Source organism: Urocitellus parryii, chromosome 5 (genome assembly GCF_045843805.1).
Source record: "Urocitellus parryii isolate mUroPar1 chromosome 5, mUroPar1.hap1, whole genome shotgun sequence".
Classification (NCBI taxonomy): Eukaryota; Metazoa; Chordata; class Mammalia; order Rodentia; family Sciuridae; genus Urocitellus; species Urocitellus parryii.
Window position 1 is genome coordinate 68,992,307 of NC_135535.1, and position 144,179 is coordinate 69,136,485.

Sequence of the window (144,179 nt, forward strand, 5' to 3'; positions counted from 1 at the left end):
GTGAAATAAGCCAGACTCAGAAAATCAAGGGTTGAATGTTTTCTCTTATATCTGGAAGATAGAGCAAAATTAGGAAAAGAAGGCAGTGAGGGAAGGGATCAAATATCATAAAGATACAAGAAAGATCAGTGGAGTAGAAGTAGGAGAATGAGAGAGGGAAGGAGGAAGGGAAAGAGAAATAAAATGAATCTAACAGAATCATGTCATATACACATAACAATGTACCAATGGGAATTTCTCCTTTACAAATGTAAAAAGTACCAATCAAAAATAAATAATAAAGGAGTGAAAGGGAGATAAGTCGAGTAGAAGAGCGGGAGGGAGGAAGGGAGGAAAAGAAAGGAATGGAGATTGAAATCAAATCCTTGTATTATAATTTTGTCAGAAGGAACCCAAATAGTATATGTAATTATAATACTCTAATAAAAAAATCTAAAAATCTAAAAAAAGGGAGGGGTATGATCTAAGACTGATAAGCCGAAAAGGGAAACTAGCAAGACCCATCTGTTCATAGTCTTCTTGGTGTCTTGAGTCACATGTTTCTTTCTCCCAGGGACAGTGAGGACCTCTTCAGGAATAAGGGTTCCATGACCTACTACCACACAAGGTGGGTCAGAATTTTCTAACGGTGTCATTGCTGGTATAATTTTTCCAAGGGCTTCTTGCATGGAGCCATCAATTGGCTTGGTATTGTGGCATTTTTGTATCCTCCCTTTCTGCTTGTAGCATATTATTTATGGTATTTGTGTAAAAACCACTATGGTCATTATTTAAATTAAACAAAAGGGGGAAATGTTAGAGTCTGTAAACAAGTCTGGATGGCGCCTGGCAAAATGCCAGAGGGAGTGGTTTGTGAAGTAACGCCAGCGAGCCATTAAGTGTGGAGATTCCTTATTGGTTGACTGATGTATCTAGTTTATGCTAATTAAGATAAGCTGTGTGGAATGTATAAATACCACTCCTGTCCTACAATAAAAGGCTTCCACTCCTGCTGTATCAATCTACACAAGTTGTTCGTCACCCCCCCACCCACCCCCCGGTTATTTTGCTGCAGCTGGACTGCGGCAGCCAACTCTTACAAGAAAGGCAGCAACAGTGGGGAGGAGATTAGAGTAAGATCTTTAGACTTCATGGCTGGAGTCGGGGAAAAGGTTTCTATGGCCTTGGGTAAAAAAAAAAAAAAGGAAAGCAGAAGACAGAGAGCAGGAGAAGTCCAGACAAAGAATGCTTCTCGGGGGCATCATTTTCTATGCACTGATACTAAGAAAGAAAAAAAAAAAAGTGATGCTAATAGCCTTGTCTTGTTTAGCTTTAGGGGAAGACTGCAGGGAGGGTACTCAGGGAGGTACAGGCTGCTGAGAAGGGATGCCTCCTACCCCATCGCACCCTGAACATCATCACTGAAGATCCAATGAAGATCCTGATTCAGTGAGCAGAATTCATAATTTGTCAGGGATACAGAAACTGTACTGGATGAGAGTCAATGCTACATTTCCTCCTTTTTTTTTTTTTCCTGGTTCTTATTTGTTTATACATAAGTTGGCCATTAATTGACCCTCCAAATCTGGAAAGGTTTGAGAATGAATGGGGTTATTAACTGGATGAATGAAGAGGTAATGCATAAACCAAGAGTGTCTTAGACAATGGGATGATCGGTTATCTTCTCTGTAAGGCAGTCATCTGCCACTCTCACTGACCACACTGGACGGAGTCCTGTCAGCTCTGAGAGAATGGATGAATCCTTGCTTGGCCATAAATCATTATAGTTTTTCCCCATTACTGAAGAATTTACTTTACAATAAATGCTCTTGGAGGTAACAGATGGTTTGCAGACAGCAGAGTCTGTTGATTCAGGACACAAGCTCTGCCAATGGTAGTCTCTATAGATGTGCCTCCTCCTTCACCATCCTGTTTTCTTCTGAAGTGGTTAGACCTAACAAAGGTGTCAAGCTTGAGGTCTACTGCAACCCTTGTTAAAAAATGATCACTTCCTCCTCCCACTCAAAAGCTGAAAGGCAGAGTTGTAAAATGTACCTTTGGAGGATATGCAGAGATAAAACTGCTGTCTCAGAGCCCGGGAGGTCTGCACAGTGCCCATTCCCTTGGGCCAGTCATAGCAGAGGAGAATCTGAGGAAGCATGTAGTCCAAAGGACCTCAAAACAGATTAATCAACCCAACCATTTTTGAAGAACAAGAAAAAGAAAGCTGCTCTGAGCTCTGAAGACCCAGGTAGGGTCTCCAGTGTAAAGCTCTCCAGTGCTGACTCCCCAGGGCACGGGCCCCAGATCTGGCTCCACTTCATCCTCTCTGACTCCCAGGTATTATTCTCTGCCAGTGTGACTCTTCTCTCTTGCTGTCTTCGAGCTCTTTTTACAAACTTACATCTAGGTTGTGCTTAAAATTGTTCAAAATATAAATGTATATGTGATAAATAGTTGTATAGTTCTCTTTCAATCATTCCTGGATTTTTCTGGAAAAGCAATAGCTAATCTTGTTAAGCAGAACGAGAGGTAAGTGTGAAAGTAGGTGTAAGATGCAAAAGGAAGCCTCTAAAACAGCAGGGCTAGACTATACCACCCAACATCAAGTAGCTACACTTTTTTCTCAGCAGCACATGGAACCTTCTCAAAAATAGACCATATACTATGTCACAGGGCAACTCTTAGACAATACAAAGGGGTAGAGATAATACCATGCATCTTATCTGATCATAATGGAATGAAACTGAAAATCAATGATAAAAGAAGAAAGGAAAAATCAAGCATCACCTGGAGAATGAACAATAGGTTGCTGAGTGATCAATGGGTTTTAGAAGACATCAAGGAGGAAATTAAAAAATTCCTAGAGTTAAATGAAAACACAGACACAACATATCGGAATCTATGGGACACATTGAAAGCAGTTCTAAGAGGAAAATTCATTGCCTGGAGTTCATTCCTCAAAAAAAGAAAAAAACCAACAAATAAATGATCTCATACTTCATCTCAAAATCCTAGAAAAAGAAGAGCAAAACAACAGCAAAAGAAGTAGAAGGCAAGAAATAATTAAAATCAGAGCTGAAATTAATGAAATTGAAACTAAAGAAACAATTGAAAAAATTGACAAAACTAAAAGCTGGTTCTTTGAAAAAAATAAATAAAATTGACAGACCCTTAGCCATGCTAACGAAGAGAAGAAGAGAGAGAACCCAAATTACTAGCATACGGGATGAAAAAGGCAATATCACAACAGACACTTCAGAAATACAGAAGATAATCAGAAATTACTTTGAATCCTTATACTCCAATAAAATAGAAGATAGTGAAGGCATAGATAAATTCCTTGAGTCCTATGATCTGCCCAGATTGAGCCAGGAGGATATAGACAACCTAAACAGACCAATAACAATAGAGGAAATAGAAGAAACCATCAAAAGACTACCAACTAAGAAAAGCCCAGGACCGGATGGGTATACAGCAGAGTTTTACAAAACCTTTAAAGAGGAACTAACACCAATACTTTTCAAGCTATTTCAGGAAATAGAAAAAGAGGGAGAACTTCCAAATTCATTCTACGAGGCCAACATCACCCTGATTCCGAAACCAGACAAAGACACATCAAAGAAGGAAAACTACAGACCAATATCTCTAATGAACCTTGACGCAAAAATCCTCAATAAAATTCTGGCGAATCGGATTCAAATACATATCAAAAAATTATACATCATGATCAAGTAGGATTCATCCCTGGGATGCAAGGCTGGTTTAATATACGGAAATCAATAAATGTTATTCACCACATCAATAGACTTAAAAATAAGAACCATATGATCATCTCAATAGATGCAGAAAAAGCATTCGACAAAATACAGCATCCATTTATGTTCAAAACGCTAGAAAAATTAGGGATAACAGGATCATACCTCAACATTGTAAAAGCAATCTATGATAAGCCACAGGCCAGCATCATTCTGAATGGAGAAAAATTGAAGGCATTCCCTCTAAGATCTGGTACAAGACAGGGATGCCCTCTCTCACCACTTCTGTTCAACATAGTCCTCGAAACACTGGCCAGAGCAATTAGACTGTCAAAAGAAATTAAAGGCATAAAAATAGGAAAAGAAGAACTTAAATTATCACTATTTGCAGATGATATGATTCTATACCTAGCAGACCCAAAAGGGTCTACAAAGAAGCTATTAGAGCTAATAAATGAATTCAGCAAAGTGGCAGGATATAAGATCAACACGCATAAATCAAAGGCATTCCTGTATATCAGCGACAAATCCTCTGAAACGGAAATGAGGACAACTACTCCATTCACAATATCCCCAAAAAAAATAAAATACTTGGGAATCAACCTAACAAAAGAGGTGAAAGATTTATACAATGAAAATTACAGAACCCTAAAGAAAGACATAGAAGAAGACCTTAGAAGATGGAAAAACATACCCTGCTCATGGATAGGCAGAACTAACATCATCAAAATGGCGATATTACCAAAAGTTCTCTATAGGTTTAATGCAATGCCAATCAAAATCCCAACAGCATATCTTGTAGAAATAGATAAAAGAATCATGAAATTCATATGGAATAATAAAAGACCCAGAATAGCAAAAACAATACTAAGCAGGAAGTGTGAATCAGGCGGTATAGCGATACCAGACTTCAAACTATACTACAGAGCAATAGTAACAAAAACAGCATGGTACTGGTACCAAAACAGGCGGGTGGACCAATGGTACAGAATAGAGGACACAGTAACCAATCCACAAAACTACAACTATCTTATATTTGATAAAGGGGCTAAAAGCATGCAATGGAGGAAGGATAGCATCTTCAACAAATGGTGCTGGGAAAACTGGAAATCCATTTGCACCAAAATGAATCTGAATCCCTATCTCTCGCCGTGCACAAAAGTTAACTCAAAATGGATCAAGGAGCTTGATATTAAATCAGAGACACGGCATCTGATAGAAGAAAAAGTTGGTTATGATCTACACGCTGTGGGATCGGGCTCCAAATTCCTCAATAGGACACCCATAGCGCTAGAGTTAACAAATAGAATCAACAAATGGGACTTACTCAAACTAAAAAGTTTTTTCTCAGCAAAAGAAACAATAAGAGAGATAAACAGGGAGCCTACATCCTGGGAACAAATCTTTACTCCACACACTTCAGATAGAGCCCTAATAACCAGAATATACAAAGAACTCAAAAAATTAGACAATAAGATAACAAATAACCCAATCAATAAATGGGCCAAGGACCTGAACAGACACTTCTCAGAGGAGGACATACAATCAATCAACAAGTACATGAAAAAATGCTCACCATCGCTAGCAGTCAGAGAAATGCAAATCAAAACTACCCTAAGATACCATCTCACTCCAGTAAGACTGGCAGCCATTAGGAAGTCAGACAACAATAAGTGCTGGCGAGGATGTGGGGAAAAGGGCACTCTTGTTCATTGCTGGTGGGACTGCAAATTGGTGCAGCCAATTTGGAAAGCAGTATGGAGATTTCTCGGAAAGCTGGGAATGGAACCACCATTTGACCCAGCTATTCCCCTTCTCGGTCTATTCCCTAAAGCCCTAACAAGAGCATGCTACAGGGACACTGCTACATCGATGTTCATAGCAGCTCAATTCACGATAGCAAGACTGTGGAACCAGCCTAGATGCCCTTCAATAGATGAATGGATAAAAAAAATGTGGCATTTATACACTATGGAGTATTACTCTGCATTAAAAAATGACAAAATCATAGAATTTGGAGGGAAATGGATGGCATTAGAGCAGATTATGCTAAGTGAAGCTAGTCAATCTTTAAAAAACAAATACCAAATGACTCCTTTGATATAAGGGGTGTAAACAAGGACAGGGTAGGGACGAAGAGCTTGAGAAGAATATTTACAGTAAACAGGGATGAGAGGTGGGAGGGAAAGGGAGTGAGAAGGGAAATTGCATGAAATGGAAGGCGATCCTCAGGGTTATACAAAATGTCATATAAGAGGAAAGGAGGGGTAAGACAAGAGAATACAAATGGAAGAAATGATTTACAGTAGAAGGGGTAGAGAGAGAAAAGGGGAGGGGAGGGGAGGGGAGGGGGGATAGTAGACAATAGGACAGACAGCAGAATACATCAGACACTAGAAAGGCAATATGTCAATCAATGGAAGGGTAACTGATGTGATACAGCAATTTGTATACGGGGTAAAAGCGGGAGTTCATAATCCACTTGAATCAAACCGTGTAATATGATGTATTAAGAACTATGTAATGTTATGAACGACCAATAAAAAAAAAAACAAAAAACAAAAAAAAAACAGCAGGGCTATTTTTATTTGTAATGTTTAGGTTTGATTACAAGTGATTAGACCAAATGCTCAGCACCAATTGCTCTTCCCTGTAATATATTAGCTACAGCAATAATGAGATTTAGGATCTTCATCCTAATACTAAAATCAACTCCAGTGTTTTTCACTGAAGAACAAGATTTAGTATAAAATAGGTCCTTCTTGGATTCCATCCAAAGTGGGGAAGTATGTCCATTTAAAAAATACTAAATAAAGGTGAATATGCAAACTGTGTTTATTGTGTGCTTGGAACTATTTTAAGTGCTTTAAAAATATTAATTCATTATAGTGAAGTCAAAAGGGCTTTACTATAGAAAGATAATACCACAAAATATCTCTAATAATGTACAAATTTTACTCTTAAGGCAGGAAAAACAGACTCAATCAAAAACAATAACAGGCCGGGTGCAGGGGCGCATGCCTGTAATCACATCGGCATAGAAGGCTGAGGCAGGAGGATCGAGAGTTCAAAGCCAACCTCAGCAGTAACAAGGCACTAAACAATTCAGTGAGACCGTGAGGCCCTGCCTCTAAATAAAATGTAAAATAGGGCTGGGGATATGGTTCAGTGGTTGAATGTTCCTGAGTTCAATCCCCGGTACCAAAAGGAAAAAAAAAAAAAAAATTCACTTGAGTTGAACTTACCTGAGTATATTACCACTTACCACGTTGAACTTTCCCACCCTATCTTACCCACACTGTGCTGAGTATATTGTGTGTATTTTAACCCCCTGTGTAAAAGGTTTTGCAAATCTCTATTTCCTTACAGATTATGCTGATGCTACTGGTTCCCAAATATACCTGTGTTTCAGAAATAGAGGACAAACTGAAAGGCTACATTTCCCTGATTCTTTATAATTCAGCTAGTCACAAAGCTTAGCTGAACAGACATATCTGCATGAGATCTGGGAAAGTTCAAGGGTACTGAGTGAGGCCAAAGTTCCACTTCTTTCACTTCTGGTATACCATGCCATGGAGGTGTTTGTATACCAGCTTAGGACCGTGTCTGGCTCTATGGGTGTTGAGAGGCAGGGAGCCACCATCTTCCTGGTCCACATCATGGCAGAAGTTGGCGGTGGGAGGGTTCTAAAACCAGCAGTTGTGATGGCACTACTATTTCCAACGGTTCCTGGATGTGGAAGAGGCACAGCTCACTTAGTGGGCCGGTTCTGCAGTACCATTTTGGTAGTCCTTCTTGGAAGCTCAACCTAGAGCCTGCTTCTTCAGCCTTCACAATTTTATAAGCACCTAATTATCTCTACCATTTAATCTCTTCCTGCTTTAGTTTAAATGACTCTTGTTATTTGCTGTTGAACTCCGGTCATGGCAACTTGACTCACCCAAGATGGTTATCTGAACAGGTTGGGTTAGGGGCTAGTGAAGATCCAGTTGCATTAAAGAATGGAAAGTTTCTAATTCATATCTTGCAGTGTCAAAATAGTTCCTTAAACTAATGCCTATATGCATATGGAGAAAGTGCCTGTTGAAGAAGTTATTTTAGTTATTTATTTAGTTATTTATCACACTACAGTATGAGAAGCACAAGAAGTATGAAAGTTGGGGCTGGGGCTGGGGCTCTGTGGTAACGCACTTTCCTGGCATGTTTGAGGCACTGGGTTCGATTCTCGGCACCACATATAAATAAATAAAATAAAGGTCTATCAACAACTAAAAAAAATATTTAAAAAAAAAGAAATATGAAAGCTATGCTAGACAGGCGTCTATCTGCACTTCAGAACTTAAAAGAAAAAAAATTCAAGGCTCAGTGTTGTGAACTTTTGGAGCAACACATGCCAGAGAACCAATGAGTATCTTGGCTTACTCTGCAAGAATCTTTTCTCTCAAGACTGATATGGCTAAGCCTGATTCCAAGATGGTGGCTCCCTGCCAAGTTGAATGCAGCAGCCTCCAGTAAAAGTGATGGCAGGGATGGGGGTTTTGGATCCTGGCTGGGTGGACCATTGGAGGCGCTGGGAGTAGACCAAGCCGTTTAGGGTCCCTACATCTTTGAGGTCCTTCGGGAGGAGGAGGAAGAAGAGATGTTGGACGCTCGGCAGGGTATCCTGTCTGCTTTTCTGGAAGAAGATTTCCTCCTCAATATCTGCAAGGAAGTTGTGGAAAGATGGTCTGAAACTCAGTGAGTTGTCACCAAAGTGAAAAAAAGAAGATGAGGTATGGGGCACTGTCACCCTCATTGAGAAGCAGGCACGGATTGTGGTGAAGCCCAGGATGGTGTCACAAGAGGAAAAGGTCACAGGTGAAGAGGATGAAGCAGAGGAGAGGATGATTCAGGTGCCACCATGATGAACACCGGTTCTCAGAAATCTCTGTTTCGAAACACCAATGTAGAAGATATCCTCCATGCTCGGAAATTGGAGAGAGCTTCACTTCGAGATGAGTCCCAAAGGAAGAAGGAACAGGACAAGCTGCAGCGGGAAAGAGACAAACTAGCCAAGCAGGAGAGCAAAGAAAAGGACACAGAGAGGGGAGGGAAATCGATGACCTGGGCTGTGGGGTTCTTCCCCTGCTTCAAGAACTTGACAAATCGGAAAACTGGTTGTGCATATGTGTATTTAGGAGAAATGAGAGAACAATGCATAGTGACTTCCCAAGGCATTTCCCCTTTTGTTTACATAGTCAAAAGGAAAATCACAACTGCTTCTCATTACAAAGTGTGTCATGTTTTGGTGATGTGGGTGATCAGATGATTATAGTTGATGTCTGTGCCAAAGAGCTGCAATTGGGGCAATCTTTATATTTTAATACTGAAGTCCTGTGCTCCTTTTGGCACCTTTTATATAAAATACCTTCTCTCACCTTGGATAAAGTTTTCCTTGGATGAAGAGCAGGATTCAGAAAGCTAACAGTTACACTTTTCATTTGGGAGAAGAAACATGACCATTCCTCTGAGATTGAAAAGTGCAAGTACAATTGCTTCAGAGGAAATATTTATTCTTAAATGTAGTATAGTTTATGGCTGATGTATAAATCGAATAAGGAAGCCAGGTGGGGTGGTGCACACCTTTAATCCCAGCCCTCTAAGGAGACTGAGGCAGAAGGATCACAAATTTGAGGCTAGCTTGGGCAACATATCAAGACCAGTCCCCCCCAAAAAAACCTACCTGGATGCAGATTTTGTGTTACATGACAGCAAACGAGGAAAGTGTGAAGAAATTATTTGGAGTGGTTCCAAGATCTGAGATCTTTTTTAAAGAAAGTTTCAACTGATAAGAGAAAATAGTATCTTTTTAGTTAAAGATAGTTACATATTTTCCTCAATTTAGGCTGTGACATTAAGAAGAATGGGTCAATACTGAGTGCAAAATATCATTGTTAAACTACATTCATTTTTTTTTATCATCATGAATTTTCTTGAGTGCCAGTAGAAATTTTAATCCCAATTTTCCCTAAAACATGAGTATTAAGACCTGGTATTTCTGATGTAGAAAAACTGGAGGAATTGCCCTTTTAAAGAAAAGACACACAGTGAAATCTGGATAACACAAAAAAATAGTTAAAGAGTCTACACAACAGGTGTTAACACGTTTATTGAATGAATGAGTGGGAAAACTGCCTGAGAGAGTCAAAGTGAGCAGGAACTCTCTATTTCTACCTTTTTCACAAGTCACATTCAATTATAAATAAGGCTCTTCTTTACTTGACTTCAGGCCATAGAAGACTGTCAAGAAGCCTAATGAGAGCATTTTCTCTTATAAAACAAAGTAGATATTTTATACCATGAGTCAGCAATTTACCAACAGCGGGGAAAATTTGGCTATCTTTTTTTGTATGGTACAAACTAAAAATGTTTTTTACATTTTTAAGAGGTTATAAGATAAAGAACACATGAAAAAAACCATATTGTGGCCTGTAGAGCCTGAAATATTTACTATCTAGTCCTTTGGAGAAAGTTTGCTGACCTTTTTTTTTTTATATCATTAACTATGAGATTAACAAAGATTTTTATCTTTGTGCAGAAGGTTGAAAATAAAAAAGCATGGTTAAGGAAAAGGAAATTATGTCACCTATTCATAAAGTCCATGACATTGCAAAAATAACCACATTTTTAAAAATTAGGAAGGAAGGAAGGAAGGAAGGAAGGAAGGAAGGAAGGAAGGAAGGAAGGGAGGGGCAGGCTAAGAATCAGATGCTGAGTGCCCTCACACGGGTTCAGGAATTCAATCTTAACAATGTTCTTATGGGGATGCAATGACTGAGACAAAGAGCAGAATCATGAGAATTAGAATAGTGACATTTGAGAGCAAAAAGATGAGTCTGAGCTGGGCATGGTGGCGCACGCTTGCAATCCCAGCAGCTTGGGAGGCTGAAGCAGGAGGATCATGAGTTCAAAGCCAGCCTCAGCAATGGCAAGGCCCTAAGCAATTCAGTGAGACCCTGTCTCTAAATAAAATATAAAATAGTACTCAGTGGTTGAGTGCCCCTGATCTCAATCCCCATTACCCACCCACCCAAAAAAAAAGATGATCCCAAGTTTTCCAGACTCTACTGATCATTCTTCAGTTGCAACCTTATCATTCCTTGACTGAAGTGTTCTTTCTTTACCAGAAGGAAGAACCATTTTCTTCATGTTCCACCTATACTACCTATCATTGTTTCAGACTTTTAATAGAGCAATGCATCCCAGCATTCACCAGGACACCAATCAGAAAGTCAAATCCAGGAGGAAATACATGAATGCATGTGTGTGTGTGTGTGTGTGTGTGTGTGTGTGTTGTGTACTTTGCTAATCATTTATTGCCATAAAACATACCACCCCTCACCCCAAGACTTAGTGACTTAAAGCAACAATTTTATCTATCTTATGAGTCTGTGTTTATCAGTCTGGGCTGAGAACAGCTGGGTAATACTTCTGGTCTGTGCCTGATCAGCTCTTCATGGCTGGGTTCACACACATCTCTTGGGTGACAGTGAACTCTTTGTATGATCTTTCATTCTTCAACATGCTAGCTTGGGTTTGCTCATGTGGAGTGGAATGGTTCCTAGTATGAGAGTGGAAACTACAACATTCCATGAAGCCTAGATTAAGAATTTGTATAACATCATTTTCTCTACACACTGTCCATCGAAGCTGGTCAGAAATCTGCTCATTCTCAATCAAGTGGGGAAATAGAATTTACTTCCTGATGAGAAAGGGCAAATAATTTGTAGCCATTCTTTCAATCTACCATATATAATGACAAACAACAATAATAATATCTAGCCTGGTGAAAACATGAGGAAATGGATTAGTGGTACAGTGTAGACAGAGGCAGGAGGAATATAACTTATGTCAGTGGAATCTAATGATATAGTTGCACTCAGAGATTTGAGATTTAATATGCTAGCTAAGGTGCTAGAAGTGATTCTATTTTTTGCTGGTTGATTGCATTAAAGTCTAAGTAACTTTATTTTACGATGCAAAAATTAATTTGTGTAGCATAGATGAAGAGGAAAAGGATTGATAACCAAATCAATAGCCCCATAATGGGGGCCAGGAATAGCCATTGCAATTAGAGCTACCACCTGATTAAGTTTATGATACTCCACTGTCACTCTCAAAGATCTGTGTCACTCACACAAATGAGTTAAGTGGGATGCAGTATTGCTTTATATTTACCATTTGGAGATTCCACTCGGCTCATCTTATCACCAGACTAAGAGAATATTTATGGAATGTACTTCAGGGACCTTTCTGAAGGAGCTGTGGGTCAGTGAGCTGACTCATGCCTGAAAATTACCAGAGAGTCTGTGACTCTGCTGAAGTGATTCAAATCAGACCTCTGTTTTAAAGCTTAGTCTTCTTTTTGCTACACCATGCTGTCTTTCCAACTGAGGACAGTTTTGAGAGGGAAGGGAGGCACTAAAACTAGTGAAAAGTTAGACTTCTTTTTGCAATAATAAGTTGGTTCGTTGGTAAAAAATATGTACATGTTATTCAACAACTGTCTTTAAGAAGAAAGTTCTTTCTAAAAAATAAACATATATTTGTATATTAAAACAACAGTCAAATGAAATTCATTTATCTTGATTACCCAAATATTAAAAAATAATGTAAGTAGATTGTTGGTGAACAACCATCTAACAAAGAAAAACAAGCAAGTCAGGATTAAATTTTTAAAAATCTTTTTTTTTTTTTTTTTTTGGAAACACTGCAGAACTTTCTAGGAGCCCAAATCTTGAAGATCCAGATACCCGTGAGAAGATAAGGGCACTGAGGAGAGCCCCAGAACCCCTTGGAAGCACTTGTTTTGCATAAGCAGTGTGAGCAGCAGCAATAGATAACAGATAAACAGAGTGTTCAGAAGCCTCACAGCTGGAGAGACAAAAGGGACAGTTAAGGACCCACAATGAAGGAGGAGCCTGTTAGAAAACCCTGAGGGGCTAAATCCAGCAGGAAGAGTGATTCAAAAAATAAACAAGTTCCCTCAAATGTTGAAACCCACTTTTGAATCAGATCTATGTTAGATGGTATTGAGATAATCAAGTCTACTGCCTGCCAGGAAGACATTCAATTCTCTGCTAGAGGATAACATTATCCCAAATCTCTATGATTTTTCATATATGTTGTTCAACATTTGAGTTAAAAATCATTAATATAACAACAACAAAAAAAAAACAAGAAAAAAAAAGTGATAATAATACAAACATACCTGTAGGTGATCCAGATATTAGTTATCAGATTGGGCTTTAGCAAAAGGAAGATTTTTACCAGATAATTGAAAATGCATGTAAAGAAAATTATAGAATTATAAATAAAATAACTTAAACTTTAAAACCACATAGTTAATTCGAGTACGTCATAACAATGGATCAGATCAGTGAACTGTAAGTAACATCGATTAGTAGAAAAAACCATAAACCAAAGTATGGTAATGCAGGTCAGCTGCCTTAGCAAGGGACTGAGATTAGCATGCAGAAAATTTTGTGGGGAGCCCTACTGGGATTATCACTAGGAGGGAATTAAAGAAAGTAAAATAGGCAGAGGAAAAATTAGGAAAAAGCATTACAGGACACTCTCAAACTGGGATAGCCCTTCAGAATTTTACCAAGGGCAATGGGGCCTGTCTTTTATGCTTCTGGATCAATCATTTGATGCAGGTTGTTTCCAGGCAAAGGGCATGATCTTGAGGGAAGTGGGCTCTATTCATTTGAGTTCAATTCCTGGAAGACTGGCCTATGAGAGCTGTCAGTCCCAACATGACCAGCAGCTGGAAAAAAATCAGCCTTCAGGCCCTGACTGGGAGATATGGATGGTGAAGCACAGCAACCACAACCCAAAGAGAAGGAGAGAAAAGGTGTAAACAAGACAGTAAATGAGAGGAAGGGAAGCTGTGGGCGGGAGGGGGAGAGAAATGGGATACAATGTCAGGGTCTAACACATGAATAATCAGAATTCAGAAAAGGAATGGGGCAGAAGCAATATTTGAAAATTTTCTGAAACTGACCAAAGAAATCAAAACGTTTATTTTAAAGTCCTATGAATTCTGGTATCCGAGTAGAAATTGGGAAACATTTCTAACTAAATGTTAATGAAAAATATGGAAATACAGGGAATGCTGCTATAGCTGTTTACATAAACATTTATATTGTTGAGTGCATGTATCAAATAGGTAAAAGGCTTAAAATCAATGATCTAAGTATCCATATCAAAGAGTTAGAAAAGGGACAGCAAATTACACAGAAAGGAAATTAGGGAGGGGAAGGATAAGCAGAAAAATTTACTGAAATAAAACTCTGAATTGCAGAGATAGTCTACAAATGCAAAAGGTAGCTCTTTGAAAAGAGTAATGAAAAGAGAAAATCCCTAAGGAGACTGTTCAAGAGAAAAGAACAAAAATTACATCAAGAATGGAAAATGGAACATGGTTACAGATCCTACACATATTAAAGAAATAATAAGAAGCAATTATATATATCCTTACATCAATGCTCTTTAGGACTTAGATGAACTAGAACAATTCCTTGAAAAGTACAACTACCAAAAGTGACACCAAAAACCTAAGTAATTTTATATGTATTGAAGAAGTTGAATCTGTAATTTGTAAACAACCCACAAAGAAAATTCCAGACTCAGATGGCTTCATTGTGGAATTCTTCCAAACTTTTTTAAAAAACCACAACAGCAATCTTACATAAAAATTTTTCTGAGACTAGAAAAAGGAAAGAGTACTTACTTAATTATTTTATGAGGCCTCATAACCTGAACATTAAACCTAGACATGAACATAAAAAGAAAGGATAATTATGGATCAGTCTTCTCAAGAACACAGATGCAAAAATCCTAAACAGAATCTTAGGAAATGAAATTCTAAAATTAAAAAGAAAAAAAAAAAAAGAAAAGACCAAGTTGACTCTATTCTAAGAACCTGAAGTTCATTTTTCACTCAAAACACAATCACTGTATCACACTACATTAATAGGATAGAGGGAAAAAAAAAGTGTATGATTGAACTGAAAGATGCAGAAATGTCCTTCATAAAATACAACACACTTTCATGATAAACTTTAAGTGTATTAGAACTGAAAAGCAAACTTATTTTCTGATCAAGATTAATAAAAATGTACAATACATACCATATTTGATCATAGGAATTTTCAAATGAGATATTTGTGGTACATATATCTAACAAATGACTCATTCAGAATATATAAAGAACTCCTAGAAAAAACTGAAAGAATAATTCAATTTTTCAAAGGAACAAAAGACTCCAACAGGGACTTCATTTAAAAGGAACATCCAAATCGCCAATAAAAGTGGGAAAAAAAGTTCATATTCATGATTCCTTGAGGAAATGCAAATTAAATTTACAATATGTTGTCAATACTCACCCACCAGAAAGAAGGGTTAAAGCAGGTGGAGAAGAAGGAAGAAGAGGAGGGGGGAGAAGAGAAAGGAAAAGAAGGAGAAGAGAGGAGGATGGTGGGAGAAGAAGAGGAGAAGGAGGAAGAGAAAGGCAAATGTCATTGAGGAGGTACTTGTCAGCAGAGCTGGAACTCTGTTGATACTGTAGGTGGGCATAGGAATTGGCACTACTGCTTTGGCAAATTGGTAGCATCGCCTTAAAATGAATATAAGTATACCATAGAATCCAGCAATGCCATTCATACAAACATAACCAGCAGAAAAGTGCACATATGTTCATCAAAAGCTTTGTATAAGAACATAATCATTTCTAGCGCTATTCATAAAAGCCAAAAACTAAAACATAGCAAATCTCCATCAACAGTAGAATTGATAAAAATCTGTGGTGGAGGAACATAAACTATGAAAATAAACAAACTGCCCAAAAACCATAGATGAATCTTGCAAACATAATGTTGAACATGAGAATCCAAGAATTCGTCAATAGAATTCGAGAACAAGCAAGACCCACTTACAATGCAGAAACCAGGGCAGGGGTTACTCTCAGTGGGTACAGTAGGAACAGGAGGGAGACATTCTGACTGTGTGTTTGTGTGTGTGGTGGTGGTGGGGGGACCTAATTCTTTTTCGGATTGCTGGTTTCAGTTTATAAAAAATTCAATAAAATGTTAATTAAGGTTTGTGCTCTTTTCTCTATTTATGCTATTTGTAAATCAAAAGTAAATGTTTCCTTGTAAAAATACAGTAAGAATTATTATTTTTTACATATATTCAAGTACTTGCATTTTCTATCTTAAATATCATGCCTAGCTATCTTCTGGAGAGTTTATCTTTTTAAAATAATAATTTAAAATGCTCAATGCCTATGATTTTCTTCAGATTTGCATATTACGGACTACAACTTGAATTTTTTGCTACTTTGAAATGATCCTGCTCTGTAGATTTTGTTTATTTGAAAAAGTATCTCTCTTGGGCTGGGGTTGTGGCTCAGTGGTAGAGCACTTGCCTCTCATGTGTGGGGCACCAGGTTCAATCCTCAGCACCACATAAATAAATAAAATAAAGGTATTGTGCCCAGCTACAACTAAAAATTAAAAAGAATTAAAAAAAAAGAAAAAATATCTCTCTGTAGTCATCAAAGTATCTGGTAATCTCAGAGCAAATGCCACTAAATTGAGAATATTTTTAATTCAATAATGTTATGTTGAAGTTTGTGAATACTAGAACCCAAATATTGTGTTAGATTACATCTTTTTGCATACATTCAGGATCTACTTATTTAAAAAATATTTTTATAGAACTGAACTTATCAATTAAGTATGTGATTCTTTCAAGTGTTTTATCAAAAAGTATGATCAGTCGACTCTAGATAAATAGAGACCTCCTAGGTTCAGTCATGGAGGAGAGTCCCTCGCTCCTCCTCCCTGATGTGGTGTCTCTGTTTGGGACTTAGGTGCTACGGTGGCCTGAGGAGACATTCGTCCACACTGGCATTCACTGCAATGGCCATGTTCCATCCAGTTGTTGGCTTCTATCCTTCAAGTTATCAGTGTCTTCTAAGAGGTCACATCCTCGGTGATTTTTAGTCAAACTATGAGAGGTCTTCCTTTGATGTCATTCCTCACATCCCTTAGGACTGTCCGTGTGTTCTTAGCGATGCTGTGTGTTTTTCTTAGGAGTATGGAAAAATCCTACCCTCCTTCTAACTCCCTTCTATGGTAAGAGGGGTTGTGGGAAACCTGATGGCTGCCTCAGACCCCTCCAGCTACTCTCTGAGCAGCTCTCTCTCGTTCTATTGCTCACTTTAAGTGAGCACATCTAATTTTAATATATTGGAAGTATGTTTGCCTGATTTGAGGTCAATGGCCAGACAGTCCCTTGTTCTCTGTTACAATCAAGTTGAATTATTTTTCCAGTTATGGAGGTGCAACTTCTCTTGTGAATGATAGTTTCCAATTAAAGGATTTTCCCTTAGCATGCAATTTCAGTGTCTTAAGTTAGTTAATAAATGAGATTGATTTGACAGCATGAAACAACCTCTTGCCACCAAGTTATATAATGGAGTATTCTAATGATTACAGGCTAATGTGAAAAGAACAGTTGAGTATTTAGCATATAAATCAGGTATTATGCAAAACGAGGGCCAAATGGTATCACTGTATACCTTATGAACAAAACGTTTCTCATATTTGAGTAAAGAAAAGGGATGGGAAATTTGAGTTTGTCCCTCAGCACAAAAGTGCTCAGGTACAATACAAACAAAAGACCCAACCACACCACAATCACATTTCAACTTGCAGCTTAGTGAGGAAAACCAGTTATCCATTATGTTGAAATAATATAGCTAACTTTGAATATTTTTGGTTTTTCCATTTTTAATAACATAAAATGACTTTGTTACATTTGTACTGAAAATATGGTCCATATGGACTTTATAACTAGTTTTTCTTTCCCCTTTTCAAAAAAGTAAGAAACATTAAAATAAAAACAATCTGAGTTCTTATCAATACTCTCCAGCGCACGCACACACACACACACACACACACACACACACACACACTCACTCACTCTGTATGAGTTCAGGTCTAATGTTCTCATCTGTGAACTTCCAGACACTAAAGAAAAAAAATATCACTTGTACACAAACTCTCCCAGAGACGAGAATAAGAATAATAAAGCTTACCAATTCATTTTCTGAGGCTAATATAACCATGCCACAAAGACTTCAAGAATATTACAATAAAGGAAAACTGCAAATCAAATTCTCATGAACAAAGATGCAAAAATCCCAAAGAAAATATTAGCAAATTGAGTGTATGGAGTCTTCATTGTTTGAGTTTGTGAATAATTTAGATACAGAAGAACTAGACATTTATATTAAAATAGCACTGTGCTGCATTCATAAATTGTTAACATTAGTACATATAATGATGAGAAACTTGTTTTAAAAGTAAACAGCAGGAGCTGGGGCTGTAGCTCAGTGGCAGAGCGCTTGCCTAGCATGTTTGAGGCCCTGGGTTTGATCCTCAGCACCACATAAAAATAAATAAATAAAGGTCCATTGAAAACTTAAAAAAAAAAAAAAAATCAGCAGCCCCAGTGGTATCATCCGTTAGTACATAGTGCTTATAAAAGTAAATAGCAGCATTTTCCTAGGAAAAATGACTTTTTTTTTCTCTTTTATTTGACAAAATATCTTGAAAGGACATAATTCTGAAAAGTGAAGAAATGAAATAAAGAAAAAGCTAATAGCTGTGAAAAATAAGAAAAGAAAATAGAATTCCTTTAGCAGCCCAAAGAGAGGATACAAAGAGTTCAGGGTATAAATGAAGGGAGATTTAAAAAAAAAAAAAAAAAGGTTGATGCTGGAGAGAGCGACCAGGTATATATCCATGGGGATGGCCGATGGATCTTCAAAAACAGGTGTCTGATGTTCCATATGAAGTTCCAGCACTGTAGTATAAGCTGGTTGTGTATCACTGCATGTGAGCTCAGGGTACAATTCTCCTAAATACCTTGTGAAAATCTAGGTCAGGAGCCTGAACTCAACACTGACCAATACAAGATGGAAAGGGGAATAGTCACCAGTGGTGAGAAGTGAAGATCTTCCTGAGCGGAGAAAATGTGTGCGAGAGCCTGCTGCAACGTACAGATCTTGGGAAGAACACTGGGCCGTTCAGCCACTCAGTTTTAATATCAGAAACAAGATGGCTCTGACGTGAGGATGATATTTGGGTTAAATGTACATGGGAATAAAATCAATGTTAATTGAGTTCTTAATATGTACCAGACAATTTTTTCAAGTGTTTTACATGTATTAATCTATTTAATTCTTACAACAAACATATATCTAAAAAAACCCACATTATTTCCATTTTATAGATCATGCACAGCCAGGTCAGGTAACTTGTCCAAGACAGCACGACTCTTATGTGGCAGAGTTGGGATTTGAACCTAGGGAGTTGATTGACTAAAGCCCATGTTCTTTCCTATCAGGCCAAACTCTCAAAAATGTTATGTCTTCATTTTTTTTCTTTTGGAGAATTAGGTTTTTATTAGCACACAAACAACACAACAATAAAGCCTTTCTTTCTGTTGGCTTCAAAAATCCTAATTTACATCTCAACAAACATCACCTTAGGTCAGAGCCTTATGTCTTGCACAGACTGTCTCCTGCTTAGACTCTCTGCCTTCAGTCCTAGCTCTCAAATCTTTCTCACACTGATTGTTTTAAATATGTACTAGTTATAGTTGCTATTACATAACTAGTTTAAAACTCAAATTGTGTGGGTCAGTTTCTGGCCTGACTCTCAGAAAAGACTTTGGTAGTCAGCATACGTCAGACCAAGTAAGCATCAGTGCCCCCCTCCACTGGTACTCTGGCTCACAGCTGGGGGACTGTCTTTGCCTCACAAATGCCCTCCCATCTATCAACACTTTCCCCGTGCCTCCCCCAGGACTTCTCAAATTTCTTCTTGCTTTATTATCCCTGGTAACACTGATGCAGGGTAGTTAGAAAACTTTTGCAGTAGATATTCTCTTGGTCTCCCCATATCCAGTTTTGCCCCCTGAAAATTGACCCCTCAGGCATACAGCCTTCTTAATCCAAATCCAGTTTCTTCCAAGCCATGCCGGCCTAGTTGTCTTATACCCATCTTTATGTAGAAAATAAAATGTAATCTTTTCTTTCTCCAGTATTTTATTGGTGAGTGAACCATAAGTTTATGTATTTTAAAGCTACTCCTGTTTTGAGCCTAACAGTATCAGGGTAAGATAAAGAGGGAAATTTTTTGAAGTCTGAGTGACTGGATTATTTGTGTGGCTCTCAGAGCTTGACTTCAGGAGAGAGGAAATAACAGTAGGAATTGAACAGGAAAATGTTCTATTTGATTCCTTTTCCAGGACTCAGGATCCAGCAATGGTCAAATAGACCTAGTATCTTAGACTCCTAACCTTGTTGCTTACACAGCAAACCCAGGCACATTAACTGACACATTTAAGGAAAGCATGGAATATGATAAAAGAAAGTTACCAAACAAGTCATTTCCTTTGCATAAGCCATGTAATATCCAAGTTAATTTGCATTGTGGTATTTTAATGCATTCTGGCACCTTTGGGTGAGGATGTCTTTTTGCTCCTGAGCTGGTTCTCACATGCCTGTGCAGTCAAAGCTGAGCTACATGCTCACTATTGGAGTTAACAACACATATTTGGGGGACATGTCATGTCTGTAAGCAGGAGCTTCCTCTTTTGGTGGATGGAGGCACGTATCTGCTTGTTTCAGTTCATTCTTCCTTCCCCAAAGAATTAGCAAGTCAAGGAAACTGACAGCTCATTTTTTAGGAACTTGGAAGAAATGTCAGAGTTGGCAAGCACGAGCCTGTCTCCTCCACAAAAGCTGCCTCCTTGATCCTTGATTCAATTTCACTTAATTACACAAATACTTATTAATTGACAAAGGAAAGGGCAGGGCACCCCAGAGAAGAGAGGAACATGACACAATTTCTGCTATCAGAAGCCTTATGATATAGCTATTACAAAAAAAACTATCATATTATAAAGTGCTGTAAAGTGTCCTGAGAGATGCACAGAGTGCTACGTGGGAGGGCCCAGGAAGAGAGAGGTCACACCTAGTGCCCAAGGCACCTCTGAGAAACAAGTGCTGTAGTCAGCACAGCTCCACCTTCCCCTGGAGGAACGGGCAACTCCTCTTATCTGGAAGATGGGGAAATCTATCTGCTGTCATACGTCAGTTAGATTGAGGAATACATAAAGTATTTATGTGACTTTTCTTAGCACAGTACCCAAAAGGCAGTAGCAACTCAGCAAATGTTAGGGTTTTTTTTGCTTTGATGGTATCTTTGAGATGGACTCTCCCCAGTACAGATAGGAAGTTTGCAAATAGAGACGGGACATAGAGATGGGCATTTTAAGATTATGAAAGGACAGAGGGGTGGGGAAAATGGATTTTGTTCAGGAAAGAGTTAATACTCCAGTTTTACTACAGGGAAGTAAGGAGATGAGCAGGAAAGATGAACTGGCTCCATCATGAAGGGGCTGGAGTATTTGGAAAGTAGACAAGCCTGAGCTTTGCAGTCAGATGGCTTAAGTCCAAACCCTGGTTCTGCCATACCTCGCCACTGTGTAACCCAGAACCAGCTGCTAATTCTCTGTGCCTCGGTTCCTTCATTTATTGAACAGGGTGATAAAAGTGACTTTGCCAAGTTCCTGTTCTGCAGATTCACAGGGTTAAAGTTTGTAAAGCAGGTAGAACTGTGGCTGACACATAGCAAATACTTAACAAATACTAACCAGTTCTTATGAACAGGGTGAAATATTTATCATGAAGTGTCATGGCCTGAAGCTATGCTCCAAATGAGTACATTCAGAGGAAATTGAGTCAGTCTTCACAGGTGGAGCAAAATCTGAAATTCAAAATGCTGAAAAAATCCAAAAATTTTTGAGGACTGATGTGATACCCTAAGTGGAAAATTCCACACCGTGAAACTCTGTTTCCTGCACAAAATTATTCAAAGATATTTTATAAAATTACCCTCAGCTAATATTTATAAAGTGTCTATAAAACCCACATGAGCTTCCTATTTAGACTTGGGTCCCATTCCCCAAGATATCTCATTATGTATAGACAAATATTCTGAAATTCAATTATATCCCAAATCTGAAATACTTCTGGTTTCAAGCATTTCAGATAATTCCAAGACTTATAGCTACTTTACCTGTACTAATGAAAAATGGGCCTTTCTGAAAACTGGCCACGCCTCTCTCTTTACCTGGTTGACCTATATGGTGGTTTCTTAGCAAAAGATGAAGAACGTGTGTGAACTGTTCCCTTAGACCTCCTATTGTTTGGATGATAGTTGTAGGTCCCCTCAACTCCGTAGGGTCTTTAGGTGCATCACAGTTAAGTTCTGCTGTCCATGGCTGCCTTGCAACACCAACAGCAGCCCTTACTTCCTTGTCCTTGCTGGTGACTAGAGGAGCAGTTGTATCATGGTGGACAGAAAGATGACCAAGTGGCAGAGACGAGCTTGAGTCACAATGGTTCAGGTTTTCTGGAACTACAAGTCTCACCTTCATAAAGCAACAGTTGGTGCCTCTGGGCTCAGGGATCGGAGATCTGTATAAACAAGCCCTAGCCCCAGCCCTGCTTGGCTGCAGTCCAGAGCCCGGCTAGTGAAAGAGTGACAGAATCCTCCCAAAGAGGGAGCTTTCCCTGAAGGCCTGGGAGGATCCCAAGTCTTCTCTCTCCAGACCTTATCTTGAGCAGGCAGGTATATTTACAGAGTAACACTGTGTCCTTCGGGTTAAGAACATGTGGCACATCTTGAGTAAGAGACAGATGGTTGGAATTAAATTAAATTAATTTGCTTTCTGGAAACCTATTAAGAGAAAAATTCAATCCGAATGGTTTAGAGATGTGAAAATATACCTAATGCTCAAACCAGGGCCTAAGCCTTCAGCCAAGGGAAGAGATTATGGGAAGAATAGTGTGTGTGTGTGCGTGTGTGGGGGGGTATACATATGTCTGTATAATAGCTCTGTAGTGAGATCAATAAGGGTGAGTTTTACAACTTCAGAGGAGACATAAAGTAAAAGATTTACCAGAGAAACATGTAATCCAAGCATCAGAAAAAGGAGATTTGGAGACCATCCTGCTCAAAACCCCTGAGGCTCAAGCAATGTGCACTAGGCCCAAGGAATGTTGCTTGAGACACAGAGACATATTGGAGGGGAGGGACCTTGATCTCCTGCTCTTCAACCTTCTCATGATATTGAAAGTGGGCTTATCCGTGGGGGCAGAATACATTCTCACACTCAGATGCTGAGCAGCCTGAATTTAATGGCTTACTGATGAGGGGAGTGCTGAGAAATGATAGCTGCCCAGGACCTGAAAACGTCAATGGCCCGTGGAAATTCACATCCCCTCCTGCGATGGGAAAAAAGCCACTACTCCAGAGGTCACCATTTCTTTGGCAAATTGGGCTCAGGTGCAGTCCCTGCCAGAGGGAACAAGGGGTTTGGGTCCCAGGCAGTTTGTTAATCCACAGAGGACTCCTAGATCATTCCTTAAACCTTATTCTTGAAGCCTGAACACTGGAGGATCCCAAGTTCTGATCTTGAAAGTGTCTGGGGTGTGCTCTCCTTCCAACAACCACGGGAAGGGTAGATTGCAAAGAAGTCGATGGCTGCCACAGGAACATTTGGAGATTCACACCGATTGTGACCCTTTCACCGTGGAGGTTCAAGATGGTGAAGAGTACAAAAATCATATCCTCTGAAAATAGTTAATACTGTAGAATGTTTAGCTTGGATAGACCAGGCTCAAGTTTAATGATCATCCCAAAGAAAAATGGACTCACTCTGTAATGCCAGAGAGCAGATCTGATAATAATGAGCAAATTTTACCTTAGTATTAACAGCAAATGAAGACACAGTTAAAGTTACCCATGAAAGGATGAAGTGCCATCTTTCAAACAAGGAATCTACCTATCCCTGGGAGTACTGAAGTAGAGACTCAAGGCCATCTGCCAATTACCATTCAGGCAAAATTTGTGTATAGGGAGATGAAGTAAATAGAAGATTTATCCTTAGTTCATCAAGGTTGTTTTTTAGTTCTTTCAATGGCCCAAACTCTTAAATTGCTTTCATTTTTCTTTATAGAAACCAGAGAGTTAAAAGAATTTTGGTTTTGTTCTTAGGTCCCACAAAGGCCCTTGAGGACCACACAGCCTAACCTCACCTTGTTTTGTACATAGAGACTGGTGTACCAGTTTTTAGGTGCTTCTAAGGTCACATGGTTAGCAAATGTAAAACAGCAACATAAGCCCATGACATAGAGAGCCATGACAGTCTCCTTCCATTTATTATTTATTCAACACATACCCTAGATTGATATCCCTAAAGCACAGTTCTGATTAAGTCATCGCTGCATTTAAACAACTGCAAAAGCTCCCTGTGCTCTTTAAAACTACACTTGGAATTCTTTATTACAACATTTAAGACTCAGTCTCTTTGATTTTATATCCAACTGCAACCTCTCAATACCCTAAGTTCTTTATACACTAAGATGTTTTTTGATTAAGCTAAATGTGTACTCAATTAAATTGGCTTGAAGAATAATTTTATTTCTTAAACTATTGCTTGCCACATTTCTCTTTCATAGGTTTTGCTGATCATCTGGTTATTGGCCAGCATGTGAGAAACCTCAGAATTTTAAAAAATGTGCAGTTTTTCTGGAAAATTAGGACAAGATGCCGTGGAATGAACAAGTTTTAACCAAATCTGCACTAAGACGCTTCCTATGATGCACTGTAAATACGAAGGGGAACTAAACCTAGTTGTTATGGTTTGTATTTGGAATGTTCTCCAAAGGCTTTTGTGTTGAAGCCTGGTCCCCAAAAAAACCAATGTCCAGAGGTGGGGCTTTTGGTACATGATTGGATCATGAGGACTGTAACCTTATCAGTGAATTAATCCATTATTGAACTCAGCTGAATGGACAATTGTGAGGTGGTGGAAGTTATAGGAAGTGACACCTAGTTGAAGGGAGTAGGTCCTTGTGTGTGTCATTGGGGACTAACTCTTGTCTTGGGCCTTTTCTCTCTCCTCTCTTTCTCTCTCCCCCCTCTTCCTGGCTGCCATGAGATGAACAGCTGTGCTCAACTACATGCTCTCCCCATGATGTTCTGTCTCACGACAGGCCTACAAACAACAGAGCCCAGTCACTGTAGACTGAAACCATGACCCAAAAGAAATCTTTTCTCATTTAAGTTGTTCTTCTCAGGTGTTTTGTTACAGTGACGGAAAGCTGACTAACACATTACTAATAGCACATTTCCAAGAATTTCATAATATTTTTCCCTTCACCATAGAAATAAATCAAAGCTTTTAGCATGTGCCTCCCAGACACCAGCTTCTCAGAAATCATTCTGCAGTTATGTGAGAGTATTTACCTTCCAAAATCAACACCAGCATCTTTAGCATTTTAAGAAGAAAGGTCAAGTGCCCTGAATGCATTTAACAGATTCCTCCAGAAACACTGAAGACATCTATAATTTTGTACTTTAAAAGAAGTGACAAAATAAAATGTGCTGAATCACAAATTAATCTGAATTCCTGACAATAACTTTGACTCTTAACCACTGTTACAAGCCAACATTTCTGTTATGATTGACAATCTATACTTTCCAATTTCCATGTGAAATAAGCCAGGATTCTCCTCTGTTGAGCACACACAAAAACCAGAATGACCTAAAATGGATCTGTTTGCTTGCCAGTTAGTTTTTACTGCCTAACAACTTACTACCCAGAACTTAGTGGTTTAAGACAACATCTATGGAATTGTTAGAGTGTGGACAGTCACCCAACACCTGAAACAAACATCCCCCAAAGATGAATTTATTACTGGCATGGCAGGGAAATAGTCATGCTTACCAAGCCCAGTATCTACAAGCAGAGCAGAGTGCTGATATTATAGAAGGTGTGGGGAAATCACACAATTCAAAAATTGGTGGGTTCTTAGGGTCACAGAGGTATGCTTACTCAGGTGAATTTGTTCCTCATTGATTGACTTACAGAAATGAAGATCTACTATTGCTTGATTAGCCTTCAAAACGCATGTTCAATGAGACAAGTTGTTGCTTATTAAATGGGTTTAAAAATGGTATGATGGCTAAATGGTAATATGGCTACAGAGAATGAGTCTTTTTCTAAAAGCACAGGAATAGGCAGCCTTAAAGATGGTTCCCTCTGATCCCTGCATCCTGCTGCCATATCCTTGTGTAATTCCCTCCCCTTGAATGTGGGCTGGATTTAGTGTCTCCCTTCTAACAAATACCTTTCATAGAAGTGAGGAGCTGTAACTTCCAAGATTAGTTTATTTAAACAAACAAACAAAAAATGTGGCTCTTGGCTTAGGAAATTCTTTCACTTGGTCCTGTGTGGCTCTCTCACACTGGGGGAAGCAAACTGCATGTTGTAAGCAGCTGGGTGGACAGGCCCATGTGGCAAGTAAGTGTTATCACCACTCAACAGCCAATGAGGACCAGAGGTTTGCCAACAGCTATGTGAGTGAGATTTGAAGTGGATCCTTCCTTGGTAGAGTGTTGAGATGACTAAAGCTTCAGCCAACACCTTGACCTTGGCCTTGTGAGAGACTTTGAGCCAGAGACATACAGATGAGCTATATATAACTATTTGGATAAGAAACAGTAAAAGTGAGCCCTTATAAAAGGGAAGCTATGACTATAAAGAGAGTGTTTGAAAATATAAGCACATAAACACACAATCATGGAATCATGATGCTGAATTCAGCCTGAACATCAAGTAACCCCATCTTTCAACAGGATTTTTCCTGGTTAGTAATAAACAACTCTTCCATTAATAAATTTTGGGAATTGTCATTGTAGTAGCCCTCACTTCAGGAATGTATGCCAAGTTTTCTGCATTTAAGTTTAAATATCATGTCTCACCTTCGCATTTAGGATCTAAGACCACAGAAAAGATTCTAGTTAGTCACCCTTTAAGATATCCATTCATCTAAACCTGATGTCTTTACGTTCTCTTCCTAATTGACCAGGTGACTTCAGTGATCCTATGATCGGACAAGGAACTCACATGGATCTAGATGTATAGGCATCATTGTAAATTATAATATTTGTCATATCTGTTTTCTCAAGTTATCAAATTTAAAGTCAAATTTTTTATCTGTTTTGTTTTCTGAATTCTTGTCCAATCAACCACTCATACTAGTTTTTAATAAGACCTTCCCATTGGACCATTCTGGCTTCCATTCTAACACTGTGGTTTTTCTATAAATTTTGTGCTCATATTTGCAGAGTCAATGGTTTCCATGTGTTTTATTTCAAAAATTATTAATGATCTTGAAATTCACCATAAGGAAAAAGCAAAATATGTAGTATTAGATACAATTCTCCAATCTTGTAAAGGCAGATACTTGCCCTCATGTTTTTATGTTAAAAGTTGTTTTAAATTAAGAGTCTTACATAATTTACCACAAAACTGGATGATTAAACATAGTTATGTATTAAGTGATTGTTATAATGGCTCCTTCAAACACTTTCTAAAGAAATATCCATCAATTATTAAATAACATAAAAGAATGTTACTCATAGGTAAAAATGGAGGTTATAATTTCTTCTATGAAAAGCTGAGCAACAAGTTCTTTTTCAAAGTTGAATTCAATTTTGTGTCTATGAGGACAAATATCAGACTAAACTGCTTCTGAGAACATCTTTTCCAAAAATATAGCTGATTGTAAGTGTGAATGAAGGTCCTTTATACATTGTCAGTTAGTATTTGTTTTGTCTATGGATGTAAAGTCTTAAGGTAGGAAGGAAGAGACACACTATTACTTCAGAAATTCAGATGAAGAATGTTTCTTCTGTATCTATATTATAGAGGAACTATTAAAGAATGTCCATATTATAAAATCAATAATATAAACACATAGATTTAAAGTTCACCATAAACAAACGATATTGAATTCCACGTGATAGTTATCTTTTGTATGTGGTGTATTATTTATCTTACATGTTTATAGTGCATTATGTTTTCATGTGCTTTATAATGCTATTAAAAAGCGGGGAGCCAGATTCTGGTAGAGTCCTATAAGAACAGAATTTTCTGGTTGTTTCTTGTTCATGAGTGTAAAATATACTTCAAATATATTACTAAAACTGTAAGCTAATATTTCTATGGAAATTTAGAATTTTTGTAATTCTAATTTCTTGATTTTTTTTCATATAATAGTCACACAATGTTTTGGCAAAAAAACCCATTTTATAGAGAGGAATGTGATTCTCATAAGGTTATGTCTTGCCCAGTGTCACTCAGCCAGTAATTGGTATAATCAGAACCACACTTAGGTCTTATGGTTCCAATTCATGTCTTTCCATTTCATCACATACCATTACATTATCTTTACCCACAACCTCCCATAACCATTCTATTCCCTGTGTACAAAAGGCACCACATCAATCCTATGAGAACAACACAGGAGAAACATAATCTCTTAAAAGTGCTCGCTGTCCCTCAGCAATTAAAGAATCCAGTGGGCCTTCAGAGTCTAATAACTTGTTCATTAGTTATATCACCAGGCATTTTGAAGGTATGCAAAGTCACAAACACTTACAAAATACATGATAACAAGCCCAGAAAATAATCAGGAAATTTCTTTGGTGTGGGAGAAATTCTACATACTTCTCTCTCGGTATAAACACACATATACATTTGTTGTTTATATTCTCTTGAATATTCTTAACAAATCTTCATGTTGTTGAAGGCTTATAATGAATTCTGTAGAGAGAGACATTTATGTAGTGTATTATGGTTTATAGAGCATTTTTAAATTCATGTTTTATTTGATCATCCCACCAAAGCTGTGAGGTAAGCAGGATTATAGACATAAAACTGAAGCTCAGAGAAATCAGGAGATTCTCTCAAGTGTAGACAATCCTCAGGTGCAGGAGGTAGCTCAACTCAGAACATTAAAGCTGGAAGGGGTTTCCTGAGATAACAAGTAGGGCAACATCTCCTAGCATGTTCTGTGCCATGCTGGTCTTGTGAGATGCTCTATAAAAATTGTCCAGTGCTTAAATAAATTTAAGAAACACTGCATATTGTTAAACAATAAACTCTATTGGAAAATGCTGACAAAGAGTAGTCTTGTGTAAACAAGGTATCTTATTTTCAAAAATATAAAACACATACTTAAGATCATAAGATTACGTATATCAGAATCATAAATGGAACCCAAATCTCCAAATCTCAGTGCAATGCTCTTTCTAATGCCTCATACAGCTCTCCATATTCAAACGCTTACTTATTCTAGATAAAATAATTTTGTCAGACTTTATATTCAAACCAGAGGCATGATTTGAATAAAAATCTTATAAAAAAAGAAAAAAGACTATCCTTAGTTCTTAATTTACCTTTGTGCTACCAAAGTCATCTTGATAATGATAATAGCTACCATTCCTGAAGACCAAAATTATAAATAATTTTTAAAGCTCTTAACAGACTTGCAAGTTAAATGCTTTTACAGAAGAAAACATTGAGGCTTGGAAAAATAATTTAAGGAAGATCACTCATTTATTAAAAAGGAGAACTATGATTTAAATTTTAATCTATCTGCTGGCCAAGTCTTAAAAAAAAAATCCTGAGGGTACAGTTTCTTTTGAAAGAGATCCTTGAGTTTTGACCATCTTTCATCTTGAATCATGACTACTGCAGTGAATTTTAAAGAGCAAGAAAGTCATATCAACAGAAACAAAACAATAAAACCTAAACAAAGACTTAGTAAACTGGCCATAAACAGAGTGTTCAAGGAAAGAAAAAGCAGGTTAGATATAATTGCAATGGAGACCATATGCATTCTCTTTTTAAAACCTCTAATTCTGTAATAAGTATTTTTAAAATAGGACCAAAATCCAGAAGCACTCTTTAACTTTTTTTACTACTAAAAACCAAACGAGCAACCATTGGCACATTAGTGAGTCTTGTCAGATCAGAATTTCAGGTCAAATGGAGACTTAGAAAACTAGGGCACTTACTAGGACTTAATCCATCTTCAACATCCCGACAATTGGTCCAGCCTCTGCCTGAACACCATGGAGGGCATCTTAATAGCCCTGAAGGGAAACCATCTTCTTATTGTACAACACCAAATGTAGGAAGTTACCTGACCAGACTGCATGCCTCTCAAAAGCAGGAGCGGTTTCTGTCTTGTTGAAAGTACATCTCTAATGATTAGCAAAACGGAGTCCATTTCTGAGTATTTTTTTTTGAATGATTGAATGAAACAGACATGAAATTTCCTTCTTAAAATGTTTATCTTATTATTCTAAAATCTGTTCTCTGGGCAAAAGTTAAATGATTTTTCCAGAGGGCACCCAATGAGCAGGCCTCTCAGGAAACAAAATAAAACGTAGAATCATTTTTTAAAAATTGAAATGTCACTTAAATACCATTAATTTTACCCATTTAAAATGTACAATTTAGTGTCTTTTAGTATATATACAAAGTTGTGCAATCGTCCCACTTTCTAATTCTAGAACTTTTTTTTTTTATCAGTCCCCAAAGAAATACTGTATTCCTATTCCTACTTTTACCCCAGCGATCACTGGTAACTATTTTCTGCTCTGGATGTTCCCTATTCTGTACATTCTATATGAATGGAATCATGTGATATGTGGTCTTTTTTCCCTGGGTTCTTCACTTAGCATAAAGTTGTCAAGATTTTTGCATGTTGTTACACATATCAATGCCTCCTTCCATTGATGGCTCAATGATTTATGGTGTGGACATACCGCAATTGCTTATCCATTTATTGGTTAGTGGGCATTTGGATTGTCTTCACTCTTTGGTATTATGCATGGTACTGCTATGAACTTTCTTGTACAATAATTGTGTGAATATGTTTTTAATGTTCTTCAGAATATACCTAGGATTAGCATTGCAAAGCTATATGGTAACTATGTTTGACATTCTGAGGAGCTGTCCAACTATTTAGCAAAGTAATGGCATCATTTTACAATACCACCAGCAATGCATGAGGAGGGTTCCAATTTCTTCTCATCAATATTTGTTGCTTTCCTATGGGGGGGATTACAGACATCTTAATGGATGTGAAATGGTATCTAACAGGATTTTTAATGTGCATTTTCCTGATGATTAATGGTATTCAGCATCTTTTCATTTATTTGTTGGCCATTTGTATACCTTCCTGGAGAAAATGTCTATTTAGATCCTTTATCTATTTTTTCAAAATTGGGTTGTCTTTTTATTATTGAGTTATTAAAACTCTTTATGTTTTGTGGATACTTGTCCCTTGTCAGATATATAATTTTTAAATATTCTATTCTATGACTTTTTACTTTCTTGATGGTCTCATTTGAAACATGAATATTTTTATTTTGATGAAATTTAATTTATCAATTTTTTTTCTCAAAAACTCTGTAAGAAGCTTGCCTAATCAAAGGCATAAAAATTCGCTCATATTTTCTTTGAAAAGTTTTATAGTTTTGTGTCTTACATTTTTCTATGATTCATTTTGAGTTTGTGCATATGGCAGGAATAGGGTTCAACTTCACTCTTTTACATGTGGCTATCTATATGTTCCATCAATAATTGTTGAAAATCCTGTCCTTCCCCCCATTGAATTGTCTTTATCCTTACATTTTTGTAAAAAAAAAATCAATGGACTGAATATTAGAATTTATTTCTGAGCTCTTAATTCTACTATATTATTCTGAATATGGAATACTGTAGCCTTTTTAAAGTGCCACACTGTTTTGAGTACTGTAGCTCTTTAATTAGTCTTAAAATTGGAAATTTACAATACTTTTGTTCTTTTTCAACATGGTTTAGAATAGTCTTGGTCCTTTTAATTTCCACATGAATTTTTAAAGTTTGTCTATTATATATATATATATATATATATATATATATATATACATATATATAAAAGACATCTAGGGTATTATGTCAAATAACAAAGCTTCCACACAGCAAAAGAAACAATTGACAGAGTAAGAGATAACCTTTGACAACTATTCATCTGAAGAGAATTAGTATCAAAAATATATTTTTAAAAATTACCAACAAAATAACAAGTAATCCAATTGTAAAATGGGCAAATAATCTTAATATACACTTCTCAAAAGAAGAAATACAAATGATCAATATGGTGAAATGTAGTGCCATCAGAATTAAGTATTTAGTTTAATGCTATATATTATTTGCATTGATTGTTGTTACTATTTGTCTTCCCCCAAACTGTAAGGTACCAGAAATCTTCATAGACACTAAAAGTTCATAGGATAGAAACTCTGCCACCTCAGATTCATACTGATAAATGGGAAGACGTACAAATGGAAATTTGCAAAACTTTGTTCTTTTTCAAGATGGTTTTGAATAGCCTTGATCCTTTTAATTTCCACATAAATTTTTAAATGTTTGTCAATTTTTATTAAAAAAGACATCTAGCATATTATATCAAATAACAAATCTTCCACATAACAAAGAAAACAATTGACAGATTAAGAGATAACCTTTGACAGCTATTGAGTTGTCTTTTTATTATTGAATTATTAGAACTCTTTATGTTTTATGGATACTTGTCCCTTGTCAGATATATAATGATATTTGACAAAATAATATGAAAAAGCAAGGGAACAAGCTATTTCAAAGAAATCAAAATACCTCAGTAACAGACCAATGACAGCATAGTGGAGGAAATATCAAAGAAAAAAATTTAGAAAGTTCATAGTTAAACTAATCTGAAAGGCAAAAGACAATGTAAAGAGTGAAATTAGAGAAACTACAGAAAATGAAAGATCATATTAATAAAGAGATAGAAACAAATGAAAATCCTCAAAATAAAATAAATAATAAACCAAATTAAAAATTCAATGGAAAGCATCACCAGCAGACTAGAGACCATTTGGAAGACAGAGATTCAGACATGAAGACAAAATATAGAATCTGGAAGATAAAGTTGACCATGGAGAAAAGATAATAAGAGACCATGAAAAGAACTTCCAAGAAATACAGGATAACATGAAAAGACCAAACTGAAGATCTATCGGGATAGATGCAGGCTCAGTGATAATGCACAATCTTTTCAATGAAATAGCATCTGAAAATTTCCCAGGCCTTAAGAATGAAATGGAAAATTAAATATAAGAGGCATACACAACCCCAAATATACAAAATTACAACAGATCCACAACAAGGCACATTATTATGAAAATGCGTAACATACAGAATAAAGGCTGCCAGAGGGAAAAGACAGGTCATATTTAGAGGGAAACTAATTCAGATCTCAGCTGATTCTCAACCCAGACACTCAAAGTAGGAGGTCTTGGAATAATATATACCAATCTTTGAAAGTAAATGAATGCCAACCAAGGATACTATACCCAGAAAAATTAAGCTTTAGGTTTGATGACTAAATAAAAAAAATTTCATGATAAACCAAAGTTGAAAAAATTCATAATGAGAAAGCCTGCAGTACAAAAAATATTCATTAAACTATTTCATGAAGAAGAAATAAAAAATGAAATTAAAAACCAGCAGAAGGAAGAATTACACTAGAAGAATAGTCAATCAACGGAGAAAATCCTACAAATTAGAAACCAAAGATTATCAAAATGACAGGGAACAAAAATTATCCCTAAATAATTATATTGAGTATAAGCAGCCTAAATTCATCAATCAAAAGACATAGACTGGCAAAATGGATTAAGAAACAAGACCCAATAAGATGCTGTCTCCAAGAGAATCACCACATAGGCAAAGACATCACAGACTGAACGTGAAAGAATAGGAAAAAATATATCATTAACATAAATCTCATAAACACACAGGGGTTTTTATCCTCATATCAGATATAGTGAACTTGAGCCAAAGTCAATCAGAAGAGACAAAAAAGGCCATTTCATACTGCTTAAGGGAATTATACTTTAAAAAGCATAACAATTATAAATATTTATGCCCCAAACAATGGAGCATCTACATATGTCAAACAAACCCTTCTCAATTTCAAGGACAAATAGACCACAACACAATAATCCTGGGTGGTGTTAATGCCTCTCCCTTCATTGGGTCGATCTTGCAAACAAAACTAAATAAACAAGCTATACAACTAAAAAATAAAATTAACAACCCAAACTTAACAGACATATATAGAGTATTTCATCCATCACTTTCTTCTCAGCTGTACATGGATCATTTTTTAAAAATAGACCATTTCTTGGGCCACAAAGAAAGTCTTAGCAAATACAAAAAAATGATATATATATATATATATATATAGAGAGAGAGAGAGAGAGATAATACTTGCACTCTCTCAGATCATAATGAAATAAAATTAGAAATCAATGATAATATAAAAAAATAGAAGCTTACTCTTAACTCCTGGAGCCTGAGTAATACACTATTGAATGATGTATAGCAGAAGGAATGAGGGGTGAAATTAAAAAAAAAAAAAAAAAAAACAGAGATAAGTGAGAATAGTGATACAACATATAAAAATCTCTGGAATACTAAGAAGGTGGTTCTAAGAGGTAAATTCATAGCATTGAGCTCTATCATTAAAAGAACAACACTAATTGAATAATCTAACATTACATCTCAAGGCCCTTGATAAAGAAGTACAAATCAACACCAAAAGCAGTAGAATACAGGAAATAATTAAAATCAGAGCCCAAATCAGTAAACTTTAAATAAAAAGCAATTCAAAAAAATCAACAAAAGTTTGGTCCCTTGGGGAAAAAAAAAACAAAACAAAATTCATAAACCCCTCTCCTGACACCTTGGATACATTGATTAAAGAAGGAAGATTTAGACCATAGACCAGCATTAAGAGACCCGTAGTGGAATTCAGGGAGGGAGTGTGCTGGGAGCTTGGAGGAGGTAGACAGGATGAAGACAAGCAGCTCTCCCTGCAGGGAGCAACGCTGGCCCTCTGACACCCCACTCTGCTCCTTTTGTTCTCTATTCTGGCATTTTGCTCACTCTTCCTCCTCTCTGACACTTTCCTGCTAATCTCTGCCTACAGAAAGCCACTCTCTCTTCCTGGGCTGCACCCTCTTGCTTCTACAAATGCTTGACCTTCTCCCTGTAATTTCCTTCACTCCTTCCCATAGGGACATTCCATTCATTGTTTAAGACCTCACATAAACGTCTCCTTCTTACCCACCCTCTCTATATGAAAGAAGTCACTCCCTTCTTTGTTTTTTCATAATATTTTTTCTAATCCTCATTTAACCAAGAAGTCCTGAAGCAGTGTTTCTCAATCTTTGATGTACAAAAGATTCTCCAGAACACTGAATAATCACATTCCCAAGCCCCATATACAAAAATACTGATCCAAAGAGTCTGTGGTGAAATTCACAGGCCAAAACAAAATCAAAACAAAAGGTGATTGATTATAATGCAGGTGGTACATGAATCACATTTAAGGAAAGAGAATTCTCTAACTCATTTCCTATTAGACTTCCTAGCAGAGATTGTGTTTAATAAATGTTTATTGAATTAAATTAGTAGTTTTTCTCCAGATACCAGATTTAACTTATGTACATATGGCAACCAAAAAAATATTTTGATATGAAAATCTACTCTATCCACTCATGTTATCCAAACTTTACTGATGATCAGAATCACCAGGTGAGAATTTTTAAATCAGCAACAATACTATAGCTAGGCAATACTAATAGGGTCTACTCGATGTGGCTCCAACCAGACCTGTTGAATGGAAACCCCATCCCTACACAAGTCATCCACAAATCCAGCAACTGGCCTTTTCCAACAAGAGTACTACACTTTCCTTCTCCTAAATAATCTCCTTAAAGGGTCTGAAATTATTTTTAATTTGCACTAAGTGGTCTCTAAATGCATAAAACCCAAAGGATGTGATTCAAATGTGTCACTGACACAGTTTGGAGGCATAATATTCCAGGCAAAAACAGCAGCATAACATTTCAAGAAACATTTTTGTAGACCCTTAAGAAAGTTTTAAACACATTCATAAACTTGTTTCTTCACAACTGATGTCAACGTGTCACCAATGTCTTTACTATGATGATAGAAAGAAAACAATGAGAACACAATGAATGAAACTGAATTCCGTTTGGGACATATTGATTGAATGAAATCAAATACAACTGAAATTCTCTAGGCAAATCAAATATTCTTCCTATGGTGTCTACACATCTTTGAAATGAGTTGAAGTTTCCAACATTCTGAAGTTCCAACGTTAAATCCTAGGCTGTGTCTTAAACAATGTGTTGTCAGACCATAGCTCCTGCTCTTCTATTTAGAAAACACAGCCACCACTTCATTCAGATAACCTACTTTCCACTGTGAGAGAAAACAGTGATTCTGCTTTTATTTTTTTTTAAACCCATATTATGGAAAAAGTTTGAGAATATGTCAGGAAAAGAAGTCAGATTATAAAAGAAACCTATCTAGAAACACTAGACCCAATTTCATTTCCTTTCTAGCTCTAAGATTCGTATAATTTAAAAGGTTAGAATATAGAAGGAAAAACAAAAAGATGGCAGAGGCCTTATCAACACTGTGAGGAAAGTGTTCTCAGACTTTGACCTCAACCAGATTCATAGGCCTAGACACTGATGAGATGGCCTGAGAAGTGTGCAAATTCCCCTCCATCACCCACAGACGTCACAACTGAAGCTGCTGTATTTATGATTTTAGTGTCCAGCTGAGAACTGCTGCAGAAGAAAGGAAGGAAAGGCCTTGATTCTAAGCCCACTGCATATCCAACTTTCTATGTGCCACTCAAAGTAGATTCAAGTTCCTTTAATTCACAAATTTCCATAGACCATAAAAGAGCTCAGTAGCTATTTTATGCCATACCGAGTCTAGGATAATATGACACTTTTACCCATAATTTGAAGCACAGGTAAACTCAGTACAAGTTTCATTGAACAGCCAGGTTCTGAGCTTCACAGAGGGACTTCTCTCCTCTCCTATGCTTTTGTTGCATTTTTTAAATTTTGAAATTATTGAAAACGTTCAGAAAAGTTCACAGAAACATCATAAAGAACTCTTAGGTACCCATCACTCAATTTTGTCATTTGTCAAAATTATCAGTTGTTTTTATTGTCCTCCTTCTACTTGTACTGAAAGGGTAAAAGAAACTGAAGTTAAAATGTAAAGGACCAGGTATCGTAAAGTTTCTAAGCTGCAAAGCCAGAGTTAAAATGTAAAGGACCAGGTATTGTTAAGTTTGTAAGCTACACTCAAAACCCGAAATTCCTGTAGCTGTTAAGACAATTCCCGGGACTGCCCATAAGATATGTGTAGGGATCCCCCTTGACTACCTAGTTGCTTAATAACCTGGACCCCCCCCCCCCAGCAGCTCAGCACGTAGGCACCTCAAGGCCTAAACCAATCAGTTTGAAGGTATACCCCGCTTTAGGACTGACCTATCACCCCCGACGGACCTGTTCCCGCCAATGAATCTGCTAATCATGTTTGAGAGTTGTTGTTCGATTTTCCCGCGCCTCATGATGATTTGCTCTGATGTATGCAAAGCCCCCACCCTCCCCAAAAAGTGTACTTAAGCACTGCTTAACCCCTGCTCAGGGCTCTGGGCCACTCTCCCTTCTTGAGTGTGCATGGAGCCCCAGCGCGCTGGATCTGCAATAAACCCCCTTTTGCTGTTGCATGAGTCGGTCTCTTGGTGGTCTCTTCCTCCGTTGTTTGCCGGTCCCTTACAGTACCCCAAACACTTCAGGGCATATTTTCTAAAACATTAGGAAATTGAACCATTGTAGTGTGCTATTTTCTAACCTTTAGTTTTTGTTTGAATTTCTCCAATTTTCTCAATAATGTCCTTTATAGATTCGTTTGTGGTTCAAAATCAATTTCAGGACACTCTCTGTATTTAGTTTTCACATCTCCTTAGCCTCCTTTAATGTGGAACAAATCTTTAGCTTCCGTCTTTAAAGAGACTCACATTGTTATCCTCTTTTTTAAAGAGATAAGAAAGATGGAAATGTATAGTTACACTCAATAAATTTGGTCGATTCAACTTATTGTTGAGTGTTTTATGTCCCTAAGATCTCGTATCTACAGTATAAAACAATATCAAACAAAACAAATGTTACATTTATCAATATTCAATATCAATAAGCTGGTTACATTTATCAATATCTTTTAAAGTCCAGAGATTTTAAAGATTAGGTTTTCAAAAGGCTCTCCCTGAGGTTAAATTGACTGGTTGTTTTCTTTGTTGCCTGGAGACTGAATTTATTGATCTAATTTTCATTGTTTTATAATTTATGCAGAGGAAAGATGAAACAAAAGAGAGTAGGAATAAAAATATCACATATACTCAAAGTAGCTAGATTTCAAGGGCATTTGATATCTGGATTAGAAAGAAAATGTATAAGATTAAGAAGAACAAGGAAAAATGCTTCTTAAAATATTTAAAGGAGCAAAAAGAAAGTCCAAATATTAAGCTAGCTTCTTGATTCTTAAAATCAAGGTTCTTAAAATCAATGTCTAATAGATGAATGAAAGAGCTATGAGAACTACTCAGAGACTGAGGCAAGGGTATATGCTTGAAACAAGGTTTTAGTTTTAAAACCTCGTACATGTAGAAATAAGATACACTGAAACCTTGTACACGTAGAAATAAGATACACTGAAACCTTGTACACGTAGAAATAAGATACACTGAAACCTTGTACATGTAGCAGACACTATCAGTGTCCCACCATGCACCCTTGTCCTAGAGGTCACATAGCTTTGAAGGATAATTTCCATGTATACGAGTGACTTTCTCTTCAGGCCCCTGAATTCTCATTGCCTAAGGATCATCTGCACCTACATTCAGGACTGGCAAGAAATATGAGGAAGTGATCAGCCCCAGGAGCAAGCCCCCTGCCAGCAAGGGGTGGGCATTGTGGATATATATGCTGTTGGAGCATCCCACTCGTGTGGTATGTGAGCCTCATGCAGTGACTGGCACAAGTTAATGGCCCAGTTGCAAAAATGTGACTGATTGGGACTTGGGGGAAAAGCCTTTCCCAGTGCAATGATTCAGACTTGAATCACTTGAAAAATATGTAGAAAATAATATATACAAGGTCAATAAAATTGGCTGTTTGTACTAGGTGTGCTGGTGCTCTATAGAATTATGATTAATTTAGGGAGATTAACCAACAGAATATGTATTCATCTTCATGGACATACATACATGCCAGAAAGCCTCTTTGGTCATTTACAAAGAGGCCCTTATCTCCTGCAGACAGCATAAAATTTAGGATATGATAGGATTACAAAGTTTCAAAGACATCAGAAGGATCAACGAATGCAAGCATGTTAAAGTAAAAATAGGAGCCCATATGGGAAGACCCGGAATCCTAAACCATATGACAGGGACATCTGTGGATATTTCTCAAGGATATGGCCCTTTAAAATCCCCTTATTCCTCAGAGTCTGCAGAGATTGCCTATTTTCCCTCATTAGACACTAGCATTCCCCTCTCCAAGAAGATACTACAGATTTCTCTCCTGTATAAAGAAACAGATACCCGCATCAAAAGCTGTCCCTACCTCCTTTTCTCATTGCCAAGCCAATCTCTAGATAAAATCCCAACACATTTCAGCTTGGGATCTGAGTTTGATAATGGAAGAAGTATATATCATATAAAACTACAAGAATTTTATCTCACATGTACCTGCAGAAGCCAGAGGATTATCCACTGAATTGCATGTCAATGGCTTTGATCTAGAGGTCAGAATATAAACTGACTCGATTTGAGGATACCATCCTGTGATATGAAATATAACTCCCTGTCAGGGATTCTAGAAGAGAGGGAAACTCAGTATGAGTGTGGCTCTTCCAATCTAGGAGAAAGCAATGGCCCAGGCTGAATGAAATTGAAATGACCGAGTTGCCAAGGCAGGTAACAGAGAAGGGAGTAAAAGACTCAGAGAAGGGGATGTGCTGGAATTGATCTCTCTGTGAACCTAGAAGAGCCTCCGAGGAATATGTTCTGCAAAAGGGCCCAGAGGGTGACATTTCCTGAGACCATCGGAAATGTCATTGGTGAGAGGGTCACTAGCATCACTAGGAAACTCAGTGGTGGCCAGGAATGATGACAGGAGAAACAGTCCTAGAGTCCACATCATTAGTACCATGAAATGTTGAGGCCCCAAAGAAACAGGAGAGCTGGTGGCACTTAACCACCAGAAGCCAGGGACTAGATGAGAGAAGTCTGACACAGCTTGACTTGGTGTGCAGATATGAATGGGACACAGCATCTCAATGAAGCTGCTGCTTAGTATATACAATCAAAATAAATGAACAGATGAGAAGGGGGTAGCCATAGAGGTTCAACATACACATCTCCTACAAGAGAAAACCTGCCATAAGAAGCACAGTTGCTTTCAAGATCTGCTTCAGCCCTTGAGCCCTGGGAAGCCCCCAGCCAGTGAGTGAACGTGGTACAGACACTTTCCCATACACATCTCCTACAAGAGAAAACCTGCCATAAGAAGCACAGTTGCTTTCAAGATCTGCTTCAGCCCTTGAGCCCTGGGAAGCCCCCAGCCAGTGAGTGAACGTGGTACAGACACTTTCCCTTCCTGGTGAGTGTTTCTCATGCACCCTTTGTCCTACATCTCCCTCCCTTGACAGGGTGGATCACACTTAGTCTGAGGCACCTGCTCTCCAGCCCTCTTCCTCTCCCCTCTCTGTTCACATGGCACACCATTTTGAGGTTTGGAAGTTGTCCTTGCCTACTTCTGCTCTCTCTCTCTCTCTCTCTCTCTCTCTCTCTCTCTCTCTCTTATCTCTCACTGGCATTACTTTCCCCCAAAAAAATCTCTTCTGCTTCTGACTCTGCTTTGTTCTCTAATTTCTCGAGGATCCATCAGATACATGTAGGCTGATGCAAAAACTCTAGCATTTCAAACACATGGAAGCAATGATATCTATAAAGATTGTTTGTTGACTTATTTGGCTGATGTCAGACAACTGTTAATGATAGGCTAATGTCAGATATTATGGTTTGGATCTAGGAAAAGTTCATGTGTTAGGCCATGCAGCAATGCTCAGAGGTGAAAAGATTGGATTATGAGAGCTATCACCTCATCAGTGGATTAATCCATTTGATGGGCTAATAATTTGAGTGGACTACTTACTGGGTGATGGGTTACTGGGGTTTTGCCTTGGATTATATGTTTCTGGCCCCTTCCTCCCACCCCTTCTCTCCCTCTCTTTCCCCACTGCCATGAGCTGAGCAGCTTTCCTAGGCCATGATGTCTGCCTCACTTCGGGCCCAGAACAATGGAGTCAGCCAACTATGAACAGAGACCTCCGAAATCATGAGCCAAAATAGACTTTTCCTTCTTTAAGTTGTTCTCATCAGGTATTTTGGTCACAGAATTAGCCAACTGTCAACCCAGGGCATGATGGTAAAGACCCTAACATCCTATAGCCAGAAGGCAGACTTGCTGGAAATCGTGCTCAAGATTTGATCATGAATTTGGCAGAGATACCAAAGGACTGATAATCCCAGTAAGGTTTCTTTAAAAAGGGAGGACCCTGATTAAAAAAAAAAAAAGGAGTAGAACCCTGAGACCTGGGGATTTCAATGTCTACGTATAAGGGGATATTTGGGTGGCAGAGCAGAGGAAAGCTGCTCATCTCATGACAGTGGGGAAGGAGAGGGATGGAAGGGGTGGGAGGAAGGGGTCAGGGATAGATATAATCCATGGCAACACTCCCAGTAATCCATCACCCAGTAGTCCATTCCATACCTGACAAAAACAACTTGAAGAAGGAAAAGTTTACTTTCGCTCATGATTTCAAGATTCCTCTGAATCTCAGCAGAATTAGCACTCTTCCATTTTCCAAAGAGAAACAGCCTCCCACTTACTGGAGAGCATGCAAGGACCTCCTCTAGGGCAGATCCCCTGCAGGATAATTATCATCCTCTTCAAGATCTGCTCCATACATTTTCTTCATGTTTCTGGACCAATCATTTAAGTCAAGTCTCATCATGAAACTCATCACCATATTGAGGTTTGAAAGTTTTGACTGAATGGAAATGTATAGTTGCTGTTGTATGGGAGAAATGAGTGGCTAACATGAATTAAAAGAAAGCAGGATATATATGGGAATACATCTTGAGACTATTAGACTAAGAGGTTGGAATATAAGATGAGGAGGTATAGGAGAATTAACTGATGGAGGAGAGTTCTCCCGACACACAGGATTTAACATTTTCACAAGCACACCTGGTGCCAGTTCTAATGTCATTAGATTTGGATGTTTTGGTGGCTTACTTGGAACATAGGGTAGAAATGCCAGAAATTTCTTGTCAGAGTCCAAGAAAGCTGTTAGAATAATTAGAGAGGTAGGAGAGTTAGAACGAACTTGTGGTGGAAGACCAGACAACTCTAAGTCTTGGGAAGACCCAAAGGACACTTGCTTCATTAGAATAAGGTAAACTATCCTAGGGAGGGTATGTCACCATCGCTGAGAGGCTCAGGACTTCAGGGTTAATGGTGACTAGTTCTGTTGCTATGGTAGAGGGCTCCCTGGTGGCAATGGGATGAAAGGATTCTGTAATATCAGAGTCCTTCTAGGAGAGCATAATCATCAGAGGAAAGAGGGACACACACAATATCCATAATGGAAAGCCAGGATCAATTTTTTTTAAAGTTAAAAGTGGGTGAGCAGAAAGTTAATACAACCTGAAGTAATGGGGACTCTCACTCAGTTCACAGACCTGAGTCATTTCTCAGATCCAGAGCCCATTGGTGAAAGGAGAAGATAGGTCCCTTTGAATGACAACTCTGAAATGCCACTATTTAAATATGTAACATCTAATACAGCCCCCAAAGAGAATTATGGAAGGGAATGCCCAGATCTTTCAAGGACTACTGTATATAAAAATTAAGCTGACACTGTAAATAGAGAACAAAACATCACTGTGGTCTCCATGTTAGAGGAAGGCATATGGAGAGCAGGAGATAAATGGCACCCTGGCCCAAGCCCTCTGGACAGTGAATCTAGTCAACATGCACATTCACCTTGGGATCCTTTCTGTGGTCCTGAACATAAGCAATGTGACCATCACGCCTGTCCTTTATATTCTTATGTTAAGAAATCTGGTGAGCAGGAAATGGCAAATATTCTTATGTCCATGACAGAGAGTGAGGAATAACCTCCAAAAATTGGAGGACAGTGAAATTTTGATGGTTCCCATAATCTAGGGGGCATGTTTGAAAAATCTCTTCTAAGGTAAAAGATCAGTCAGGGCACATTATACCTTTTGCCCCTGAGAATGAGGCACAGTACTTAGTATGCCTTTGTGGATTTTGGAGATAGCATAAACCACTACAGAAAATGTAGTTCCAATCCTTTATCAGGTAATTAGAGAGGTTGCCAGTTTTGAGTTGTTCCCAAAGCAACAAAGAACTCTTCAAAATGTTCTGTCTATACTACAAGCTGCCAGGCCAGATGGCCCAGCGGATCCCATGGGCGGAGGTAGGACAAAGATGTTTTGTAGAGTCTCTGTCACACCCGAATAGGAGAGTCTCAGCAGACTCACTCAGAGTGCTAGAGGAAGTTCATTCTATCTGGAATAGATTCAAAAATCAGCTTTGGATGTGCCACCAAGAAGACTAAGTCTCTGATGACAAGACTTGGTTATCTTTTAAGTGACTAGGAAACCAGAGCTTTCTAATCATGACTTGGGCACTTTCAGACTTACAAAGTCACAAGTTTGAACAGGGCATAGAACAAATCAATTCTTTGATGAGAGAGGCATTTTTGGTATCAGGCCCAAGCAGGTACAGGAGGCATAAGTCTGAAACCTAAACAGATGGTCCCAACCTGCATATCACCTACCACAATTCTTTCAGTGTTTCTCTCCCAGTTCACACTTAGGATCTTACAAAAGGTCTCTTAACAATTGGATAATAAGAAGAGGAAAATGCTCCTATCAGGTTCACAGATAGATCAATTCAACATGGTCGATGGTGTTAGTTAAAAATAGCTGCTGCATTTAAGTCCCATACAGAGACAACCTTAAAATACAAGAGTAAGGGGAAATCTCCCAGCACACAGAGCCTTTAATGGTACAGTAGATCATCCTCATGTGTTGAGGGGAACATGGCCTGTGTGTTAGTCAGCTTTCCATCTCTATAACAAAATACCTGAAACAGTTAAATTATAAATAGAAAAGGCTTATTTTGACTCACAGTTTTATGAGTTCTAGTACCTTATTGGTTGGATCAGTGTCTTTGGGCCTGTGGTGAGGGAATGCATCATGTGGATGTGCATGGAAGAGAAAAAGCTCTCACCCTAACAAGTTAGGAAGAAAAAGAGAGAGAGAGGAAGAGGCTGGAATCTCACAGTCCCCTTCAAGGGCACACTCCCAATGCCCCTAGGACTTCCCACTAGAGCACACCTTTTAAAGCTTGCACCACCTCCCAATTGCAATCTCCAGCGGACCAATCTTTTAACACATGGGTGTTTGGGAGACATTGAAGATACACATGGGTGTTTGGAAGACATCGAAGATCCAAAGTTTAGCAGCCTAAGATAATGATGTAAATGACTTAGCTAACTGGTCAGGAATCTGAAAAGAGAAAAACCAGAAACGTGGGAGACAAAGAGGTCTAGGGAAAATACATGTAGATCGATTATTAGGAACAGTCACAATCTGTGTAGATTTTTTTTTTATATCAATGTCCAGCATGTGCCCATCTTCCTCAAAGAAATTACAGAATAATCTGTTGAACAAGATGGCTTACACAGTGGACATCAGCCAGTTCCTGTCCTTGGCCACCCAGGTACTTGAACAATGGGTCTATGAATAGAGATGCTATGGTGACAGTATCTCAACAATAAATATATTGAACACAGAGATTTCCTCTCACAAAAATTCACATAGCCCCTACCGTTGCTTAACTGACAACCTGTCAATGGCAGAGACCAAACAAGGCCCCCCATCAAGGAGACCAACAAGCCACATGGTGACAAGTTGTTTTTACTAGACCCTTCCCACCTGAAAGAGAAATACTTTCTTCCTTTGGTGGGAGGGGGGAGGTAATATTTATTTCAGGAGTAGGTTTGTCTTCTCTGTCAAAGGTGTCTCTCCCAGCACCAATATATGGGAACTCACAGAGTATATGCAATAGCAACAAAAGATCCAATAGAATATCTCCACAAATCAAAGAACCACTTCATGATGAAGACAGTGCAAAAATGAGCCTGGTTCTGCAATACAGCTCCTCACCTGGAAGCTGCTAACCTCCAAGAACAGTGGGATGACCTTAGTCATGGCGATTTAAACATCTTTTGGGGATGTGTGATATCCATGTTTGACGATATAATATCTATGTTGAACCAATGGCCTGAGACCTAGAAGACACAGTCCTGAATATGGAGTGAAAATGAACTTTTTGCATTCCATCAATTCTGTGTACCTACTGGAAATTTATGGTTTTGGTCTCTGGAACATCATGCTTTGTTCTATTAAAGATTCTAGGACAGGTGAGGATGAGGCCTCAACCAAAGAACCCAGAGAAGTTTACAATAAACCTAAAGCTACATTTTCCATTTGACTATTTGAGATTCCCTCATTCTTTTAAACTAGTAGGGGAAAAGGTGTTAATGCATTGACAATAGTAATTAACCTGCTTATCTGGGGTTGCTGCTACAATAAACAGAAGGTGGGAAAATCACTGGATCATCTCTTTATGCTTCTGTGTACCATGATACCTGTGGCAACCATGGTCTGATAAAGACACAGTAGCCAAAGGCTCAGATCTCTCAGCAAAGAGATTTAATTGATCCATTGGGTAAGTTTCCTATACCAGAAAAAAAAATGGCCAAAATTGAGCAAATCTAGAATGGCTATAGAAAATGGTGAAAATGATTATCAGTTACACTCTTGGGACAAATTTCAGCTCATAGAATCAAATGAATTTATTGTGATGTTAAAGCAGATCTAGAAGATTCTATAGGTATTCCACTCATGCCCCTCAACGTATCCTAAAGTCAGAGAAAGCATCACTGAACAATGCCTGTGCCATGATTTGCTGTCTTGAGAACCTGCACCTGTTTGCTACAGGAGCATCTTTCTGTGGTTGAAGGAGTGTAGTCTGTCCATGCACAGGCTGAAAGTGTCAATGCTCAGCCAATTAGAAGTGGAAGTTAATGAATAATTACCCCATATTCATTGGCCTTTGGTGGGACCATCTGAAGGTACACTCCACACATTGGGCTTGAACCCTGTTAGTCCATGGAGGGAACTTGCTCATTAACACCTTCCAAGGCCTTGCTCTCTTCCCTATCTTACTCTTCCATTATTCTTCCAGACATCACCTTTCAAATTAGTTACAACCATACCCTTGCCTTGTGGTCTCCTTTTGGGGAAATCTAAACTAAGATAGTACCTGAGAAAAAAAAGAAATAACCATATTTGTAAAATTGGTAATTAAAATAGGAATAACTAGTATAAAAAATATCATGGATCTCCTGTTTAGAGATAAATTTATTTTTAAAAAATCCTCCCACATTTCAAATCTTGAAATATTAAATAAAATGTTAACAACATTCTTTAAATGCATAATTAGGTTCCCAAGAAAATTGTTTCAAATACTCAGGAACCAAAAACAAAATTAAATCTGAAAAACAAGGAGACAAAATTGGCCAATGATTAGTAAAACCCAAGAATCTGATGGTGGAAACAAATGTGAAACCTCTCTAGAGTACCATTCTCAACCCTAGTTATACTAAACTCGCAGATAAAACTTTGTCAAAAATAAGCTCACTGGCTAACATTCTAAACTCTTTTTAAAAATTTATTCATTCATTTTTATTAATTTTAAAAAAATTATATATGACAGTGGAATGCATTACAATTCTTATTACATATATAGAGCACAATTTTTCATATCTCTGGTTTCATACAAAGTATATTCATTCCAATTCATGTCTTCATACATGTACTTTAGATACTAATGAACATCACACTCCACCATCATTTCTAACCCCATGCCCCCTTCCTTCCCTTCCCACCCCTCTGCCCTATCTAGAGTTCATCTATTCCTTCCATGCTCTCCTTCTTACCCCACTATGAATCAGCCTCCTTTTATCAGAGAAAATATTTTTGGAATTTGTTTTTTTGGATTGGTTAACTTCACTTAGCATTATCTTCTCCCACTCCATACATTTGCCTGCAAATGCCATGATTTTATTCTTTTTTATTGCTGAGTAATATTCCACTGTGTATATATACCACATTTTTTTTTATCCATTCATCTACTGAAGGGCATCTAGGTTGGTTCCACAATTTAGCTATTGTGAATTGTGCTGCTATAAACATCCATGTGGCTGTGTCCCTGTAGTATGCTATTTTTAAGTCCTTTGGGTATAGAATGAGAAGAGGGATAGCTGGGTCAAATGGTGGTTCCATTCCCAGTTTTCCAAGGAATCTCCATACTGCTTTCCATATTAGCTGCACCAATTTGCAGTCCCACCAGCAGTGTATGAGTGTGCCTTTTTCCCCACATCCTTGCCAACACTTATTGTTGTTTGTGTTCATAATAGCTGCCATTCTGACTGGAGTGAGATAAAATCTTAGAGTAGTTTTGATTTGCATTTCTCTAATTGCTAACGATGATGAATATTTTTTTCATATATTTGTTGATTGTACAGAAAAGAGGACACAGAGATTAACACACAAAATTTAAAATTATATTAGACAAAGGTGCCAAAAACATGCATTGGAGAAAAGATAGCCTCTTTAACAAATGGTGTTGGGAAAACTGAAAATCCATATGCAACAAAATAAAACTATATCCCTATCTCTCACCATGCACAAAACTCAACTCAAAATGAATCAAAGACCTAGGAATAAAACCAGAGACCCTGCATCTAATAGAAGAAAAAGTAGGTCCTAATCTCTATCATGTGGGATTAGGCCCAAACTTCCTCAATGAGATTCTTATAGAACAATAATTCAAATCAAGAATCAATAAATGGGATGGATTCAAACTAAAAATTTTCTTCTCAGCAAAAGAAATAATCTGTGAGGTGAATAGAGAGATTACATCTTGGGAGCAAATTTTTAACCTTCACACATCAGATAGAGCACTAATCTCCAGGGTATATAAAGAACTCAAAAAGCTTAACTCCAAAAATAAAATTTTTAAATCTTAAGGATAAATATTTGCATGTGAAAATATGTGACAATTAATCCTACTATTATGCATAATTATAATGTGCCCATTAAAAAAAAGAGGAAAAAAACAATCTTAAGGATAAAAGCCATGCATAGGAAGGAGATAGTCCCCAAGAAAGCTCAGATCAGAAAATGTAACTGTTAGACAAAGCCTATAAAATATGTCTCTTTATGTGATTAAAGTAGTAAGAGATGAATCAAAATCAAAGTGCTGTACAAGATATTATAATAATATGAAGCACTTAAAATAGAACTTCCAGAAATAAAACCAAGCCTAGGCAACCCCATAATATTTGAAACCAAAAGAGTCATGAAACCAATGAAAGGGAGTCGGGGAAAGTAGATAATTTATAAAGTAACAAGACATACAACAGATTTTCAAGGCAATAGTAGAAACTAGAAGAGAATGAACTCATTTCATTCAAACTGAGAAAACCTGTAAACAAATATTTATACTCCACTAAATTATTAATCAAGATAAAGGGCCAGGGCTAGAGGTGTAGCTTGGTAGCAAGCACTTGCCTAGCAGGCAAGAGTCCCTGGGGTCAATCCCCAACAAATAAAAGTGAAAAAAAAAAAGGAAAAATAAGTACAATTGGACAATCAAAACTGTGCTTACCACCAACACAGCCTTACTTCTAAAAGAGATAATTTGGAAAGAAGAAAACTGAACATGAAAGGCAGGAATGAAACACGAGACAAATGAACAAAGAAATTGTCAAGCATGCAAGAAAATATAAAACTCTGGCCATATAAAACCTGATTATAGTATAATGACAAGTAATTTGTGGATATAAACAAGATTCAATTCAAACACTAGTCTACAGAAACAAGTATAACTAAATATAGATAATAAGAAAAACTATTCTGAGTTCTACATCATATTCCAGATGAATTATATCTAGAATATGTTAAAAAACATCCCACAACTCAAAGAAAAAAAATACCACAATTCAATAAGAAATATGTTAGAACCCACAGAAAAGACAATTGAATAGAAAAGACCTGAATAGACATTTTACAAAAGAAGAAACTCAGAAGGCAATTTATGAAAAGGAGCTATACTTCATTACTTACCAGTGAAATGCAAACAAAAGTCAGTATATAAACCATCGGAAGGTTAAAGTAAATATCAAGCATTAGTAAAGACTATGGAGCACCTAGAACTTTCATATCTTCAAAGTGTAAATTAGGACCATCCAATTCCAAATCTCTTTTTGAAAATCAAGTTGGCATTATCTACTACAAGCGAACACATGAAATGACCTGGAAATTCTACTTCCAGGAACATACTCAACAGAAACGTCTAGATTTGCTACCAAAAGAACGGAACCAAAAAAGTTTACAGAACCACTCATCATAACCATTCTGCCGTGAGTTTTTATGATTTGTTGTTGTCGTTGTTGCATTAGCAGCCATTCTGAATGGCAGCTAGACTTCTTCATACCAGAGGCCTGGCTCAGTCACCCTTGACAGTTGGCAGTTCTACACCTCCTTGCTGTTCCTCAGTGTAGTCAATCCAGATATCTGCTTTATACAACTTTCTCCTGCTGACTGCTTCCCGATGGACAGCTAAATACAACCTATTGACTGGCCTTGCTGAGTGCTGCACCCCCATGGACTGTGCAGATATGCCACCATGTCCACCTCTCAATCACAGTACAACCTCCTGAAACTTGTGCCAATCCTTTTGCACTACCACCCCAGGACCTATAAGTAATAAATTCTGTATTTCCATCCTGTGTCCCTCCTAATCATTGAAGGGGTACTCTCCATCTTCATGATCCTAAATTAGAACACATACTAAACCTGAAACAATCCAAAAATTCATAAATGATATGTAATCAGTAATTTCCATTTTAAAATCCTAAAATAAATTACTATTTCTATAAAATAAATCCCCATGCGTAACTAAGACAAGCGCTTTCAACCCACATACACTGACTATTTCAGAAAATAAGAGAGAGAAATTGAGAGTATTAGACCCATTCCTTGAACTAATGCTTATTCACTGTTTTTATATTATTATAAAAACATCAGGCCGGGCGTCGTGGCCCATGCCTGTAATCCCAGCTGCTTGGGAAGCTGAGGCAGGAGGATCTCAAGTTCAAAGCCAGCCTTAGCAACAGTGAGGCATTAAGCAACTCAGTGAGACTCTATCTCTAAATAAAATACAAAATAGGGCTGGATATGTGGCTCAGTGGTCAAGCACTTCTGAGTTCAATCCCCAGTACCTCCCAATCAAAAATCAATAGATCAGTTATATATCAACCCCCAGCTAGATATGTCATAAGTTAAATGTAGATATTGACCAATATCTCATATCTCACAATTTTATGATCACTTTAATTGGCAATTATAAAACTATCTAAATACAAAGAGTCAAACCATTATAATAACAAGATTGTTTTCATAGTACACTGACATTTGATACAATGCACTTAAAGAAGGAATTCTGATTGTGGGTGATGCGCCCTCATATAATCAAGAAATTCTTTAAAACTGCTGGTTGTGGTGTAAACTGACATAAGCACTTTGGAAAACTATTGATATTCTTTACTAAAGGTGAAATTATACAGGATGTCCACTCCTAAATACATACTTATATATGCATACATAAGACTGTTCAAAGCAGAATTATTTGTATTGGAATAAAATGAAAATAAAACTCTCCATCAACTGAATAATAGATAAATAAAATGATGAAGATTTGTATACAAAATCTTATATAGCAATAAGAATGAACAAACCATACTTCACACAACAGGGATATATCCTATAACATAACATTGAGCAGAAGACAAACACAAAGGAATGCATGCTGAATGATTCCATTTGCATAAATGCTACAAAGAGGCAATCTATTTGATGTATTGATCTACAATAATATATTAATGGCATCAGTAGTGGAAGAATGAGGACAGTGCCTGGGAGAAAACACAGGGTCCTCGTGGGTGTTTGATGATGTTCTCTTCCTTGCCTTGCTAGTGGCTTAATGGGTGTTTGCTTTGGGATAATTCATTAGCTGTACATTTGTGTAATATACATTGTTTTCTCAATAAAAACTTTCCAAAGAAGTAATGGTACATCATCAATATTTTTGATGTACAGAGGAGGCATTATATGGAAAAGCATCAATAACTCTAAATCAAAAAGTAACTTAGGAGAGTTAGACTCAGTGCAAAAAAAGTTTGGGGAATACCTTATGCAATTTATTTTGCTTATGTGTTCCTTCATATATATGCACAAGGGGGATTTTTGATAAAATTCTCTACGTAAATCATCTTTGAAGAGCCTTTTAGTAAGTAACAATTTAAAGTTCTAAGTGATAAGAAAGCATAGTGGCATAATTTAATTGGCAACTTTTTCTTCGTGGTACATAAAATAATGGTGCATTTTACAACATGCCTCCTTAGATGAGAAGATATGTAATATTATAAAGGTTGTTATGTATACATCTCATTTATCTAACAAAAGGATTTTGGATGCCATGAAATTAGGGAGTTAACACGAACATAAATAAAAGCCTGAGAAATGCGAAGTTGAGTCCATAATAGCAGGAGCCAGCACTAAGCCCAACAAGTCTTCACTTGTTCAGTGATTAAACAGGGTGACAGTTAAGCATGAAATTCAAGCAAAGAGAAAAAGAGTTTAGAAGACAAATTGAACATGAGCTTAATATCTGATTTTTTTTTTTTTTTTTAGTTTTTCACTTCAAATTAACCCAGGGCAGCTATTCATTGCAAATCTATCAATTTGGACAAATTAAAGTGCTAGTTATAAGAATCAGCAAAACATCCCTATCTTCCTAGACCCCACTTTTGTTTGTAAGTTATCTGTATAGTGAGTTATCTCCCCACTAGACCCTAAGCCCATAAACCAAGGAAAGTCATATTTCGTTTGCATTCTCTTTAGCCTCCAACAATGCTTAAAATATAACAGGTAGTCAATAAATATCCCATAGGGTGACATCTCTGTATTGTGACTTCCAAATTCAAATGTGTATAACCCAAGCAACTTTTGCCAGAGATGTCTAGAGGAATCTCCTAATTTCAATTCACATTTCTTACTTTCCTGTAACACCTCTCTGAAACTATCTTCTCAGTTGATACCTACAGCTGGGTTAAGGTAGAGTTGTGATTCCTATTTCCTAGACCCTGGGCCTCCACCCCTATAAAATCCCTACCACCACACAAGCACTTCTGGGCATCTCCAGTAGGTGGCTCACCTTTGCTTAGTAACAAATCTATTCCTGGTGAACAAGTCTGGCCTTCTGTCTTCCACCAGGGCACCTTCCAGCCATCACAATCCTCACGGGGGACTCCCCAGAGAGGGGATACCTGTGGCTTAGAGTGGAAGGAACCAGATCATCTCCTTGTCTCCTTTGGGATTATATTCTGTTAAAGAACTATTCAAGCCCAGCTGTTAGTGCAATATTGTCTTAGAATTTAGAAATAGCTCTTTCAATCTTGGTACTGTCCGCTTTTCACCAGGACATCTTGGTGGATACCTTCGAAGAAGGTAATCTCGAAGAAGTAAATCTCAACAATGTACTCAGCAATATAGTGGAAACTACTCTCCCTTTTGTCCAGATAGTGTCTCTGGGGAAAAGCCTCTTTGAGAACTTTGTAATCAAACCTTTTTTTTAGTGCCACCAAACTGGCACCTAAACTGGTTGTACCAGTGGTCCTTAAAGATAGAGTTAGATAGGGTACTTGATTTTAAACCAACAATTTCAGTCTGGATATTTTGCTTGAAGCACAAAAATGACTGGCTTCTGCCACTGTACATTTCAAAGATTGGCAGGTTACTTGTACCAGGGTGGCCCAACCTGTGAATGCCTAACTATTCTAGCTAAGTCAAGACTGGCCTCTGAATGGAAAGGACCCAGTGGTCCTTTTTCTCATCAGCTGGAAGCATCAGAACAGGGCTGCTACTGTTGCACTTGCTGAGCCACCTGGGAGGTGAAACCATCCAACTAGCTTGAATTTTGCTTATATTTTGTAACTCCATGCTGTTTGTGTAAAAGCCCACTCATTGGACTTTTCTTCTAGTTTTTCCTCTTAAACCAAAAAGTCTTTATCACACTAATATATGGTATGTTACTGGATCTATCCTCTTTGCCTGACTCTCTCCCAGGAGCTTCTCAGCCACACAGAAATAGGCTTCTGCAAGCCTGGGGGTGCTTGGCAGGCAGGTCCAGGCAGGCCACATGGGCAGACTTTATAGGAGAGCTGTGATTTTATCCTAAAGATGTGGTAGAAGATCATGCAGTTGATTTACTATCAACTATTGAATCTCAGAAAAACTCCTTTCTAAGGCATAATTTTGTGTTAGAAAGGCATTAAAAAGTCAAAGGTGCCACAAGTGTCAGAGAAGTATTATAAAGACGGCAGTTTGTCCAATAGCCAAGGTATTAACCTATGATAATAAAGATTTCTGCCTCATTTTGGCAGTGCATATTTTTCAGGTAAAGTAATTAATTCCTTCTGTAGGCATTCTTTCATGGTGGAGACTTGTAATGTATAAAACAATAGCATTCATGTGGTTTTGAAGTTGCTCATACTTAAACAGTTATTTACTTTGTGAGCTGAATACAGTTTTTTAATGGAGGCAGGTAGTGACTCAGGTGAATGTGGACTCCATGTTGAGATAATGAAAGGCTTGGGAGGAATGACTGAAGCCATATCCACTGAGTCTGCACATGAAGCTACATGCACTGTCCTGACGTTTAAAATTGTTCACTGTTCTAGAAAGACAACTGGACATAATATATTTCGTTGGGTTAGACTATGACAGCAAGTTATATAAACTTATCTACCAAAATCAGTAAGCCAAGAAATCAAGCAAGAATTAGATACAGTAAATATACAAAAATGGGGTGAGCTTATTTTAAATTGTTTTAAAACTGGATTTTGTAATAGAACCTCAAAATCAAATCAGTTGACTGTCTAGTCCCTTCTACTGAAAGCTATTATCACTTAGCAGTTCTAAAAAATACACATATTAGTGGTATAGATAGATGGATAGATAGATAGATAGTTACTCAGCCATAAATAAGAATGACATTATGACATTTGCCAGTAAATGGATAAAACTGGAGACTATCACACTAAGTGAAAAAACTACTTTGACCCCAAAAGTCAAAGGTCAAATATTTTCTCTGATATGTGGAAGCTAAATGAAAATAAGAGGGATGGGGGATTTAAAAAATAGAAGAAAGATCAGTGGAGTAGATAAAGGGGGCTAAAGGCAGGAGATTGGATAAGGAAAGAACATTGGAATGAATCTGACCTAATTTTCCTATGTACATATACAAATATACCACAGTGAATCGCACCATCATGTACATCCACAAGACATAATTAAAAACAACAACAACTATGAGTAAATAGCATAAAGATGAGCTGAGTAGAGGGAATGGAACAGGGGTGTGGGGAGGAGGGAAGGAAAAGGGGAAATACTGGGGGCTGAATTAGAGCAAATTGTATTCCATGATTTTATAATTTTGTCAAAATGAATCCAATGTTATGTATACTAAAAAGAACCAATAAAAAGAAAATACATAACAAAAAAATCTCCTTGCTGAGGTGCTCTAAGTTATTCTGAGAATGCCAATATTCTCCTTTTGTTTTCAGTTATAACTTGCTAGTTAAAACTTTCTTTATAAACTCTGAAAAAGCATTGAACAATTTTCCTCTGACTTAACTGTTCTTTGAGACTACAAATTGAAGAAAAAGCAAGAGAAAAATTTTAAACTCTAATTATTATAGGAGTGAACTAATAATTCAATTACTTTTTTCAGTTACTGTACTTGCTCAACTAAATAATCTCTAATGACGCATCTGTTTTGGCAAGCTTTATATAAGGAACTCCAATAGCTTTGGGGACATGTTCAATTTAGCATGCTACTTCTTGGTCCTTTCCATCCTCCCAATTCCCACTTTAGCCTTCACCTCCCATCACCCTCAAGAGAGATGGATCCGTCTACCACTCCAGTCAGCCACCTCCATTCTCTTTAATCAAGAGGAGAGAACAATGTAGCATCTTAATCAAATGCTTTAGAGAGAGAGTAAAACCTGAACACCAACCACACATGGACTGCTTAGGTTTACAAACCACAATCTTCTTGGGGCATTGCCATTAATTCTAAGAAAATGCTTTACATAAAAAAGGAGATCCAGGACTGAGACTTCCATTTTTACAATTTCATTCCTAACAGCCCTCCTTTAATATATAGTTTGTGGCCTGCAACTGCCATGCCAAACCTGTGGGTTTCGAGTGACTCAGAGCATCACCACATTGGTGAAGTCCTCTTTACTGGCACTTACAGTTTTTTCTTCAACTTGTGCTGCACACAGCTAGCGTTCCATGAGTCAGGGTATAAGCCCAGTCCATAAGATGTGCAGGTAAAGAAACCTGTATACCGCGTCCCTTCTTGAGCCAATATAGCCTGCAGGAGGCCAGCTCAGAAACATACCGCTTCTTATTCCTTCTCATGACACTGCCAAATGTTCCAGCTTTCACTTCTTGTTGTGTATACTGCGTTATTATTTTCAAAAGATTTTTTAAAAATAAGGTTAGCAGTAAACTAATAAGACTAATTTTCCTAGGTGGCTTTATTAACTTTACTGCTTCATAAATTTTTACTAGTCTCACATTATCTGGTTGAAACTCCTAATGTTTGGATACAGGCTGGCTCAAGGACTTTCAAGTACTCCCTATAAAATATAAGTTGAATTCTGGAAGGGTGCTTTGGATGCTACATAGATATTTAAAAAGTCAGAGGAAGAGGAATAAATAGATTAACAGTAAGATCCAGTTTAAGTTAACTCTAGAAATTTCAAGACTTTATTACTTGCTTCTAGTTAGAAAAGACATTAATTTCTAATGGTTCTTGTTAGAGACCAGGACAAGAAACATTTTTTAAAAAAACAATCAGAGATTGAGGGGGCGTATTGGGGATTGAACTCAGGGGGCATCAACCTCTGAGCCATATCCCAAGCCCTTTTTTATATTTTATTTAGAGACAGGGTCTCACTGAGTTGCTTAGAGCCTCACTAAGTTGCTGAGGCTGGCTTTGAACTCAAGATCCTCCTTCCTCAGCCTCCCAAGCCACTGGGATTACAGACGTGTGCCGCCGTACCTGGCAGAGATTCCACAGTCTTTAAAGACAGAGCTTCCTATTCTCATCCCCAAAATCCAGGTCTGGTGCTTGGTGACAGTTTTATGTAATAAAAATGTTTCACTCCTGGATGCCACTGTCACATCCCAGTAGCTCCTTATAAGCAATGAGCACCAGGTCACCCATTTCTCTGAAAAACTGTTCCTAAACTCTGATCTGCTTGATTGCAATTCATTCTCCATATTGTAGTCAGAATTGCCTCCTTGACATGCAAACTGATTGTCAGTCCCTACAGTTCAGTGACTACCTCTTGTCCTTAAGAAAATCTCCTATATTGGTCACCTAAAACTTGCTAGCATCTTGGGGCATGTCTCACACATAGTAATTATGAATAGGCAACCAAATGAATGTGAGGACAGGTGGTAAGATGGACAAGAGGTGGGTGCAACCAGCAGAATTTCAGTAATTTGGACTTCAAGTTTCATACAGGATTTGGATGACAGCAATTGTGGAACCTCCCTCAATACCCCATATAATAAACACAAAGCAAGAGAAGCATGAAACTCACAACACCTTCAATTAACATTTAAAAGCAATTTAATTGCATTCAGTAAATTATACTCATTTTGCCTCCTGACAGCTTTAGACGTCATCTCATGAAGTCCACCGGAGAGAAGCAAACACATTTTCACTGAATGAAAACAAATGACTAAGTGTTCAATTTCACTTTAGAGGGGAAAACTGCCGGGAAGAAGGTAAAATGAACTAATAAAAATAAAAACATATCTTAGCTAACAATAAAGACTAAATAAACAATACATTAACAAATCCAAGAGTTGATTCTCAAAAAGACCAACACAGTGCTCATTCCTTTGATGACACATCATTAAATTGGGGGGGGGGGGACAAATGTTCATCAATATTAGAATGGTGCTCTAGTCATACAACTGAAAATTGCTGATTAATAAGTATGCAAAATGTACAGCTCCGTATGCATTAATAAACTTGAATCTTACAAATGCAATGTTGAGCAAATAATTGTATAAAAAGAATACATATTATAGGCTTTTATTTATAAAAAAATTTCAAAAACAGACAAGATATTCTGTTATATTAGGAATCCAAATGATAGTTACCACTGGGGAGAGTGATTACTTGATTGGTAGAATGACTTTGTGTCTGTACAGGGAAGCTCTAGAGGTGCTGGTTATATGGGTATGTTCAATTCGTTTTAGTTCACCAGTGGTATACTTTGATTTATGCACTTTTAAATATGTGATATTTCTATTACAATTTTTAAAAATTAAATCAAGAACAGAAATTATTTTAATAATAAAATATATTATATTAAGAGAAAAAATTGGTAATGGAAATGCTAATATTTATTGAGAACTTACTACATACACAGCATTATGTTAAACACCAGATAACTTATAACCTCATAACAGACCTGCGAGGAACCTGCTTCCCAGCCCTGATCTGTAGATGAGAGGATGGTGGTTCTTGGAATGGTTAAATGAGGGCTAGAGGTCACTCAGCTTATGTTCTCAACCACTCTTTTACACTGCTTTAGAATAATTCCAGTTCTTATGACACAACAATTTTATATTTATCATGTGCTGCTTAAATTGTGCTGTTTACATTCTAACAAGGGCTTCCCAACTTCTGAATTTCATAAACTATGAAAGCTTGGGAGGGGTGTAAGGGAGTCTGAAAAATCAACATGGGATTGCCAGCTCTAAAATTTTTTTCCTAGTAGAAATATTCTTTATCATTATTATCATTTTATCAGCCCATTTTTCAAAGGAATAAATAATCTAACATTGAGAACACAGGTCGTACATAATCTCAGGATTTAGGACTATTCTTTATATCAACTTAGATTTTCAAACCATTCGATTTTTTGGAATTATTTTTATTATACAGGGATTCATGAGAAGTCTTCCAGAGATCAGCAGTTGGGATATGCTGTTGTATATTGGAATTAGGGAAAATCTCAATACATGTTATAATGATAGCATAACTTTAATATCCTAAACTGCGAAAATGAAACAGCCCAAGTTGACCGACGAGTGAAGACATAAAAGTTCTAAAGAAACATTTAAGTAGATATATTCCAGCTCCATGTTAAAATAATTAAAAAATTTTTATTATTTCAGGAATTTCAGGCTTGTTTCATGAATGTAAAGCAGCTTAATGCTAAAATTTAATAGTATCATCAGCCAAGAATACATTTGCATCAGCCAACCTTTATGATAATAGTGCTTTATAAAAGACCACTACAAACTTCAGCAGCATGCAACAAGGAGCATGAGTTCAAGTTCGGGTGGTTTGGATGGAAGGTGACTGATCTAGGCTGGCCTCATCTGGGCAGGTTCTGCTCCACATATCTTTTTTGGACCTGAAAGAATATTCTTCTCATGATGTTAGCAGGGGGCATGAGAGCAAACAAACATGAAAGATTTTAAGGCAGTTTCAGAACCAGCATACTATCCTTTCTGCCTCATTATAATAGCCAACTTTAAGAAAGGCCAGTTACCTGATGGGATCCAAAGCCAAGGGATAGAGAAATGATACTCTTCCCTTTTAGTGAGAGGAACCATAAAGTCATATGACTGGGATGAAAACCAGGGTCAGTGATGCAAAATACCATAACCTCAAAGTAGAAAAATAATATAATCATCACAATAAACACAGGATATAAATTCAAAAGAAAAAGCTGTCTCTTTAGCAAACTAATTTTAGAAAGGCCTTTGCTTTTTTAATCATGATAAAGAATGTCTAACTTGATTCTAACCACTATCACACTCAATTCTAACTCACTAGACCATTACATTTTCTTTAAGGTCAAACAAGTTACCACTTCTTTCACACTGAAAATTCTAGCTAACTCAATAAGAAAGATAAAAGAAAAGAAGATATAAACATAGTCTGCATTCCTTTTTTTTTTTTTTTTTTGACTCTGGGGTTGGACGAATTGCAAAATTTAGAAGTTTTCAGATTTAGGAAAAGTTAATTTACTATGTCATGTAATAACAGTAATCTGTAATCAATAATATTTCTACACTAAAATGTGTGAATAGACACACAAAGTAGAATCATTAAGACTATAAACAGCCTCATATCTATTTAAATCAGGTTTTGGTGCCAAGCTTATAAGCTTTCCTTTTCAAACTGAATTGCAAATAAGAGATTGTGAACTATGGGTGAAAAGGAGACCAAATTATGATTATCAAGAAATTACCTATAAGACCACAGAGAATTAATTAAAAAACTTTAATAGAATTTATAAAGGCAATCGCTTATAAGCTAAAGTGAGATAAATTGGATTTTATACACTAACAGAACTCAAAAAATAAATAGAAAATATTATTTTCATAATAAAAATCAGACCTAGCTTACACAACAATTAGCTTACCCAAACTCTGTATTTTTTGAAGCAACTTTCAAAATCATATCAAAAAATACGAAATGCACTAAAATGAATTGCAAATTAATCTAATTTAATTTGATGGGAAGACATAATACTATAAAATTGACAATTCTTCTAGATAGAAGTATTAGAAATATATGTTTAATAATAATAAAGATTTTTCTGAAATTTAATAAAAAAATACAAATTTCATTAGAAAATAAACAGGAAAAAAGACTAGATTTTAAAAAGAAAGGATAATGAAGTGATTTAATCACATATTACTTTATTAAAATGTATACTACACAGTTATAATAATGAAATTACATATTACTTTATTAAAATGTATACTACACAGTTATAATAATAAAAATATGTGGTCATAGTGTAGAAATAAAGCAATTGAAATATCTTTGCAGTTCTTAATTGACTTCCTTTTACAATGCTCAAAAAACCATTACAAATGTGGTGGATAAATCCGAGCAAAGCTTATATTTTGTGATTTGGGAATTTTTGTAAAGAATATTTCACGTTGTAAGCAAAAGTGACTAAAAATTCTTTCAACTTACAGAATTTATCTATCTCTAGGTTAACTTAAATCCTGCCACTATTCACCAAATTTCCTGTTTATTTTAATCACAAAATTTTTTCAATTTTATATTTTCAAACAGTATTGAGTTATTCTGTAGAGAAAAAAAATGGTGAACTCATATATAATTTTCTTGGGCTTTTACTCTAGGCATGCATATCTAAAATGTTGCTGATACTAAGCAGGTAGTAAAGAAACTATCTCCCTATATGTTTTGTGCTACTTTTTTTTTTTTCCAGAGTAAGAAATGAAAGTGCTATAAATGTCTACTTTGGAGTTTAGAAAAATCAGCTGGACCTAAAGTCCTTACCATTTGCCTATGCTGGGGCCTCATTCACTACCACTTTTGCTAAAGGGTAAACCTTCACTGAATTTCTCTCTTGATATAATATCACAATTCAGTCATTAAAAGAACTTCATTATTTTGTTCAAAGCCTCATTTTCACCTTTGCTCCAAATACCTGAAAATCTAGAAAAATTCACAGTGAGATAGTAAATTGACAAGGCTTTTAAGAATTTGACATCTCCGTTGAGATCTCAAGTTCCTCCACATGCTACATTTTGCTGCAAACTGAGATCAAGGTAACAGACTGATGCAAACTAATCTGCCAGGAAGTCAGAAGATGTCTCCAGGCCCAAATCTGTAATCTACCCACTGTGGAGAAGGTACATTTCTCACAATGTTAAAAATAACGCATACACAAATTTCTATCTGTTCTACAAAACATCATCTACACAATGAAAACAAATGACATCATGCAAAAGAAATAAAAATTTGTCTGTGAAGCAGAGTGATTTTCTTTTCAGTAGGGTTTGTTTTCCTTGAAGTTAGAATTCAAATGTTTTGAAAAGCTTGAGCAAGGAACTACACCTTTTTCAATATTTTTAGAAAGAAACTTTTAATAAAGATAAATACTGACAAATAGGACTAACAACTACTCCAATACAGGATGAGAAAGACGTGCTTTATTAACAGTAATGTGGGTAAAAGAGACTGCCAGACTTGAGTCAGTGGAAACCTCACCATGAGTCAACAGTAACATGATCCTGCACTCAGTGACAGACATATGGCCTGACCCCAGCAAAACTTCCTGAGGTCCTGGATGCCCCTCTTTAAAAGGGATAGAGATGAACTCAAAAGTGTGCACAGAATGTAACCCAGGTGGAAACCTGGCCTCATACTATATCATATGAGAAAAAACTCAGGTATAAAAGGAGTTAGTTTCTACTACAGAGCCTGATTACTAACTTCTAGTACATAGCTGCTGACTGTTCTGCATGACTTCAGAAGTTGAAAGAGAGACTGATGTTGACTCAGTGTAAGGAGGAACTTTGTAATTTTCAAAACAGTCCCAATGATGGAAATATTGCCTTGGATGTTCCACATCACTAGAGATGCACAAGCCTAGCTGGAAAGAAAGTTCTCTCTCTAAGTTTTGCAGGAATCAACAGGGAATTTAGACTAAATGGTCTCCAAAGTCTCTCAAACCCTGAAATCTGTGATTCCTTTACTCTAAAGCAAGTATTTACTAATAGCAGAGCAGGAATGCACATTTGATACCCTAACTATATTAAATCACCCTAATTCATTAATTCTCCATTATTTTTTGTTTTGGTTGGGGGTACCAGGGATTGAATTCAGGGGCACTTGGCCACTGGTGTCGGCCACTGAGCTACATTCCCAGCCCTGTTTTGTATTTTATTTAGAAACAGGGTCTCAATGAGTTGCTTAGCACCTCGCTTTTGCTGAAGCTGGATTTGAACTCCAGAGCCTCCTGCCTCAGCCTCCTGAGCCACTGGGATTACAGGTGTGCACCATTGGGCCTGGCTCATTCTCCATTATTCTTGACCATGACATGGTGTGGATAGAAAGCTAGCCCCTGGTGAATCCAGGGTTCAGTTGTTAGCTCTGACCCTTGCTGACTGAGTAGATGTGGACCACTTACTTAACCTGAGCCTCAGTTTTCTTTAAAATGGGAACAACAGCATGCACCTTGCAGTTGAGTTTACAGACTGGAGGTAGAATAGGCAACAAATCTGGCCCCAGAGAGATTTCTCAGTCCACAGCAGCTATTATTGTTGTTGTCAGAGAATGTCTGAAAGACAACATGCCAGTGACAATGAAGGAATTTTGAACTCAGTGCAACTTGATGAACTTTATCGCATTAAATGAAAGAAAAATACCTTATCAAATAAGAAATGAAAAAATAATAATCCTCTCAATTTAAGGAACTGTATTAAACTTCTTTCTTCACAAGTGTAAAATCCTTTTAAATTCTGCACATTTCAAATTACTTGAACTCCTGGTTTTTATACTTCATGAGGGAGAATGTGACTTGATAACTCCTGGCTGGAAACAAGCAAAGGTTGACCAGTTAAGGTTAAAAACACCTGCCGTGGGATAAGACAGATGGCCTCAGTGGGAAGCTTCTTCCTCCACTCACTTAAACCTTAAACAGGCTGCATGGCTGCTCATCAGGAGGCACATGGTTTTGTTTTGTTTTTTCCATATTTGTGTGTATACACGTGTGTAAGTGTGAGAGTGTGTGTGTGTGTGTGTGTGTGTGTATTGTCATGAAGGCTTCTAATGAAGATATGTTAAATAATGTAAATGTTTCTCCTTCAGAGAGAGAAGGAAAAGAAAAGGGGTGAGCATAATTTTTATCATTTTGTATGTACCAAACTCTGGTTGAAAGTACCAGTCCTGGTAATACTAAAAATATACGGATTTCATAAATTTTTCTAAGATCTGTTCTTTGATTTCAGCTAAAACTCTGTGGTGCTGCCTGCTATAGTGTGGGTTTTACCTTAAAAAGTTCCAGATTGCAGCTGGGCCTGACGGCACACACCTGTGGATCAGGAGACTGAGGCAGGAGGATCATGAGTTCAAAGCCAGCCTCAGCAAAAGCAAGGCTGCTAAGCCACTCAGTGAGACCCTGTCTCTAAATAAAATACAAAATAGGGCTAGGGATATGGAACAGTGGTTAAGTGCCCCTGAGTTCAATCCCTGGTCCCCGCCTCCAAAAAAAAGATCCAGACTCCAGTCTGACCTTGGTTCATTTGCCATCCTTTTAAAACAGATCAGATCAGATTTGCCCCCTACTCAAAACTCTCAGGAGCTAATAGCTCAGAACCCTTACCAGGAGTGAGGTGTCTTCCCCTCATTCCTCTCAGATCACAGTCCTTGCAACTCATGCCCTCCCCAGTGCATTCTGACCACCTTGACCTTGAAGTGTGAGTCTGCCTCGGGGCCTCTGCACTTGCTATTCTGTCTGCCAGGAGTACTCTTCCTCCCGATATTCATATAGCCCACTTCCTCCTGGCATTCAGGATCTGCTCAACTGTCACATTGCTGAATTATTCTGCCTAAAAGAATAATCCCCTCCAACAACCTTTATCCTTTATCTTGATAATCATGTTTTCTTAATACTCAAAATTGCCTGACCTTCTGAATATTTTTTGTTGAAATTTTATTAGTTATTCCCTTTCCCGTTACAATCTAAGTCCATGAAAACAGTGGCCACGTCTGTTTTACTCACTACCTTATCTCCAGTATGTAGAACAGCACAGAACCTAGCAAATGATAGGCACAAAGCAAACATTTGTTAAATGAATGAATTCAAGAAGGACCTTGGTCCAGGTCCATGCCTGTAATCTCAGCCAAGTGGGAGGCTGGGGCAGGAGGATCACAAATTAACAAGAGTGTCTTAAAATAAAATAAAAGTCTGGAGATACAGCTCAGTGGTAAAGTGCCTTGGGATCAATACCACACATAATAATAATAATAATGACCTTGCACAAGACACATATTCCCACTTGTGTTCTAGTCTTAAAGGAGAGGGTTGAATTAGAAAATCTTCAATTTCTTCTCATCCTCTAAGGTTCAATGCTTCTTGAGTTTCCTAAGATAGTGTTCTCAATCATTATTTTAAAAAGAAATTTTTTCTTAAGGAACAATATAGTTCTGAGAAACCAAAAGTTCTATAAAATATATTATCATTTCTATGAGAAAATATTGTTCATAGAAAAAAGCGTGTTACCATCCTCTATTTTAAATATATTCTTCCAAAGATGTCATCTCACATATCTAGACACCACCATTTTGCTGAGAAAGAGACCGAATTTTCCCATTGCCTTCGTGGGGACTTTGATCCTCAATTGTACACTTGCAAGCCATCTTCATTTTTGAAGACCCTAGTGAGACTCCAGAGTTTGGGATGGATGGAGAGACCACTCATTCCTCTAACATCACAAGGAGAATTCAGGAGCTGGCTAATTACATGTGATGGTGCAAGTAATTCCTTGCATTTGCCAATAGATGGCCTGAAAGAGGCTTCTGAGAATGTGGGACCAATTGGAATGTCCTCAGCTTGCTGGCTTTGCACTGGGCCATCAGTGTTGCCATTTTTGCCCTCAGTTGCCAAGTACTCTCCTTCTCATAATGTGTTGGATAACTTTATTTGCCTTCCCCAAATGTTCAATGACACACCATCCCATTTATACATGTGACAAAACTGTGGGCCAGAAAGAATAAAAAACGTGACAAGAATATTTTTTATCTTCCACATCACTACAACTCTAGGGCCTAGAGTAGGTACTCAACAAACAGCTATTGAGTGAATGGCAGGGTGGTGGCACTAGGATTTAAAACCCAGTGTATCTAGATGAAAGCCAGTTCTTTTTTCACTGCATCCTGTGACCTCGAAGTACTCACAGAGTCAGGAAGGTCAGAGGCAACCCAGGTGAGGTAAGATAGGCCCAGTCTTCTTAAGGCTCTTTGTCCTAGGGCCTCTGTGCCTCATTTGTATCTGGAAAATGTTTGTCATCTTGAGATCATGAAACAGTAGAGTACAGTAAAAAGAAAAAAACAAACAACCAGGACTAAGGCTCAGAAATTCCAGTTTCGAATTCTGGCTCTACATCTTACAACTTTATGCCAGTTTAGCTCCCTGCACCTCCGTTTTCCTATCTATGCCATGGTCATATTAATCTCTTACTCAGAAGGCCCCTGAAAGGACAAACTGCCTGACACTTAGTAGGCCCTCAGAATTTGTATGCATTATAAATATTAATGAAAGAGACCACGACGCCCTTGGGTCTCACAGTCTATTTGCTGTGAATAGTTCCTTCATTAATAAGACAAGTTACCACTAGGGGACACTGAACTAGCAAGAAACGTGAAAGAACAGACTGAAGGAGACCAAAGCACTCCTGTATGAGCTAGTGGCTTCTCCCTACTGGATGAATCGCTGAACTACATTTGTTGCCATCAGACTCACCGTTTGTGGGGGAGCATTTGAGAGAAGGGCATCCTCAGGACTACTAAACACCCAATACCATAAGGAAAGAACTCTGTTTCAATGCTGTCATTAGGTGACAATATCTACATATGTCTCCTCATCATTATAGCAGCCACAGCAAATTAACTGTCTTCCCCTGAATCTTCTAATGATGGCAGGCTCTAGGCTTAAGCAGATTGCTGTCTGTCAGTGTTTTCACTAATATTCTGAGACTAAAACTTCTGGCAGCCTTTTTGTATACATTTGGCAGAAAAAGAAGTTGTTTTTAACCTTAGTTATGTAAAGATATGCATATACATATGTCACATAAAGTCTTATTTCCTGCTCCTCTCTTGACCCTGTACAAAGAAAGCTGAAATCTCCTAGAGAGGCACCCATGAAGTTGCCCCTGCATTTTTCCTTAACAGAAGACAAAAACATTCATCCTCTCTCCACACGGAAAACCATTTCTCAAATTTTCTGTTTTAGATTATAAAAAACTTTAACAGCCAAAATAGGATTCTATGATGTAAAAACTTAATTCAATAAAGGTCACATTTCCAAAGGCTGATCCTGATTGGCATGTCTATGTAATTTACCATGGAAACCGAGACATTGTTTAGAGGGAAACTGGATGTTAGTAATAAATATGACAGACAACAGGCGTGGACTGAGTTTGAGATCACTTGGTGCTTAATTGTGTTTAGAAACTATTGAGACTTTGACTATCTTAAAGTTTTACCTGGAGGAAAAAAATCTTTCCATGAGAAGTACTTGTGCTTATTCTGCACAAACAAGACTGCCTTGGTTGCAAGGGCAAGTTGGTATCTGCCTCCTTAGAGATGGGTGGAGTTCTTTCACATTTTCTCTCTCTCATCTGTAATCCCTTGTGAGTCCTTTCTTTAAGAAGGAGTCTCTCTGGCAGCTACATTTCATCTGAAAATGTGTTCCCCCAAACCCTCACCTCCCTGGCAAACTCTGAACTCTGCCACCATTGTGCTTTTGCTCTTTCTGTGATTTTTTTTTAAAACAATGTTTCTATGTAACTGTCATTTCAAAGTCAGTTTTTACCAGTTTCCTATTCTAAGCAACAGTTACAATCCATTTCTGCAAGAATGAAAATAACATACCAATTATTCAATGAATGGCCCCTAAGAAGTAAAATTTTGCCTTTACTTGTTTTATATGAATATACAAGTATATTCATATAAAGGGAAGAGCAAAGGTCCGGGGGCATACGTAGACCCAGCTGACCAGAAACAGATGCTGGGCTTTTAGGTGCACATAAAGTTAAAGGGCCACACCACCAATTGGGTATTTTCCAATGAACGACAGTAGGCTTTCTGGAAAATCTCACTAGAAGGAAATGAGCGTTATGAGGCCACTTGAATATTACATATTAAAATTCAGACTAAATAAGGAAATAGAAAGGAAGGAATGTGAAGACAGAAGACAAGGGCCATGCTTTGTTGTTCTCTGCTTCCTGGGCACACAACAAACAAAAGTTAGAATGTTTGCTGCTATAAAAAAATCATCCTGATTCTTCAGACAGATCCCTGAGCTTCAAGTAAGAGGAGATAACACACACACACACACACACACACACACACACACCCCAAATAGTCAACAATTAAAAGCCTAGTGTATTAAAAAAAAAAAGCATATTCAGAATTTCTGAACTGTCTTCTTCCTTACCTCTTCCCTTTTCTCCTTCCTCCTCCTCCTCCTCATTTTAGCAAGAGACACTAGTACTCTGGTTTTTTTGCAAGCCTATTTGTTTAAAATAGGAGGTTCTAACAATAATGATTTAAAAAATCCTGGCATGGTAGTGCACGCCTGTAATCTCAGCAGCTCAGGAGACTGAGGCAGGAGAATCGTGAGTTCAAAGGCAGCCTCAGCTTCTCACCAAGAAAACCTTCTTAATGAGGCCCTAAGCATCTCAGAGAGACCCTGTCTCTAAATAAATATTTTAAAAGGGTTGGGGATGTGGCTCAGTGGTTAAGTGCCCCTGGGTTCAACTCTCAGTACCAAAAAAAAAAAAAAAAAATCCTTCAGGGTCTTAAATTCAGTGGTAGAAAGAGCTCCAGTCAGATAGTGGTTCTTGTAAGCAATTTGCAACCCTCGTTCCAGGCAGGGTCCAGTGGTCTTAAAACAACTTTAAACCCAGCTCTGGATTTCCCTTAATAGCCCACCCAAACATCCACAAACATATTTATTAGATGATTTCATCAGTTGTTCTAAATAACAACTTGCACATATCATAACTTAGAAGAAAAATACCACACAATCAGGTTGGTCCAAACATAGCCCCAACTTTGACAAACCCTGTGGCTCTTTCCCTCTTCTCTCACCTTTGGCTTGACCCACAGCACAAAATGTTCAGTGGGCAGAAGCCATCATTATTTCTCTAAGGCCCTGAACACTGGACTTCTGTTTATAAGTTCAGTTCCCAAATATTTCCTCAGAACACTCAACCGACAGTGAAACTCCATTAGTTAATTTAGTCTCCATGAATATACCGTACATGACCCCTTCTTCTCTGGTAAAAAAAAAAACTAACTTAAACAAAAAATAAAAGATTTAAATGTTTTTTCTCATAAATAAAAAGGTGTTACCCAAAGAGCTTCTTGTCTAAGGCAAAGAGGTAGCAAGAAAAAAAGGGATTAAAAAAAAAAAAGAAAAAGAAGAAAACCTTCCTGAGAACTAAAGTACAATTTTGCATTCAAGAGGGTGGAAAGTTTGCTGCCAGGGCACATGGGCATTATAATTATAAATTAGCTGATTCTTCTAGGTCCTACTGGGCATCCAGAACATTTAGCTGTGTTTGTGTCAATTTACCTGAAGTCATTACTCAGGAAACAGGCTATGTTCCTCACTTAGCATGTTCTTTTTAAAGCACTGGAATTGGCTCACTAAAAGAGCCTTTTGTAAAGTAAAATGAAACTTTTGCTCGTGTGAATTTTTCCTTACTAATTGCTGAATTCCTTTTTTAGTGTATAGGATTTCCTCAAAGTGAAATGCCTTCATTCAGTGATTTGCTACAAAGGACATACCACGTTAAATTTTCCGTAAAATCTAATAAATCAAGGAGGGAAGTAAAATCCATTACTGAGTCTTTTTCTCCTTATGAGGTGAGAGAAAATTGCTCCCTCTTTTGTAGTACATTAACCCCCAGCGTGCCAGGGTCATCTCATCTTGCAGCAGCCATGAATGAATGGCTACGAGGGAGCTAAGGCTCACTTACCATCAAATAAACAACAATTATTTCTTCTTATACAATTTATCATGTTGCAAAACAAACAAATCTGAAATTGTATGAAATGTTTTTATGTGTAACTTAAACCCGCTTATGGAAATAACCACATGAACAGAGGCTATATTTCCCTACCAGCAGGTCAGCTGAGTTCTGCCCATTCCAACTGCAGTGTCCATGCAAGATCAGGCAATTCTGATATAGGATTGATGGAATAACTCAAATAACTTGCCGCAGTCTGGCTGGGCACAAATCACGAGCCACTGAAGCAGGAACAAACTTTATTTCTGAACTCCACCAGCACACTCCACACACGCTCCCCGGGAACTCTCCCGAACGAATGCTATGCGCCTCCTCCAGGAACCACCAACCGGAAAATCCCTCCTTTGGCACTTCCCCAACCAATGGGAACTCTCCAGGAATCCCCGCAAGAACTCCAAAGTAGCAGACCGAGGCGGACAGCAGGGGTCTAATATACACAGCTTAACATAACCATTATCATCTCAATGGCTTGTTGGCATTACCTCTCAACCACTCCGTTCTGGCAAAAATGCCATGCGTCATTGGACTCGGCTATGGCTCTCAGCAATAACTAACCCATTCTAACTACTCTACCCCTATGGAACTTCTTTTAAATGACTGTGAAGGGCAAAACATGCAAATCCTCCTAGATCTTATTCTACCAGTTTTCTGTTTAATTCTGCTTAGTGTAACTAACAGCTAATAGCCCTAAAGGTGTCTCTTACTGTAATGAAACATTAGGTAATCCTGACTGGCCATCACCGCATCAGTGCACCTATCTGCAAAGGGGAAGAGTTCTGTTTATGAGATGGGTCATAATACGAATGACATTTGATGACAGTTCTGCCTCAGAAGTGGGTTCTTCCCTACAAAAAGAAGACAGAACACTTCCTGGAAAAGCCCTTTCTCCCTTTGTCCAGTATTTCATACCTTCCCTCTGAAAAGGAAAACAATTCAAATATGACAATTTCCACATGGGTTGGGTTTTGATTAAGAAAATGGAAGGAGACCCTCATCGTTATACACAGGATACATGTATGATGATGTGAGGGGGGGGGGAGAAGAGTGTCACATTAGACATTAGATTGGATAGAGAGAAGTGATAGGAGGGGAGGGGAGGGGAAGGGGGGAAGGGAAGGACAGCAGAATAAAATAGACTTTATTATTGCTGTATGTATATACATGACTGCATGACCAATGTGATTCTGCAACCTGTACACTCAGAAAAATGAGAAATTATACTCCATTTGATTCAAATATATGATATGTCAAATCATTGTACTGTTATGTGTAACTAATAAAAAAAGAAAAAGAAAATGGAAATACATGAACATGTCTGACTGATTCCAGCATAAACTTCCATGTATGCCCCCAGGGTAATGTATGTGTTGGCTTATATGGCAGCAAGCTTCCCAAGGGAGAAGGCACCACGGTTCTGATGACAATATCAGCTTTCCCTCTCAAGAACTGGCCAGGCTAAAAAGCAATCCCTTTGTCTAGAGCCAATACCCTTCACCCAAGCATATTATTATCTTAGTAATCTATTTCATAGAAAAACAACATTTGATCAAAATTAAGTTAGGGTGTCTGATAAGCTGGAGCCTTTGCTATTTGGTTTCATTTTTCACAAGATTTGACCCAAAGTTCAGGGAGATGAATTTAAGATACCTGAATGAAAACACACATCTTGCTGCTTTGGCAAAGCTTTTCAGCTACATAACCTTGGGCTTTGCTCAAAGAGTTAGAAGGATGCTTAAAGATGATCTAGTTCTGTGGAGAAACTGAAGCCAAGCCAGGCCGTGCTACTTGCCACTGGTTGTGACCAAGCAATACCAGAAACCAGCCTCTCCTACTACCTGACACAGCTCCTGCCACACACCACGCTGTTTTTATTTACATTGGTGTTTAATTAATGAGTGAGCCATGGCAGTATGCACCAGTCTCAATTTTTGCAAGTATTCTAACATTAGACAAGCTTACATAAAATATATTTTATGACTAACTAGTATTCAGAGACTATCTCCTTTTAAAGAACTATCATCTTGCAAAAAAATTAATATCTGGTAAATCAAACCACCTGGTTTTTGACATATTATACCCCTTCAATCAGAGCTCTGAAGCTAGAGTAATTCAAGCACAAAACCAGAAAATAATCTAGCAGGGTGGGTCCCATTAACCATGGCAGACCTCAAGGCCAGTGTTCCAAGGGGTGGGAAAGGCAGCAGCCAATCAAGAGCACCTGTCCAGGGGTAAAAAATTAGCACAAGAATGGGGCAGAGGTGAGATATTGAGCCAGAGACCCACCCCTAGGCTCAGGTTGACTTGAGACTCAAAAGAACTAAAATCCTTCAAAAAAAATGTCCTGCCAAAAGTTAGCAACAAACATGATAAACATGAGAACACTGATGTTTTTGAATGTCTTCAAATTACTAGAAGTTTCTGAATAATAAATCCTCTCCTGCCCCTACCCTCAGGCTTTATATAATCAATGTTATGTAACTACTCTATGACATTTCAATAATGCCTTTATATTTTACCCAAGTTCCTTTTTTTTCCCCATTTTCCAAGATGAATTATGGAAATGTCTAACAGGCACATGACTATCCAACGTTAAAACTCACGTTGAGTTGAAGACATTCCCCCAAGCCAACTCATGTGGCCTTTTCCCCAATTATATGTGCATTAGCTAGTACATCCATGCACACGAATGCATGCACACACACACACACACACACACACACACACGTTCCCAAAAAACAAATTCAAAAATATTGAGGAAGGCCATTCACATCCATCCAGTGTAGAATTTTTCAGGTGGACCAGACCATACAGGTGACCTCATCAATTACCAGGCTTTACTGAGTACTGAGTGGGGTGGAAGGATCACTGTGGTAGCTGCTTGTTTTCCTCAGCACACTCAGGTTCTCTTTTTAAAAACTGACCTACCTCCTTAGCACTCGAATGTGACACTGACGCCTTTAGAGGGGAAAAACAACCAACTCCCAAATGCCCCAATGGATCCCTAGACGCCAGGGAATACTGGCTGGTTGGCAGTACTAATTGCCTGTCTGGCATTTCCAAGCTTCCTACCAGAAGACAGGCAGAGCCCAGTGTACATGCCCTTCCCTTGACTCAAAGCAGGTCAGTTCCCAAAGGAAATTCGAGTTCAACCCTTTCATTGTGCATATGAGGAAAGAGACCAGGGACAGATGTGAGGGGTCCTAGAGCTCAGGTTTTTCTCCTTTTGATCATTTTATCTGAGATAGAAATCACAGGTGAAACAAAACAGAACTGGAATCTTCAGAGCAAGGCTGCAATCTTGTGGGTGTGTTTACAATTTTATTTACATGCCCTCCACTGACCATGAATAACTGCACTGGGAAGCACAGTCCTTCACCTTACCACAAGGCCTGCAATACCTACTCTTCCCAATTCTGGGTTTTAGTGTCCCGACTGTGTGCTCCTAGCCCTCCCTGCTCTTCCCATGACAGTGCTTACCAAACACTGTTTTAATTACTTGTATCTAAATTCCCATTAGCCCACAGCTAATTCATCATTGTATCCCCGAGACCCGGCCTGGGCCAGTTCAATAAGTTCATTACATCATTCAACAGATATTTATTTGAAGAACTATTATTATATACCAGACTCTATTCTGTATACTAGAGTTATAACACAAGGCAAAAAAAAAAGTCCCAGCCCTCACGACATTGCATTGTATGGAGGTGTAAGATGTCATTTAGTTGCCTCTCAGATCCCTTTCACCCAGCCAGCACATCCTCCTGAAATTTTCCTGAGGGTTAGCTCCCTTCTCCCAGCTGCTCAATTCCCAAGAGAATTGCCCTCTGCTGAGGAGTATTGCCTCAATGAGGAAATCACAATGCCCTCAATTCCCACCCCACAGCCCCGCAGCCAATAACTGACAGATATGAAGGCACAAAGGGCAAGCCTCTTACCACCAGCTTCAATCAATGCACCAAAGACACTCTGTGTGAAGGCTAGACCCCCCTGAGACCACACCCATGCTCAGCTGCTTCACCCACAGCTGGCTCCACAGCCCCTTTCTGTTTCTCCAGGTGGAGACTGCCCGGAGAGAAGCACTGAAGGAGGTCTTTTCACAGGGAAATAGAAAGCTCAGTCCACAAAGGTTTCAGCTGCCTCCCCTAACCTCAGTACGTAGAGCTCAATGTTCCTGAATGATTTAAGTAGAAGGGTTGCAGTAAGGACAAAGCTTAGTCTTATAAGAAGCAGGGCAGTGTAACACAGACTCATGGGCCCTCTGAAAGCTGACCGTCCAACTCCAGAGCAGAGCTGAGAAGAGAGCTCAGGTTTCTTAGTTCCTATATCAAGTGTGTAATCCGCTGGTACAGGGTGCTGCTGCCCCTCTTTTATTTAGGTTTGGACTGGAGTTGTTAGGGTCTAGGACCACCTAACTTGTCTTCCGGGTGCTGGGGAAGGGAGTGCACACATAAGTCCCAGCTATTCTGAGGGGCATCCCGCATGAGAACAAAAAGGGGCATCACTGAGAACCAGAATGCACAGCTGGCCGAGACCCGAGCACTGGGCTGTACATTGACACTGTGTGGCCAGGTGGCAGAGCACAGCCCTTAGCTCTCAGAGAAGGGGAGGAGCAAGAGAACAGAACAAGAGTGGTGTGCTCCCCTGGCTGCCCGTGATTCCCTTTCCTATTAGAAGATATCAAATCACACCCCAAATATCAAATCCTCCCAAATCAGCAGGATGTTTACAGAATCTCAGAATCTGCTCAATATCATTCCACCCATTCTTCTTTCCTCATCAGCTCATTGAATTCATTTGTGTCAATATTTTACTTGGGGGGTGTGGGGGAGATACCATAACCCATAAGCCAGCCAGCCAAAACACAATTGCATAGCCATGGACAGAATCTGAGTCTTCTTGGACCATCTATACTCAAAGAAAATAATCTCTGTGCTTAAATTATCTAAATTGGCTCTTTTCTCTCTAAATGTATTAAATTTTGACCTTCTAAATTGCTTTGGCTCTATTGACCCATAGGTATTCTTTTGTGCTGCCAAATAAGATGTGAGGAACGAACACAATCTTATAATGAGAAATTGGAAACCCAGCTGACCCTAGCCCTACCACTAGATGTTGTTCAGAGACTTTGTTGAAAAGACCAATCAAGAGTATTTTATCAATCAGCTATTTACTTCCACAGACATTACTTTAGAGATTTTATCCTATCCAAACAATGCTGATGCTAACGATTTAACCAGAATCAAACTAAATGCCAACAGAAGCCCCTGCCCTGTACATTAATCATCCTAATACAGTTTAATCCTATGCTTCCCAGCACAGTAGTGAGGAGTTTCTGTCAACAGCTCCATCCCTGTCTGTTCTGGTTTGTTTTGCACAGATAAAATCAATAGTCAAGGATTGATGATTTCACTGGTGATCCTCACTGGGCTCACAAATAGCTCAGTGAGGATCAGGAAAGACCAGACCAAGGATGACTCAGTAAAAGCCATTGTCTATGGGAGAGACATCAGAATAGGACCAAATGACAGTAACATTCGTTAAGAAGGAGCATGGGTCTGTAAAGTATAATCTCTGAGCTAAACTATTCAAACAAAAAAGATATAATCTTGAAATAATGGTTAAATTTATGTAATCTACTGTGAAAGTTTCCAACCCCATCTGTGATAGCATCCAAGGCCAAGCTCAGTCAGGCAGAGTGGGAATGATGTTATCTGTACCCCTAGTTCTGACTTGACAAACACAACCACCCACAAAAGCACTAGGGCTAAGCCAATTGTCACCAAGCAATAGTCCCCAAACCCTGGAGTGATAGAAAAGCTGCTTCTTTGCTCACCTTTCAGCAAGATAATAAATGTCAGAATATCATGTGGGTAGCCTATGGGATTAAAAGTCACAGGCCTGTTAAATTTAGATAAATAAATATAATTGAAAGCATTCTGATTGGGCTAAAAAAAGAGAGATTCAGTTATTTATTTTTTAGTTTTAGGTGAATACAATACATTTTTTTAATGTGGTGCTGAGGATCAAACCTAGCACCCCACACGTGCAGGCAAGCACTCCACCACTTAAGCCACAACCCCAGCCCAAGAGATTCAATTATTTTCCCTGAAGCAAATTTCAGAATTCAGATACTTTTATTTTGAGGATACAAAAAAGAAATAAAAAAGAACTGATATGAAGTCAAGTGCTAGCTAATGAAAGATCAACAACTCTACTGGTAGAAAATAGTTTATATTTCCACTTCACCAAACTCTCCATATTGACTTTCTCCTAATGACCTAAGAGCATTGCACAGTTATACTAATATCAGAATCATTCAATGGTCAAAATAGATAGTTTGCCTCTATTGTTCAGATTAACTTGTGATGGTAGTAAATTGACTTATAATCCTTTAAACTCGTTAACTATGGGGTGGAAATCAAAACCACAACTGAAAAATGTCAAAGAGAACTTATCTATTTTCTTCAAGAGTATCTGCATAAAATTACCTATCTTTAAATTTTATTTTAAAAAACTTAACTGTTATTTTCAGTTAATAGTCTAAGCATGTAGCAGCTTGGAAGCTACCAACTCAATGTACCATCAAGTAAAAAAACTGAACAAGCTGAAAAACCAATACCTCTCCTTAGACTTGTTAGAAGGATGAGCTCATGGCACAAATGTCTGCCCTCTAAACTGGAATGACCTGGGGCTGGGGCTGGGGCTCAGCAGTAGCACACTTGCCTGGCATGTGTGAGACACTGTGTTCAATTCTCAGCACCACATATGAATAAATAAAAAAATATATAAAAGTCTCTCAACAACTACAAAAATATTAAAAAAAAAATAAAACCTGGAGTGACAAGCAGATGAATATAGAGAATCACAACACCCCAAAGCAGAAACTCAACGATCAAACACCTTAAAGGGAAGTAAGCTTACATAATAAAACTGAAACCGTGATTAATGAATTCTATGAGTTCAATGTGGATAAGTCTGAGAGTTACAACATTTAGGGGGATGCAATCCATGAAGAGACCCCATTTTGTGAATTTTAACTGCTGGATATCTACCAGGTTCTCACAGTGAATTTTGGAGGAAAAAAAAAATTGTGCCTTGGGGTAAGCGGTGGGAGAGAAAAAGGTTGTGTTTTGAAGGAAAAACTTTTAAGTATGCCAGGGCAGGGCCTCAGGAGAAATTATTTAATCTGAGCCTAATTTGTGTGGCTGTATTAGAGCCTAACAGACCTTGGGGAAGGAAAATACTCAACTTCAACAGGCTCTAACCTTTCATGTGGGAGGAGAGAAATAGTCAACATGAGCCCATTCAAGCCATCTCATCCCACCTAAAGGAGGAGGAGCAACCGAGAAGCATTTCTGAAATTCATTGTCCAGAGGAACAGACTAAAGACCGCAACCTACAGAGAAGGATAGAACACTTCCTCACCCCCACACCTTCCCATCACAGCACTAAAGGTCTAGTTGCAGCAGTTCCCATGTCCGTCATGTCTGGCTAACACCAAAAACAAAAACAAACAAACAAAAACACAAGGCATACTAAAAGACAAAACACACAGTGTGAAGAGGCAGAGCAAGCACCGAAATCAGATATGGCAGAAATGTTGGGATCATCAGACTGGGAATTTTTTAAAAACTATGATTAAAATATTAAGAGCTCTAATAGATATATTAGACCACACACAAATGGTTCTAATCACAAATGGGAAATGTAAGCAGAAAGATAGGGCTCCTAATAACCAAAAAGAAATGCTACAGATTGAAAACTATAATGGAAGTGAAGAATACCTTTGATGGACTTATTAGTGGGCTGAATACAACTGAGGAAAGAATCTCTGACTTTGATGATATTTTCACAGAAACCCCCAAAACTGAAAAACAAAAAGAAAAAATACTGAAACAAAAGTAGAACACAATATCCAAGGACTGTAGGACAACTATGAAAAGTGTTGTATGCACATAATGGGAATAATGAAAAGGAGGCGGAGAAACGGGAGAAAATCATATTTGAAGCAATAATAACTAAGAATTTCCTCAAATTAATGTCAGACACCAAAAACAGATCCAGGAAGCTCAGAGAACACCAAAAAGGATGCATGCAAACACACACACACACACACACACACACACACACACACACATCACTTCTACACTTAAACCATATTTAAACCATATCACATTCAAACCACACAGTGTCAAATATGGGGGAAAAAAATTCTCAAAGAAGCCAGAGGGAAAAAAATGCCTTTCCTGTATAGGAGCAAAGGCAAAAATTACTTCTGATGTCTCAGAAACCATGCAAGATGTTGGAGAGAATTATTTAGTGTTAAGACAAAAAAAAAAAAAAAAAAAAAAGGAAAAACCAACCCACCAACCTGAAATTCTTCACCTGGAAAAAATTTTCTTCAAAAATGAATTAAGAGAGTTGGGGCTGTAGCTCAGTGGGAGCACTTGCCTAGCATGTGAGGCACTGTGTTTGGTCCTAAGCACTGCATTAAATAAAATAAACTAAAAATAGAGGCATGCTGTCCATCTACAAATACAAAAAAGATTTTTAAAAAAAGGTGAAGAAGAAATAATGGTCTTTAAAAAAAATGTTGAGGGAATTTGTTGCCAGTATATCTATATCACAAGAAATGTTTTTTAAAAGTTCTTTAAAGAGAAGAAAAGTCAGAAACTCAGATTTACATAAATGAAGACAGAGAATAAGCAAAGGTAAAATTGAAAACTTTTAATATTCTTACTTGATCTACACATAACAGTTTGTTTCAAAGTCATAATAGCAACAATATATTTGTTATTTTGTACACATGCCAATGTATATATGCTTATGTAAAAGCTGAATGAATAGCAGAATTACAAAAGGGATAGCAAGCAGAAATTAGAATTATTATGTTATTATAAGGTACTGCACTAATCATGAAGCAATATTGTGTTATTTGAAAGCAGACTCGGATTAGTTCTAAGTGCATACTGGAAACTCTAGGAAAACCACCAAAAAAGTTTTTAAAAGAAAAATAATTCTTATGCTAAGAAGGCAGAGAAAATGATATTACATTAAATGCTCCATTAAAACTATAAATGATAGAAAAATTGGAATACAAAAACTGGAACAAATAACAAAGGCAAAAACATATAAAGCAATAGCAAACATAGTAGATATTAGTAATAACTTTAAACACCAGTAGTCTAAATGCACCAATTAAAAGAGACTGCCAGTGATCAAAAAACAAAACTCAGCTGTAAGTTGTCCACAAGAAACCCACCAAATAGAAGGACACAAATAGTTTAGAATTAAATTACTGAAGATATATCATGCTACAAAAAAGTAACAGTAGTTATAATAATTTCAGACAGAGCAGATTTCACAGCAAAAAAGTTATCAGTGATAGAGAGGGGCATTACATGAAGATAAAAGGATCAAGTCTCCAAAAGGACATATCAATCCCTAATGTGTATGTGTCTAACAACAGGCCATCAAAATGCAAGAGGCAAAGTTGATAGAACTGCAAAGGGAAAGACTAATTTACTTCAGCACCCCCCTATCAGAAATGTACAGATCTATTAGGCAGAAAGTCTTTAAGGATATAGTTTAAATGAACAGTACTGTCAAACAATCCTATATAATTGAAATCTATAGACTACTTTATCCAATATTAGCAAAATACACATTTTTCTCAAGCTCATATAGAACATCAAGATAGACTACACTGTAAACCATAAAACACACCTTAACTAATTTAAAAGCATAGAAATTATGCAATGTATGACTTGACACAAAAATGGAATTAAACTAGAAACAGTAACAAAATGATTGCTGATATATCCAAAAATACTTAGAGATTCAACAACATACTTCTTGAAGTGAGTCAAAAAAGAAATCTTAAGGGGCTGGGGATGTGGCTCAAGCGGTAACACGCTCGCCTGGCATGCAAGGGGTGCTGGGTTCGTTCCTCAGTACCACATAAAATAAAGATGTCGTGTCCACTGAAAACTGAAAAATAAATATTAAAAAATTCTCTCTCTCTCTCTCTCTCTTCTCTCTCTCTTTAAAAAAAGAAAAAGAAAAAAGAAATCTTAAAAAAACTAAAAACTATTTTGAACTAAATAAAAATTTTGATGAGTTATACAAATTTTTAGGATACAGCAAAAACAGTAGAGAGAAATGTATGGCATTTAATTCATATATTAGAAAAAGAAGATGATCTAAAGTCCATTCAAGCTTTTACCTTGGGAAACTAGAAAAAGAAAAGAAAATTAACTCCACAGTAAGCAGACTAAAAGAAATAATAAAAATTATTTCATAAATCAATGAAATTGAAAACAGAAAATCAACTTTAAAAATCAATGAAACCAAAATCTGGTTCTTTGGAAAGAAAAATAAAATAGATACACCCCTCACCAGAGTAAAACATGCAAGCAAGCATGAAAATACAAATTACTAATGTCAGCAATTAAAGAAGGACATTACTACTACAGATCCTACTGACTTTAAAAGAACAATAAAGGAATTTTATTTACAACTCTAAACCAACACATCAAATAACACAGATTACGTGATCTAATTCTTTGAAATTACAATCTGCCAGAACCCACATGAGAAGCAATAAACAATCCAAATTGGTCTATATCTACTAAGAAATTACACCAGTAATTAATAGTTTTCCAAAATGGAAATGGTCCACTCAGATGGGTTTACTGGTAAACTCTAACAAAATTTAAGAAAGAAATGACACCATTTCTCAACAATCTCTTTCAGAAGTTAGAAGCAGACATGTCCCTCTTATATTTATGATATTAATAATTTGTGTTTCTCATCCTGACAAGAGGCTTATCAATTTTATCAATATTTTCAAAAAAACAGCTTTTGCATTTATTGATCTTGCTTAGTGATTTATGTAATTATTTTTAATATTTCTTTCCTTCTGTTAGCTTTGGAATTTTCTCTTCTTTTTCTAGTTTCTTAAGGTGAAAGCTTAGAGAATTGATGTTAGATCTTTCTTTTCTAACATATGCTTTCTAATTCGTTTTTATGGGGCCATCATTACTTTAATACCAAAACCAAAGACATTATAAGAAGATTGTAAAAAGTTGATATCAACTGTATCTCAAGAATACTGATACAGGGGCTGGGGTTGTGGCTCAGCGGTAGAGCACTCACCTAGCACAGGTGAGGCCCTGGGTTCAATCCTCAGGACCACATAAAAATAAATAAATAATTAAAGATATTGTGTTAAACTACAACTAAAAAATAAATATTTTTTAAAAAAAGAATACTGATACCCCCAAAATCCATAACAAAATATTAATAAATTAAATTCAACATTTTACACAATGAATTACATACCTTAACATTTACCTCAGATATGAAAGGTAAATATTGAATGTTCAAATATCAGTTAGTATTATTCATTACATCAATAGGGTAAAGGAAAAAAATCACCTGAAAATATCAAGAAATGCAAAAAAGGTGTTTTTCAAAATTTCAACACACAATCATGATAAACAAAACCAAAAAACCTCTCTATAAAACAAGGAATAGAGGGGAACTTCTTAACTTGATAAAGATATCTACAAAAACTTACCTTCAGCATTATATTTAGTGCTGAGAATAATGAAGCTTCCCAAAAAGATTAGGAACAAAGCAAGAGTGTTCACTAACAATTCTCCTTTGTTGAACTACTCACCAATGCAATAAGAAAAGAAAATTAAAGGCATACTAGTGAGGAAAACAGAAATAAAGCTATCTTTGGACACAGGAGACATCATCATCTGTGCAGAGGATCTGAAAGTGTCAACAACAAACTCCTGGAAATAATAAGTAATCATAGTAAGGTTGCAGGATACAAGTTTGATATACAAGAAATGAACAAGTATGATTTGAAATTAAAAACACAAAACCCCTTACAATGGCAACCCCCCAAAAAGGATATATTTAGGTATGTATCTAACTAAATATATACAACATTCATATGAGGGTAACAACAAAGCAACGGTGAAATACATCAAAGAAATAAGTAAATGGAAAGATAGTCCATGCTCATGGGTAGGAGACTCAATATTGTAAAGCTATCAATTCTTCCCAATCTGATCCAAAGATTTAACACAATCTCAGTCAAACTCTCTGCCAGTTATTTCATGGATATAAACAAACTGATTCTAAAGTTAATACAGAGACCCAGCAGAGCCCATACAATATTGAAGGAGAAGAATAAAGTCAGATGACTGACATTATCTGACTTCAAGACTTACTATAAAGTACAATAATCAAGACAATGTGGTATGGTTGAAAGAATAGTGTTTTAGTCAGTTTTCTGACCAGAATAATTATAGAGAAGAAAAAGTTTATTTAGAGGCTTATAGTTTCAGAGGTCTCAGTCCATGGACAGCCAGCTCCATTCCTTAGGACTCAAGGGTGAGGCAGGACATCATGGCAGAAGAGTGTGGCAAAGGGAAGCAGCTCACATGGTGGTCAGAAAGCAGAGAGAGAGACTCCCATCTCCAGATACAAAATATATACCCCATGGCCACACTCCCAATTCCTGCCATCTCCAGCCACACCCTACCACTTCAATTACCACACAGTTAATCCCCATCAGGGGACTAAATCACTGATTAGGTTAAGACTCTTACACCCCAATCATTTCTCCTCTAAAACTTCTTGCATTGTTTCACAGGTGAGCTTTAGGGGGACACCTCACATCCAAACCATAGCAAATAGGCAGACAGATCTAGGGGACAAGATGGAGAGCTCAGAAACAGACTGACACAAACACAGTCAATTGATCTTTGATGAAGGAGCAAAGGCGATAAAGTGGGGGGAAAGAATCTTTTAACAAATGATGCCAGAACAAACGGGGGGGGGGGGATAAAAGAAGGTAGACACAGACCTGACACCCTTCACAAAATGAACTCAAAATGGATCTTAAATCTAAACCTAAAATACAAAACTGTAAGACTTCTAAAAGACAGAACAAAATCTAGATGATCTTGTGTTGACAATTACTTTACCAAAACATCACTTGTAGTGAGCTCAGTGGCGCATGCTTGTAATCCCACTGCTTGGGAGGCCAAGGCAGGAGGATCACGCGTTCACAGCCAGTCTCAGCAAATCGAGGAGCCGAGCAACTCAGTGAGACTCTGTCTCTAAATAAAATACAAAAGAGGGCTGGGGATGTGACTCGGTGGTCAGGTGCCCCTGAGTTTTATCCCTGGTACTACTACTATTACTACTACTACTACTACTACTAATAATAATAATAATAATGATAATAATAATTTGTATCTCAATACCAATATGAAGAAAAGATGGATTAGCTACATGTCCTTTAAATTAAAATGGTCTGTTCTGTGAAAGATACTGCCAAGAAAATGAAAAAACAAGTCACAGACTAGGAGAAAATATTTGAAAAAAAAAAATATCCACAAAGAACTACTATCCAAATTTTACAAAGAACACTTAAAACGGAATCATAACAAAACAAATAACCCAACTAAAAAGTGGACCAAATAACTTAACAAACACCTCACCAAAGAAGATATACCTATGGAAAATATGCTCCACATCCTATGTGATCAGAGAATTGCAAATGAAAACCAAGAGATAACACCACACGCCCGTTAGAATGAACACAATCTAGAACATATTCAACACCAAATGCTGGAGAAGGTGTGCAGAGACAGGTGCTCCCGTGCAGGGCTGGTGGGAATGCAGATGGCACTGTCGTCTTGGACAGCAAACACAGTTTCTTACAACGAAATAGCCTCACCATACAATCCAGCAATCACTCTCCTTGGGATTTGCCCAAAGGATCTAAAAACCTACATCCACACAAAAACTTGCACATGGATGTGTATAGCAGCTTTATTTATAATTGTTGAAATTTGGAAACCACCCAGATGTCCTTCAGTAGGTGAATGGATAAATAAACTGTGGCTCATTCAGACAATCTGATATTACAGAGTGTTAAAAGAGACATACTATTAAGCTATAGAAAAACCTTAAATTCATATTACTAAATGAAGGAACCCCCTATAAAAAGGCTGCATATTACATGATTCCAACAATATGACCTTATAGGAAAGGTAAAACAGAGACAGCTGAAGCACAGAGGATTTTTAGGGCAGTAAAATATTCTGTATGATACTACAATGATAAATACATGTCCTTTTATGGTTATCAAATATTTACCCCAATACAAAGTGTGGGCTTTGGGTGATTGTGATGTAGATTCACCAATAAAAAATTCACCACTCTATCGTTGCAAAGAGGATGTTGATAACAAGGGACACCACACACATATGGGGATGGGGGGGATGGGGGAAATCTCTGTATCTTCCAATTTCACTGCTAAATGAAAACTGCTCTATAAAATAGTTTTTTTTTAAACCCAGCATCTTAGAATGATACAAAATAATTTCTAAAGTCATTATCAATATTAGTAAAAATCAACCAAAAAAAAAAAAAGTTAAGAGAAAAGAAGAAACACTGACAGTAGATGTTTGTGGGGGGAAAATGATAAAGCATAGTGCATTTAAACTTTAAGGGAAAGCATAGGAAAAGCTAATGAGAAGAAACTAGTATCTGATAGCGCCCTTGTTTCCAAATCACTAAGTCACCTTCACAGAGGACACCTAAAGGCATATGCCAATAGCCAGGACTAGACAAATCACAACAAATTTTTTACCCTTGCATGTTTTGAGTAATATGCAAAGAGATGTAGAAAAACCAATGTTAATATAAAGACTCTATCCTATAAATATGAGAAATGTCAATGACCCTGTGGTGGTAAAGCACGACCCCAACTGCTCTCCTTCCAAATGCACCAACTCTCGTTTCTAGAGACGGCAAAATCCCAGCAGTTCTAGGTTTACTGTAACCCTAGCAGATATGCAGTACGGGTAGGCTACACGGACCAAAGCTGGTTTCTATATGCTACCAATTGACACACGTATGGCTTCCAAAATGCCAACTTTGAAACTTGAGGTGGTTTAAGAAAGGCATAAGAGAATGAAGGAAATGAAACTATCTTGAAAGTTGGCTTCAGAGACAGTCTCCCAGTTATTTCCCAAAGAGTGGGTTCCAAGGTTTGACATGTCCTCTAAGACAGGACATCTATAGGAGTCAATAGCTGGCCTCTGGTGGGTAGAGAAGTGTTCCAAGAACAAGTCTCATCAAAGTTGTCCCGCAATGATAGCACAGAGCAAAAACATCACCTCCCCTGACTCAGGAACAGATGGCCCTTCCCATCAGCCACACCTGTCAAAACTATTCTCCCCCCAAAACCCCTTCAAACCTCACAACCAGGTTAGAATGCTCCCTCACCCAGGCTCCAGAGCATTTTGCACGTCTCATGATATTTTAAATATTCCATTTACACTATAAATGTGGAATTGTTTAATCCCCTATTAAAAGGTAAAGACATAGGAGCATTTTTTAATCCCCATAACACCGAGTGCTGTGCCCTGACCTGGTAGGAGCTTAACATTTGTCACACTGAGAAGATATGACCTGCCACCAATCACCAGAAGGTTGCCAACATTAATAAGTATTTTTATTTGAAAGCCTCAAAAACAGATATTCCAATAGGAAAAAAAATATATTTATTAGGTTCAGATTGAACTTTTATGCTTTTTTTTTTAAAAAAGAAAAGATTATTTGGTTTAAAAACCTAGTACTTAAAAGATTTCCTTATTAAATCACTGGAAGCAAGCAGAAATATGCAATATGATGAAGCAACATTTAAATTATTAATAACAATTAAGCCATGGTAGATCAGAGTGCTTTTCTTTTTCTGCCACTGAAATGTACGTACTGTCCCTTCGGAGGGTGGTTGTGTAACATGCCATTGAAATCCTACCTGCCCCACCACAAAAACTGTATGGAGCCCGCCCGCCAACCCCAAGTGTCTTACGCTTCTTCTCCTATCTCATTCTAAGAAAATGCCCAGTCATTTTCATCAGGCTTCTGTTCCAGGTACTCATCCTGTACCCTGTGTTTCAGAGGAGGGCATGCCAAGTGGCAGGAGCCAGAAAGGCACAATAAATCCATGATACCCAGGCCGATTGTAACCACTGAGTTGTCAACAGTCTATTTGCATTCATGATCCCAAATAACTCATGAGGATGACAACTTTGGTTTGCGATCCTTTCGACTAGTTAACTATGGGATGGAAGATCAAAATCACAAGTGATAAATATCAGTTTTTCAGAGAGTTGCCTGTTTTCTTCAAAAGCACGGAGCCAGAGACACTTTACCAGCAAGTGACTTCAGGGGGATAATAGAGAAATCAATGTCAGGATGGCAAGAAATCAGTTTCTGGAGGTCCTTGCCTCTCCAGGAGGGATGCTAACTCTGAATTCTGATTGAGGAAGCCTGAGGATTTGGCCCAATTCTTGTTTCTACAGACGAAGAGGAGACCCAACAGCACACACACCCCAGGAGCCTGCAGAACCAGTACATCAGAAACAGCAAGGGAATCCAGGGTGCTCAACAGAGGGTCTGGGAGGCAGCAGGAAGTCAAGAATCCTGTCTCACTCATTGTCTCTGACACAGGGTAGTGGAACACATAACAGGGCAGGAGTTCAAGTACAGACCCCAGACCAAACCAGCAGCAGCACACCACCCTGGAACATGTTAGAAAAGCAAATACTTGCCCCACACCTCTCCCCACCAAGACCTACTGAATCACATATTCTGGAAGTAAAGCACTACATTCTGTTTTAACAAACGCTTCAGGTGTGAACCTTGCAACAGGAGATAAATAGGCAGTTATTGGTACTACCTTTTGGAAAAGTTCAACTTGCATCTGGTTAGGGATGTACCTAGTGTTCTGAAAACTCACTGAAGATCTCACTGCCAATACACTGTCAAAGCCAAATTCTCAGAAGAATTTGAGAAATGACTCCACTTTCCTATCCAGAGTTACTCATCAGTTCCAATAATTTCCAGAAAGGGACAACACAGTGTCGACTTGGGCTGAGCTACCTCTACCAGGACCTGCTGTGCCACACAGTAGCCTGCACCATGATCATCATCAACCTTGTCAATGTTTACATAAAGCTTACTGTATGCCAAGCCCTGTTATTAGAACTTTATAAATAATAATCCACGTAATCTTTACACAATTGCTTATCACGATGTTGGAGCTATTATTTGTATCCTCCCCATTTTATAGATGAGGAGACCAAGGCAATGAAAAATTGAATGATCTTCCAATAAGCCCACAATTCCTAAGGGTCATTGCATAATTTTGAACCCAAGGAGATGGCCTCTGAACCTTGACTCCTGAATTCTATGAAAGAGAGGCAGCCTGGGCAGTGGTTAAAACCCACTCAACCCACTTCATCTTCTGTCACTCTTCCCCAGTGCACTAAACTAGAGTCATCCCAAGAGCTCACTATTTCTCCAGTAATCCATCCCCTACTTCCCTGACTGAATTCTCATTTGCCTGATGTTTAAGTTCAGTCTGTTTGCCACTGATTTTTATATGTTGACGCACCACAAATATTTATATAGTCCAAAATAATTTTTCATACTATTATTAAATACAAATAATAAGAGGTCATTGTTTTGGACTAAGCTCCTGCACTAGGTCCCAACAAATCAGGCTAGAAATCAAAATAGAGTCACTCATGTTAAAGTTCTGGGTCATCAGGCTGATGCTAAAGCTGTTTATCTGAACTTCTGAGAAATCAGGATCAGAAGGATAATAGCCAAATTTCTCCCACAGGCCAATTTCAATCCACATGATAATCTGTGTCTTAATCCTTCTATACAAAAGATAACTTAAAGAAACCTGATATTCATCAATCAGATTTTTTTTTCTATTTTTTTTCTATTGTCCTCCTCTTTAAAAAAAATGTAACGGAAATGAGAAGTTCACATTTTCTTCTTGTCTTTAGGCTTTCTTCAGCCTTTCTGTCTATAAAACCAACCTCTTCTGTTCAGTCCATCCGAACATTTATTCTATTTTATGGAATACAGGGTTGTCTGATTCTAGAATCAAAAATAAAGCAAATTAACATCATTAAAGAAAATCGTTCTAATTTTGTTCTTTGAAAATATACATCATTTTGACATAGATAATACATACATGGACATATATATATACATGTACACATATGTATATGTACATATACATATATATGGGGAAAATAAATTACGGCACTAAAACTGGAAAAGCAAAGCCTAATGGCATATTGTTTTAATAAAAAACCTTCCATATTAAAAAGCTTCACAATTTTTTTTCCAAAAGATGGCTCTGGAGAGTCACAGCCAGTTCAAACTGGTTTCCGGAGGGAGCCTCTCTAGGTTTTAGTATCTAATCACTGCTTCACTTGCCAGATGATAACAGAGAAAAGCATGGTGACGGGAATGATCTAGGATCTTTGGACTCATTCCTGGAAATCCTAAAAAAGACTAATTACAGTCATATGTTGCTTAATGGCAGGACACGTATGGAGAAATGCATCACTAGGCCATTCGTCCTTGTGCCAACATCACAGAGCACACTGACAAAACAGATGGTTATGACATCACTAGGCCGTGTCGTTTCTTGAGACCCCTGCAGTATACAGGGTCTGTCACTGAGGGAAATGTCACTATGGACGGTATTTAAATGAAGCATAACCCAAATTCTAAATGTAAGGGGAAACCCCATATCCCTTGTAGTTCAAAAGAAACAATGATATCAAGAAAGGTGCTGAGCCCCTGCTCTCTGTTCTTTCAGGCCACTCGGTCCCAGCCCTCGACGGGTTTACACTTCAGTTAGATACACTCAGGCCTACGTAGTCCAACACGCAAGAAGGCAGTCTATCCTAAGCATTACAGAATTGACACAAACCAAGAAAGCCTTCAAGAATCTGGAGTAGAAAAAGACCACGTCCTGAATGGGGAAGATCTTGCCAAAAAAAAGTAGTCAGAGACAGAGGCAGTGGTGGCAGGAAGTACAGCCTGGAAGAGAGGAAAGGAGGATGTGGAGGTCAAGGGCAAGACACAAACCTGTTCTCCCCCCAGGGACCTGGCATGGGCTCGTCTTGTGTGTGAAATGCTGCCCTGGACAAACCTCTGATTCACCCACATGCTTCCTCCAGGTCTTTTCTCAAAACCACCCTACCAATAGGGTTTCCCCGACCACCTTGTCTCAAAGTCCAACACTAAAATTTCATATTACTTTCTCCTACTTAGATTTTTTTTCTCTTCAGTACTTATCACTGCCTGATCTACTTTACATTTTAATTATTTATGTTATTTACTTTTCTTTCTTCTACTAGAAGGTCAACTCCAAAAAAAAATCAAAGTGATAGAGTGCCAGGGATCCCAGCAGCCTGCAGCAGGGCCCCGGAGATCCAGGCCAACTGATTCGCGTGGCCTGCCCTGTGGCTACAGAAGGCGTGGAGCCTCAGTGAAGCCATTAATTAGCAAGCAGGGAGGTTAGGGAAGGCCACTAGGTGGAATCCCACCAGCCAAGCCCACACGGACCCTTGGGCCAAGCACGGGATCTCAGAAGGGGAAGGAAGCGGTACAGTCCCATCCCCCACAGCGGACACTCCACCGAGGCAGTCAGCGGCCACCATCCGGGAAAGCTGAAGGATACACCGCCACTCTCCTTCAGAGTGCAACATCAAAACAGCGGACACTCCATCCAGGCAGTCAGCGGCCACCATCCGGGAAAGCTGAAGAATACACCACCACTCTCCAACAGCTTGCAACATCAAAACAGCCAGCAGCAGGACCCCGGAGATCCAGGCCAACTGATTCGCTCGGCCTGCCCCGCAGCTACAGAAGGCGTGGCGCCTCAGAGAAGCCATTAATTAGCAAGCAGGGAGGTTAGGGACTGCCATTAGGTGGAATCCCGCCAGCCAAGCCCACCGCCCACGCCCGGAACAGGCCCAGCGACCTGCCAGCATTGTAGTCACGACACCCCAATTGGAATAGGGACAGAGCAGAGCCGCCTTCCACTCCCGGAACAGGCCCAGAGAGCCGCCAGCGTGGTAGACACGTCACCCCAATTGGAGTAGGGGCACAGCCGCCGCCCGCACCTGCAAGGGAGACTTTTCAAGTATACAAGAGCAACATAAATAAATAGGGGGTAAATTTCAAAACACAACAGTTGCACCAAGCAGAAAGAAACGCGAGCAGTATGAAAAGACAAGGAAAGAAAGGACCACAAGCAATGCAGGTCAACTCAACTTTAGAAGAGGTAATAGCTGCAACAGATGGAATATCAGATAAAGAGTTCAGGATATATATGCTTCAGATGATCTGGAGTCTCAAGGAAGACATGAGACAGCAAAATCAGACAATGAAAGATCACATTGACAAACAAATCCAGGAAGTAAAAGATCAATTTCACAGGGAGATAGAGGTAATAAAAAACAAACAAATTGAAATTCTAGAAATGCAGGAAACAATAAACCAACTTAAAAACTCAATTGAGAATACTACCAGCAGAGTAGATCACTTAGAAGAGAGAACATCAGACAATGAAGACAAAGTATTTCAACTGGAAAAGAACATAGACAGCTCAGCAAGTCTGCTAAGAAACCATGAGCAGAACATCCAAGAATTATGGGACAATATCAAAAGACCAAATTTAAGAGTCATTGGGATACAGGAAGGCACAGAGCTCCATTCCAAAGGAATAAACAGTCTATTCAGTGAAATAATACGAGAAAACTTCCCAGAATTGAAGATTGAGACAGAATCCCAAATCCTAGAAGCCTACAGGACGCCGAATGTGCAAAATCATAAGAGATCCACACCTAGACACATTATAATGAAGATGTCCAACATACAGAATAAGGAGAGAATTTTAAAAGCTGCAAGAGAAAGAAAGCAGATTACATTTAGGGGTAAACCAATCAGGATAATAGCTGATCTCTCAACACAGACTCTGAAAGCTAGAAGATCCTGGAATAACATATTTCAAACACTGAAAGACAATGGGCTCCAACCAAGAATCGTGTATCCAGCGAAATTAAGCTTCAGGTTAGAAGATGAAATTAAAACCTTCCACAATAAACAAAAGTTAAAAGAATTCGCAGCTAGAAAACCATCTCTTCAAAAAATCCTTGGCAAAACATTACAGGAAGAGGAAATGGAAAATAACATTGAAAACCAACTATGGGAGGTAGGACAGTAAAGGGGGGAAAGTAGTCAAAGAGGATAACAAATCAGGTTTAGTAACATCAATAAACAAATATGGATAGAAGAACAAACCATATCTCAATAATAACCCTAAATGTTAATGGCTTAAACTCACCAATTAAGAGACACAGGCTAGTAGAATGGATCAAAAAACAAGACCCAACAATATGCTGTCTACAGGAGACACATTTGATAGGAAAAGATATACATAGACTGAAGGTGAAAGATTGGGAAAAATCATATCACTCATATGGACCACGGAAACAAGCAGGAGTGTCCATACTCATATCTAATAAAATAGATTTCAAGCCAAAGCTAATCAAAAGGGATATAGAAGGACACTTCATACTGCTCAAGGGAACCATACACCAACAAGACATAACAATCATAAATACATATGCCCCAAATAATGGTGCAGCTGTGTTCATCAAGCAAACTCTTCTCAAGTTCAAGAGTCTAATAGACCAACATACAATAATCATGGGAGACTTCAACACACCTCTCTCACCACTGGACAGATCTTCCAAACAAAAGTTAAATAAGGAAACTATAGAACTCAATAACACAATTAACAACCTAGACTTAATTGACATATATAGACTATACCACCCAACATCAAGTAGCTACACTTTTTTCTCAGCAGCACATGGAACCTTCTCAAAAATAGACCATATACTATGTCACAGGGCAACTCTTAGACAATACAAAGGGGTAGAGATAATACCATGCATCTTATCTGATCATAATGGAATGAAACTGAAAATCAATGATAAAAGAAGAAAGGAAAAATCAAGCATCACCTGGAGAATGAACAATAGGTTGCTGAGTGATCAATGGGTTTTAGAAGACATCAAGGAGGAAATTAAAAAATTCCTAGAGTTAAATGAAAACACAGACACAACATATCGGAATCTATGGGACACATTGAAAGCAGTTCTAAGAGGAAAATTCATTGCTTGGAGTTCATTCCTCAAAAAAAGAAAAAACCAACAAATAAATGATCTCATACTTCATCTCAAAATCCTAGAAAAAGAAGAGCAAAACAACAGCAAAAGAAGTAGAAGGCAAGAAATAATTAAAATCAGAGCTGAAATTAATGAAATTGAAACTAAAGAAACAATTGAAAAAATTGACAAAACTAAAAGCTGGTTCTTTGAAAAAAATAAATAAAATTGACAGACCCTTAGCCATGCTAACGAAGAGAAGAAGAGAGAGAACCCAAATTACTAGCATACGGGATGAAAAAGGCAATATCACAACAGACACTTCAGAAATACAGAAGATAATCAGAAATTACTTTGAATCCTTATACTCCAATAAAATAGAAGATAGTGAAGGCATAGATAAATTCCTTGAGTCCTATGATCTGCCCAGATTGAGCCAGGAGGATATAGACAACCTAAACAGACCAATAACAATAGAGGAAATAGAAGAAACCATCAAAAGACTACCAACTAAGAAAAGCCCAGGACCGGATGGGTATACAGCAGAGTTTTACAAAACCTTTAAAGAGGAACTAACACCAATACTTTTCAAGCTATTTCAGGAAATAGAAAAAGAGGGAGAACTTCCAAATTCATTCTACGAGGCCAACATCACCCTGATTCCAAAACCAGACAAAGACACATCAAAGAAGGAAAACTACAGACCAATATCTCTAATGAACCTTGACGCAAAAATCCTCAATAAAATTCTGGCGAATCGGATTCAAATACATATCAAAAAAATTATACATCATGATCAAGTAGGATTCATCCCTGGGATGCAAGGCTGGTTTAATATACGGAAATCAATAAATGTTATTCACCACATCAATAGACTTAAAAATAAGAACCATATGATCATCTCAATAGATGCAGAAAAAGCATTCGACAAAGTACAGCATCCCTTTATGTTCAAAACGCTAGAAAAATTAGGGATAACAGGATCATACCTCAACATTGTAAAAGCAATCTATGATAAGCCACAGGCCAGCATCATTCTGAATGGAGAAAAATTGAAGGCATTCCCTCTAAGATCTGGTACAAGACAGGGATGCCCTCTCTCACCACTTCTGTTCAACATAGTCCTCGAAACACTGGCCAGAGCAATTAGACAGTCAAAAGAAATTAAAGGCATAAAAATAGGAAAAGAAGAACTTAAATTATCACTATTTGCAGATGATATGATTCTATACCTAGCAGACCCAAAAGGGTCTACAAAGAAGCTATTAGAGCTAATAAATGAATTCAGCAAAGTGGCAGGATATAAGATCAACACGCATAAATCAAAGGCATTCCTGTATATGAGCGACAAATCCTCTGAAACGGAAATGAGGACAACTACTCCATTCACAATATCCCCCAAAAAAATAAAATACTTGGGAATCAACCTAACAAAAGAGGTGAAAGATTTATACAATGAAAATTACAGAACCCTAAAGAAAGACATAGAAGAAGACCTTAGAAGATGGAAAAACATACCCTGCTCATGGATAGGCAGAACTAACATCATCAAAATGGCGATATTTCCAAAAGTTCTCTATAAGTTCAATGCAATGCCAATCAAAATCCCAGCAGCATATCTTGTAGAAATAGATAAAAGAATCATGAAATTCATATGGAATAATAAAAAACCCAGAATAGCAAAAACAATACTAAGCAGGAAGTGTGAATCAGGCGGTATAGCGATACCAGACTTCAAACTATACTACAGAGCAATAGTAACAAAAACAGCATGGTACTGGTACCAAAACAGGCGGGTGGACCAATGGTACAGAATAGAGGACACAGTAACCAATCCACAAAACTACAACTATCTTATATTTGATAAAGGGGCTAAAAGCATGCAATGGAGGAAGGATAGCATCTTCAACAAATGGTGCTGGGAAAACTGGAAATCCATTTGCACCAAAATGAATCTGAATCCCTATCTCTCGCCGTGCACAAAAGTTAACTCAAAATGGATCAAGGAGCTTGATATTAAATCAGAGACACGGCATCTGATAGAAGAAAAAGTTGGTTATGATCTACACGCTGTGGGATCGGGCTCCAAATTCCTCAATAGGACACCCATAGCGCTAGAGTTAACAAATAGAATCAACAAATGGGACTTACTCAAACTAAAAAGTTTTTTCTCAGCAAAAGAAACAATAAGAGAGATAAACAGGGAGCCTACATCCTGGGAACAAATCTTTACTCCACACACTTCAGATAGAGCCCTAATAACCAGAATATACAAAGAACTCAAAAAATTAGACAATAAGATAACAAATAACCCAATCAATAAATGGGCCAAGGACCTGAACAGACACTTCTCAGAGGAGGACATACAATCAATCAACAAGTACATGAAAAAATGCTCACCATCGCTAGCAGTCAGAGAAATGCAAATCAAAACTACCCTAAGATACCATCTCACTCCAGTAAGACTGGCAGCCATTAGGAAGTCAGACAACAATAAGTGCTGGCGAGGATGTGGGGAAAAGGGCACTCTTGTTCATTGCTGGTGGGACTGCAAATTGGTGCAGCCAATTTGGAAAGCAGTATGGAGATTTCTCGGAAAGCTGGGAATGGAACCACCATTTGACCCAGCTATTCCCCTTCTCGGTCTATTCCCTAAAGCCCTAACAAGAGCATGCTACAGGGACACTGCTACATCGATGTTCATAGCAGCTCAATTCATGATAGCAAGACTGTGGAACCAGCCTAGATGCCCTTCAATAGATGAATGGATAAAAAAATGTGGCATTTATACACTATGGAGTATTACTCTGCATTAAAAAATGACAAAATCATAGAATTTGGAGGGAAATGGATGGCATTAGAGCAGATTATGCTAAGTGAAGCTAGTCAATCTTTAAAAAACAAATACCAAATGACTCCTTTGATATAAGGGGTGTAAACAAGGACAGGGTAGGGACGAAGAGCTTGAGAAGAATATTTACAGTAAACAGGGATGAGAGGTGGGAGGGAAAGGGAGTGAGAAGGGAAATTGCATGGAAATGGAAGGCGATCCTCAGGGTTATACAAAATGTCATATAAGAGGAAAGGAGGGGTAAGACAAGATAATACAAATGGAAGAAATGATTTACAGTAGAAGGGGTAGAGAGAGAAAAGGGGAGGGGAGGGGAGGGGAGGGGAGGGGGGATAGTAGACAATAGGACAGACAGCAGAATACATCAGACACTAGAAAGGCAATATGTCAATCAATGGAAGGGTAACTGATGTGATACAGCAATTTGTATACGGGGTAAAAGCGGGAGTTCATAATCCACTTGAATCAAACCGTGTAATATGATGTATTAAGAACTATGTAATGTTATGAACGACCAATAAAAAAAAAAGGATTAAAAAAAAAAATAGAAGGTCAACTCCATAAAGCAGGAAATGCTGTCTGTTTTATTTACGACTGAATTCCCAAAACCTAGAGACATGCCTGGCACAGAGTAAGTACTCAATAAATATTTGTCGAATAAACAAATATATTGTAAGGAGAAGAAAGGGGTTGAAGAGAAGTCTATTATTGAAATATCAAGTTGACAGAAATAGAAATCTTATATGGGAAGGAGGTTTATGGATTTGGGCAGACAGCTTGGGGAGAACCTGTGGGGAGAACCTGGAATGTCCTGCAAAGGACATGTAAGTAAAAGGCTCCTGAGAGAATCCCCAAAGTCATTTAGTCTACTTCTCTCATTTCTAAGCAACCCACACCCAAACCATCTCAGACAAAATAAACTATTCAGCTTTCTGTTAAATGTGTGTGTGTGTGTGTGTGTGTGTGTGTCCACACACACGCTTCTTAGAGGCTGAAGCAAACATCCAAAATCTCCGATTTCTAGCCTACTCACTTTCATTTTCAATCCCAAAGGGGAAAATGTACATCTTTGCAAAGCCGAGCTACTAAATTTCCTCTCAGTGTTTCAGACAATCGGGCCAGGATTTAACTTCCACTCATAATTATACTGGAAAAGTGTAAAAGCGATAGAGCTATTTAGTTGAACATGAATTTTTTTTTCTGTTCTAAGCTTAGGGAGAAACAGCCCCCTGAAACATACAAGGGGCATCTGGCTCACTGACATTTGACATGATACATATACTCCAGTAGAGAAAATTCTAAGCACTTGGAGCCTTCCATGACATGCATCACTGCCTGTCTGTGTATCCCTAGACAGCATCCTAAACTTTTTCTGCATTCATTTTCAGCATCTTCTGACTGTCTAGATGAGAAGAAGTACAAAACAAACGAAAAAATATTCTATATGGAAGGGAATTGGTCTTCTAACAGCTATCACTCCACAGTGAATGCCGCTTCTACACAGGACATTCAGAAGTGCAGGTATCCATTGGTAATGTAAATCCCAATCCCTACCAGCCTGGAGCATGTAATCTAAAAAAGCAAGATGGAACAGCACAAGGAAGAAATAGTGCATGGAGTAGAAACAAGGAGACGTCACGTCAATCACATACTATAAAGCAGGTATTCAATATCTACTTCCTAAATTGAATTATATGGTGAAAGCTAAATTTGTTCTAAAAGAATATTTACTCCTACATAATTGGTTTCAATATGTCTTAATATAACTGGCAACAAGCTATTGCAGAAACAGACTCCTGGATGCAACCTCTGATTGATGAAATGAAACAACATTCTTAATTACCATGTGAACTTCTTGTGTGAAAGAGTCAACAAACTGTGATTAAAAACAACAAAAAAGGACACATCTACAAGAAAATTTTCTCCTTTTTGATTTTATTTCCTACTTTTTAAAAAAGACAGAAAAATTAAAATTTTCTAATTTTAAAACTATTTTTTCTTGCATTTTAACTCTATATACAATACTAGCTTTTTCTAATATAAAAATTACATAGCTCATATTTATTTTAGAACTAGATAATATTCACTGTTATGGTTTAGATATGAGATGTCCCCCAAAAGCTTATGTGAGAGACAATGCAAAAGGTGCAGAGGTGAAATGATCGAGTTATGAGAACCTTAACCTAATCAGTGCATCAATCCACTTGAATGGGTTAACTGGGTGGTAACTGTAGGCATGTGAGGTGAGGCTGGGGGAAGTGGGTCAATGTGTGTGTGCCTCTGGGGTATATATTCTGTTCCTGGTGAGCCGAGCTTAGTCTCTCTCTGTTTCCTGGTTGCCATGTGCTGAGCTGTTTTCCTCTGTCGTACTCTTCTCCTCTGGGGTTCTGCCTTATCTAAGACACTGAGCAATAAAGTTGACCATCTGTTGACTGAGTTCTCCAAAACTATGAACTCCAAATAAACTTTTCCTCCTCTAAAGTTGTTCTTGTCAGGTATTTTGGTCACAGCAAGGAAAAGAAAACCTGACTAAAACATCCACGATGAAGAAAAAAAAATCTGAAAATGTTAATGGCAGCAAAATGGGTAGTTTAACAGTCATTGAGCTTCTGTTTTGCTTTGAAGCTAGCAGTGGATCGGTGCTTTGGGTTTCCTTGTGTAGTTTCATAGGTTAACTATCATCTTCAACTATCCTACAGCTTCTATTTTTCAAATTATAGTTATTAATAATGTGACGAGAGAGAGAGAGATATATGATAGAAATTTACCACCCACAGGGTCTTTTGAAGAAGTGATTGTGTCTTTGGACTTGAGGTACTGATTTAAAACAAATAAAGGAAAGACTCAACTCTTATTTTACTTTTCTCCTTAGAGTTGTCTTTATCAATCAGTTTACCCCCTGAACTTGTCTACATTAGTCTAAAGATAAAGATTTTATGGGAGGGCTGGGGATGTGGCTCAAGCGGTAGCACGCTCACCTGGCATGCATGCAGCCCGGGTTTGATCCTCAGCATCACATACAAACAAAGATATTGTGTCCGCCAATAACTAAGAAATAAATATTAAAATTCTCTCTCTCTCTCTCTCTCTCTCTCTCTCTCTCTCTCTCTCTCCTTAAAAAAAAAGATTTTATGGGAATTGTAATGCTCTTGAAAATCACTATAATTTTTAGGATTCAGAATTTCAAACTTGATGGTGTTAAGACTTTTCTGGAAGGGGAGAGAAAAACAAAATGGATATTTACCAAATATCTTCTCAGGGCTTTCTTTGAGTGTTGAGTGTTTTACGACATCTCATGTCAATATAGGTATATCATTCTTATTTTACCTCTGAGGAAACTTAGACTTAGTAACTGGCCTAAGGTCACACTACTACTAATAGCAGAGACAGAATTGAATCCACGTCTGTGGAATTCTAAACCCTGGGCTCTTGTCCACACAGAGACAGGAGATGGGATTATGTAACAACTGGAAGGAACCACAGAGATTGCCTAATCCAGCACAGCAAGCCCTCTGTCCCTCTCCCGTTTGCGTTCAACTCTGCCAAATACGCACAATTCACAGACAAGAGCACTGAAAATCAGATGGCTTCAATGATTTGTCAAGCCACAGGTTATGCAAATGGCAAACCTACTCACACAAAGTGACATTCAACAGTTTTAGAGGTGGAAAATTATTGACTTTTACCCCCTCTCTCACACTCATTTTTTAAAAGTCAGCTTTATTGGAAATATAACTCATATTTAGAAAAACATCGTCCATGTAAGGTACACAAATCAATGAGATCTGGTATATATGTAAAACTGCCCCCAAAAAGATACAGAACATTTCTACCAGACCCAACAGAGTCCTCATGTTCATTTGCATTCTATTCTTTCCTCTGTTTACAGCCCCAGGCAAAAATTGATCTGCACTGGTCAGTACTGATTAGCTTGCATTTTTCTAGAATTTTACATAATTATTCACATAGCATGTACTCTTTTTGTGTTGGCATGATGATTTTTTAAATATTTTTTAAATTTGTTCTTCTTAGGTATACATAACAGTAGAGTGTATTTTGACCAGTGTAACTCCATATCATGTGCAACCGCAAGCATGGGATCCTAATTAGAATAAGTTATATTCCACACAATCATGATGATTGTTGAGATTCATTCTTTTTTGTTTATTAGTAATTTGTTCTTTTGTATTGTTTAGTCATACTCCATTGAATAAGTGCACTGCATTTTTTCTCCATTATCTCTTGAAAGATGTTTATGTTATAGTTATTTTAGCTATTTTAAATAAAACAGCTATGAACACGTGTACAAACTTTTATACAATCATGCTTTTATTTTTTCTTGAATAAATACCTCAGAGTGAGATGCCACTCTTGTATGTTACTTGTAGGTTTTACTTTTGGAATTGACAGTCTTCCAACGTGGTCATACTATTTTACATTCCCACCAACAATATTCATGTTCCAATTGCTCCACATCCTTGCTAACATTTAGCCAAAATTTTCAGTCTCTTTAATTTTAGTCATTCTAGTAGACATAAAGTGATTTCTGTTTACAATTCTCTGATGATCAATAATGTTGAATATCTTTGCATGTGGTTATTATATGTTTATACTTCTTTTATGACATGTCTATTTAAAGTTCTTTCACCCATTTTTTAAAAAACTGTTTGCAATGACAGACTTGTGTTCTCTGTCTATTCCACACAGAAATTTTTTATAAGGTCTATACTTTGGCAGTTTTTTAGATATGTCCACAAATTCTTGAGTATTCCTCTCTACTCAGAAGGTAGAGAGTAATTCAACTCCTCTTGCACATTGGATGGATTTAGGATCTCACTTCCAGCAAATAGAATATCACAGTATAACCAATGTCACTTCTGAGAATAGATCATTAAAAAATTATGGCTTCTGTCTTCAGTTCTCTCTCTCTCTCTCTCTCTCTCTCTCTCTCTCTCTCTCTCTCTCTCTCTCTGAAAAGCTAGAGTCATGAGGACAGGCAGGAAAGCAGCCTATGAAGAGGCACATGTGTCTAGGCACTAAGGTGGATTTTCTCTCAACTGCGGTAGTCAGAGACTAGAGGTGAACTCTCCCCTGGTCAAGGTTTTGGACAACTTCACCCAAGCCAGCAGCTTCTTGCAATCTCTCAGATTTTGGCCAATAAAAACTGTGAGATGATAAATGTTAGTTGTTTTAAGTTGCTAAATTTGTAGGGTGATTTATTACAGAACAGTAGATAATGAACACAGCATTGCCACAATTTTCTTACATTAATTTTGATAAAATCCAATTTTTAAATGGTTCATGACTTTTATGTGTATACAAGAACATTTGACTACCTCAAGAACATAAAGATTTTCTCTGGTTTCATCTAGATTTTTATCATTTTGGCTCTTAGATTTACAATTGGGATCCATTTGTATACAATCTGAGTTAATAATCAAGGCTAATTTTTTTCCATACAACATCCAATTGTTCCCTCACCACTTGTTAAGGGCTTTATTTTTGCCATCAAATTGTCATATTTGTAAAAGAGAGAGAGAGAGAGAGAGAGAGAGAGAGAGAGAGAGAGAGAGAAAGAAAATCAAATGATCATAACTATAAGTCTCTATTGGTGGACTTTTCAATTCCACTTTGCTACATGTCTACCCTTTCACCAATCACACTGTCTTGATTACTGTACTTAATAATTAGTCTTGAAATTAGGTAATAGAAAGCCTCTCTTTTCTTCTTTTTGAAAAGTACTTTAGTTATTTGCATTTCATATACATTTTAGAACTAGATTCTCAGTTTCTGACAAAATAACCTTCTGACATTTTGGCTGGGGATGCATTCAGTCTATAAGTCAACTAGGAAAAAAATGAAGCCTTAAAAATATTGTCTTTACTGGATTTTTTTGTAATATCATTAAGTTGGAGGCAGATTACTAGTATGGAAACACAGTTTTAAGGGAAATTTCCTGTTGGGCAATTAACCTGCCTTTTTTTCTGAAGATAATTGTCCAAAGTTTAGATTCAAATCTCATCTCCAACATGTAGATGTACCTCGGTTTCCTAATCTACAAAGTGGAAAAACAGGATGTTTTCCTCTGAGGATTATGACTGAAATAGAAATACCAGAAGGGTATAGAGTCAGGGAGTGGAATTTGGGATGATAAATGTTTCCTAGAGTAATTTTGAAAAACAATTCTTCCTTTAAGAAAACGTCTTAACTAGTAGATTTGTTTTGTTTTGATTTTCATTTTCTGATGCCCTACAAAAATAAGCAGGTAATATTTTATCTAAACTTGACAAGGAACAGGCTCAGTTATATTATTCATTCAACCAATATTTACTATGTGCCAGGCCTGAATTAGACACTGAGTATAGGGTGTGTGTGTTTGTGTGTGTGTGTGTGTGTGTGTGTGTGTGTGTGTGTGAAGTACAGCTATACTTGTGTCTGTCTTTATCTGTAAGTTTTTGTGAAAACAATTCTAATTGTTCTGTCCTGCCCTGTTGGTTTGAGCTCAAATTGAAACTAGGTATCACTGATTATTTCAACCTGTTCTTTAATTTATTTCTCTTGGTTTATTTTGTCCCTGATATTGTTACAAAAGCATGATTTCTCTGGCTTTTGTCAGAAAATTTGGAGAAGGAGACATCAAGAATGAGGTTAAAATAACGATAGACTGATGATCTTGCCCTGTTAGAAAGCTGAGTCTTCAGGCTCCCACCCTCCAGGGGAAACACGACAGCCAACAGTGTCCACTCTGTACCTATTGCGTCCCTGGACTTGACTATCTTGGACTCTTTTTATGTCAGTATCTCCACAACTTAACTGCACTGTTTGCCTACGATAATGGGAGAAGGCTGAAAAGATCCAGACAGAACTGTGAGGAGGCCCCTGCAAGTTGCAATCAACCAGGTGAAGAGCAATCGAGATCAGGGCCAGTAGTAATAGTAGAAGTAGATGAACATGGAGAATCCGACAGTTAGAGGGTTTGGAATGGGGTTTGAGAAAAAGCAACATGCAGGTTGCCACAATCGCAGGGTGCTGCCACATTCGCTAAAATTGGGGAATAGTGAGTGATGGTCAGGATTGATGGAGGGAACATGATACATTTGCCTCATTCATGTTGAATTCAGATGTTTTTGAGCCCCACCCACCCACCCAATGGATATATAAAGACATACTTAACTTGGCTCTCAAAGGAGAAACTTGGACTGCAGAAATAAATTTCCAATCACAGAGCTGGCCTGCAGAGGACATATACCAGGACTCAGGAAAGGGCCTTTCTGAGTGCTGACATTTATAGAGAAGCATGAGCCTGAAAGGGAATTAAGGAAATTCAGAGAGAAAGTTAGGTGGAAACCAGCAGACAATGGAATCAGAAGAAAAGAGTGTTTCAAGAAAGTGGTGTAGGGAGGTGGGGAAGGCCACAGTATGGACTGCTGCAGGAAATCCAGGTAAAATGAGAACGGAATTAACAGGCTGTTTTGTAGCAGGATATAGTTTCCAGCTACGGAGAATTTTATTAGTGAAAGCGAGAAAGAGGAAAAAGTAGGAAGGGAGGGAGATAACTTCTTAAGGCAAAACAACAACAACAAATAAAAACCTAGAGGTGTGATTTTTGGCACTCCACTAACAGATTGGAGATTTTAAGTTTCAGATTCCTCTTCTCATTATCATTTTTGGCCAGCAAGCTGAAAATAATTCTCCTAGATACATGTTTTTGTATCTACATTGCATGAATTCTCTTACCCCTTTTGACATATTAGAATTATGTCAGTGTTCTCCCTTGAGAAAAAGTTTTAAATGTGGATTACTTTGCTTTAAAAAAATAAAAATTTAGGGCTGGGGATGTGGCTCAAGCGGTAGCGCGCTCGCCTGGCATGCGTGCGGCCTGGGTTCGATCCTCAGCACCACATAAAAACAAATAAAATAAAGGTATTATGTCCATCTATACCTAAAGAATAAATATTAAAAAAAATTAAAATTAAAAAAAATTTTTTCACTGTCTACATCAACCTCAGGAGGAAATGTCAGGATTCCTTAACTGGAATTCATGACATATCCACAGCCTGGGGTCTCCAGGCCAGTTAGCAGTCAGAAACCCAGCTAAGTCATCATTGTTCAGACAACATGGAATTGGCAATTTCTGTATCCAGAAACTCCCTTAGGTTCACAGTAAAGCATCTTTGAAATGATGAGAGAAGCATATCAAGCAATCTAGAGGCAATTATAATAATGTACAATATTTTCTAAAGTGAATTTTTGACACATGGATTATTTTTATTTTCTTAGCAAATAGAATTTTAGACTAAAAAACCACTGATTTTGGTAAACCCCACCTATGTCTCAATGCTGTCACAGTGAACCAAGGTCATGCACCTATTTAGAAACCACCAGATAATATAAAATGCAATCAAGACATTTTCATTATCGTTTTCGACTAATTATGAATGTGGCTTAAATTGCCAAAGATGGTTAAGACAAATAATTCACACAGTAGCCCTCTAAGGGTTTACAGCAGAGATTTTTTTTTTTAAATTTAGGCATCATAATTCATATCCTATAATTTCTGTGGTATTTTTAAGAGTTCTACCCTGATGCCCTCTCAAAAACAAACAAGCCCACAAGTGAAGGTCTAACTTGGGCTCTACCTTAAATGTTGCTTTTTTAAAAAATAACTCCCAGCTTCTCCGGATGGTCAAAGTCACCCCCACCCATCAGCTTCAGTTCTCTGCTTCCCTGTAGACCCTTCCTGACTGGAGCCCAGAGCAGCCACCCTGTTTTAGGGGTCCCTGTAACAGGGACCAGCATGTCCTGTGCTCATTTTCTCTGTTCTCCAGTCGTTCAAGGAGGCGTGAAAGCTCTGCCTCATCAGGTTCAAAGATGATCACGAAAGAGCGTTGAACAAGCCGGGGTACCAACCTCCGCTCCTTCTCAGTTCCTCACAGAACCTCACCCTCGCCAGGCAAACATGTTTGTGAAGTCCCGACATTGAAATAGCATGAGACAGCACGTGGGGTGAAGAACAGAAGGCCCAGAAGACCATGGTCCTAGCTCAGCTCTGTCGCTCACCAGTTGGTGGCACTGAATAATTCACTCCATGGCCCTGAGGCTTCCTCAACCATAAGTGAAAAGGCGAGACTAAGTCCAGATAATTCTGTGATGACCAAAATTTCATTTATAGATTCTGTCTCACACTTACCCTAAAATCTCTTCCTAGAAAGCTTGCAACACCTTAAGTCTGTCCAGTGTCTCTTCTCTGGTGACTCTTACTATTACTGCTATGTCTGTTATTAATAGTATTCCTCCAGCACCTATTACCTGTCATGCTCTGTGCCAATCACCTTCCTCATATTATCTCATTTAATATTCATCTCTCTGAGTTAGTATGCAAATCAGAACCTGTAGTGCTAGCTGAAGAATCCAATTCGGGCTGAATTAAAAGGAATTATTGGACAGTTCGGAGTACTGCCGGCAAGACTAGAAAGCCACTTTTGAGGTTCTCCAGGCAAACACACCACCTAAATTCACACCGCTGAACCACTTTGGTGAGGCAGCCACTGCTGTTCTGGAAAGTGGCCATAGCCTGAAACATTAACATTCTTAAAACAAGACACTGAAGGCCACCACAGCTCCCCACTCTATCCTACTACCACCTGGTGAGCAGCCACTGGTATCCTGCAGCGCTGGGTCAGATGCCTGGCACCCTAGTTACAAGGGAGGCTGGGAGAGGAAGAAGTTGGCATTATATAGTGAAAGAGCCCCTGAAGCCATGTTCACCTGCTGAACAGCCAAAAACAACGACTATATCCCCACTGTTATAATCCCTATTTTTTCAAACCAGGAAACTGAGATAAATCAAGATTAAATAACTTATATCTTTATCTAAGGTTATAGAGATGGGCAAATGACCAAGTCAGTCTGTCTGATCCCATACACCAGTCTCCCCAATAATGTTCTGCTCCCCTTGGGCTCAATAGCTTACATTAAATGGGAGTCTCCAAGAATAGGTTAGTGTGAGTAATAGATTTATCTTCATCAATATGGTTATTGTTATCACCATTATAGTTATACTTAAAGCTCATCTGCAATCAATGATCAATCCATACACAACCCTTAAGTCACCCAGATACTGAAACAGATTTCTCTCTCCCTCTCTCTCTCTCTCTTTTTTTTTTTTTGAGTAGCACTCTTAGAAATGAGACTAGAAAAGAACTAAAATTAGCATACCACAGTGATACATGCATACCAATGTTTATAGCAGTGCAATTCACAATAGTCAATAGGTGTCCATCAACAGATGAATAAATGTGTAAATAAAACCTGGTATACAGACACAATGGTGTTCTACACAGCCATAAAGAAGAGTGAAATTGTGTCATTTGCTGGTAAACAGTTGGAACTGGAGTGAAAAAGCCAGACTCAGAAAGCCCAGGGTCAAATTTTTTTCTTTCCTACATAGAAGCTACAGAGAAATGAGGAAATTTTTAAAGGGGTGTTTAGAAGGGACAACAGTAAAGGAAGGAGGACAAAGTGAACAGAGGGTAGTAAAGGGGAGGGACTAGAGAATGAGATTGTCCAAACTGTACTATGTGCATGTTCGAATGCATCACAATGAATCCCACTTTAATGCATAATTATAATGCATCAGTTAGAAAAAATAAATTAACAGAAGGAAGAGGAATAGAGTAGAGGAAGGGGACTGGGGAAGGGAGGAAGAAGGGTAATACTGGGGATTGAAAGGGAGCAAATTATGTTATATGCATTGATGAATATGTCACTATGAATCCCACAATTATGTATAACTATACTGCACCAATGAAAATTAATTGATTAATTAATTAAAAAGACGTACCCCCCACATTCACCCCCCCCAAAATAAAATCTCTAGTTAGGGACAAAGTGACAACTCAACCCAGGAACCAAAGTTCAGCACCAGGCAATGTTGTCAACAGTGTTTTCACCTCCTAAAACAGTTACCATTTTACAACCAAACAGCAGCAGCTCTCCAAATCACAATCTATTTTCCTGGCAGCTCTTTCCATTGCAATTATGAAAGAAGAAAACAGGTCCTTGATCCTAACTGAGCTCAGCAGGGAGAATGCTGTAGACTTACTCCTCCCCACCCAGCCACAGGCCAGCATGGGAGAGTTGCTTAGACAGCCAATTCCTGGTTGCATGTGGTAAGGGGGAGGAGCGAGGAAGGGCAGCATGGATGAATTCCACCTGTGGATAGCCCCCAAACCACATTTTATGGTTACAAGCATCAAGCATCATCTCCTTCACCACAAACCTCAACCAGAACCGAAAATGAGAAATGACTCTGGTAGCACCCACCCCAGCCCTTGCTGCCTGTTTTCTTCGGTAGAGAAGGTAATAAGTAGGTGAAGGGGTGGGTAGAGAGCACCCAGCAGCAGGAGTGATCCACAGAAACCAGAAAGGTGCTACATTCTTACTCGAAGCAGCAACCTTCATGTGATTCTGTTGACATACTCAGCTCTGATCGATTTCTAAAAACTATTTTGATTTCTCTAAACCCATATGTATAATCTGCTCCATCCCATTGGAGAAAATGGATGGAAATGGGTACTCTCTTGCCCTGAGTCTTAGAATTCTGATTTAAAACACACTCTTCCTGGCCTCCTACTCCAGCCAACGCTATTCATTGCACTGATCATAGCAATTCTCCTATTACAAGCAATAAAAGGAGCTGAGCTTCCTCCTGTGGCCAGGAACTTTCCTGAAGCTTGGGTCTTTCAGCAATTACAGACCTTTTCACTGCAACACCTTTAACTCTTGCTAATAACCACAGTTCCAGGTCAGCTGGCATTGCAGACTTTGGAGTTGGAAGACATAAACAACAGAGAAAAAGGAGGGACTATCAGAGCGTCATGTTTTTTTAAAACTACCTCAACCAAAAAGTCTCTATTCTTGGTGAGAAGAAGATGACTTGCAGCCCGGACACTAAAAGAAATGTAAGAAAAAAAATTCCCTATCCTGAATGACTAAGGATGATGTATTTAAAACAAACAATATTGGTTTTACTTACACTTCAATGTCCAGTACATCAACTCTTTTTATTTCTTCTTTTTTTTTTTTTTTTTAAAGACAGGTTCTCCTAAGTTGCCTAGGCTGGCCTCAAACTTGCAAACTTCCAGTCTCAGCCTCCTGAGTAGCTGGGATTATAGGCCTGTGCCACCACCCAAAACTCCAACATTATTTTTAATAATTAATGACTTACTTAAAATAGGCAGATTGTTTGTAAGGATTTTGAGACAATGTAATAACTTTTAGTAATGTTTCTTGCTCTATATGTAGCCTTGAAAGGCTTAATTTGTTTTGCACATTTGTATTATTTCATTTTTGTTACTACAAACAAAATACCTGAGGTAGGTAACTTTATAAAGAAAAAAAGCTTATTTTGGCTTGTGTATCTAGTATAAGGTCAAGGGGCCACATGTGGTAATGGCCTTCTTACTGGAAGAGTCCTGGCACAGAGCATCCTATGGTAAGAGGCAGGGAGCTAGTGTGTGGGTGTGTATGTTTGTGTCTTGGTCTCTTTCCCTCTTCTTATAAAGTCACCAAGATTATGGGGCTCCACCCTGATGACCTTATCTAATCCCAACCACCTCCCAAAAGCTCCACCTCTGAACACCATAGTCTGATTAAGTTTCTACCCTCCTAATATCTCACAATATTTCAACAGATGAAGCCTTAAGGGACATACTTGAATCATATTCAAAACATAGCAACATCCCAGGGCTGAAGTATTATGATCAGTACAATGAATAGCTGCAGAATGAATGAGTATAAAAAAATGAGACCCGGTTGAGGTCTGTCTCTCTGAGAAGCAGATGAACCAAATTTGAAAGTGTCAAAGGGATATCAAATGGGATCTGCATACTACCACAGAGGTTGTGTGAGTTTCCCAAGATCACACAGCCAGGGGAAACACTTGGTCCTCTGACATTACTCAGGGCATTTTCATGTTTGGACTCTGTTTTAAATAACAACCATACTGATTCAGTGAGGAAAAAAATGTTAGGAGACATCACCATTAGCTGAAAACAACCCATTCTAATGGAGGATTACACACACGAGATGCCATCTTCATTGCTTTTCCTAACTTTTATTTTTAATACCATCCTAATATCTTTGGAAATATCTATAGCTCTCCTTACAAGAATGGAATGCCCACTAGCTCCCTGCTTTTTCAAATTCTGCAAAACCTTCAAAGTCCAACAAAGTCCTCAGCCAAGAAGCTTGGTCACCCTGGTCCTCATAGCTTTCCACTTGCCAAAACAGGGTCAGTACATAAAAAGAGGCAAAGAGTGAGGTGAGACAAATCTGGGACTCAGGATTTGCTCTTTTCCAAGTGTTTAGCCTTTGATTGCTACTTATCCATGAGGTAGGATCATATGTTTAAATAGCCTCAAAAAATATTTAGGAATCAACCTAATAAAAGAGGTAAAAGACCTCTATAATGAAAACTACAGAACACTAAAGAAAGAAATTGAAGAAGACCTCAGAAAATGAAAAGATTTCCTATGTTCCTGGATATGTAGAATTAATATTATCAAAATAGCCATACTACCAAAGTGCTATACAGATTTAATGCAATTTCTGTTAAGATCCCAATGATGTTCTTCAGAAAAATAGGTAAAACAATCATGAAATTCATTTGGAAAAATTAAAGGCCCACAAAAAGCAAAGCAGTCCTTAGCAAGAAAAGTGATACAGGAGGCATCACAATACCAGACCTTAAATTATACTACAGAGTTATAGTAATAAAAACAGCATATTATTGGCACCAAAACAGACATAAAGACCAATATAACAGAAGACACAGAGACACACCCACATTAATACAGTTATCTCATCCTAGACAAAGACAACATAAACATAAGTTGGAGATAAGATAGCCTCTTCAACAAATGGTGCTGGGAAGACTGGAAATCCACATATAATAGAATAAAATTTAGCCCATATCTCTCACCCTGAACAAAACTCAACTCAAATTGGATCAAGGACTTAGGTATTAAACAAGAGACCCTGCACTTACTAGAATAAAAAATTTCCCCAACATGTCAGCTTAAAACCCAACTTCCTCAATAAGACGCCTAAAGTGCAAGAAGTAAAATCAATAATTAATAAATGGGATTTATTCAAACTGAAATGCTTCTTCACAGCTAAGGAAACAATCAAGAATGTAAACCGAGAGCCTACAGAATGGGAAAAAAATCTTTACCACATGCACTTCAAATAGAGCATTAATCTCTGGGATATATGAAGAACTTCAAAAACTTAACACCAAAATAAATAAATAAATAAATAAATAGCCCAATCAATAAATGGGCAAAGGAACTGAGCAGACACTTCACAGAAGAAGAAATACAAATGGTCAAAAAAAAGATATGAAAATATATTTAACATCTCTAGCAATTAGAGAAATGCAAATTAAAACTACACTAAGATTTCATCTCACTCCAGTCCAAATGGCAATTCTCAAGATTACAATTAGCAATAAATGTTGGTGAGGATGTGGGGAGAAAGGTACTCTCATACATTATTATGTGGGACTAGAAGTTGGTGCAACCACTCTGGAAAGCAGTATGGAGATTCTAATCTGGAATGGAATCACCATTTGACCCAATTATTCCACTCCTGGATCTATACCAAAAGCACTTAAAAACAGCATACTACAGTAATGCAGCCACATCAATGTTTATAGCAGCTCAACTCACATTAGCCAAGCTATGGAAACAACCTAGATGTCTTTCAACGGATAAATAGATAAAGAAAATGTGTTATATATACCCAATGGAGTATTACTCTAGCATAAAGAAGAATGAAATAATGGCATTTGCTCATAAATGGATGGAACTGAAGAATATCATGCTAAGTGAAATAAGCCAATCCTAAAAAACCGAAAATTTTCTCTGATTTGTGGATGCTAACCCAAATCAAGGGAGGATAAGAAGGGGAAAAATAGAAATCCATTGGATGAGACAATGGGGAATGAAAAAAAGGAAGGGGGGTGGAATAGGAAATACAGTAGAATTAATCGGACATAACTTTCCTAGCCTTGTATTTGAATACACAACCAGGGTAACTCTGCATCATATACAACCACAAGACTGGGATCCTCAATAGAATAAGTTATACTCTATGTATGTGTAATTTGTCAAAATTTATTCTACTCTATGTATAACTAAAAAGAACAAATAAAAAATTATTTATATAGTGTATTTAAAATATAAATGGTTTTTATATAAGCTGTCTTTAGTTAGTTTAAGTATTAGAACTATGGAAATGCAATATGATTTATTCAATTATTGAGCTCCTTAAAGACAGGAAATGTGTCATTGTTTTATTTCATGTTTTCCCATAATAGGTCTCCCACAGAGAATAAATGGATATTGATTCATCTGAAGTAATTCACATACCTTGGTCTCCTTGATAGCAGACTCAATTCCACTTTTGTGCTGGTGCATTTGGTCTACATGGATTCTCCAGTCCTATTGACATAAGAGCATAAAGGAACAAAGTAAAAAACACTATTTTTCACTCTTTATTTGTTGCGAACTTGTGACCTTTATCTTTATTACTTTGATTAATGCCCTATTGCAGGTGGGAGAGTCTTATATATATGGCTTGCAATTAGGTTATAAAGAAATATGTGTAGAGATTACTTTAGGAAGAAAGGTTCTGAATACATGTAAATTATTTTTTGTGAAAAAAAGATCATATGTTTAGCTCATATAGTTTTTAGTTTTACAACAAAATGCAAGTTTTATAGTATTTCCTGTCTAATTCAGACCTTCCCAGTCAGTATTGAGAGCGTACTTGTGGCCTAACAATAGATTGTATTGGTTGTAACCAATCTCCTTGGCAACTGGGGAAGCCAGGGAAAGTTTGAGGCAACTTGGGTGGTGAGAGTCTGCAAGTCTCTTCACCTCTGGTCATGAGTGGCTACACCCAGATTCATTGGTTTCCACAAGAGGCAGTATGATGTGTTATTCCAGCACATGCTGTCCTATTCAATATTCTAAGCACAGCGAAGAGGGTCCTCTGCTTTCAGACCATCAGTTACCAGACAGTTTTAGGGTAGCCACCACTCATTACTGACGAGAGGCCTGGAGTCCATAGTTACAAAGGGTAGTCCAAAGTTGATCCAGTGGTGGAGTAGGGATGAGGAGGTAGACCAGAGAGGAGCTCCTAGCAGGCTCAGCTCCAAGCAGCAGACTTACATTTCTGTCTTCACCTATTTTTGATACTTTGCTTAAGACTAATGTTACCTTTTTAATAGTACCCAACATACATGCAGAGAATTAATTTATTAAAATCATATGAAGAATGACATCTCAGAAGATGGGAGAGTAGGAAACCATGAATCAGTAATACCCCAAAGCAATTACTGAACTGGCAAACCACCAGATTCAATGATTTTGGAAACCTACAGTCCAAACATGTACAGAGCATCAAAAAGTCTTGATTAAATAATAGGCTAGTAAATTCCCATCTCCCATCCTGCTCTCCTGCAGCAGACAGCCATTGGGACTCTGACCCATTTTCCTGCTGTAGCAAGGAACTCCAAATAGCAGGTTGCATGGTTTGATCTACCTCACGTTCACTAAGTGACCGGAATGGCTGTTGTTTCAGTACTTCAAGGCTGAAAATGAATTTCCTGATAGTATCTGTCAAAAGAATTTAAGGAGACAGAATACCTTATGTTTTGTTTTCCTTTCTTAATGGATCTAAATATTTAAGGAAATTTCTATCAGATTACTGATTGCAGGAATAGTGAAATAGAGAATTCAGTGATCACACATAATTAGAAATAGAAGTTTTGAAAAATTAGTTTAGAAATGTCTCCCCCCAAAAATGACAATAGTGACCCTCCACAGGTAATTGGGTAGAGAATTGTTTGGGTCTTAAATGTTCCCTGAAGGCTTATGTGCTGAAGGCTTGAAGCCCAATGTAGCAAGTTTCTGAGAGGAATTTGGGGGAATCATGAGGACTCTAATCTCATCAGTGGATTAATCCATTGATAGATTCATAATTTGATGGCATTATTGATAGGTGGTAGAAACTGTAGGAGAGAAGGCCTAATTGGAGTAAATGGGTCACTGGGGGCATGCCGTGAAAGGATATATCTTGCTTATGGCTTTTTCTTCGCTTTCTCTCAACTTCTTGGTTGCCATGAGGTGAGTAGCCTTCGCCCACCATGACACTCCACCATGATGTTCTGCTTTACACAAGTCCACAGTGTGGGGCTAAGTGTCTATGGACTGAAACCTCTGAAACTGTGAGCCAAAATAACTATTTTCTCATTTAATTTGTTTTTCTTCATGTATTTTGTCTCAGCAGTGAAAAGCTAACATGAGAGAAGAATTTAATTTCCAGAATTACCATGTTATAATACTCAAAATGTCAGCTCTCAATAAAAATAATACAAATCACATAAATAAACAGAAAAGTATGGCCTACTTCACAGGAAAAAGAAATGGAAAGAAACCATTCCTGAAAATCCCAGATATTGTACATACTACACAACAACTTTAACTGTCTGAAATATAATAAAATAGTTGGTTTTTTTTTTTAAAAAAGAGCTAAATAAACTAGAGACAAATAATTACATGAAACCAGGATAATTATGTATTAAAAAGCAGGGGCTAGCAATAAAGAGACAGAAAGTACAAAAAGTAACCAAATAGAAGAAAAGTACAATAGCTTAAATTAAAAAAATATATAAGTGTTAAATAGCAGATTAGATAAGAAAAAAATGGGTGAACTTATAAAGATAGAGAAATTGAAAATACTTAGTCTGAGGAGCAGACAAAAAGAAAAAAGTAAGAAAGCATACTATATTTGTGGGACACCATCAATCAGACTGAAATATGCATTATGGGAGTTTCAGAGGAAAGAGAAAAAAAGAGACTGGAAGGAAGATAAGGATAGGTTATTTGAAGAAATATTGACAAAATTACAAAATTTGATAGAAAACATGAATCTGCTTTTCCAAGATGCCCAACAACTCCAAGTATTCGATCCAAAGACATCCACTGAGATGTTATAATCAAGTTGTCAAAAGGGGAAATTTTGAAAGTAGCCAAAAAGAAGTGCCTTGTCATTTACAAGAGATCTTCAATATGATTATCTGACTTCTCATCAGAAGCCACAGAGGTCAGAAGGCAGTGGGATAATAAATACAGTTAAAATAGTAAAAGTAAAAAAGACCCACCAACCAAGAATTCTGCACTTGGTAAATCTTTTCTTCAAAAATTAAGGTAAAAGCTGGGTGCAGTGGCACACACCTGTAATCCCAGCGGATGGGGGACTGAGGCAGGAGGGTTGCGAGTTCAAAGCCAGCCTCAGTAAAAGTGAGGTGCTAAGCAATTCAGTGAGATTCTGTTTCTAAATACAAAACAGGGCTGTGGATGTGGCTCAGTGGTTGAGTGTTCTTGAGTTCAATCCCCGGTTAAGCAGCATACTATTAAAAAATTAATCAAAAAAAAGGAAGAAGGTAAAACTAAGACTTTTTCCAGATAAACAAAATCTAAGGAAGCTTGTAATTAATAGATCTACCCTACAATAAATGTTAAAGGGAGTACTTGGACTGAAATAAAAGTTCACTGGAAAGTAAGTCGAAGTCAGGCAAATAATATACCAATAACAAATATAATTACAAAGGTAAATATAAAAGCCTAATATTTTATATTTTGGCTTATAACTACTCTTTTGTTTCCTAAATAATCAATAATAAGATAACTAATTAAAAGTATAAAGTAAAATAAAAGACATAGGGAATTAAAATGATACACTAGAAAAAAAAGTAGGCAGTAACAGAGGAAAAATAAAGATGTAAGATACACTTAGAAAATAACAGGAAGAAAAAATTACTATGAGAGTCAAAGATGGGTATTGTATAAATTAAGGAGATATAGCAATTATAAACATACATGCACTAAACAACAGAACCCAAGATATGTGAAGAAAACATTGATGGAATTAAAAAGGAAAAGGAATAGTTCTAAATGATAGTTGGAAACTTTAATACTTGATAGGATAGACAGAGTATCAATAAGGAAATAGGGGACTTAAGCAACACCATAATCAACTAGACTTAAAGGATTTTATGAAAACACTATCCAACAACAGCAGAATGGATAGTCTTACATGCACATAGGACATTCTCCAGGATGACAATATATTAAGACAGAAAGCAATTGCCAATATATTTTAAAATGTCGATGCCTACAAAAAAATGTTCTCTGACTACAGGTAAATGAATATAGAAGTCAATAACAAAAGGAAATAGAAAATACACAAATATGTGAAAATTAAGCAGCATACTATTAAAAAATTAATGGATCAAAGAAATTGGTATGAAAATTATAAAGTATTTTTCTATAAATAAAAAAATATAAACAAACCAAAACTTATAGGATGCTATTCACACAGTAACTAGAAAAAATGTATAGCTGGATAACTATAAGTACATATTTTATAAAAGAACAATAATCACAAATCAACAACATAACCTTACATCTTCAGGAAATAGAAAAAGAAGAGCAAACTAACTCCAAAGATAGCAGAAGGAAGAAAATTATAAAGATTAGAACAGAAATAAAATAGAGAATAGAAAACAATAGAGATAATCATCAAAAGCAATTTTTGCTTCTTTGATTTAGTCAAGAACATTGACAAAATTTATGGAAAAGGAAAAACGATACAGAAACTAACATCAGAAATGAAAGGGGGACATTATTACTGACCTTACAAAAATTGAAAAAGTTTAAAAGAATATTGAGGACAATTGTACACTAATAAATGAGATAATCTAAATAAAATGGACAAATTCCTAGAAACACAAAAATGACCTGAGCTAAATTAGAAGAAATTTTTAAAAATCTTAACAGACCCCTCATAAGTAAAGAGACTCAATCAGCAATCAAAACCTCCACAATATCAACATTGATAACAATTTTTTTGGATATGCTCCCAAAAGATAACAAGTGTTAGGATTTGGAGCAAAGAGAACATTTGTGCACTGTGGATTGGAATGTAAATTAGTACAGTCATTGTTTAAAACTCTATAGAGGTTGCTCAAAAAATTAAAAACAGAAGTGCCACAAGATCCAGAATCCCACTACTACCTATATATCCAACAGAAATGAAATCAGTACATTGAAGAGGTATCTGCACTGTCATCTTCATTGCAGTATTATTCACAATAGTCAAGAGATGCAATCAATCTAAGTTCCACCAACTGATGAATGGATAAGATAATGTGGTATCTATCCATAGTGATATACTATTCAGCCTCAGAAAAGAGAAGATCCTTCCATTTTCCATACATGGATAAACCTGGAGGATGTTATTTTAAGTGAAAAACTCCAGGCAGAGAAATAAATAACACATGTGGAATCTTACAAAGATCAAATACACAGAAGAAGAGAATAGGATAGTAGGTATGTGGGCTGGGGTAGGAGTGGGAGAAGCAAGAGGAAGCTATTGGTAAAAGGATATAAAATTTCAGTTAGACAGAAAGAATTAGGTTAAGAGAGCTAGAGTACAACACTGACCGTAGTTAATAACAATGGAGTATATACTTGAAAATCACCAAGAGAGTAGATTTTAAATGTTTTCACCACAAACAAACAATAAATATGTGAGGTAATGTATATGTTACTTAGCTTGATCTAGCCATTCCACAATGCATACATATTTCAAAACATCATGCATACCATATGTGTGTGTGTGTATAATTCAAAAACACTTCCAACAAAGTAAATTCTTGAAGCAGATAAATTCTACCAAACAGATTTAAAAAAGAATAAATGCCAATCCTACCCAACTCTTTCAAAAAACAAAAAAGAGGCTAATTCCTAGCATATTATACCACAGTTAGACAAAGATTACAATAAAAGACAATTTCAAGTTAATATCCTTATTAAATACATGTAAAAATCCTCAATAAAATATTATCACACTGACTCTGATAGCATATTATATGAATTATATTCCATGATCAAATGAAATTTGACTGAAGAAGACAAGAGGCAGTTCAACATAAAAAAAATCAACACATTAATAGAACAAAGGTAAAAAAAATACATGATGATTTCATTAGACATAGAAAAAACATTTAACAAGATTCAACTCTCTTTCATAATAAAATACATTCATCAATTGAGGCATAGAATGGAACTTTCTCATCATGATGGAAATATTAATATCGATGAGAAAAACCAACTAACATCATACTTACGGTGAAAGACTGAATGATTTTCCCAAAGATCAGGAACAAGATATGAATTCCTCTTTCACCACTGCTACTCAATATTACACTAGAAGCCTTCAGCAGGACAATTAGGCAAGAAAAAGTAATTAAAGGTATTCAAATTGGAAAGGAAGAAATAAAATTCTTTTATTTGTAGGTAGCTTGTTTCTATATGCAGAAGATATAAAAGCTACCCACAGACACACACACAAAAAAAAACCTAGAATTTATAAATGCAGCAAAGTTGTGGGGCTGGATATCAGCACATAAAATCAGTTTGTCTCTATACACCAGCAATAATAACTCAAAAGGAAAATGAAGAAAACAATTTCATCTCTTATAATATCCAAAAGAATAAAATACTTAGTTATAAATTTCATCAAGGAGGTGAGATATTTGTACACTGAAAACTACAAAATATTGTTGAAAGAAACTGAAGAAGATCTAAATAAATAGAAAGACATCCCATATTCATGGACTAGAAGATTTAATATAGCTAGGATAGTAATACTTTCCAAAGCGATCTACCAATACAATACAACCTCTATTAAAATTCCAATGTCCTTATTTTCAGAAATAAAAATTTGATGCTCAGACTCATATGGAATTACTACGGACTTTGAATATTGAAAAAGAAAAGTAAAGTTAGAAGATACACCCTTCCCCACTTCAAAGCTTACTGTGAAGTTACAGTAAAGGAGATATGTGGTACTAGCATGAGACTCAACATATATAATAAGGAAACAAAATTTATAACCCCAAAATAAACCCAAGCATCTATGGTCAATTGAGTTTTGACAAAGGTGTCAAAACCATTCAATTGGGAAAACAATAATATATTCAATAAATATTCTGGGACAATTGGACTGTCATAGGCCAAAAATGAAGTTGGACCCTCTACTGAGTCAGTATTCCATATACAAATATTAATTCAAAATGGATCAATGACTAAATATAAAAGCTAAAACTCTAAAGCTCCTAAAAATAAAACTGTGTGTTTAATTCTCATGACCTTGGGTTTAGCAATCCATCCCTAGGTTTGAAATCAAAAGCATAAACAACAAAGAAAAACAGAAAAAATAGACCCCATAAACATTAAAATTTTGCACAACAAAGAATGTTAGCAAAAAAAATGAACAAGAAATCTATAGGATGGGATAAATATTAGTAAGTCATGCATCTGATAAGAATTTAGTATCAAGAGTATATAAGGAATTTTTATAATTCAACAGCAAAAGACAAGCAACCCCATTAAAGAATGAACAAAGGAGTTGGATAGACATTTTTCAAAAGAAGAAATGCAAACGGCCAATGAGTACACAAAAAGTTGTTCAATATCATTGATTATTAAGGAAATGCAACCAAAAACCACACTAGAATTACTATTTAAAAAACAAACAGGAAACAGGAAGTAGTGAGGCTCTGTGGCACAAGCCTATAATCCCAGCAACTCTGAAGGCTAAGGCAAGAGAATCACAATTTCAAGGCTAGTCTGGACAGCTTAGTAAGATTCTGTCTCCAAATTTAAAAATAATAATAATAATTAAAAAAAGGGTTATAGATACAGTGTAGTGATAGAGCACCCCTGGGTTCAATCCCCAGTACTGGGGGAAAAAATAGCCATAGCAAATGAGTATTGGTGAGGAGAGTGGTGAAAAAAGAACTCTCATACATTGTTGATGGGAACATAAAATGGTAGAGCTGCTGTGGAAAATAATTCAGTAGTAGTTTCTCAAAAAAGTTAAACACAGAATTGCCATATGACCCAGAAATTCCAATCTTAGATAAATTACCCCAAAAATCAGACATTATTACCCTATGTACATATATAACTATATGACCACTGGGATTCTATATCTTGTATAACCAGAAGAATGAGAAATGACACTCCATTATATATGATGTATCAAAGTGCATTCTACTGTCAGGTATAACTAATTTAAAAATTTTTTAAAAAAAATTTTAAAGAATTGAAAACAAGTATTCAAACTAATACTCAATTGTGAATGTTCGAAACATTCACAATAGCCAAAAGGCAGAAACAACCCCAAAGCCCAGTAGTGAATGAATGGATAAATAAACTATGCTGTGTACCTATGATAACATATTATTTAAGCACAAAGAGGAATGAAGAACAGATAGATGGTACAACTTGGATGAACCTCAAAAAACAGGTCAAATGAAAGAATGGTTACTAAGGGTGGGGACAGCTGGGAAGAGGGCACTATCACTCGGTGCATACAAGGTGCTATTCTGGGAAGACGAAAACCTTTTGAAACTGAAGAGAATTACTGATTGCACTACATTGTGAATGCCTGAAATACTGCAGAATTCTACACTTTAAAATCCAAGACTGAGATCTTAATTAGAATAAGATATGTTCCATGCTTGTGTAGATATGTTAAAATAAATTCTACTATCATATATAACTAAAAAGACCCAATAAAAAATAAAAATGTATAAAAATTAAAATGCCTTTCTGTTCTGGAAGACAAAAATAATTGATGATTCTATATTATGGGAATTCACCTGATATGAAAAAAATATATATACCACATGAATTCTACAAGTTGAAATTTTGACTTCTTCTACAATTTGAAAGGTTACATTACATTTTCCAGGAAAAGGAAAGAACGAACTGCTTGAGTCTTCAACTGTAATTTCAATGACTATAAAACGTTGCAATCATGTTAAACTTTGTTTTACATTTTATTTCACATGCCTGTTTTAACAACATTTCTCATTAATGGTTGTTCTCAAGATTTTGAAGAAATGATCAGATTTGTATTTAGCCATTTCAAGCATAAGTGTAAAGGAAAAAGAAATTTCAAGTTTCTCTTTAAGACCTTTGAGAAGGTTTTTGTTAAGTTTTTCAAACTCAACATTTAATATATTCTCTTATCATAATTACACAGTTGTAAAATGTTTATTTTTAACCCAATCCTGTATAGGAATGACTTTCAACTACTTCCAAATCCATCTACTCTCTAAATACCATTGTTTTCTATGTGTACCATGATGTGAAAGGCATTAGGAAGCTGAGAGTTTCCTGTGCATCAAAATTAATTAAATTTTGTCCATTCCATTGTTAAATCTTGTCTTTCCAAAGGAGACCAAAATTTGTTCAAAGGCTATTATCACACCCTCAACTGCTGAACTTCTGTTGTATTTTCCATAGCAAAGTGTTGAGTAGTTCAATAAATCCTTGCTGAACTGCACTGCCTCACCAGGAAAATGTTCCACTCTTTCAGGTTAGTGCAGGTCAGGCCTTGGGCTGTTTACTTTGCAGCAAGCCCAACACCATATCCTGAAAGACACACGGTAAATATTTGGCTGTCTAAAGAATCTCTAGAGCTTTCTAACTTCCATGCACTTTTAACTGTGGTCTTGCTGTTCCCCCAAACCTCCAGAAGACTTGCGTCTCAGGCTGGAGCCAGCTTGCATTTGCTGACAGAAGCTGTGTCAATAGATGGAATGTCCTTCTTGAACTGGTGTTGTCAAGTGGCCATGGACAGTCCACTGGACAAATGGAAAGACATGATTGCTTTCTCCACAGAATTTAAAATCTAACAACGATGAAAGTCTATTAAATTTTAAGATCTAATTGAGATGGAACCTCTCCTTTTTACATCGCTCTCCTGAAGAAAAGAGATCTGTTGTGTTTTGATTTGTTCACTTGTTTCTAATTAAGAAACGAATCTGAAGTCCCAACTTTACCAAAATTGGAGATGTGAACTGTATTTTGTTACACTGCAAGAAAACATGCCGGGAATTTTCTTCTTCTACTGACATGGTAGAAGGTAAAGGGGGATCTCTGCTGAAGCTGGGGGTGGGGGATAAGCTGGGCCAGATTTAAATGTGGATATAAATTCCTATAAAGTTTGTCTGTCTATGTGGTGTTTTAAAATAAAATTTGTTAGGCACTCTGTTTGCAAAATGTTTTCTTTTTTTTTTTTTCTTCTTAATTACACAGAATAAACAATAGCTCATAGAGAGAAAGGACAAATGAGGACGGACAGAGATTGTTGCCAGGTCTTCAGGCTATTTCAACTCACAGAATGAGAGAGGAAGGAGTCAGTATATATGGACTTAGTCTCTCTGGTGGTCCAGCATTTCCACCAAGGTGCTACCCACAAACCTCAGAAGCACACGCCTAGTTAAAGCTAGCCACACGCACTTATTTCTGGACAGAACTCTGTGACCCATATTGAACATACACTTGCCTTTTTTTTTTTTTTTTGTCCACCCTGTCACTGGGGCCTGCACTAGGAATGCTCACTATACATGATGACTGTGTGATCCTGGGGAACAGGCTCCAGAGCTTGTCGTTGTCCCCATGCAGTGTTATACCTAACACCAAGACACTTCTGGAATTTTTTGACAATAAACTAGCATGTCATTGAGACTTTAAGGGGGATGCTAAGATGAAAGAGGATAATGGGAAGGACAAGCCAAAGGCACTGCCCTTAGCTGACCAGGGGAAGAAAATGAAGCTGAAGAAATTACCCTCTTGAATCAATTTCTTTACTGTGCCATTTGCATCTTACCAAAAAGGGGGGAAAGAAAGAAAAGGGATGAGAGACTGTGAGAAGCAAAAGAAAAAAGATTTTCATTTCTGAAATACAATTGTTTTTCAGCAAGGATATTTCAATCAAAGATACCCTCCCCCTTGCAGAGAGCACTGGACAAGGAAAAGCAATACAGAAACCGTAGCCCATCCCTCCACTTTGCACCGATGCTCCAAAATGCCATCTGTAGCCCATCCCTCCACTTTGCACCGATGCTCCAAAATGCCATCTGTTGCTCTAATTCAAAAGTAAGTTGATGAATGGGGTAGAGAGAGAAGATGTGAGGGAAGGGGAGGGGGGATAGTAGGGGATAGGAAAGGTAGCAGAATACAACAATTACTAATAGGGTATTATGTAAAATTGTGGATGTGTAACCAACATGATTCTGCAATCTGCATTTGGGGTAAAATTGGGAGTTCATAACCCACTTCAATCTAATGTATGTAATATGATATGTCAAGAGCTTTGTAATGTTGTGAACAACCAATAAAAAAAAAAAGTAAGTTGATGAGAGAGCCCCAGTTTCTTGGCCCTCAAACCCATTCTCTTTCCACCTTAACACATGACATAAGCAATGTCAAATTCCAAACCTAAAATATATCTCACACTGGGAACTTTTCTATTTCCATTAACCAGACATTTAGAAATGGAGGACACATAACCTTTGGCCTAAACAACAAATGAGTTCTGCTGATAAAAATCCACCAAACAAAAAATCTGTTATTTATATTCTGTGTTTGCCTAACTACTCTGACGTTATTGTACACCTCCCACCATTGTTTATCAATTCATGTGAAAATAGAAACCACCTATATTTTATTAACCCTTAAATATCCAAAATAATGTTATGAATTTTGATAAGATTGGTTGAGATTGGTGCAATTTATGTAGTATGCTAAACAGGAATCAAAAAACACACTAATCCTGCTGGGCACAGTGGCACATGCCTGTAATCCAAGCAGCTCAGGAGGCTGAGGCAGGAGGACCATGAGTTCAAAAGCCAGCCTCAGCAATGGCAGACACTAAGCAACTCAGTGAGATCCTGTCTCTAAATAAAAATACAAAATAGATCTGGGGGTGTGGTGCAGTGGTCAAGTGCTCCTGAGTTCAATTGCTGGTATCTACCCCCCAAAAATATACTATTCCCATTCTACCACTCAACCCTCTTCCCCTCATGGTCCTAGGAAATAATATACTTGAGGAAACCCTGGCCAGGGTTCCATGTCCACACTGATGCAAAAATAAATATGAAGGTCTCTTAAATCATTTATAAAATATTGGTCTAAAATTTTTTACAAAATCAGTGTGTTAAACAGGAGTGAAAAATTCCCAAAACTCTATAATAAATTCTCTAAAGTTCTCAATAGTGACAGAATGAACTATTCTCTGCATTTTAAAGAAAGATCTAACTAGTATAAATTATCACTGTGAGTTAATCCATTCATTCATTTAAAAAATATTTACTGAACCCTTAGGCTTGGTACTGTCACAGTGAACAGAACCCATAAAAATCCCACATTCATGAAATTAATGTTAGCAATTCCATATCATTAGGTTGGCTAAATGCTTAGATTGATCTTTTCAGCCCATAGAAAATATGAACTATATAAATACTACTAAACATTGATTTTCTGGTACTTTATAATCTCAGTTAGACATGGTGGTAAGGTGAAAATAAGATGGGCTCATTGCAAAGCACAGAGTTTAAAGCAAAACAAGCAATCAATTCAAGAAACCTGGATGTGTTTTGAACTTACTAGACATAGTTGATAAAGAAATCCTTATTTGAGTAAGCAAATTTTTTTGATAAATAACTTTGTGAAACTTAAGAAAGATCAAGAAAAGTAGGCAGATTTTACATAGTCATAATAGGGTGGGTTGTTGCTATTATTACCTATCTTACTTGTTTACTTAAAGAATACTCTGTAATTTGCTAAAATTGAGAGTAGAATAGATGTTTGTGGTCCCTGAAATTTTGGTGTAACACAATTATTTAAATTCATATTGGTAGTTACAGATTAATATTGGCCACGGTGTTCAAATTGCACAAAATTGTATTTTATGTAGCCAAGAAGTTAAGCAACTTCCAAATGCATCAGATTTATGTCCAAGTTTAGATCATAGCCAATAATGTTCAGACGGCCCGACACGAAACTTACTTTATTAAATTTTCCAGTCTCTCTGTTTTGAAACGGTGTTTCTAAACTACTATATTGAAGTAGGTCAGGAAGCATTAAGAACAGGATTCTTTGGTGGGAGGAAAGGGTATGAGTGAGTTGTATTTTTCTTTTTATCAAAACATCATTGTTTAAAAAATGAAAAAGACAAACTTAGGAGGTAAATTCAAGTAGCTCTAATGATGGAGGCAAGTGGACAGGGCTCACTATTGTGGTTCCTACACCATAATCCAGGGCCTAGGGGTGACAATGCAGTCTATTAGCAGCAAGTTTGGAAGAGGAATATTTTGAATCTGTAATGTGTCTGGTTTCCCTCTGTCAACTTTCTCTTTTTCCAATACAGTGAAAAACTTATTGCTTTCTGACACATTTAAATTTTTTTATTTTATAAATTTGTCAACATGCCAGATCCCTTGAATACATGTTTCCTTCTCTTCTTGCACTTATAGTCTATTAGCAGAAACAGGTACACTAACAATGCAACATCACATCAAAAGAACAAGTGCTCCATGTGACCTGAGTCTGAAAACTCCCCAACCTCTAAAGTCTCAAGTCAAAAATGAGTGTATTCTGTGTAGACCTTTTCCTAAAGACTTTTCTCTGCTAAGTAACAGCAAGCACAGTGGCACACATTGGTAATTTCAATGACTGGAGAGGCTGAAGCAGGAGGATTGCAAGTTTGAGACCAGCCTCAGCAACTTAGTAAGAGCCTATCACAAATTTAAAAAATAAAACAAAATAAAAAAGACTGGGGATGTAGCTTAGTGGTAAAGCCTCCCTGGGTCCAATCCCCAGCATAGATGAGGTAGGGGGACATGGGAAATAGCAGTGGATATTGGCCTAAAAACCCAGTTTGCAAATTAACAAAAAGGGAAATAGCATCTCTTTTAGAAGAAAGGTCTAGTAAGCCAAGGAAGCTAGCCTTTCAGGAATTAGAAAATTGATTTTATTAAAATATGATTTTAACTGAGTTCTAAATTTCTAGTTCTGATTTAACTAAATTTAACTGAGTTCAACCACCTAAAAATTTGATGGTGATAAACAAATGTGCCGTGATCATAACCTCCACTACAGTGGCTTCTGAACATATCTGGAGGTGAGCCAGAAGGCAAGCTAAAAACTGACCCACTGTCCAACATGAGACAGAACTTCTTGGGCACCTGCAAAAGCTATATAAAATATACAAAGTTTGTGGCAACAGACGGAAAGGTTTTCTCAAGTCATAATATTCAAAAGACAACGCCACCACTACAATTAACTGTATACTTGTTAGCAAGTTATTCCAATGCTTGGAGCTTGAAGAAGATGAAGTTTGGAGATCTTGATGGGGCCAGCACATCTTACCTTGGTCTTCAGCACATTCCTATGAATGGGTAGCCAGTTACCCTGGCTATCCTCCAGGAAAGCAATCTCCCCGATTCAATTTAACAAAGTGCTCTCATAAATGAGGCATCTTTTTCTAGTAATAAACTCCACGATTAACTTTTAGAGTCCTACCCTTAAACCATTTTTAAACAGTTTTTCACTATATATAAAACATATTCCCTGACAGGCAGGTAATTATCTAAAATGATGTCACCAAATCCTTGTAGAGGACCAAACCTCTTACAGAACTTCCTCGTTCCAACAGACAAAATGAGCTGTTGGAATGCCAACAGCTGTAACTAAAATGAAAACCATTTCTTCTAAAGTTAGTGAGCTTCTTTTATAGGATCCTTGGGCTCTTGCAGGCAGGGGTCCCAGCTGTTGTCCAGAATTTCCCCACTTAGTACACTGACAGTTTCGCAGACTCTGTCCCTGCAATACGTCTGGGGTGAGTAACTGACTCACATCCCTGCTCATTTATATAAAGCAACACTGTGGACAGTGGTTTTTAAATGTCATGACTTGAATAGACTAATGTGTGACCAAAAGCCCCTTTTCCCTTATGAACTAATAGCCTAGAAAACTCAGGCATGGTGAAAATTAGGACCAATTATTTACTTTCCACTATGCAGAGAACACTGTATAACATGCACAATGATGAGGTTAAAAATAGGTCCCAAAAGTTGCATGATCTGTTGGGTAAAACCTCCAAAACAGATCTTAGGATATGTACAAGCAACTACACTAGCAGATGCCTCTAAAAACTCTATTTTACACTCTCAAGGATGCTTCTCAACCAGGATATTTTGCATCCCAGGGTTATTTAGCAAGGTCTGGGGGCATTTTTGTTTGTCACAACTGCAGAGATTAAAACTGACTTGGCATTTAATGATCAGAGGTCAGAGATGCTACAGTGTCCCACAAAGCACAGGACAACTCCATGACAGCGAACTACCTAACCCAGAATATTAATGATCCTGAGGTTGAGAAACACTGCTCTAGAGCAGTAGTGTCCAACTGAAATTTAATATGAGCCACATATATAATTTTAAAATGTCTAATGGCAGCATTAAAGTTAAGATAGGCAAAGCAAAAATAGGAAATCAGTTTAATAATATATTTTATTTAACCTAATATATCCAACATATTATAATTTTAACATGGAATCAATAGTTTAAAATACTTGAGATATTTTACATCTCTTTTGTGTAAGTCTTCAAGAAACTTTGTGTAAGGCTGGAGTTGTGGCACAGTGGTAGAGCACTTGCCTGGCACATGTGAGGCCCTGGGTTTGATCCTCAGCACCAATATAAATAAATAAATAATCCATTGACAACTAAAATATACATATACATATATATATATATTAAAAAAAAACCCTTGTGTAAATTTGCATACGTCAAATTGTGTATATCAGTTTGAATTAAATACATTTCAAATACCAAGTGGTAATATGTGGCTAGTAGCTACCACATTGGAAAATATAGCTGTAGAAGATTCAAACTATCTATTTCATCTTGTTGGTATAGAAAGAGTTGGTTCTCTTCGATTTACAAGACATCAGAGGAGTGATCTACAAGCTTATATAAAGATGTTTCTTAGCAAATACCATGACAAGGACATAATTGAATAAGACACTTGGAAAGCCTTAAAATGTAGCACCTGAAGAACAAATGGATTTTTAAAATAGTTTTATAGCTGGGTGTGGTGGTGAAGGCCTGTAATCCCAAGGGCTCAGGAAGAGGATCTCATTTGAGGCCAGCCTCAGAAACTCAGAAGGCCCTAAGCAACTTAGCGAAATTCTGTCTCAAAATAAAAGGGGGACAAGAGCTGGGGTGTAGCACAGTGATAAAGCACCCCTGGATTCAATTCTAGTACCCCCCTCCAAAAAACAAACAAACAAACAAACAAAAACAGAGTTATCTACCACAGACTGATGAGTGTTGATTTCATTAATTGAATGGTGAATGAAATCAAATAGGATATGGCCAAAGAGCAATTTTGAATGTTTTAGAACATGGAACACTTACGTTCATCCACCCTGTACATTTAAAATCTCCAGAATGTACTAAAACTATTTATCTAACATAAGTGCTCTAAATTTTAGAGCCTCTTCCTTCCACACAAAATTTAAAACAACTTTTGAATTGCAAATAAAAAAGTTTCATTGAGTGCCAGATCAGTCAGTCAGCACCATTTATTTAGCTAGCATTGTACATAAACCATTATATTATCCAATAAAAGGGGATTAAAAACAGCTTCTCTGAATTGCTTGCAATCTTCTTGGGAATAAATAAATGATAACATATGAAAATGATTTTAGGACATTTACAAAGCAACATTTTATTGAGTGTTTCTATAAACACTACTTTATACTCTGGGGCATTTTTAAATAATATAGTTCCCTTTGTTGATGTAGGAATAGCTAAATATCATAGAAATCTATTAAAATTTACTGCCTCCAAATCAGCCAACTAAGCCAGTTACGAACAATTAAGTGCAGCTTTATTTAGAGCTGCACTCCAAAAAGCTACACACAAGAGTAGTTAGTTACAAAGTTTACCCTTTCAAAAATAATTCCTCAAGTGTTATCTTTTCAGAAAAGAGAAACCTCATGGCTAGAGTTCACAAAAACATCTGTGCTGCCACAAAAATGTCACCAAATTGAAAATCAGCATTCTTTCTCACAGCAATGGCACCTTTGTGAGGGCTGGGGGACCCAAGCCACAGGCTGATGTCTGCGTCTTCTTTTGCCTTCAGTTTAATGCCAAACATATCCTAAAAAAAGAAGACACTGTCATTTGTATATATTTATCTGGTATTTTGGTAAGCAAGACAAGAATCTGACAGAAGTTCTTAGAACTTTTAACCAAGTACAGAAATGTGGACAAAACAGAAATACACAATGATTCATTATCTAGAAAAGTTATCTCAAGCATCTGGAGAAGCAAAGATAGCTAGAAATATGAGATCTGTGCCAAAGGAACCTGAAATGCATTCTATGCAATCACATTTTTAATTCAAAGCTTCATATGCTGTTTTCTAAGAGAATGAATTTATTAGTTTCAAATAATAAAAATTAGAATTCTGAAATTTGACTCTCCTTTAAGGACTTAAAAATCTTATTTACAACTCAACAGTGAAAAAACAAACAACTCAATTAAAGATTGGGCAAAGGCTTTGAATGAATATTTCCCTAAAACAAGATATAAAAGTGGCCATTGATCACATGGAAAGATGCTCAAAATCACCAATTGTTAGTGGAGATTAGAAACTTCTGGAGATGGATGGTAGTGATGGCTGCACTTAATGCTACTGCAATGTACACTTAAAAATGGTTAAAATGGTAAATTTTGTATTAAGTATATTTTACCACCAGCCCAAATTTACTGCCTCCAAATCAGCTAACTAAGCCAGTTACAAACAATTAAGTGCAGCAAAACCCAAGAAAACTTCTGCAAAGGAGTTTCAATTGAGTACATACACAAGTCATTTATGGCATTCTCTTTGGGTCTTTGCTATGATCCTGTGCTCGATCACTTCCTTGTGCTCCATAGAGAGAAACAATGGGTAAGTACAAAGCCTGGTGGATTTACCTTTTTTCCTGTGCACTAAATCCCTCTATTGGCCACCAGATCACTTGATGTCACACAGGTATCTCAAAACCAGAATGTGACCTGAATTTAACGTCATCTCTCCACAGCTGCTTTTCCTCTTTTAATCCTTATTCAGGTTTGGGGATCACAATCCTTTTAGTCTTCCAATCCAAAAATCTATGAGCTATTCTTGGTTTCTCCTCTTCAGAGAAGAAACCCTGCATCTAATTCATCAAGAAAAGCTGATTCTCACACCCCTCAGATTGCCCTTCTCCATTCTACCCAATATTTCTTTAGTACCTACTAGTCTCTCTAGTGTCACTTTATCTTCTTCTTGTCATCATATCATCACCGTGTCATCAGAGTGACCTTTCTATAATGCAAATACGTGTATGTTCCTTCCATCTTTGAAAAACTAGAAAAAGAATGCCTGCTTCTACCATTAGGGCAACTCCTATTTCAGGAAATAGAGCCACCGATGGAAAGAAGCTAAAATAGGAACTTAGCTGTATGCAATACCTTTTGACCAAGTTTACAGTGTAATTCTGGCATGTATCACTGGGGAAGCATTCATAAATTGAAACTCCCCAGGCATAAACTGATCTCAGGAAAGAGTCCTTCAATTTTTATACTCCTCCCACTCTGACTCACATTCTAAATTTTTTAAATTTTTCAATTATGTCTTTTGTATGTTAAAAATTAATAACCCAAAACCTACAATAAAGATGGCGATGGCATCTGTGATATCACTAAGCAGTGCGCCATCTTAGAAACAGAAAGTCACACACCCCGAGTTTGAGCATCCCAGTACTTCCTGTGCTGCTGAGGTCTAAGTCTGTGGCATCCTAGGAAGGTGGGCCACCGTCATTTGAAATGCAAGTGAGTGTGATGAAAGTCCAAACTTTTACCTTACAATCTTCTAAAAGTCTAAAATATGATGAATGCCCAACCAAAAAGGAGATTTAAAAAGTAAGGATTAAGTGATCGTTATCCACAATTTTTTTTTTATTTTTTATTTCAGTTTGACTCAGCTGAGTCGGCTGAAAAACCCTTAGAAATCAGTCAAGAAAGGTACCTGAACATAAGGTAGACACGAAAAAGACCCATAGCTTTCTTGGAAATCCACCCCTACTCAAAAAAAAGTTAAAGCATATGAAAAATAGCCCTATTTTCAGGAGTAACAACAACAACAAAATCTTAAAAATCACCTTTTAAAAATATGTGGGCTGGGGCTGGGGTTGTGGCTCAGGGGTAGAGCACTTGCCTAGCATGTGTGAGGCACTGGGTTTAATCCTTAGCACCACATGTAAATAAATGAAAAAAATAAAGGTCCATCAACATGTAAAAACAAATTATATATATATATATATATATATATATATATATATATATATATATATATATATTTGGGCTGGGCACAGTGGTCCACGCCTGTAATCCCAGTGGCTCAGGAGGCTAAGGCAAGAGGATTGTGTGTTTAAAGCCAGCCTTAGCAAAAGTGAGGTGCTAAGCAACTCAGTGAGACCCTGTCTCTAAATACAAAATAGGGCTGGGGATGTGGCTCAATGGTAGCATGCCCCTGAGTTCAATCCCTAGTACCAAAAAAAAAAAAAAAAAAAAAAAAAAAAAAAAATATATATATATATATATATATATATATATATGACTACAGTGACATAGCCACATCAATGTTTATAGCAGATCAATTCACAATAGCCAAATTATGGAACCAATCTAAGTGCCCTTCAACAGATGAATGGATAAAGTAAATGTGGTACATATACAATGGATTACTCAGCCTTAAAGAAGAATGAGATTATGGGATTTGCCAGTAAATGGATAAATCTGGAGAATATCATGCTAAGCGAAATACCTCAATCCCAAAAATAAAGGCCAAATGTTTTCTCTGATATGCAGATGCATATTCACAGTAAGAAGGGGTGCTAGAGAAAAATAGAGATACTTTGAATTAGGTAGAGGGGCATATAAGGAGGGGAGGGGGTATGAGGGTAGGAAGGATAGTAGAATAAATTGGACATTATTACTCTATATACATATATGACTACACAACCAGTCTAATTCTACATCATGTACAACCAGAAGAATGAGAAGTTATACTCCATTTGTGTATGATGTATAAAAATGCATTCTACTGTCATATGTTTAACTAATTAGAACAAGTTTTTAAAATCTTTAAAAAAATATGGGAATGAAAATTATATCATGGTTCTGAATGGGAATATTACATTGTCAAAGTCACAGTTAGTGCAATTATAATCAAAAGCCTAACAGGATTTTCTTGGTAATTCAATGAACTATTTCTAAAATTTATCTGAAAGAATAAACTGGATATATTTTAAACAAATTCAAAAACTTTTTACTTTTCTGAGATTATTTATTTATATTTAGCCAAAATTAGAATTTATTTTAGCATCTGACATAGTTCAAAAGAAAAGAAAGATTAAAATAGCTAGGTAGATAATCAAATAATTTGCAATATATCACTATTTACCAATAAAAATTATGTACGTTTATTTTATTACTCCTTTTCAAATATAGTTGAGTTTTTTTCATGACATCTTTAAAGAACATCTTGAAAGCCTGATTGATAGCCAATTTTTATCTTATTTAGCAAATAACATTTCTTTTTCATTTGTAAGTTCCCAGTCGGTACAAACTATGGTAAACCAGTCTGTATATACATTTTCATTTCCTTTGCTTTTTATTATAAGTGAAATGAATTTTTTAAAAATATCAAGTGAATAAGCTACGTTGAAAAGCATGCTTCCAGCAAGTCCCAGGCAGGCTCATCAGTGTACCTCTGACCTTGTCACATTTCGCAGCGGCTCTAGGATTTGGTGTCTTTCTCCCTTTGGGCTGCGTGAGGTGCAGGACAGTATCACTCATCATTCCCACCACCAGGCACGAAGCCTGGCTCAGGCAGCACTCCATAAAAGTTTCTTGAATAAATAACACCTAAAGTGGTTAAACAGCCGCACCCACAGAGTGAAGGTGCCGGAAGGGCGGACACCAGGGCCACTCTGTGAGATACCACGCCCTACCTTCATTATCGTTTTTTTGCCAAAGATTCAGTGAATTTGCCTGTGGGGCATTTGCTATTTTGTGAATGCAAGAGTCTGCAAGGGATAAGTAATAAGCTGGGGAAAATGAGAATGCTCCTAAATCTTGATAGTCTGGAACAATAGTCCTAATTTAGAAAGATGAATTTCAGTAAGGGCAAGTGTAAAAAAGCATGCGTGCACACATGCGCACACATACACGCTCTCCCACCCCCCCACACACACACCCCACCCCCCCAATACAAATCAAGGTTAGAACACAGGAGAGGGGCAGACTTCTGAGAACAAACTTGAGGCTTTAGAAGCCACACTGGGTACAACCTCCAGACCCTAGGCTAAGGTGACTTTATGGGTCAGAATGGTCCTAGACTCACTTTGGAAAGTGACAGAAGGTATAGTGTTTCCAAATGTAATAATAATCTTCTGGGTTTTATGGGTTATATTTTGTTTGGATTAAAATTGCCTTACGTTTGATTGCCATTCTAGAGTTCAATGAAACCAGTTACTGTGTCATTTTTTTTTAAAGGAAAAAATATAATTTTGTGCCACTAAACAATTGACTCTGTGACTCATGAGAAAATTAAACCTTGCCCTGAGCTTCATGTGAGCATGTAAAGACTCGACCAGATTCAAAGCCAGACAAGAACTTGGCCTTCAGGCCTTTCCCATAACTATGAGAATAGCATAGTTGTGCCTAAATGTAGATAAGTAGTCAAAGCACTTGTTCTGTTTGCACACTTCAGTGTTTTCTGAAAGGTCTCAAATGTCAGGACATACCATATAAGAGTTGCTCCATCAAATAAAATTTAATTGAGGACCCTTTCTGAACATCAAGCTGTGGCAGCACAAGGCATAGCTATTAAAAACAGTACGAATGACTTCCCAAATAAAGGAACTAGGCACAGTCTATGCCATATCTTAAAATGAATCTGTTTCCCCTGTCTCTCTCTTTCTCTCACACTCTCTTCCACTGTGTGCCTATTTTGACACCACCCGTGGAGATAACAAAAACAAGTTTCAAATTCATTTTCATTTTGGACATGTGGAATTTGACTTCTTAAAAGAGAAGCTCAAGCAATAGGTCATCGATAGGTTTTTCACTGTATTCCAAGACCATTATTCCCAAGCAATGATAAGCCAAAAAATGTGGGCCTCTTTAAACACATAGGTACAAGTCTGGGAGCCTCACACAACAATGCTACTTCATATAAAAATTTCCACATACAAACAGTTTCTCCTGCATACCATGGGGAGTGCTACAGAGACAGGCAACCTACAATTACACTTCCAATAAATGCCAATGCACAAAAGGGTTTCAAAACCATCACCACGTATTTCAGCAATATCTTTTGGTTTACCAGACACGTAATTGACTAGTTCAGACTTGACTTTTAAAACAAAAATCAAAATAAATGTTAAATGCCTGGTATGTTTATATAATAGAATGCCAACAGCATCATGTGCTTGCAGATAATCAACACCATGATGGAAAGTGGGGCACTAGAGATCAAAATTTTCCATCCTTTTTTCCTCCCTTAATAAGTCAGTACATTTCAGACTGTATAATTACAACACAAGTATCCGCTGGAATCTACTCTGTTCTTAATGCAAACATTCATCCCATGGGTTGTGGAAGACCAAAAAACCCCTCACTGACATTTCTAGATATTTGGGGATAGGTAGGGAGAACTAGTGGAAGGAGATGGTATATTTGTAGGGCTTCCTTGGCTCTGAATGCCTGCTTCTGATTACTTTATTCATTTTATGGTCCTGGCTATTTGTGCTGACCCTATTTCACCCCTCATGAAGCCTTTCTATAATTTTCAATCCAAAAGCAAAGAAAGTCCTCAAAGAATTAATGCTTACAACCGAGTTTACTACAAGTTGAGGAATAGAATTGTTTACAACTGTAGAAACAAAAAACATCTTCATTAAATATTCAACATTTCTGCTCATAAAAAATCTTTCACCAGCTCAATATTCAAAAATTTCACTCATTGCCTTTCCCAGAATCACCTCACCCATCAGACTGTTCTTCTCTACCCTTCCATGAGTACTTCTCCTCCTTTCCTTTCCTTTTCTGTATCTCCCAACTCCAGTGGAGCTGTCAATGTGTCCCATCTTCAAATGTGTCCTATCTACTGTGACCACCTTAGGATATTCAGATCCAGGATGGTGCTCAGCAGAACAAATGTACATCTTCCTAACAAGATTCGCCTTCTTTCAAGGCCAGATGTGTTTGGTTCTGGCCATTTCCTCCTTTTAAATTATAACCATATTTGTTTGTGAAAACAATTTGGTACAGGATTTGAAAATCTGGAGAAACAAGTTGTTTATGCCTTTGCATTATCACAACGTTTTTAGGATATAACATTCAAATAACCTAAATATCCATAGTTATTTTTTAAATTAATTTCCCATGGATGAATTCGTTGGTGAGATTCAGTGTAGTATATTCGTGTATGTGCAAAGGGAAGGGAGCAGGGGGTAGGGGAGGGGAGGGGAAGGAGAGGTACTGGGGATTGAATTAGAAGAAGATATATTCCACACTTGTAATTATGTACATTATACCGTCATATATAACTAAAAAGAACTAACAAAACAAAAAGAATAAAAAATAAAAAGAAATAACCTAAATACTCAAGTTCACTTAGTGAGCCAAGTCTCTCTTCTTGTGGCCATGTCTGTCCAGTCCTGAAAGGACCATCATATAAGCCGCCAAGGGATTACATTTGTTTGAAATTTTGACCTGACTTCTCTGCACAGTGAGCCAGGCTGGCTCAGGATCTTGAAGCACATCCTCCAGTGAGCTCTTCCACTGCTGTGGAGCTCAAAAGCAACATGGGGGCCATCTGAACAGGAGTGAATTGTGATGGTTGAGAAAAACATTTCATGCTTATTTCCAACTGACTTGTTAGCACATAAATGTTTTCCTAATTACTTTCACATTCAAATTGTTTGTCGGATTTCTGCAGATGTGTGTAGCACTAATTTGTTTACAAATTTTGTACATCCTGATTTCATATTTTGTAGTCATGGAATAGATTATAGGAGGGGACAAAATTTCTGACTTTTAAAACATTGCTTACTTACCTCATGTCTTGCAGATAGTTACACCTGATTCTCAAACGTGAAGTCTAAATGGTAACCCAACAGGTTTTACAATGGGGTTGTCATTGTAGTAATATCAGTTTGGGGTAAATTTCATTTTGAAAAAAAAAATGAAGAAGTATTTGCTGAAGAGTCCGGCTAAAGGTATCTCTTACTCACCTTGTTGTTCAATTCATGGTTTAAAGATGCCCTGGAGGCAAAGATAATTGCTAAGATTTATCCCATCCAGCCTTATGATTCACCAATTCTATGAGTCTACAGTTTGTAATTATAGCATAATGGAAGATATTATTTTATGAAAGGAGAAGCTACGACTTGTCCAAAAAAAGGAATATACATTATAGTAAATATAAGATGAATTAGAATACAAGTTAACAAACACTTTCCTTTTGTATGAACAAGATTTGAGTGAGTCATTTCAGATTAGGGAAAAAAGGCTAAAAGTTTGCTTTATTATTTAAAACATTTGGTTCATTCCTAATGAATAAATTATCCTAAATTATGTGTTTTCTGTTCTTAGGAAATTGAGCTTTTGAAAAGAAGGGTTTAAATATTTTAATATTAATTAAAATGTTCTTTTTACTTGTTTACTTTAGCTATTACAGAAATGTGTCTGTTCTAAATTTCCTTTTATAGTTGATAATTTCTATTTAATTAAATCAAAAATATATTAGTAATGTAGTATAAGTACAAGCAATTTTTTTTAAATCAAGCAAGCAATTTGTCAATATGATGAGTAGCTAAATTTGAAACTCAACTACTTTATAAACCAACTGACTTACAGTAATTGCGCTGTATTTTTCCATCATAGACAAAAGCATTTTGGACTATCTTATGAATTCAGAGTCCAGGGAATTCCAATGAGATAATGTCATTGACCTTGAGTACAAATAATAAGTGGTGAATATTGGAATAGGATAATGTGAAAATTGCAAAGAGCTCATTCTCAGACTCTGTCAGAAAACCTGCTAAATCAACAATAGGATGAACTAAGAAAGGAGAACTCTAAAGCATGTTACCTAAAATAGAAAGGCTTCCAAATAACTCTGAGAGATTAAGTGTGAGCCCTCATGATTAACTGCTGTTAAATCAGTTCAGCAAAAGAGCATCTACCATGGATCCATCTCCCCTGCACCGTTTAAGTGACCAAAGATAAATGTCATCTATCAGCTCACTAGTTCTCATCCCCTTTATCCTTTTTCATTTAACTCAACTGAATTTTCCACCATTCTAAAAGCATGCAACTTCATCAAAAATGCCTGTTTCTGGGTTGGGGTTGTAGCTCAGTGGCAAAGCGCTTGCCTAGCATGTGTGAGCCCTGGGTTCTATCCTCAGCACTACATAAAAATAAACAAACAAAATAAAGGCATTCTGTTCATTTGCAACTACAAAAAAAAAAATTTTTTAAATGCCTGTTTCTGCAGGCTACACACTCCACTGTGAATGAGGACAGACATCGACTTTTTAAAGGGGTGATACCATAGAAGAAAAGGATCATTTGAGTCACACTATGTATGTTTATGTCCACAGGCTGCCAAAAATCTCCTTGATATTTGTCAGAAATGCAGTTGTAATTAGGGAGAGCAAAAGAAAATCAACTTCAGTTTGGTAACTGACCTGAGGCATCTAATTTATGTACATGTTCCCTTTGTTAAAACATGCAAGCAAAGAGCTATTGAAGGCCATATGCCATTTGTTATGAAAAGCACATTCCTTTAGTCTTTGTAACAAAAGCCATATGGCTTTCTGAAAGTTAATTATATCATAAATATGCTGTAATAGTGGGGAGTATGGTCTAGCAGTCACTGGAAGAGACTTAGAGACCTGGCTTAGAGTCAATTCCTCAATATATAGATTTGGAAGCTTGGGGAAATTGCCTGCTCATTGGACCTCAGTTTCCCAATATTGAAAGTGAAGATAATAACATGGCACCTAAATGAGAGATGAAAATTGAAACATTTTATGAGTTAGAGATAAAATAATATTACAAACTATGATTCAGGTCAATACATAAATATTAAAACAGTAAAAGGTTTTTTGAAATATGAACTGGATTGTTAATCAGAATGGTCTCTTCCTCTTCCAATGCTTCTTTCCTACCATTGCCCAAATCAGATTGCTTAACTCCACCTTTAAAGTTTATTTACAAAACAGCACTTGAATGCTGCATGAAAGGTCCTTTAGAGTCTGCCCCAGTCTGCTGTTCTAGCCTCAACTGCCACCCTTGCCCTAATCATGGAAATGCATGCCAAGCCCTAAACAGGTAGTACCCACAATGTCTCTGTGTATTGGCAAAGTCTGCTCCCTTGGCGAAGGCTTCCTCCCTCCTGACCTCCAATTAACCACTGAGTGTGTGTCAAGACCCAGACTTTTATCTTCCCTAAGAGAAGGTCTTTGACTTCCTCAGGCTATTGGTAGTTCCCTGCTCTGCGCTACAATAGAACTCATTGTACACCTTTTTAAACACTTATTACATTGTGCAGTAACTTTTTAAACACCTCAGTCTCTCCCACAGCACAATACAGGCTCCTGGAAGGGAAGGGTCTAAGGCCTGAAAGGTAGTAAGTGCTCAATAAATACTATTTATGGTCCACTTTTAAAAGTCAGAGGTCACTATCTCACTCAGGGATCCAGTTTTTAACTAGTTTCTGTATCTACGTCAATACCTCAACCTCTATCTGTAATAAACTTAATAGTCAGAAAATGATCCCTAGGGACTTGTAATGTTCTTTACTACTGAAGGCAGACTTTTCCACTGTGTATCCTTTTGATGCAAAAAAAATGAAATTATTTTAGAAAGTTTTCCATCAAGGACTAAAGCCAAGAGTTTTATGGTAAAACATCAGCTAACAAATAAATAAATAATGTAACACAAGGCTTCCAACTAATCATGGTATTGTGGAAACTTCATCCACCATGGAGGCTGTGAAATAAGAAACTAATATGTCCAATAGACAATGACATCTACACTTCAACATAAATAACTGGGGATGCCTGTCTTGGTAATAATGGCTATAAATTGCCTAACATTATAATCTCATCTCAGTGATAAAACATTATTCTAGGGACTTAATTTGGTTGTTCTTCAGTTTGGTTTGATTGTGTTTCTGGTTGACACTTTAAGGAAACAGTAAAACCTCTCTTGATTCTAAGGAATTTGTAAAGAGTAAGTGTCCAGAGAATTCTCTTGCAGGAACTAAATCACATCCACATGTGCTAAGAGGAACAACGGGGAAAAAAAAAAAGAACATTTATGCTTTCCTTTTTAAATACATATATTTTTAGTTGTCAGTGGACCTCTATTTATTTATCTATATGTGGTGCTGAGAATCCAACCCAGTGCCTCATGCATGCCAGGGAAGTGCTGTACAGCACTGAATTACAACCCCACCCCCATTTGCGCTTTTGATTCCTGTATGTATATATAACTTAGAGAACAATCAGAGCGGAATGGCTGAAGGTCAAAGGGGACAGAGGGCAAAGGTCTGGCTACAAATCTGTTGGGAGCTGTTTTAGAGGAAACAAGCTTTAGGATCTGATCTGAGGGCAGGGCAACAGGGAATAATAATAATTATAACAGCAAGAGGGAATTATTGATAGAGTAGAGCCCCAAACTGTAATTTCCTCACAACAGTTTCCTGATGGTAAAGACTACTTTTCTATGCACAACTCAGGTGCTAAATAGGAAAAAAAGAAAAAAAAGAATAATCCATTTTCCTATAGAGTAAATTCTTATCAAGATGGCACATTCGTTTCAAACTGTCATTATCGATACTATCCTGGTGATGTTCAAGGCACCCACCTGCCAGGGGGACAGCAGCATGCCCTAATTCTGTCAGACGTTGAGGTGACAGGAAGCCATTTTCTGTATTTGTACTTGGGATATTCTACATCTACCCTGGAAGAGGTTAAGTGAAATGAGCCACACCCCCACACCATTACTCTTATTCGTGGAATGGAAAAAGCCCAACTCACAGAGGTAGAAAGTAGAATGGTGGTTATCAGGGGCTGGAGGTGGGCTTGGGGAGGACCAGGGAGATTTAGTCAAAGGGGAAAAGTACTCAGACAAGAGGAATAATTGAAAGAGATTGTGCAACATGGTCACTGTACTGAAGAACAATGTTTGGAATCCTCGAGAGAGCCAATTTTAAGTGTTCTACCACAAAAAGAATGTATGTGAAGTGTTGCATTTGTTAACTGGCTCAATTTAGCCATTCCACAATATACACACCCAAACATCTTATTGTACACCATAAATACATACATTTTTATGTGCCAATTATATATATAAACAAAAGATCCTACCTCTGTGGTGATAGCAGCAACTGACACATCACCTTTAATATATGACAAGGTGCCATTCTAAGTTTTTTTATAAATCACAGCTCATGTAATCATTACAATTGCCCTCTGAGGTACGCAGTAACGGTAGTAGTGGTATTGTCCCCATTCTACAGATGAGGAAGTTGAGGCATAAGGGAGTTACACACAGTCAGTAGTAGAGCCAGAATCAAACCCAGTCTGTGCTTTTGTACTCTGTATTGTGCTGCCTCTCATTCAGTCTCCTGAAACATATCAAAAACTGTGGGTTTTGCAGGGAGGAGTTGGTTCAACAATTTAGAAAGCATGTTAAAAGCATGTCTCTGCCCCCTCACATGTTTTTCTAATGACATTATTCTCTTCATATTCAGATAAAATTCTACTCAATGACTCCTGATAGGAGTCCTATTCAGAACAAAGCAAAATAAAACTTTCAATCCTTTTTCTTTTTTTTCCACATTATTTTATTGGTGCATTATAGTAGTACATAAAGATGAGATTTGTCATTACATATCATACATGCACATAATATAATAATATAATGTGGACAATATTACTCAGTTTTAATCAGAAATTTGATTTGCTGGGTTAAAAAACGAGGTGATTTCATAATTATTTTTCAAAAACAAGAGGCTCAATCTACATTTTTGGAGCAAATTTTTACCACACACATGTCAGAGCACTAATCTCTAGGATATATAAAGCGCTCAAAAAACTTAACACCAAAAAAACAAACAACCCAATCAATAAATGGGCTAAGGAGCTGAATAGATGCTTCTCAGAAGATGATATACAATCGATCAACAGATATATGAAAAAGTGTTCAACATCTCTAGTAATTAGAGAAATACAAATCAAAACTAAGATTTCATCTGACACCAGTCAGAATGGCAGTTATCAAGAAAACAAACAACAATTAAGTATTGGCAAGGATGTGGGGGGAAAGGCACACTCAAAAATTACTGGTGGGACTACAAATTTGTGTGACCAATCTGGAAAGCAGTATGGAGATTCCTTAGAAAACTTGTATTGGATCCACCATCTGACCCAGCTATCCCACTCCTCTGTCTATACCCAAAGGACTTAAAATCAGCATACTATAGTAACACAGCCACATCAATGTTTATAGCAGCTTGATTCACAATAGCCAAACTGTGGAAGCAACCTAGATGCCCTTAAATAGATGAATGGATAAAGAAACCGTGGTATATATACACAATAGAATATTACCTAACATCAAAAGAGAACAAAATTATGGCATTTGCAGGTGAATATTTGGAGAATATCATGCTAAGTGAAGTAAACCAATCCCAAAATCCAAAGGCCTAATGTTCTCTCTGATAAGAAGACGCTGATCCATAATAGGGACAGAGCATGGAAAAAATGCCTCCACTTTGATTGTGCAAAGGGGGGAAGGGATGGGGAGGGGGAATGGGGGCAGAAAAGATGAGGGAATAAAATGGACATCATTACCCTAGGTACATGTATGACTGCACATATGGTGTGATGCTACATCATGTACAACCAGAGAAATGAAAAGGTGTGCTGCAATTGTGTACAATGGATTAAAATGCATTCTGCTGTCATATATACCTAATTAAAATTAATTTATCAATTAATTAATCTATCTTATATGGTACAATGTCTCTTGAAATAATCTTAAAACATGTAACAACAGTCCTTTCATCTCCATTAATGAGTTGTTTCTTACATTACTCTAAAATGGGAGCAATGCCAATGTACACCACATCATGGGGAAAATATCCTCCATTTACCTTCCTACTAAGAACTTTTTATGCATCGTGTAGCACCGTCTATCATCCAAGATTGTTATATTCTGATTGTGGAAGTGCTTTCCCAATGGGAACATCAGTATATGTTGACTATCTGAATATCTAATATCATTTATTATCAAATATTTTTTATAGTATAAGAGAATAATATTTGAAATAAAAACTCAAAAATAAAACAAGAGTCTCAAACCCTCAAGCTTTAACAAAATGCCTGTTCCCATTATCATTGCAGAGTAAGCTGTACATTGGTTTGCTAGAAGTTTTACCTGAAGGAAATGATTCTCCTAAAAGTCAATACAGCACAACATGAAATAAGGCCATTGGTCTAAACCTTAAACTTCAAAGTAAGGCGGGAAGCTTACACCTGAACTGATTGCATCCTACCTCCATGTCACTCTGAGCCTAGATTGTCATCTCAAATTATGCAGCTCCCCAGGCTTCAGTCATGCCATAAGGTCTCCAGAATGGAGAAGAAAGGAACAAAGGATATGTGTTCAGACAAGTTGGTGTGGAGAAATTCTTTTGGTTTTTTTCAGGTGGAAAGATTCTTTTTGAGATGAAGATTAAGCAATCATCAGAAATGAGCCTCCTCGTTTGACTTGAGAATAAGCACAGAAACTATTCTTTTGAACTTCAGATTATCAGAAACTTATATTGAAATAAAGAATTCCTACAAATTCTACTGAACATTATTAAATTTAACAATGCTTACAAGGCAACCAAAATCTTTGGGGCAACTGCCAAGATGTTTTGTGGAACAAGAATTTTACTACTAGTAGTAAAATTGAAAACACAGAAAACTGTGTGGCTGTTAAGACATATCAACAGTGGAAACAAAAGTAAGAGCTAGAATTTTGTTATTAATATTTTATTTGTTTTAATTAGTTATATATGATAGTAGAATACATTATGCACTTTGATATATTATACATAGATGGGATATAATTTCTCGTTTTTCTGAGTGTACAAGAATGATATTGCAGAATTATATTGGTCATGCAGTCGCATATATACATACAGTAATAATGTTTGTTTCATTCTATCTTTCCTATCCCCACATTCTTTCCCCTCCCCTCCCATCACTTCCCTCTACCTGATCTAAGATAACGCTATTCTTCTCTAGTACTCCTGCCTTATTGTGAATTAGCATCCGTATATTAGAGAAAACATTCGGCCTTTGGTTTTGTGTGATTGGCATATTTCACTTAGCATGATATTCTCCAACTTATTTCACTTAGCGTATTCTCCAACTCCATCCATTTACTGGCGAAGAGCTAGAATTTATAAAATCACTTGTCCTTCTCAGCAGATCTTTTGGGTCCCTGATATACATGGGGTGCTGATATTGCTCATTTGGTAAATGTGCCAAAAATGCTCAGCTCTAAAACAGCAAGTTAATGTTTTAGGGAAAAGAGTACACCAGAACACATGTGCACACAGTCATTTCTTAATGTAGAACTCCAACTTCAATCTCCTAAACTTGACATGAAATGTTAGCTTTGAACAGGTGCGTTGCTCAGGAAGGAGAAGGATTGGGCTGGAGCTTGGTGATTGGCTCTCAGGAACCATATGTAAATTAGAGGATAAACGTAGGGGCTGGCATGCAGCTGTTCACCCCATTTTCATATTAAAAATCAGTGCATTAAGACAGGTCAGTTTTTTCCACTGCCCTGTGAGTGACACTGAGATCACCCTCCATGCCCTTCACCCCACTCTTTAGCCCATAGATAAATGCTCTGAGCAAGATACTCCAAGCAATGAGTATATTCCTTTACAACAAAGACCAAGTTGTTTTGTTCAGGATTGCTTAGGTTTTGTTGTTGTTTGTTTGCTAAGGTTTGCTTAGGTTTTTTTTGTTTTTGTGTTTGTTTGGTTGTCTTATTTTGTCTTTTAGAGCTAAGGTATTGAGGTGGGAGCAATATGATGTACAGATTGAACAGTTTTCTCATTTGAAAGGGGGATATAGGAGATAAGGGGATCTTGCCACAGCTGCTTTTCCTATTTTGGCAACTTGCATTGTAAGCTAGAGTCTCAGAGTATAAAAGGCTGGTAACTAGATTTCATTGAGAAGAGTAAAATTATTTAGAATGAAATAGTCAACTGCATCATGTGCCTGAGAGTGCATCAAGTTAGACTATCTTTTAACAGAAGATCTAGGAAATGATACAATACAAACAAAAGTTTCCATCTGTACCCATAACAACTCTCTGGGAACTGCCCATCAAACAGTCACAAAAATTTTCAAAGCAACAAAACATGAAAACATATGGTTCAAACTGGGTAATAAGTCACAGGTGATGTTTGTCAAATGCCAGACACTGCATAATGTGCTTTATGTACATTTTATCCCCTTTCCCAGGTGAACAAACTAAGAATCCAAAGGCTATGCTTGCCCATAAAGCTACAAATCCTACTATCTCCCCCCTCCCTATCATCACTCATTGTCCAAAAATAGAGTACTATACTACCATGACTAACAATGAAGATAGTATAATAAAATGAAAAATTGGTTTCAATATAATGTTGGATGAATAATAATACAAGCTATATACGTCACAACCATGTAAGGTTTTATATAAAAATAGAACGATGGAAGGAAACCTGGGGAAGTTAAATAAGTTGTGTTAGGATAGTAGGATTAGGGAAAAGTCTTAAAAAGTTCCTTGTTGCAAGTTTAGATGAATACTTCTCTAATCTTTCAATGATTAGAAAAAAGGTATTTAGATCTGGGTAAAACCCACCAGGAAAGGCTGTTGGATGAGAGGGGCTTTCATTACTGTGTCAGAAGATAAAAGGGTCTCACGTGGGCAGCAAAGTATAAGAAGTCATCAGAACAGTGACTAGATTGTTCATTTGAATTTGTTAATTCAAAAAGATTGAAGGCATGTTCCATGGGTATTCACCAGGCTCCTGTAACATGGAGACAGCTATCAAGAAGCTGAGATGTCTGAATTTTATAAGCTAGAAAATGAGGAGGGACATAATAATAAGTGTTTAACAAACTGTATCCTAACTACTGGGTGAAGGACAGTTGAGAGGAGGGACCAGGACAAGGAGGCCACCCAAGCTGAGGAAGGCTCTTAGATATGGTGTGAGCACCCAGCCATCCCTCAGTGTTGGAGCACGCCATCTACAGCACTCACAAAGGAGTCTCAGATAAATGCACTCCCTGCACATCTTGCCCTCTTTAAAGTGGGTAGAGGGTACCTACAACCTCAGCAACCCCAGGAGGCTTTTACCACACTACACCATGGTAATCATCTGCAGAAAACTCTGCAGGAATGTAAATAAGGTATGAAGAGAGAATGTACAACGCACTGAAGCATGTTTTGCCCCTGCTCTTGAGGAACCCAAAAAGGTTTTGAATGCCTCATGTGAGTGGGCATCCATACCACACTCATTAAGCAGAGAAAGAATAAACTTATAGTGAAATAATCTGACTTGCTTTTCATTAGTCATCCACAGATGAGCCAAACATAGAGCAGAGCTGTGAACGTGCCTAGCTGGGGTGGTGTGGGAACTACTAGAGGTAAATACAGGCAGACATCCATATATAACTATTTGAAAGGCAGCTGCTATTTTAGGACCACACAACATAAGGGCTTTGTGCATTCCCTTTTGTGTGACTTCAGACCATGGAATGAGCACATACTTCAGGAAGACATGGTCTTGTTCTAATTATGGAAATGACTGAACTGATCAAATTACCCGCAGCATATCTTACATTACACCAAAGAAACAATTTCAACAAAGGGCTTTGATTTGATGATTGAAAATTGCCAGCCACTTCTGCAGGCCTTTGAAGAAATGGAAAGCTCAACGGATGATAAAAACATAAACAAGGGCAGTGGAAGGTTGCTTAACCTTTAATACCACTGTTGTCATGGTTGTTGTCTTGTCTTTAATTACTAGTGCCTGGTTTCAAGAAAATAATTATTAAGACAAGGAGCTGCATTAATTCCCTATAAACTTTGAACACAAATACTGACTTTTTTGGTCTCTTTTTATATAAACAGTTGTTGGATATCTAACTTATATTTGCTAGATTTTAAAATAAGGATTTGAGGAGAGGGAGAAGGGGCAAATTTGTCCCAATGTTGATAATCTGGGTGGTTCATTCCGAGTCCCAGGCCCTGGAAGTATCAGCAAGGTTCAGACTCTTTGCCTTCTATGCATTTCCATGCACCAAATCCCTGGAATTAGAGAATGAGATGAGCTGACTGTGAAGGTGAGGGAGATGGAGTGAAGCAAAAGATTGGAGGGCCCCAAAAAACTTGGAGACAGAAACTCTTGACACCTCTACAAGGGAAGAGAATGAGACTTCCAGGATTCCTGAGGGCAAGGGATTGGAAAACCAGTAGCCCAGTGAACATAACACCCATTCTTATAATTCCATGGCCCCAGCAGAGTAATTACAAAATGTACAATAATAAAATTTTCTGCTCCACGGTCAATTTTACTTTTCAGGTGAATGAAACCATCAACGGACTCACCTTGCTGTATAATGCCCATCCATTCTTGACATTCTCCCACTTCCCACCCTGCCCAACACCCCTCCACACACACGCCACAGGGTGAGATAGCAAAAGGAATCAGGCATCCACCTCACACCAGTATACCTTCAAAGATGTTGAAGTCTCAGTGGTAAATCCCAAAGGGGGAACTGTTGGAAGTCAGATACAGAAGGACACTGAGAGGTCACAGCTCTGGGTCTGGACTTTCTCTGGCTGGTCTAAATTATAACACAGGATGATGAACAAATTTATGAATTAAATTTCTATTTGCCTGCAACTATTAAGCAACCTGTACTGACTTGCATAAAAATGACATAATGGTTAAGCTGAATTAGTTTGCATTTTCCTGCCTTCCCAAGTCAGGCATCCTTGCACTGTCTGCTGACAGGCATGTCATTTGTTCCCTGTCCTACTCTCAAATAGTGTTCACAAGACAAGACTCAAGAGAATTATTTCCCTTCATGAACAAATGACTAATAAAATTTTAGGTGGACCTTTCTTTAGAATAAAGAGGTGCATTTTGAAAGAGGAGAGATAAATTTCTAATTGTAGAATTTCAGTCTTCAAAAAAGTATGTATAAGAAAGCTAAGTTCAGGGGAAGGTCCACTTGGAGTTTCAGAAGTCATGCCTGTGTCACCCAAGGCTTCATACCCATTCTGGAGTTCACCCAGGTGCCAACTGTTAGGAGAACTGACTAGAAGCTCTTCACTTTTGTTACATTTACATCTGACCCACCATTACTTCTATGCATTT

The 144,179-nt window shown here is 37.4% G+C and overlaps 1 pseudogene; it reads left to right on the forward strand.

The window, feature by feature from the left end:
• Nucleotides 1-7,309: 7,309 nt before the first annotated feature.
• On the forward strand, nt 7,310-100,598 carry LOC144255007 (uncharacterized; annotated as a pseudogene).
• Nucleotides 100,599-144,179: the final 43,581 nt, after the last annotated feature.